The 139,997-nt window shown below is 48.6% G+C and overlaps 7 protein-coding genes across 33 annotated transcripts; 3 read left to right on the plus strand and 4 right to left on the minus strand.

The window, feature by feature from the left end:
- Positions 1-43,104: 43,104 nt before the first annotated feature.
- Positions 43,105-46,798, minus strand: ZBTB9 (zinc finger and BTB domain containing 9). Of its 3 annotated transcripts, none has more exons than XM_063632350.1 (2): positions 46,396-46,798; positions 43,105-45,601 (listed from the first exon to the last, which is right to left on the minus strand). In XM_063632350.1, exons 1-2 carry the CDS (start codon positions 46,419-46,421, stop codon positions 44,110-44,112), a joined length of 1,518 nt encoding a protein of 505 aa, XP_063488420.1. In that variant the 5' UTR covers positions 46,422-46,798; the 3' UTR covers positions 43,105-44,109. The 3 variants fall into 3 exon arrangements, with proteins under 3 accessions (XP_063488420.1, XP_063488422.1, XP_063488421.1); XM_063632352.1 differs by having other exon boundaries at positions 45,852-46,798; XM_063632351.1 differs by having other exon boundaries at positions 45,784-46,798.
- A 139-nt stretch (positions 46,799-46,937) lies between these two features.
- Positions 46,938-82,369, minus strand: SYNGAP1 (synaptic Ras GTPase activating protein 1). 15 transcript variants are annotated; one of them, XM_063632343.1, is made up of 19 exons: positions 82,265-82,369; positions 77,025-77,146; positions 74,731-74,836; positions 68,380-68,471; positions 67,818-67,939; positions 65,307-65,460; positions 64,996-65,094; positions 62,318-62,941; positions 62,046-62,190; positions 61,690-61,834; positions 59,635-59,871; positions 59,269-59,470; positions 58,884-59,062; positions 58,149-58,190; positions 56,683-57,754; positions 56,021-56,194; positions 53,842-54,053; positions 52,695-52,785; positions 46,938-48,866 (listed from the first exon to the last, which is right to left on the minus strand). In XM_063632343.1, exons 2-19 carry the CDS (start codon positions 77,127-77,129, stop codon positions 48,720-48,722), a joined length of 3,948 nt encoding a protein of 1,315 aa, XP_063488413.1. In that variant the 5' UTR covers positions 77,130-77,146; positions 82,265-82,369; the 3' UTR covers positions 46,938-48,719. The 15 variants fall into 15 exon arrangements, 14 of the variants coding, with proteins under 14 accessions (XP_063488413.1, XP_055118755.1, XP_063488412.1 ...); XM_055262780.2 differs by lacking the exon at positions 82,265-82,369 and adding an exon at positions 80,322-81,378; XM_063632342.1 differs by lacking the exon at positions 82,265-82,369 and adding an exon at positions 78,396-78,460.
- On the plus strand, positions 82,348-84,094 carry CUTA (cutA divalent cation tolerance homolog). 4 transcript variants are annotated; one of them, XM_055262796.2, is made up of 6 exons: positions 82,348-82,560; positions 82,953-83,167; positions 83,338-83,397; positions 83,507-83,552; positions 83,680-83,729; positions 83,875-84,094. In XM_055262796.2, the coding sequence occupies exons 1-6, from the start codon at positions 82,462-82,464 to the stop codon at positions 83,999-84,001; spliced, it is 597 nt and encodes a 198-aa protein (XP_055118771.1). In that variant the 5' UTR covers positions 82,348-82,461; the 3' UTR covers positions 84,002-84,094. The 4 variants fall into 4 exon arrangements, with proteins under 4 accessions (XP_055118771.1, XP_055118772.1, XP_055118773.1 ...); XM_055262797.2 differs by having other exon boundaries at positions 82,533-82,688; XM_055262798.1 differs by lacking the exon at positions 82,348-82,560 and adding an exon at positions 82,570-82,688 and having other exon boundaries at positions 82,831-83,167.
- A 114-nt stretch (positions 84,095-84,208) lies between these two features.
- Positions 84,209-89,993, minus strand: PHF1 (PHD finger protein 1). Of its 5 annotated transcripts, none has more exons than XM_055262790.2 (15): positions 89,423-89,993; positions 88,232-88,406; positions 88,065-88,146; positions 87,861-87,956; positions 87,356-87,456; positions 87,091-87,239; positions 86,817-86,912; positions 86,539-86,607; positions 86,281-86,404; positions 86,103-86,170; positions 85,820-85,924; positions 85,504-85,693; positions 85,319-85,413; positions 84,978-85,058; positions 84,209-84,838 (listed from the first exon to the last, which is right to left on the minus strand). In XM_055262790.2, exons 2-15 carry the CDS (start codon positions 88,388-88,390, stop codon positions 84,550-84,552), a joined length of 1,704 nt encoding a protein of 567 aa, XP_055118765.2. In that variant the 5' UTR covers positions 88,391-88,406; positions 89,423-89,993; the 3' UTR covers positions 84,209-84,549. The 5 variants fall into 5 exon arrangements, with proteins under 5 accessions (XP_055118765.2, XP_055118766.2, XP_063488418.1 ...); XM_055262791.2 differs by having other exon boundaries at positions 84,978-85,055; positions 89,423-89,957; XM_063632348.1 differs by having other exon boundaries at positions 85,319-85,433; positions 89,423-89,957.
- Positions 89,994-90,789: 796 nt separating this feature from the next.
- KIFC1 (kinesin family member C1) lies at positions 90,790-109,363 on the minus strand. 4 transcript variants are annotated; one of them, XM_055262788.2, is made up of 11 exons: positions 109,236-109,363; positions 102,516-102,653; positions 102,283-102,382; positions 97,296-97,349; positions 97,128-97,178; positions 96,534-96,934; positions 95,031-95,810; positions 94,176-94,466; positions 93,997-94,070; positions 93,785-93,860; positions 90,790-91,018 (listed from the first exon to the last, which is right to left on the minus strand). In XM_055262788.2, the coding sequence occupies exons 2-11, from the start codon at positions 102,540-102,542 to the stop codon at positions 90,974-90,976; spliced, it is 1,899 nt and encodes a 632-aa protein (XP_055118763.1). In that variant the 5' UTR covers positions 102,543-102,653; positions 109,236-109,363; the 3' UTR covers positions 90,790-90,973. The 4 variants fall into 4 exon arrangements, with proteins under 4 accessions (XP_055118763.1, XP_055118762.1, XP_063488417.1 ...); XM_055262787.2 differs by lacking the exon at positions 109,236-109,363 and adding an exon at positions 109,039-109,233; XM_063632347.1 differs by lacking the exon at positions 109,236-109,363 and adding an exon at positions 109,039-109,176 and having other exon boundaries at positions 96,534-96,910.
- Positions 100,000-101,323, plus strand: LOC129472865 (large ribosomal subunit protein uL11-like). The gene has a single exon (XM_055262802.2). The coding sequence runs from the start codon at positions 100,081-100,083 to the stop codon at positions 100,576-100,578; it is 498 nt and encodes a 165-aa protein (XP_055118777.1). The 5' UTR covers positions 100,000-100,080; the 3' UTR covers positions 100,579-101,323.
- A 1,548-nt stretch (positions 109,364-110,911) lies between the features above and the next one.
- LY6S (lymphocyte antigen 6 family member S) lies at positions 110,912-111,727 on the plus strand. Its single transcript, XM_055262801.2, is given in 3 exon segments — positions 110,912-111,041; positions 111,043-111,098; positions 111,101-111,727. Coding segments are annotated over 3 exon segments (396 nt in total). The 5' UTR covers positions 110,912-110,973; the 3' UTR covers positions 111,373-111,727.
- The last annotated feature ends 28,270 nt before the right edge of the window (positions 111,728-139,997 follow it).

Raw genomic sequence — 139,997 nt, forward strand, 5'->3', positions numbered from 1 at the left:
GGTGGCTTATGCCTTTAATCTCAGCACTTTGGGAAGCTGAGGTGGGAGGATCACTTGAGGCCAGGAGTTTGAGACTAGCCTGCACAACATGATGAGACCCTGTCTCTACAAAAAATAAAAATAAAAAAATTAGCTGAGCATGGTGGTGCATGGGAGGCTGAGGCAGGAGGATCCCTTGAGTCCAAGAAGTTGAGGCTACAGTGAAATGTGTTTATGCCACTGTACTTCAGCCTGGGCGACAGAGTGAGACAAAGTCTCAAAAAAATGTTTTTAAGTTCATATAATAAAATGTAGCGTAAAGCCAAATCCGAGATGTGAAGACCATATGTTAAATTTATATCAAATAATGAGCAAGCACTCACTATTTTGTGGAAAGCTGATTAAGAGACCCAAAGCAGTACTTAAACACATTCATAACATATGTTTAAAACAGTAAATTGAATCTATCTTATTAAAATCAGATCCCGTAACTCCATATACCAGATGCAATCTGTGCTGATAATACTTAAAACAGTTTGCAATTCCTGAACATCCCTGGCTGATCCCTGGAAGATGATCCTTGGGAAAGCTCTATGGGTGGAGGTGGGGGCTGCCTAGAACCTGACATTCAGGCTGGGCACATCTGGCAGCCTGTCTAGGCCTGGATAACAGAGGATTGAATACTGAAATGTATTGCCACCAGTCGGCTTTCATATTTCTTGGTTTGTTGGTGTAAAATTGTTTGTGTTGAGGCTACATTTGCAAACTCCTTATTAAAGGATTAAAATTACACTGATTTGCTTTGTTGTATTTGGAATGCAAAGCTCAGATACATTTTTATTGGATTCTGGAAGCCCTAGGGGTTTCTCATGAGTAAGCTGCTTGTTAATTGCCTTTTTTGTACATAAACAAAATCCCAAATTGGAAAAATAAAAGAAAATGGAGAACTAAACTTTCTCTACTTTAAAGGCAATTTATATAGTTTTATGTGTTCTTTTCCCCTTTCCATTAATTATTTAACACATTTTATGATACACGGGGGTAACTGGCCTGCTTTAAAATTAAAACTGAGAAAAAATACTTATGAGATCCAAATGATGGTGTTTTTTCCCAATAATAGTTCTGAGATACGATGGGATGCATTTGAAAGAGTATGAACTTTACAATCACTCAGACCTGGGTTTTAACTGGGGTTTCTTCATTAGCTATAAATTAATGACCCTTTTGCAGTTTCTGCTCTGTGAAATGGGACTATCACTCTCCTTGCGGTTGTTATGAAGGTAAAAGATAATATGAGTAAAGTGCCTGGCATATGAGAGACAATTTTTTTTGTTGTTTTTTTGTAGAGACAGGATCTCACTCTGTTGCTCAGGCTGGAGTGCAGTGGTGCCATCACAGCTCACTGCAGCTTTGACCTCCTGGACTCAAACGTTCCTCCCACTTCAGCCTCCTGAGTAGCTGGAACTACAGGCATGTGCCACTACACCAGGCTAATTTTTTTATTTCTCATTTTTGTAGAGATGGGGTCTTGCTTGTTGCCTGGGTTTGTCTCGAACTCCTGGCCTCGAGTAATCCTCCTGCTGTTCAGCCTCCTGAGTGGCTGGGATTACAGGCTTGAGCCACCGTGCCTGTAAATTCTTTCCAGTGTGACTTCATTTCCCCTGAACCTAACATTTTCATATGAATTAATTAATCTAATCCATATAATAGTCTATGAAGGTCTGTCTCAAGACCATCAATATGAACTTATAAATAAAAACTAGAAAATTAGCAAAGAAATAATCCACCACAAATTAGACTTTGTTTACACCACAAACAGTGCAGGATTAGACCCATAAGCACTTCAGATAATGAAATTACAAGATTCAGCCTGTAAGTATGTTAAAAATTATTGAGGTTATAAAACAAGGAATCAAAAGAGAAATAGAATGCTATTGGAAAATTAGGTATCATTTTCAAAATTATTATTATAAACAGTGAATGGGTTAAGCAGATGATTAGAAGTAGCAGAGAGGCTAGGTGCAGTGGCTTACGCCTGTAATCCCAGCACTTTGGGAGGCCGAGGCAGGAGGATCACTTGAGCCCAGGAGTTTGAGACCAGTCTGGGTAATGCAGCGATAACTTGTTTCTATAATTTTAAAATTAGGTGGGTGTGGTGGCATATGCCTATAGTGGCAGCTACTTGGGAGGCTGAGGTGGGAGGATCACTTGAGCATGGGAGGTCAAGACTGTGGTGGGCCGTGATTGCACCACTGCACTCCTTCCTGGGTTACAGAGCGAGACCCTTCCTGTCTCTTAAAAAAGAAAAGAAATCACTGAGGACAGAGATGGATACTAGAAGATAAATCTGACAAAAGTATCTAAAATGTAGCATAGAAAGATACAGAGATGAAAAATGTGTGAAAGAGATGAAGAGGCATGGTGGATAGCATAAGATATTCCAATAAATATCTGAAAAAAGTTTGAGCAGGAGAGAATAGAGAGAAGAAGATGAGTGGAGAAAATGCTCATTTACAAAATCATTCAGCGGTTTAAAAGCATCTAATGTGTGCCAGACACTATTCTAGGCTCTTAGAATATATAAGGAGATAAGAAGAAGAGATCAGAGCTGATCATCCTCCAGAACTGACTTTGGACAATAATTCGATTTCAGGAAATGAGTCCCAAGATACACTAGATTATCAGCTGGGCACATAGAGAAACTGAAGGACTCAAAGATGGAGATGGGGTTAAAAAATAAGAAAGCAGGCTGGGTGCTGTGGCTCAGCACTTTGGGAGGCCAAGGCAGTCAGGAGTTCAAGACAAGCCTGGCCAACGTGGTGAAACCCCGTCTCTACTAAAAATACAAAAATTAGCTGGGAGCAGTGGCGCACGCCTGTAGTCCCAGCTACTTGGGAGGCTGAGGCAGAAGAATCACTTGAACCTGGCAGGCGGAGGTTGCAGTGAGCCGAGATTGTGCCACTGAACTCCAGCCTGGGCGACAGAGCGAAACTCCATCTCAAAAAAAAAAAAAAAGAAGAAAGCAAACACATTTCCTACAAAGCAATAATGCCTGGACAGATGACAAACTTCTCAATGGCTACTATAGAAATTAGAAGACAAGGGAATACAGTCTTCATAGTTCTTAGAGAAAGTATCTGGCAACATAGACCATAAAACCCAACTAATCCATCCTTTGACATGGAAGGTGACTTGAACTAGTAACCAGTATATAGTCAACTCTGGTTTAGATTTACCTGAATCCTTACAAACTTTTTGGACAGCTGGAGGAATGTGAATATAGACTATATTAGATAGTTTAAGGAATTACTGTTATTTTTAGTGATATAATATTGTGGTTAAGTGGATGTCTTTAATTTCATAAGATGAATACTCAAGAATATTAGGTAAATGTCATGATGTTAAAGCATCTTTGGGGTGTCGACTTTCTTTCTGGAAACCTTTGTGGCTGGTGGTGCCTTTGGAGCCTTTGCCCATGTTCTTGTCCTGTGTCCAGGTACACAGACAAGCGAAGGGTGAAGAAGATGAAGAGGACCTTTATTTAGTGTTAGAACAGCTCAGAGGAGACCCACAGTGGGTAGCTCCTCTCTACCCACAGGTCGTTCTGTCGAGTGTTCAGCTCTCAGCAGAGAAGGCCCTGAAGTCAGTAGCTCCTCTCTGCCCATGATCATCTGCTGCCCTCAGCAGAGAGGAGGCCCTAGAGAGAGTAGCTCTTGTCCATAGGCAGGTCATTCAGACATCTCCACAGGCCTCTGAAGGTCTCAGCAGAGAGGGTAGCTCCTCTCTGCAGCTGGTCATCCTGTCTTCTCTCTGTCCTCTGCCCTCTGCCTTGCTCTGGCTGAGTCTAGGGCTTTTATGGAATGAGAGGGAAGAAAGTGCCTACCAATGAGTCATGGGCAGCCATGGGTGGGCCTGGAGGAGGCACCACAAGCACTCACTCTGGTAGGCAGAACTGAACGCCTGGCTCCCAGCCTTCAGGCCCTCCCTGGCTGAAGTGGGGGACTTACTGAAGACCTCTTTCCACCCAGGGCTATGCCTCTCACTGCCATTCAAAGCCCTAGGACCGGCCCCAACCCGGTTCCCATTGGAGCTGCCGGGGAGAGGAGAGAGGCCAGGCAGTGGGAAGGCTGAGTGGGGTGGTGTGGGCTGCAGAGATGCCCAGGTCCTGTGCCTGGGAGGGCAGCTGCAGCTGCAGCCAGGGAGCTCCCACCCTGCCAATTCGGAAGGGGCAGATTTCGTGCTTGTCCCCAGCTCCTGCCTGTTCCATGGAGCAGGAGGCCCAGGTCTGCAGCTGTGGGTCAGGAGGCTGCAGCTGAGCACAGAGAGGCTGGGATCCACAGCCACAGTTTGGGCTCCGTAGAGCAGGAGGCCTAGGTCCACAGCCAGGGTTTCGGTGGCTGCAGTGGCACCAGGGAAGCTCCCGCTCCAGGTCAGAAGGGGCAGGGCTCCCACTGGCTTCATGGAGTGTGCAGCCCCAGCCAGACCGCCTCGCTGGAGCTGGCATGATGGCAGCAGCCACTGCCATCAATCATGTGGGAAATAATTTTTTTAAAACCGTAATGAGATATTGTTTCACATAATTATATTGGCTAAAGTAAAAAAATCTGAAAATACCAAGTGTTGAGGAAAAGAAATGCCCTACATGCTACTGGAGGAGGTGTAAATGGGCTAATTAGAGAGCAATTTGAGACTAAGCGGTAAAGTTGAAGATGTAATCTCCTTCTACTCAGTAATTCTGCTTTTTAAGTTTATAGCTTAGAAAAATTCTCCTGCATATACAGAGGCATCTTCCAAGTGGTCCCAATGAGTGCTGCTTAGAGGTTGTATGTTTATGGCCCTTTATCCCCAGCATGCATTTTCCAACATTCTTCCTTGTCTCTTCCTTTTTTTTTTTTTAGACAGAGTTTCACTGTTGTTGCCCAGGCTGGAGTGCAATGGCGCGATCTTGGCTCACCACAACCTCCACCTCCCAGGTTCAAGCGATTCTTCTGCCTCAGCCTCCCACGTAGCTGGGATTACAGGCGAGGAGTGAGCGAGGGCTGTGAGGGCTGCCAGCACGCTGTCACCTCTCAATGGCAGGCACCTGTAGTCCCAGCTACTAGGGAGGCTGAGGTGGGAGGATCTCTTGAGCCCGGGAGTCAGAGGTTGCAGTGAGCCAAGATGGCGCCGCTGCACTCTAGCCTGGGTGACACAGCCAGACTCTGTCTCAAGAATAACTATTCTGATGTGAATATTGCATCACCTATGATGTGATCAGCCAATAATGTTTGATATGAATCCAATGAAAACTTTGGATCTAATTTACAGTTTATAGGAAATATAGAGGAAAGAGGAATGTGCTAACCACTGTCACAGGAAGCAGTCGGACCCAGGAGGTGGGAAACTCTGCAGGACAGCCTACCCTGTCTCTTCAGCCAGTGAGCACCATGAAAAAAGGACTGTCCAAGACTAAAAGAGACTAACAGGCATACTAAATAAACTGACAGTGTGTGGTTCTGGATTGGATCTGAACTGAAAAAGCAAACACTGTTGGGATAATTGGGAAACTTTGAATATGGAATGGATATTAGATGATACTAAGAAATTGTTTATTTTGTTAGATCTGTTTATGTTTATTTGACTAAGGAAAAGTTCTTTTTTAATATAGACACAAATTACATTTAAGGTTGGAATATCAAGACATCTAAAATTCTGGGTTTTTAAAATATAAAGCAAGTTAAAAAATGTTTTAAATGAAGGTGAAGTCGAGTCATTTTCATTCAAAGAAAAACAAAGAGTTTATCACCTACACAGCCTCAGTGAAGGATTTCTAAGAGATATATTTCAAGATGAAGAAAGCTGAACACTAAGATGCAGGAGAGGAGTCTACGAATAAACAGTAAGAACTTGAGTACATTTAAAGAGGAGTTGACTGTACAAGGCAAGAATAATAATAACATCAATCTGGGGCATAGAAAATAAGATACAGCAATACGCTGGACACTAGATGGAAGGGAGGTGGTCAGTGTGGTAGCATTCAGAGGCCCGTTACTCTTCTGAAAGAAGGCACTGAAGTTGATCAACTTTACACTTGGTCAAGTGTGCATATTAAAATATTAAAGATAGGCTGGGCGCGGTGGCTCATGCCTGTAATCCCAGCACTTTGGGAGGCCGAGGCAGGCAGATCACAAGGTCAGGAGATCGAGACCATCCTGGCCAACATGGTGAAACTCTGTCTCTACTAAAATACAAAAAAAAAAAAAAAATCAGCCGGGCATGGTGGCACGCACCTGTAGTCTCAGCTACTCGGGAGGCTGAGGCAGGGGAATCGCATGAACCTGGGAGGCAGAGGTTGCAGTGAGCTGAGATCGTGCCAGTGCCCTCCAGCCTGGTGACAGAGGGAGACTCTGTCTCAAAATAATAATAATAATAATAAAATAAAATATAAAAGATATTTACCAAAAGAATAGAAACAGAAAGTGTAACTTCAAACCAGTAGAGAGAAAATAAGGGAAAAAAATAAAACATAATAATTCCAAATTATTATCATGAGGTCAGGAGTTTGAGACCAGCCTGACCAACATGGTGAAACCTTGTCTCTACTAAAAATACAAAAATTAGCCAGGCGTAATGGCGGGAGCCTGTAATCCCAGCTACTCGGGAGGCTGAGGCAGGAGAATTGCTTGAACCCAGGAGGCAGAGGTTGCAGTGAGCCAAGATCATGCCACAGCACTCCAGCCTGGGTGACAGAGCAAGACTCTGTTTCAAAAATAAATAAATAAATAAATAAATAAATCCAAATAGTCACCAATAACAGTAAGTATAATTTTCCCATCATTCCAAGGATTAGTAGGTTGAATGATTTTTAAATAACAAGCTATGTGCTATTTACTAGATCACATTTAAAACAAAGAAGCTATTTTCAGAAAAGTTGAAAATAAATGGATGGAAAAAGATATAGTAGACAAAAAGCTAACCAAACGAAAAGATTATTAGGGTGGGAGCAGTGGTTCACGCCTGTAATCCCAGCACTTTGGGAGGCCAAGGTGGGCAGATCACAAGGTCAGGAGTTTGAGACCAGCCTGGACAACATGGTGAAACCCCATCTCTACTAAAAATACAAAAAATTAGCCAGGAGTGGTGGCAGGCACCTGTAATCCCAGCTACTTGGGAGGCTGAGGCAGGAGAATTGCTTGAACCTGGGAGGCAGAGGTTGCAGTGAGCCGAGATTGCGCCATTGCACTCCAGCCTGGGCGATAGAGCAAGACTCTGTCTCAGATACACACACACACACACACACACACACGCGATCCCATAGATCAGAGCCATTAGCAAATATGTCTATTATAATTTCACATTCAGGAACCTGGGAAATAACCACATGGTGAGTTCACAGCCCAACCGGGCCTGCCTGTTGTGAGTCAGACTGGAATTGAGAGTCCATCCATCACTTGACCACCATAACCCCTGTTTATTTTTTTGTTTATTTTTTAAGAATCAGGATCTCACTCTGTCTCCCAGGATGAAGTGCAGTGGTGCGAGCTCACTGCAGCCTCGATCTCCTGGACTCAAGCAATCCTCTCACCTCAGCCTCCTGAGTAGCTGGGACAACAGGCTTGTGCCATCACTGGAGCTGTTTTTAAATTTTTTTAGAGCTGGGGGTTTTGCTATGTTGCTCAGGCTAGTCCCAAACTCCTGACCTCAAGGAATCTCCTGCCTCAGCCTTCTGAGTCACTGGGATTACAGGTGTGAGCCACTGTGCCAGCTCCCATATATCCCTGCTTAGAATGGCATTTTGAATCCCCAGAATTGGCATTAATGCAGAGCCAGTGTCCAATAATCCCCAAAAGGTCTGGGTATTTCCTTTTTTGCAAGGCATAGTCACTCTAGGAAATGCCTGCAGATTCCTTTAAGGAATGCTTAGAAAATGTTTTTTGTGGTTGTTGGTGTTTTTGTTTTGTTTTGTTTTGTTTTTGAGACAAGGTCTTGTTCTGTTCCCCAGGCTGGAGTGCAGTGGTGCAATCTCGGCTCACTGCAGCCTCGACCTCCTACAGTCAAGCTATCCTCCTACCTCAGCTCTCAAGTAGCTGGGACTACAGGCACACACCACCACACCTGCTAATTTTTTGTTTATTTTTTGTAGAGATGAGGTCTCACTATTTTGCCCAGGCTGGTCCCGAACTCCTGAGTTCAAGTGATCCTCCCGCCTCAGCCTCCCCAAATGCTGGGATTACAGGTGTGAGCCACTATGCCCAGCCAGAATGCTTAGAAGATGAAGGTGTTCCCTCCCTCCTTCCTTTCTCTCTCTCTCTTTCTCTTTCTTTCTTTCTTTCTTTCTTTCTTTCTTTCTTTCTTTCTTTCTTTCTTTCTTTCTTTCTTTCTTTTTCTTTTTCTTTCTTTCTTTCTTCTTTCATCTTTCTTTCTTTCTCTTTCTTTTTTCTTTCCCTTTCTTTCTCCTTCCTTCCTTCCTTCCTTCCTTCCTTCCTTCCTTCCTTCCTTCTTTCTTTCTTTTTGAGGCAGAATCTTGCTCTGTCACCCAGGCGGGAGTGCAGTGGTGCGATTTCAGCTCATTGCAACCTCTGTCTCCCGGGTTCAAGCGATTCTTTTGCCTCAGCCTCCTGAGTAGCTGGGACTACAGATGCATGCCACCACACCCAGCTAATTTTTGTATTTTAGTAGAAACGGGGTTTCACTATGTTGGCCAGGATGGTCTCGATCTCCTGACCTCGTGATTCACCTGCCTTGGCCTCACAAAGTGCTGGGATTGTAGGCATAAGCCACTGTGCCTGGCCGCAGGTGTTTTCTTACAGCAGTGTTACAAGGTCCTGCAAGATCTTCAAGGGAACCTAGCCTCCTATTCAACCAAAGGGCTCTGAATCAGTGAACCAACTTAAGCCTGGAAACTGAGTGAGAGGCCACCATTCACCATTGCTATGACTCAAATCAATGCCTGACTCAAATCAAGTATTTGGCTGCTGGACATAGAGTTTTCCTATTATATAGATCAGTTATGATCTCTGTAGGCCAAAGTGTTTTGATTACTGAAACATTTCTGATGCCCTTTATGGTTGATGTGCCCATCTTGTCTTTGTTGGTTAAGTGCTTCAACTTGGCCTCTGCTACAATGCAATACCATCATCCCCACTGAAATTAGCGGGCCCATCTTAAAGTTGGAACCACCTACAGCCTGGCCTAACAAAGGGAATAACCACAGAACTTGTCAAAGACGCAGGTGCTCCCCTGACAAACGTATTTTTTAATGCCTTGGTAAAGGGAGTATCTTCTTGGGTCTTCACATAGAATATAGTTAGAGAATAAGTCACACACGATCAATCCACTCCAACATTGCCATCTCCCTGTGCTCTTGGATTTCTTCCACAACACACCAGCAAAGCTCTGGCATCTTAACCTCATTAAATTAGACCTCATGAAACTTGAATTTTGAGTTCAAGTTTCAGTCAATCAACAAAATAAGGAGTTAGATTCACCTTTATCTACACAAGCTAACACTTTACATCCAGAATTCTAGTAAGCACACTCATGTAAAAAGATTTGGCCTGGGCCGGGCGCGGTGGCTCACGCTTGTAATCCCAGCACTTTGGGAGGCCGAGGCGGGTGGATCACGAGATCAGGAGATTGAGACCAAGGTGAAACCCCATCTCTACTAAGAATACAAAAAATTAGCCGGGCGTGGTGGCGGGTGCCTGTAGTCCCAGCTACTTGGAGAGGCTGAGGCAGGAGAATGGCGTGAACCCGGGAGGCGGAGCTTGCAGTGAGCCGAGATTGCGCCACTGCACTCCAGCCTGGGCGACAGAGCGAGACTCCGTCTCAAAAAAAAAAAAAAAAAAAAAAGGATTTGGCCTGATATTGTGCTATATTTTGCCCTCTGATCTACCAACCTCAGAATCCATTCCTATGTATAGTCCCCAGATTACTACTAATATATGTTAGCAAGGCCCTGCAATCCTTTTGGTGCCTAAGCTGTCTCCTCCTGGGTCTTAAGTCCTCCTGTCCCTCTGGAGCCTGCTAAGACTTTGTGGGTCTGATGGCCACAGGGTATGGCTATGGTGGGTTTAGTGGAGAATGAGCATCCCTATTCAAGGCATCTGCCTCAAGCAAGGTTGTCACAAGGATTTCAAGCAGAAGAAAGGTAACGTCCTCAGACACCAGAGGGCTGGTCAGGGGACTCAGAACGACCCCCTGATAATCTTGGATCTCAAGACTATGGGCTTCATTTGGACGTCTCAATTCATTTGAATTGTCTCAGTTCATTTGAGATGTCTTGATTACACGGTTCAGGATCCCATTCTTTCCTTATCAGTGCCCTAACTTTCACATTAAAAACTTGGCAAGACTTGAACTGAAATGTCATTATTATTCAGCAACCTGCACAATTAAATTTTATTTTTGGTCTTCAGCAATATCAGCACTGGATCTACAAGAAAGATTACTAGAAAAAAAATTTTTTTAGAGACAAGATCTCACTATATTGCCCAAGCTGGTCTTAAACTCCTGGCCTCAAGCAATGCTCCTGCCTCAGCCTCCCTAGTTGCTGGGATTACAGGCATGAGCCACCATTCCTGGCAATGTTCTTTTTAGGGTCATCATGGAAGCTTTCTGGTTCTCACTGCAAGACTTGAACTGAAAGGTAACAGACATGAGCTTACCATTTTTTCTCTTATGAGCTCTCAAGTACACTGGGAAGAACGGTCCCCCACCTTAGAGCTTATAGTCATTATTACTGTCATAATGGTGCAGGGTGGCAGCCATATGGGCTCCTGAGGCATGTGCTTCCTTCCGTTGGCTCTATAAAAATCAACCACAGATGATGGCTTGACTAATTGTGATGCCATTGCATGCCCATTTCTCATGGACAAGGAGGTTAGTACTGTGCTCAAGCCCAAGGACACAAACAAACCAATGCCCAGATCTCACCTTTATCAGTCTATCCCTGGGACCACTCCTGGGACCGATTTTTTTTTTTTTTGATGAAGTTTTTGCTTTTTGTCACCCAGGCTAGAGTGCAATGGCACGATCTGGGCTCACTGCAACCTCCGCCTCCCAGGTTCCAGTGATTCTCCTGCCTCAGCCTCCCAAGGATTACAGGCATGTGCCACCACGCCCTGCTAATTTTTGTATTTTTAGTAGAGACGGGGTTTCACTGTGTCGGTCAGGCTAGTGTCGAACTCTTGACCTCCAGTGATCCACCCGCCTCGGCCTCCCAAAAGGTGTGAGCCACCGTGCCCGGCCAGGACCGATTTTTTATCAGTCTGTGTCCAATTAGTAGAGAGAAACCATCCAGTAACTTAAACAGAGTGGCTTAATATAAAGAATTATTAAATGATGACAGGAAAGTAACTATAAAGATGTGAAAAAAGCTCTAAAGGGTATTGTGGAGTGGAGGGAGAATACTACCAAGTCCCTGGTTGAGACCTTATTGGAGAAACTGCGGCTGCAGTCCACTGGATGGCGGAAAGGTCTGCCACATGCCCAGGCCAGAGCTTAGTCAACAATCAGCAGGCAAGCAGGAAACAACCCCCAGGGTGCCAGGGGAATGAGGCTGAGGGACAGGCCTGCATGGAGAGCTTGGCTGCTTGGAGCACATGGTGTCCACATCAGGAGGGTTGCGAGGTGAGCTGAGGCCGGTGGACAGGCATGCAGAGACGGTGAGGACACCACTACGGCTGTGCAGTCTGGAGTGTGCTGAATCTGCATTGGCAGGAGCAAGGTGGTCTCTGGGCCCACAGTGGGGCCTCATGGTAGCTTATTTATAGTGTGCAGCTGAGGGGCTGCATTCTCATTCTTGGTGCACACAGCTTGAACAGAGCCCTCGTAGATAATCCCCACCGTCGGCATACACTCATTGCTGATAGACCGTGGAAGAGGAGCAATAAAAGCAAAATGCAGCACACTGGAACTAGGAAGAGAAGCTCCCTTCCTTCTATAATGTCCCTCCTGTGCCCTCTACTGAAAACGCTCAACATCACGCTCCTCGCAAAGGAGAAATGCTTACACAGTCCAGTCTTTAACAGTGCTTTGATAGGGCCAGGTGCAGTGACTCTTACCTGTAGTCCCAGCTGCTTGAAAGGCTGAGGCAGGAGGATCACTTGAGCCCAGGAATTAAAGACCAGCTTGGACAACATAGTGATAGCCCGTCTAAAACAAAAAAAAAATCCTGTCATAGTGGCATTCTGGCTGTCACACCTTTCCTGAGTTTGTGGCTGGTTAGCTTCAATCTGTCATTTTCTTCATTCAGCATATCAATGGCACTTAACAGCAACCTAATAAGTTATAAAATATACAGATTAGAAAGAAAAAAATAAAACTGACATCATTCATAGATGACATAGAAAATCCAAAAGAGTTCACAGAAACTGTTAAAATTAAGAAGTAAATTTAGCATAATCTTTAAATCAATTTTTTAATTTTTAATTTTTATTTTTTTGAGACAGAGTTTTGCTCTTGTTGACCAGGCTGGGGTTCAGTGGTGCGATCTTGGCTCACTGCAGCCTCCACCTCCTGGGTTCAAGTGATTCTCCTGTCTCAGCCTCCCAGGTGGCTGGGATTACAGGCACTTGCCACGATGCCCGGCTAATTTTTGTATTTTTAGTAGAGATGGGGTTTTGCCATGTTGGCAAGGCTGGTCTCGAACTCCTGACCTCAGGTGATCCACCCGCCTCAGCCTCCCAAAGTGCTGGGGTTATAGGCGTGAGCCACTGCGCCCGGCCTCATCAATATTTTTTACAAGTACTTTTTTATATGCCAGTAACTGTCAATTAGAAAATGAGATTTTTTAAAAAATATAATCCAGGCACAGTGGCTCATGCTTATAATGCCAGTGCTTTGGAGGCTGAAGCAGGAGGTTTGCTTGAAGCCAGGAGTTCAAGACCAGCCTGAGCAACATAGTGAGCTCTCATCTCCACAAAAAATTAATAAAGTTAGTCAGGCGTGATGGCACATACCTGTGGTCCCAGCTACTCAGGAGGCTGAAGCAGGAGGATCACTTGAGCCCAGGAGTTTGGGCTGTAGCAAGCTATGATTGCACTTTCTCATTCCAGCCTGGGTGACAGAACAAGACCCTGTCTCTTAAAAAGAAAAGAATAATAATTACAATTGCATCAAATACCAAGAAAAATCTAACACAGTATGTAACCCGGAATGATATCTAACAAAAGACATGCAAGATCTTTACAAAACATCATTAACAATGACACTAGTAAAAATGGTGGATGGGGAAACTCTGGAGGCCACCCCTCCCCACAGACACCCCAAAAAACTATCAAGAATTGTCAGAATCAACCTTATCAAACTCTAAAATATAGTCAAAGGTTTACCGCAACCAAGCAAATGCTTAACCAGAAAAGCTACTGTAAGGGAAGGAGAGTGTCAAGGTGTTATTTTGTGTTTTGTTTTGTTTGTGAGACGGAGTCTTGCTCTGTCGCCCAGGCTGGAGTGCAGTGGCGCGATCTCGGCTCACTGCAACCTCCGCCTCCCAGGTTCAAGTGATTCTCCTGCCTCAGCCTCCTGAGTAGCTTGGCCTACAGGTGCGTGCCACCATGCCCGGCTAACTTTTTGTATTTTTAGTAGAGACGGGGTTTCACCATGTTAGCCAGGATGGTCTCGATTTCCTAACCTCGTGATCCTCCCACCTCGGCTTCCCAGAGTGCTGGGATTACAGGCATGAGCCACTGTGCCCGGCCCCTCGAGGTGTTTTAACAGAGCCTTTCCCCACACCCCTCCTTGGCATGGAAGATGGCAGCTGGCGTTCCTGATAACTGGCTCCAGAGGGAACAGAGTGGACTTTGTTCCCAAGAAATTGTGTTTATCTGTTTTCACCTGACGGGTTTCTCTGAAGGATTGATGTAAGAGGCTGGGCACGGTGACTCAACGCTTGTAATCCCAGCACTTTGGGAGGCCGAGGCAGGCAGATCACGAGGTCAGGAGATCGAGACCACGGTGAAACCCCATCTCTACTAAAAATATAAAAAATTAGCCGGGCGTGGTGGCAGGCGCCTGTAATCCCAGCTACTCGGAGAGGCTGAGGCAGGAGAATGGCGTGAACCCGGGAGGCGAAGCTTGCAGTGAGCTGAGATCGCACCACTGCACTCCAGCACTCCAGCCTGGGTGACAGAGCGAGACTCTGTCTCAAAAAAAAGGACTCATGTAAGAGGCTTCTCTTTGTTTTGCCTAACTCAGAAATCTATCAGGGTGGAGCAGCTGTGCAGAGGGCATTCTTTGAAAACTGAGAGATAAATGAACTAGCTGCTGCCACCTGGGGCAAAACGTAACATTGGGGCAAAGAAGACGTGAAGAAAGCCTGGGAGGAAAAGCTGGAGTGAGATTTTGGGGAAATAGGAGGTCTGGAAATCTCCTCTGTATACTGGGGAACCTAGAAATCCACACACATGCCCAAGGCAGGATGCATGCCCAGAAAAGACCTGAGAAGAGCACAAGCATTCACCTCCAGATGGTCTCTAGGCTCAGAAGAAACAGAAAGTGAAGGCTAAGAAAGAGTTGTAAATGGCCAGGTTTGGCATTGAAAAAGTTCTCCCAACACAGAGCCAATCTGCAAACACCTAGAGAGTAATTTCGCTTTGCCTGCCTTTCTTTCCTTCCTTCTTTCTTTCTCTCTCCTTTCTTTCTTTCTTTCTTTCTTTCTTTCTTTCTTTCTTTCTTTCTTCTTTCTTTCTTTCTTTCTTTCTTTTCTTTCTTTCTTTCTTTCTTTCCTTTCTTTCTCTTTCTTTCTCTGCCTCCTGGGTTCAAGCGATTCTCCTGTCTCAGCCTCCCAAGTAGCTAGGGTTACAGGCACCCACCACCATGCCCAGGTAGTTTTTTAATTTTTAGTAGAGGCAGGGTTTCACTATGTTGTCCAGGCTGGTCTCGAACTCCTGACATCAGGTGATCTGCCCGCCTCGGCCTCCTAAAGTGCTGGGATTACAGGTGTGAGCCATCACACCTGGCCCTCTTTCCTTCCTTTTTAGTCATATCATAATATTAAAGGTGTCGGCCAGGCACAGTGGTTCACGCCTGTAATCCCAGCACTTTGGGAGGCCAAGGCAGGTGGATCACCTGAGGTCAGGAGTTAGAGACTAGCCTGGGCAACATGGTGAAACCCTGTCTCCACTAAAAATACAAAATTAGCCAGGTGTCATGGCAAGCGCCTGTAATCTCAGCTACTTGGGAGGCTGGAGCAGGAGAATCACCTCAACCTGGGAAGCGGAGGTTGCAGTGAGTCAAGATTGCACCACTGCACTCCAGCCTGGGTGATAGAGTGAGACTGTGTCTCAAATAATAATAATAATAATAATAATAATAATAATAATAATAATTTTAAAAATACAAAATACAAAAAATAAAAATACAAAAGTTAGCCAGGCATGGTGGCAGGCACCTGTAATTCCAGCTACTCAGGAGGCTGAGGCAGGAGAATCACTTGAACCTGGGAGGTGGAGGTTGCAGTGAGCCAAGAGTGTGCCATTGCACTCCAGCCTGGGCAACAACAGTGAGACTCCATCTCAAAATATAAATATATACACACACACACACACACACACACATATGTGTGTGTGTATATACATATAAATACATATATACATATATGTGTGTGTGTGTATATATATATATATAAATATATGGTGTCTAGTTTTCTTTTTATTTAATTTCTTTTCTAGATAGGGTCTCACTCTGTTGCCCAGGCTGGAGTGCAGTGATGTGATCTCAGCTCACTGCAACCTCTGCCTCTCCAGCTCAAGTAATCCTCCACCTCAGTCTCCACAGTAGCTGGGACTACAGGTGCGTGACACCACACCCAGCTAATTTTTGTATTTTTTATAGAGATGAGAGGCTGATGCAGGAGGATTACTTGAGCCTGGGAGGTCAAGGCTGCAGTGAGCCATGATCATGCCACTGTACTGTAGCCTGGGTGATAGAGTGAGACCCTGTCTCAAAAATAGAAAGAGAAGAAGAGAGAAGGAAGGAAGGAAAAGAAAGAGAAAGAAGAAAGAAAGAAAGAAAAAGAAAGAAAGAAAGAAAGAAAGAAAGAAAGAAAGAAAGAAAGAAAGAAAGAAAGAAGAAAGAAAGAAATGAACAGAGCCTAGGAGACTTGTGAGGCACCATTAAACATGTCAATTTAGGCATAATGAGAATGCAAGAAAGAGAAGAGATAGAAAGAGGCATAAAGAATATTTGAAGAATTAATGCCTCGAAATTTGATAAAAGACATGAATCTACACATCCAAGAGCTCAACAAACTCCTAAACTCAAAGAGATCCACACTGGGACAGATCATCAAACTGCTGAAAGCCAAATATAAAAAGACAAACTTGAAAGCAGAGAGAAGTGAATCACAATGTGCAAGGGACAATCAATAAGTATAACAGCCAGTTTCTCATTAGAGACCATTAAGGCCAGAAGGCAGTGGAATGACATATTTAAAGAGCTAAAAGAAAAAAAGCTGTCAACCGAGAATTCTATTCCAGTCAAACTTCAAGAATTTAGAAGAAATTAAGACATTCCCAGATAAACAAAAGCTGAGAGTTTATTGCCATTAGTCTGGCCCTATAAAAAAGTTATAGGGAGTTCCTTGGGGCAAAAGGAAAGGACATTAGATAATCCACCTCCACGATAATGAATTTGGACACTTATTTCACACCATAAATAAAAATTAACTAAAAATCGGTCAAAAACCTGAAAGTAAGAACTAACACTATACAATTATTAGAAGAAAACTTAAGGAGAAATCTTCATGACCTTGGATTTGGCAATGGTTTCTAAAATATGACACCAAAAGCACAAGCAACAAAAGAAAAAATAGGTAAGTTGGACTTCATCAAAATTAAAAACTGTTTGCATCAAAAGACACTATAAAGAAAATGAAAAGATAGTATTTTCTCCCAGACAGAGCCTGCGAGACTTGTGGGACCACTAAGCGTACCAACTTAGGCCTAATGAGAATGCAAGACTGAGAAGAAGCGGAAAGCAGCAATAGAATGGGAGAAAATATTTGCATGTTAAACGTCTGATAAGGGTCTAGTATCCAGCCTATATAAAGAACTGTCAGCCAGGCAGTGGCTCATGCCTGTAATCCCAGCACTTTGGGAGGCCAAAGCAGGAGGATCACCTGAGGTCAAGAGTTTGAGACCAGCCTGACTAACATGGAGAAACCCTGTCTGTACTAAAAAATACAAAATTAGCTGGGTGTGATGGCTCATGCCTGTAATCCCAACTACTTGGGAGGCTGAGGCAGGAGAATCACTTGAATCCAGGAGGCGGAGGTTGCAGTGAGCCAAGTTTGCACCATTGCACTCCAGCCTGGGCAACAAGAGTGAAACTCTGTCTCTCAAAATAAATAAATAAATAAATAAATAAATAAATAAATAGATAAAATAGAACTCTCACAATTCAACAGCCAAAAGACAAACAACCCAATTAAAACATGGGCCAAAGTGCATTGCTGGTGGGAACGGGACATAAAATGATGCAGCTGCTGTGGATAGCAGCATGGCAGTTTCTCAAAAAATTATATGTAGAGCTACCATATGGTTCAGTAATTCCACTTCTGGGTATATATCCAAAAGAATTGAAAGAAGAGCCTGGAATAGATATTTGTACACCAATGTTCACAGTGGCATTATTCACAGAAGCCAACAGGTGAAAACAACCCAAATGTCATCTACAGATGAATAGATAAACGAAATGTGTTATATACATACAATGGAATATTATTCATCCATAAAAATACAATCTACAACATGGATGAACCTTGAAAACGAGCAAAATGAAAGAAACCAATCACAACAGGCCACATATTATGTGATTCTATTTATATGAAATGTCCAGAATAGGCAAAGCCATAGAGACGGAAGCAGATTGCAGAAGCTGGATGCATGGGGGAAATGAGGGGCGACTGCTTAATGAGTACAGGGTTTCTGTTGGGTAATGAAAAATTTCTGGAACTAGATAGTGGTGATGGTTGCATAGCATTCTGAATGTATTTAACACCACTATATCACTTTAAAATTGTTAAAATGGTAAATTTTGTTGTATGTATTTTACCACAATTTAAAACTATTTTTTCCTTCTTTTTTTAAGACACAGGGTCCTGCTCCATTGCCTAGGCTGGAGTGCAGTGGCATGATGATCGCTCACTGCTGCCTCGACCTCCTGGACTCAAGCAATTCTCCTGCCTCAGCCTCCTGAGTAGCTTGGACCACAGGTGCCAGCTACTGCGCCTGGTTTATTTTTAAATTTTTTTGTGGAAGGCCAGGTGCCCACACCTATAATCCCAGCACTTTGGGAGGCCAAGGCGGGTGGATCTGTTGAGGCCAGGAGTTCAAGACCAGCCTAGCCAACATGGTGAAACCCCATCTCTACTAAAAATACAAAAATGAGCCAGGCATGGTGGTGCACACCTGTAATCCCAACTACTTGGGAGGCTGAGGCAGGAGAATTGCTTAAACCTGGGAGGCAGAGGTTGCAGTAAGCAGAGATTGTGCCACTGCACTCCAGCCTGGGTGACAGAGCAAGACCCTGTCTAAAAAACAAACAAACAAAAAACACCTTTTTTTTTTTTATGTAGAGACAGAGTCTATCTATGTTGTCTGGAGTGGTCTTGAACTCCTGGCCTCAAGTGATCCTCCTGCCTCAGCCTCCCAAAGTGTTGAGATTACAGGTGTGAGCCACTGTGCCTGGCCATAAACTAATTACTAATGTGAATAATGCTGGAGTGAACATGGGAGTGCAGATATTTTACAAGGTGGTGATTTCATCTCTGGGCATATACCCAGCAGAGGGGGTTGCTGGGTCATATGGTAGTTCTATTTTTAACTTCTTCAGGAGCCTCTGCACTGTTTCCCATAATGGTTGTACCAATCTACATTCCCAGCAACAGTGTGCCAGGTTCCCTTTTCTCCACACCCTCACCAACATTTATTATCTCCTGTCTTTCTGATAATAGCCATCCTTATGGGTATAAGGTGGTATCACATAGTGGTTTTAACTTGCATTTCCCTTATGGATGAATGGATAAAGAAAATGTGTGTGTTGGGGGGTGTGTATGTGTATGTCACAAATATATATAATGGAATATTATTCGGCCTTTAAAAAGGATATCCTGCCATTTGCCACAACACGGATGGACCTGAAGGACATTATGCTAAGCGAAATAAGCCAGACAGAGAAAGAAAATATTGCATGAGCTCACTTATATGTGGAATATTTTTAAAAAGAGCCCAACTTTAGATAGAGAATGAGAGAGTGGTTCAGGGATGGGGAGGAAATGGGAAGATACAAGTCAAAGGATACAAAGTAGCAGATTTGTAAGATAAACAAGTGTAGACATCTAATGTACAGCATGAAGACTGAAGTTCATAAAATTAATTATTACTAAGAATTTGTTATTATTTTGTTTTGAGACAGAGTCTCGTTGTCAGCCCGGGCTGGAGTGCAATGGAACGATCTCGGCTCACTGCAACCTCCGCCTCCTGGGTTCCAGCAATTCTCCTGCCTCAACCTCCAGAGTAGCTGAGAATACAGGCGCCTGCCACCACGCCCAGCTAATTTTTGTGTATTTTTAGTAGATATGGGGTTTCACCATGTTGGCCAGGCTAGTCTCGAACTCCTGACCTCAGGTGATCCACCTGCCTTGGCCTCCCAAAGTGCTGGGATTACAAGTGTGAGCCACCACATCCAGCTAAGAATTTATTATGTGTTAAATAAATAGATCTCGGCTGCTGTTGTCAGGAGAAAAAGTAACCATATGAGAGGACAGATATGTTAACTTGCTTCATTATTGTAATCATTTTACTATCCATGTGTATCCCACAACATCATGTTGTAAACCTGAAATACACACAATAAAATTTATTTTTAAAAATAATTGCTATTAGCCGGGCATGGTGGCACGCGCCTGTCATCCCAGCTACTCAGGAGGCTGAGGCAGGAGAATCACTTGAACCCAGGAGGCGGAAGCTGCAGTGGGCCAAGATCGCATCACTGCATTCCAGCCTGGGTGACAGAGCGAGACTCTGTCTCAAAATAATAATAATAATAATTGCTAAAAAATAGTAAGGACTTAAATAAATGAAAGCCTATACCACACGAATGGGAAAATGCAATATTATAAAGATATCACTTCTGAAATCTCTAAAAATAAATATAAACAAACAAATGGAATTGATTCCAAAATGTATATGGAATTGCAAAGAGCAAGGAATAGCAAACACAATCTTGAAGTAAAAGAACAAAGTTGGAGGTCCTACACTAATAGATATCATAAAGCTATAATACTTAAGACAGTGTGGTATGGGTGAAAAGATAGACTAATGTTATGCATTTTCTGTGTCAGTTCGCCACATTACAGAATGAAACAACTGAAGCGGAACACTGTGAAGAAAGCGGGTGAACTGAAAACACTAAAGAATCATGTATATTGGAAAAGATAAATTATATTAGGAGAATGCATAAAAAGATATATGCTTGGCCATGCCCATGTTCCATCTCCTGTGAATACCTTATTTTCTGCGTGTGAGAAAATAAAGACAAATTATTAAAATAATTGTGGTTCTGGAAAGCTGTGCAATCATCACCACCGTCTAGCTTACTGTGTTCCTTTCAAAAAATGCATTGATTTAGAAGGAATAAGGCTGGAAGGAGCTAAGCTGGAGGAAGAGGAGAGTTATGGATGGAATTGTGTCCCTCAACCCCCTCAAATTTTTATATTGAAGCCCTCACCCTCAGTGTGACTGATTTTGGAGGTAGAACCTTTAAAAAGGTGACTCAGGTTAAATGAGGACATAAGGATGAGACCCTAATGCAATAGAACCGGCTTCCTTATAAGAAAGAATAAGCTGGGTATGGTGGCTTTCGCCTGTAATCCCAGCACTTTGGGAGGCCAAGGCGGATGGATCACCTGAGATTGGGAGTTTGAGACCAGCCTGACCAATATGGAGAAACTCTATCTCTACTAAATACAAAAAATTAGCTGGGCATGGTGGTGGGCACCTGTAATCCCAGCTACTCAGGAGGCTGAGGTGGGAGAATCGCTTGAACCCAGAAGTTGCAGTGAGCCACCACTGCACTCCAGCCTGGGTAACAGAGTAAGACGCCGTCTCAAAAAAAGAAAAAAAATCTAGAATAAAAGACACCAGTGATGCGCACGCACTGGGGAAAGGCCATGAGAAGACACGGTGAAAAGGCAGTCAAACAAGCCAAGGAGAGAGAGCTCAGAAGAAGCCAAGCCTGCTGGGACCTCGATACTGAACGTCTGGCCTCCAGGACTGTGGGAAAATAAATCTCTGCTGTCTAAGACCCCCAGTCTGGGGCGTTTTGTTATGACAGCCCTAGCAAACTAATACAAGGAGACACTAATAACTGACAACAAATTTTTAAAGGAAATTTTAATCATGAAGACAGAATGATTGCTGTTTGCTTATAAGAGATTATGATCGGCCAGGTGTGGTGGCTCACGCTTGTAATCCCAGTACTTTGGGAGGCTGAGGCAGGCAGATCACGAGGTCAGGAGTTCAAGACCAGCCAGGCCAACACAGTGAAACCCCGTCTCTACTAAGAATACAAAAATCAGCTGGTTGCGGTGGCGGGCGCCTGTAATCCCAACTACTCCCAACTACTGGGGAGGCTGAGGCAGGAGAATCGCTTGAACCCGGGAGGCGGAGGTTGCAGTGAGCCGAGATGATGCCACTGCACTCCAGCCTGGCGACAGAGCTAGACTCTGCCTCAAAAAAAAAAAAAAAAAAAGAGAGAGAGATTATGATCACAGAGGACAAAAATCACATTCAAAAATGCATTCTGGCACAGTCTAGGGTTATCAGAAGCTGCATGACACAAGCAAAAGGAATGGGACACTTGTCCATTTTGAGTTTCTTGTAATGCTTTGTCAATACTTTCAGAAGATGATTAACAATCATCCACTTCTGAAGACTCCATTGCCAAGAAAGAAAAGCAGACTGTCCATCAGCTTCTTGGATCCGAATATGGATGAACCCCAGGCATTCACTGTTTCACTCACTCCTTCCACAGCTCATTTTGTTCATTTTTATCTTCCACTAACAGCAACAGGGACCACAGCCTGCATATCCACATATCCCTTCTCATCTCCAAACCTCACTCACTTCACTCTTCACTAACCAACTTGCTTTTAAAAGCGAGTCTAAAAACTTGCTTCATTTTATTATTGCTAAGTGTTATTTACCTTCATTATGTGTCTTTCATACATTATTTCACTGTTCACATTTGTTGCAGTTAAAGGAAAACATAATTTGTATCTCGTAATGTTACTACACAAATAAATTAATGAGTTAATTTAGTGTTAAACAATTATGCTATTGGTGTTTTAAAGGCTTTATATTAAGCAGAAAAATGTTATATATATACGTATATATAGAAAATGGTTGGGGTTTTTAGATGTGCTGGGAATACATTATCATTTTTTTCACATTTAAAATAATGACATACAGACTCCCACTATCGAAAATTCACTATCCCAACGTGTTTTTAGGAATGGATTAGAATCTCTGAGGGATGTCTGAACTAGAATACGAGATATTAGAAAGGATGAAGTCATACAGTCACCATATTGATGTGTATTTTAGGTTATATTCCATTAGAAGGCAAATATGATCAACCATTAGTTATGCTAAAGTTGACCCCTACCTAGATTAGGGTGGTGACATTCTGATCACTCCATTTATAGTTAATGTTTTCCTTTTGGGACTAGAAGTAATCTGTGTGGTGTTACTTTGGTCCTATATGAATGTCTACAACAATCAATCGTCTATTGCTTTCAATGCCAAATGATAATCCTTACCTGAATCACTAATTTATTGGAGTTTGTGAAATTATATTTCTTTTGTTTCATTCCCATGTATTAAGTAGATGTGTACACATCCACTTAAATTTAAAAAAATAAAAAAGGCCAGGTATGGTGGCTCACGCCTGTAATCCCAGCAGTTTGGGAGGCCAAGGCAGGCAGATCACTTGAGGCCAGGAGTTCAAGACCAGCCTGGCCAACGTGGCAAAACCCTGTCTCTACTAAAAATACAAAACAGATTAGCCAGGTGTGGTGGCACATGTCTGTAATCCCAGCTACTTGGGAAGCTGAGGCACAAGAATCACTTGAGCCTGGGAGGTGGAGGTTGCAGTGAGCTGAGATCATGCCACTGCACTCCAACTTGGGTGACAGAGCTCTGTCTCAAAAAAAAAGTTAATAACATTTAAAACAAAAGATATTAACTAGAATTCTGTGAAGGCTTTACTCATCAACTAGGGCTATTTGGTTATCCTAAAATAAATTTTTACTGAAAGAGCAAAATAAATGTTTTTTTTTTCTTTTTGAGACAGGGTCTGACTCTGTCACCCAGGCTGGAATGCAATGGGGCAATCTCGGCTCACTGCAGCCTCAACCTCCTCAGCTCAAGCAATCCTCCTACCTCAGCCTCCTGAGTAACAGGGACCACAGGTATGAACCAACATGCCTGGTTAATTTTTGTATTTTGTGTGTGTGTGTGTGTAGACATGCGGTTTAGCCATGTTGCCCAGTCTGGTCTTGAACTCCTGAGCTCAAGCAATCTGCTTGTCTCGGGCTCCCAAAGTGCTGAGATTACAGGCATGAGTCACTGCATCCGGCCTAAAATTTTAATTTTTTATTAATTACCAATTTTCAAAGTAAGGATTTGTTTTAATAGTTGTCTCAAATGGTAATGAATGCGACTTCTTGACTTCTTCTTATTGTATCTTTATGAACTAATGAATTTTCACTGATTCAGTATATTCAATCCAAAATTATCATTATACTTTTAGTTGTCCAATTGTCACAACGCTGTTAAGTGGGGACACCTTCACATGTGCTCCTGAGTCCTTTTGACGTGACATTATCTTCTAAAGCTTTCATTCTTCTTTTTTTTTTCTTTTTTTCTATTTTTTTTTTTTTTTTTGAGATGGAGTCTCTCTCTGTCGCCCAGGCTGGAGTGAAGCATGCAATCTCAACTAACCTCCGCCTCCTGGGTTCAAGCGATTCTCCTGCCTCAGCCTTCTGAGTAGCTGGGGACTACAGGCGTGTACCACCACACCTGGCTAGCTTTTTGAATTTTTAGTAGAGATGGGGTTTCACCATGTTGGCCAGGCTGGTCTCAAACTCCTGACCTCATGTGACCCACCCGCCTCGGCCTCCCAAAGTGCTAGGATTACAGGCGTGAGCCACCGTGCCCAGCCCTGCTTTCATGCTTCTTAACATGAAAAGGAGTCCCAGGCTCACCTTGAAAAGCGCCTGCACTAGACCTGAAATCAGCAGTTTCCCAGTGAGCCATATCTTGTTTTAATGTGGAATGGTATTAGACAGCACAGCATGGACATTAGGAATGCTTATTTCTTCTGGTCCATTTCAGTGGACAGGACCAGAAAAAAAATTATACATATATACGTGTGTGTGTGTGTGTATATATATATATATATATATATATATATATATAATGTATATTTTAAAAATGTAGAAGGATATATAATTTTTATATATTTTTCGAGACAAGGTCTCACTCTGTCTCCTAGGCTGGAATGTGGTAGTGTAATCTTGGTTCACTGCAGCCTCAACTTCCTGGGTTCATGCCTCAGACTCACCAGTAGCTGGGACTACAGGCACCTGCCACCACACCCGGCTAATCTTGTTTTTGTATTTTTAGTAGAGATGGGGTTTCACCATGTTAGCCAGGATGGTCTTGATCTCCTGACCTCATGATCTGCCCACCTCAGCCTCCCAAAACGCTGGGATTACAGGCGTAAGCCACCATGCCCGGCCCAGAAAATATATTTTTAAAAACAATGAGTTAATATTGATTTTTCAATTCAATTTTAACATTATTGTGTTTTCACTTAGTTTCTTTGATTATATAATTGTATCTTTTCTCTTGTACTAAAAATACTGGTTCCTGCTGGCTGTGGTGGCTCATGCCTAAAATCCCAGCACTTTGGGAGGCTGAGGCAGGTGGATCACCTGAGGTCAGGAGTTCAAGACCAACCTGGCCAACATGGCGAAACCCCGTCTCTACTAAAAATATAAAAATTAGTCAGGCATGGTGGCAGGTGCCTGTAATTCTAGCTACTCAGGAAGCGGAGGCAGGAGAATTGCTTGAACCCAGGAGGCGGAGGTTGCAGTGAGCCAAGATCGCATCACTGCACTCCAGCCTGGGTGACAAGGAGACTCTGTCTCAAAAAACAAAACAAAACAAAAACAACAAACAAACAAACAAACAAAAAACCTGGTTCCTTCCATTATTATAACTATTTATGTCTCTTATGAGAAAATTATATATTTTCAAAATTCCAGTACTGATAATACTGCAAACAATATTACTTCTGAGAGAGTTTAAAATTTAGGAGAGTTTAATATGTAAGGGTCTAAAGTTTAAAATTTTAGTTTCAGCTTTTTTATCCTTAAAATGCATCTTATTGGCTGGGAGCGGTGGCTCACGCCTGTAATCCCAGCACTTTGAGAGGCCGAGGCGGGCGGATCATGAGGTCAAGAGATTGAGACCATCCTGGCTAACATGGTGAAACACTGTCTGTACTAAAAATACAAATATTAGCTAGGTATGGTGGCACACGCCTGTAGTCCCAGCTATTCAGGAGGCTGAGGCAGGAGAATTGCTTGAACATGGGAGGCAGAGGTTGTAGTGAGCCGAGACTGCACCACTGCACTCCAGCCTGGTGACAGAGTAAGACTCCGTCTCAAAAAAAAAAAAAAAAAAGCATCCTATTAATGACGTGAAGTCTCTCTCTCTCTCTCTCTCTCTTCTTTTTTGAGACAGGGTCTTGCTCTGTTGCCCAGGCTGGAGTGCAGTGGCACAATCATGGCTCACTGCAGCTTTCACCTCCCGGACTCAAGTGATCCTCTCACCTCCTGAGTAGCTGGGGCCACAGGGGCACACCACCAGGACCAGCTAGTTGTGTGTGGGTGGTGGTGGGTGGGGGTTGTTTGTTTGTTTTTGGTAGAGACTGCAGTCTCACCATCTTGTCCGGGCTAGTCTCAAACTCCTGGCCTCTTTTATTTTGGGGTTAGGTAATGGCATTACATGACTCAAAGTATACAAGGAGCAGTCTCAAAGAACATGGAGTCTTGTTTCTGTTTTTACCTCCTCAACTCCTCTCCCATTTTTATTGTTTCTTGTTTATTCTAGCAGTGCTTGTTTTTACAAATACAATATTAGACCTTTCTTATTTCTTTGCCACCTCCACCCTTTCTCATATAAAACATAGCATGCTATATATCCTGTTCTGCACTTTACTTTTTTCACTCAACAATATATACTGGAGATCCTTGTACATCAATATGTGGAGCCTCTGATTATTTTAATAGTTAAGCAAATAAGAATAGTTTTATTTATTAATTTGGACCAGAACTATGTGCTTATAATATACAATTTTTGATCAGACATTCTTAAAGTATATAAATAGCTATTTCCAAATTTTTTTCCCAATCTTTCTTTACATTGACTATATACACAAATTTTAATTTATACACTTATCTAGAGCATGTATATGTATGCATTTAACATTTTATTCAACCCATAACCACGAATTTTTTATTATCTATAAATAGCCAATGCCATCAAAAGACAAGCCCACCCCCCGCCTTTTTTTTTAGTGATGGAGTCTCACTATGTTGCCCAGTCTGGCTTTGAAATCCTAGGCTGCAGGGGTCATCCCACTTCAGCCTCCCAAGTAGCTGGGATTTACAGCTATGCCTCACCATGCCCAGGTATAGGCCTCTTTTTTTTTTTTTTTTTTTTTTTTTTTGAGATGGAGTCTTGTTCTGTCGCCCAGGCTGGAGTGCAGTGGTGCGATCTCAGCTCACTGCAAGCTCCGCCTCCCAGGTTCACGTCATTCTCCTGCCTCAGCCTCCCGAGTAGCTGGGACTACAGGTGCCCGCCACCACACCCGGCTAATTTTTTTTTGTATTTTTAGTACAGACAGGGTTTCACTGTGTTAGCCAGGATGGTCTCGATCTCTTGACCTCGTGATCTGCCCGCCTCGGACTCCCAAAGTGCTGGGATTACAGGCATGAGCTGCCGCGCCCAGCCCACAACTGAATTTTTTTTTTTTTTTTTTTTTATGAGACGGAGTCTCACTCTGTGGCCCAGACTGGAGTGCAGTGGCGGGATCTCGGCTCACTGCAAGCTCTGCCTCCCGGGTCCATGCCATTCTCCTGCCTCAGCCTCCCCAGCAGCTGGGACTAGAGGTGCCCGCCACCATGCCTGGCTAATTTTTGTATTTTTAGTACAGACGGGGTTTCACTGTGTTAGCCACAATGGTCTCGATCTCCTGACCTGGTGATCCGCCCACCTCGGCCTCCCAAAGTGCTGGGATTACAGGCGTGAGCCACCACGCCCAGCCAACAACTGAAGTTTTTAAGAATAACTCCCTGGCTGGGCGCGGTGGCTTACCCTGTAATCCCAACACTTTGGGAGGCCCAGGTGAGGCGGGTGGATCACCTGAGGTCGGGAGTTCGAAACCAGCCTGACCAACATGGAGAAACCCCATCTCTACTAAAAATATAAAAATTGGCCAGGCATGGTGGTGCATGCCCAGAATCCCAGCTACTCAGGAAGCTGAGGCAGGAGAATCACTTGAACCCAGGAGGCGGAGGTTGCAGTGAGCCGAGATCGTGCCATTGCACTCCAGCCTGGGCAGCAAGAGTAAAACTCCATCTCAAAAAAAATAAAAATAAAAATAAGAACTCCCTAATATCATCAAATGTTCAGTCAGTGGTTGAGTCTACAGTTGTCTCATAAATGTCATGTTAAAAAGAGATCGAGACCATTTTTTTTAACACTATGATCCAAGTAAGGTCCACACATTATGATTGGTTAATGTGTCTTCTATTTTTCTTTTTTTTTTTTTTTTTTTTTTATTATACTTTAGGGTTTTAGGGTACAAGTGCACAATGTGCAGGTTTGTTACATATGTATCCATGTGCCATGTTGATTTCCTGCACCCATTAACTCGTCATTTAGCATTAGGTGTATCTCCTAATGCTGTCCCTCCCCCCTCCCCCCACCCCACAACAGTCCCCAGAGCGTGATGTTCCCCTTCCTGTGTCCATGAGTTCTCATTGTTCAATTCCCACCTATGAGTGAGAACATGCGGTGTTTGGTTTTTTGTCCTTGCGATAGTTTACTGAGAATGATGTTTTCCAGTTTCATCCATGTCCCTACAAAGGACACGAACTCATCATTTTTTATGGCTGCATAGTATTCCAAATCCTACAAGAAAACCTAGGCAATACCATTCAGGACATAGGCGTGGGCAAGGACTTCATGTCTAAAACACCAAAAGCAATGGCAACAAAAGCCAAAATCGACAAATGGGATCTCATTAAACTAAAGAGCTTCTGCACAGCAAAAGAAACTATCATCAGAGTGAACAGGCAACCTACACAATGGGAGAAAATTTTTGCAACCTACTCATCTGACAAAGGGCTAATATCCAGAATCTACAATGAACTCAAACAAATTTACAAGAAAAAAACAAACAACCCCATCAAAAAGTGGGCAGAGGACATGAACAGACACTTCTCAAAAGAAGACATTTATGCAGCCAAAAAACACATGAAGAAATGCTCCTCATCACTGGCCATCAGAGAAATGCAAATCAAAACCACAGTGAGATACCATCTCACACCAGTTAGAATGGCCATCATTAAAAAATCAGGAAACAACAGGTGCTGGAGAGGATGTGGAGAAATAGGAACACTTTTACACTGTTGGTGGGACTGTAAACTAGTTCAACCATTGTGGAAGTCAGTGTGGCAATTCCTCAGGGATCTAGAACTAGAAATACCATTTGACCCAGCCATCCCATTACTGGGTATATACCCAAAGGACTATAAATCATGCTGCTATAAAGACACATGCACACGTATGTTTATTGCGGCACTATTCACAATAGCAAAGAGTTGGAACCAACCCAAATGTCCAACAACGATAAACTGGATTAAGAAAATGTGGCACATATACACCATGGAATACTATTTTTCTTAGAGACAAGGTCTTGCTCTGTCACCCAGGCAGAGTGCAGTGGTGCTATCATAACTCACCATAGCCTCGAACTCCTGGGCTCAAGCCATCCTCTTGCTTATCCTCTTAAAGTGTTGGGATTACAGGAGTGAGCCACTGTGCCAGGCCTCTTTTAAACTCTTTTAAACTATAGGTTCCAATCCATCTCTTTTTTCCCTTGCAATTTTTTTTGTGTGTGTGAAGAAATGGGTTGTTTGTCCTTTAGAGTTTCTTACAGTCTCGATTTTGTTGATTGTACCACTTTGGTGTGATTTAATGTGTTTCCCTGCCCTCTGCATCATTTTCTGTAAATTGATAATTAGATATTTTTTTTTCAATTTCTACAGAAATAAATTTATTTATTTTTTTCCATAGGTTTTTGGGGAACAAGTGGTATTTGGTTACATGAGTAAGTTCTTTAGTGGTTTTTTTGGTTTGTTTTTATTTTTTGAGACAGATTCTCTCTCTGCCCAGGCTGCAGTGCAGTGGCCTGATCACAGCTCACTGCAGCCTCCACCTCCTGGGCTCAGGTAATCCTTTCACCTGAGCCTCCCAAGTAGCTGGGACTATAGTTGCACATCACCATGCATGGCTAATTTTTGTATTTTTTATAGAGATGCGTTTCTGCCATGTTGCCCAGCCTGGTCTCGAACTACTGGGCTCAAGCTATCCTCCTACCTCGGTCTCCCAAATTGTCGGGATTAGAGGCATGAGCCACTGCATCCAACCTATATTTTGTTTATAAGAAATGAGACTTGGATGGGCTTGGTTGCTCATGCCTGTAATCCCAGCACTTTGGGAGGCCGAGGTGGGCAAATCACCTGAGGTCAGGAGTTTGAGACCAGCCTGGCCAACATGGTGAAACCTTGTCTCTACTAAAAATACAAAAATTAGCCGGGTGCGGTGGCTGGTGCCTATAATCCCAGCTACTCGGGAGGCTGAGGCAGGAGAATCACTTGAACCCGGGAGGCAGATGTTGTAGTGAGGCAAGATCATATCACTGTACTCCAGCATGGAGGCCTGGAGGATAGAGCGAGACTGTCTCCAAAAAAAAAGAAATGATACTATAGTTGTGCTAAAAGATTAAGAATATATACATTGACATGGCCGGGCACGGTGGCTCATGCCTGTAATCCCAGCACTTTGGGAGGCCGACTCAGGCAGATCATGAGGTCATGAGATCGAGACCATCCTGGCTAACACGGTGAAACTGCGTCTCTACTAAAAATACAAAAAAATTAGCCGGGCGTGGTGGCGGGTGCCTGTAGTCCCAGCTACACGGGAGGCTGAGGCAGGAGAATGGCATGAACCCAGGAGGCAGAGCTTGCAGTGAGCAGAGATCGTATCACTGTACTCCAGCCTAGGCCACAGAGTGAGACTCCGTCTCAAAAAAAAAATAGAATATATACATTGACATTACAGACTGAGTAGTCATCGCAATATTCCCAATTCACAAGAAAGCAACAGTCAGAAAAATTAGAAAGTTTTTTTAAAAAAGTGTAATCACAGCAGAAATTCTTCACACACACAAAATTAAAATAAAGCTACAATCAGAGAGTAAGTTTCCACATAGTTCATTTGTAGCCAAGCAAGGAAAGCCATTTATCAATAATGAGTTAATTAAATCATGTGATGCAGAAGCCAAAGAAATGTGTCCAGAGAAAATAAATTTGTTTAAGACTCTTATTCATCAAGAACAGCTGCTTGAAGAGTTGAGGACACTGGGATAAACATCAATAATCAACTAAAAAACAAGGCCAATGATTAAATGTGATTTTCCCTTGGCTCTTGATGAGCAGACAAATGCTACTGACAGCGCTTAGCTGTTATTTATTCAAGGAGTCGATGTGAAGTTTGGAGTGAGTGAAGAATAAGCTGCTATCAATAGTATGTTTGGAACAGTTACATAGGATAATATTTTCAAAAAAGTTGAGAAAACACTACTTTCGTACAGCCTAAAGTAGAACCTACTAAGATATACTACAACTGATGGTGGTAAAGGAAACGGTGTAGTGAGGCATATTCACAAAGCATATGAAAATGTAAGGTGTTTAAAGCCTGTGGTTATTCACTGTATTAACCATCGGTAGGTACACTGTGAAGAATATTTGAATTTATCATGTGTTATTGAACCAGTGTGTCAACAGTGAACTTCATTTGCATCTCATGGTCTTAACATTGTCAATGCTTTGAATGGAATGTTTGTGTACCCCCAAAATTCATATGCTAACCCCTAATCCCAATATGATAGTATTTGGTGGTGTGGCCTTTGGGAAGTAATTAGGTCATGAGGGTGGAGCTTTGTGAATGAGATTAGTATCATTATAAGAAGAGACACGAGAGAGCTTGCTTCTCTCTGCTCTCTGCCATGTGAAAATATGAGAAGATAGCCATCTACATCTTGGGCTTTCCAGTCTCCAGAACTGTGAAAAATACGTGTTTGTTGTTTAACCTACCAGTCTGTGTTAATCTGTTGTAGCAGACTGAACTAAAACAGTTTTTGTTAGAAATAGAAGTTGAATATCCTGACTTGTCCTACCATACAGCAGTTCATTGACATAGTGGTGGCAAAGAGGTGTTGAGATTTTCTTGAGCTCAGAGCTGAGATAGAAAATTTTCTGAGCATGCCTTCAAACACATGTAATGGTTAAACTTTCTGTGTCATCTTGGGTAGGCTATGGTGTCCGGTTCTTTGTTCAAACACTAGTCTAGATATTGCTCTAAGGGTATCTTGTAGATATAATTAACACTTATAATCAACTGACTTTAAGTAAAGTAGATTACCCTTGATGATATGGGTAGGACTCATCCAATTAGTCAAAAGCCTTAAGAGCAAAGCATGAGGTTTCCTGGAAAAGAAAGTATTCTGCCTCAAGACTGTAACATTGAAATTCTGCCTCAAGACTGTAACATTGAAATTCTGCCTGAGTTTCCATCCTGCTGACCTGCCCTACAAATTTCAGACTTGTCAGCCCCCACAGTTGTGTGAGCCAATTCCTTTAAATAAATCTTTTTTAAAAACTTTTATTTTAGGATTAGGGGTACATGGGCAGGTTTGTTATATAGGTAAACTGTGTGTCACCGGGGGTTTGGTGTACAGATTATTTACTCACCCAGGTAATAAGCGTAGTACCTGATAGGTATTTTTTCTGATCCTCTCCTTCCTCCCGCCCTCCACATTCAAGTAGGCCTCAGTGTCTGTTGTTCCCCTCTTGGTGTATGTGTTCTCATTGTTTAGCTCCCACTTATAAGTGAGAACATGTGGTATTTGGTTTTCTGTTCCTGCATTAGCTTGCTTAGGATAATAGCCTCCAAATCCATCCATGTTGCTGCATGGATCTTTTTTTTTTTTTTTTTTTTTTTTTTTTTTTTTTTTTGGCAGACGGTGTCTCTCTCTGTTGCCCAGGCTGGAGTACAGTGGTGCAATCTCAGCTCACTACAACCTCCACCTCCCAGGTTCATGAAATTCTCATGCCTCAGCCTCCCAAGTATCTGGGACAACAGGCATGCACAACCACTCTTGGCTAAATTTTTGCACTTTAGTAGAGAAGGGGTTTCACTGTGTTGCCCAGGCTGGTCTCAAACTCCTGAGCTCAGACAATCTGCCTGCCTTGGCCTCCCAAAGTCCTAGGATTACAGGTGTGAGCTGCTGCCCCTGGCCTTGATGAATTTAATCTAAAATTACAAGGTAAAAAGGTGCTTATTGTGAAACTTATACTGCAGTAAATTTATTAAAGTTGTTTGAATCACAGGTAAGGTTAAGCTACTTTATATATTTCCTGTCATCAAAAGCTAAAACAAGAACCAAAATCTCCATTCCCATACAAAATTTGCAGCAGATATATTTTCTGAGCTCAAACTACAGTTCTAGCAGGTTTTTTGGTCCTCAGTGCAAGTGCAAAGGAAATTTCTATATTTCAGGCAGGGCTTGGGGGCTCACGCCTATAATCCTAGCACTTTGGGAGGCCCAGGCGGGCAGATCACTTGAGCCCAGGAGTTTGAGACCAACCTGGCCAGGGTTTTTGTAGAAACCTTGTCTCTACAAAAAATACAAAACTTAGCTGTGGGTGGTGGCACATACCTACAGTCCCAGCTACTTGGGAGGCTGAGGTAAGAGGATTGCTTGAACCCAGGCGGTCGAGGCTGCAGTGAGCCGAGATCAAACCACTGCACTCCAGCCTGGATGACAAAGTGAGACCCTGTTTGAAAAAAAAAAAAAAATTCTATATTTCATTTAACTGTGCAATTAAGGAACTTCTACCTAACCCCCAGTTGGAGGTGATTAACCTACAATGTAATGACATGCTAAAAGGCAAGGATCAAGAAAAGTATATGTATTAGTCTGTTTTCATGCTGCTGATAAAGACATACCTGAGACTAAGGAAAAAAGGTTTAATTAGACTTACAGTTCCACATGGCTGAAGAGGCCTCAGAATCATGGTGGGAGGTGAAACGCACTTCTTACATGGCAGTGGCAAGAGAAAATGAGGAAGATGCAAAAGTGGAAACCCCTGATAAACCCATCAGATCTTGTGAGACCTATTCACCATCACAAGAATAGGACAGGAATGCCGGGCGCGGTGGCTCACGCTTGTAATCCCAGCACTTTGGGAGGCCGAGGCGGGCGGATCACGAGGTCAGGAGATCGAGACCACGGTGAAACCCTGTCTCTACTGAAAACACAAAAAAATTAGCCGGGCGTGGTGGCAGGCGCCTGTAGTCCCAGCTACTCGGAGAGGCTGAGGCAGGAGAATGGCGTGAACCCGGGAGGCGGAGCTTGCAGTGAGCCGAGATTGCGCCACTGCACTCCAGCCTGGGCGACAGAGCGAGACTCCGTCTCAAAAAAAAAAAAAAAAAAAAGAATAGGACAGGAAAGACCAGCCCCCATGATTCAATTACCTCTTCCTAAGTCCCTCCCACAACATGTGGGAATTCTGGGAAATACAATTCAAACTGAGATTTGAATGGGGACACAGCCAACCCATACCATTCCACCCTTGGCCCCTCCAAATCTCATGTCCTCGTATTTCAAAACCAATTATGCCTTCTCAACAGTCCCCCAAAGTCTTAACTCATTTTAGCATTAACCCATAAGTCCACAGTCCAAAGTCTCATCTGAGACAAGGCAAGTCCCTTCCGCCTATGAGCATGTAAAATCAAAAGCAAGCTAGTTACTTCCTAGATACAATTGGGGTATAACTATTAGGTAAATACAGCCATTCCAAATGGAAGAAATTGGCCAAAACAAAGGGGTTACAGGGCCCATGCAAGTCAGAAATCCAGCAGGACAGTCAAATTTTAAAGCTCCAAAATGATTTCCTTTGACTCCAGGTCTCATATCCAGGTAACACTGATGCATGAGGTGGGTTCCCATGGTCTTGGGCAGCTCTGGCCCTGTGGCTTTGCATGGTACAGCTTCCGTCTCGCTGCTTTCACAGGCTGGAGTTGAGTGTCTGTGGCTTCTCCAGGCACACAGTGCAAGCTGTCAGTGAATCTATCATTCTGGGGTCTGGAGGACAGCGCCCTCTTCTCACAGCTCCACTAGGCAGTGCCCCAGTAGGGACATTTCCCTTCCACACTACCCTAGCAGAGGTTCTCCATGAGGGCCCTAACCCTGCAGAAAACTTATGCCTGGACATCCAGGCATTTCCACACATCTTCTGAAATTTAGGTCGAGGTTCGCAGACCTCAATTCTTGACTTCTGTGCACCTGCAGGCTCAACACCACATGGAAGCTGCCAAGGCTTGGGGCATCCACCCTCTGAAGCCACAGCCCAAGCTGTACATTGGCCCCTTTCAGCCATGGCTGGAGTTGCTGGGACACAGGACACCAGGCCCCGAGGCTGCACACAGCATGGGGATCCTGAGCCTAGCCCACGAACCACTTTTTCCTTCTGGGCCTCCAGGATTGTGATGGGAGGGGCTGCTGTGAAGGTGTCTAACATGGCCTGGAGATAGTTTCCCTACAGTCTTGGGATTAACATTAGGCTCCTTGCTACTTATGCAAATTTCTGCAGCAGGCTTGAATTTCTCTTGAGAAAATGGGTTTTTCTTTTCTATCACATTGTCAGGCTGCAAGTTTTCCAAACTTTTATGCTCTGCTTCCCTTATAGAACTGAATGCCTTTATCAGTACCCAAGTCACCTCTTGCATGCTTTGCTGCTTAGAAATTTCTTCCACCAGACACCCTAAATCATCTCTCTCAAGTTTAAAGTTCCACAAATCTCTAGGGCAGGGGCAAAATGCCACCAGTCTCTTTGCTAAAACATAGCAAGAATAACCTTTGCTCCAGTTCCCAACAAGTTCCTCATCTCCATCTGAGACCACCTTAGCCTGGATCTTATTGCCCATATTGCTATCAGCATTTTGGGTAAAGCCATTCAGCAAGTCTCTAGGAAGTTTCAAACTTTCCCACATTTTCCTGTCTTCTTCTGAGCCCTCCAAACTGTTCCAACCTCTGCCTGTTATCCAGTTCCAAAGTCACTTCCACATTTTCGGGTATCTTTTCAGCAGCATCTCACTCTACTGTTACCAATTTACTATATTAGTCTGTTTTCATACTGCTGATAAAAACATATCCGAGACTGAGAAGAAAAAAATGTTTAATTGGACTTACAGTTCCACATGGCTGGGGAGGCCTCAGAATCACGGCAGGAGATGAAAGGCACTTCTTACGTGGTGGTGGCAAGAGAAAATGAGGAATAAGCAAAAGCAGAAACCCCTGATAAACCCATCAGATCTCGTGAGACTTATTCACTATCATGAGAATAGTACGGGAAAGACTGGCCACCATGATTCAATTACCTCCCCCTAGATCCCCACGACAACACAGGGGAATTCTGGGAGATACAATTCAAGTTGAGATTTGAATGGGGACACAGCCAAACCATATAAGCATGTAATAAAATTATATAAAGCCTTCCAAGTAATGAATATACCCAATCAAAACCAGATGGTCTTGGATTGATATCAGTATTTGGCAATACCTACCTTTGTAAAGACATTTTCAAAGATGAAATATGTAAAACCTCATTGTATATCAGCATTAAAGGATGAATATCTAGGGCCAGATGCAGTGGCTCATGCCTTAAATCCCAGCACTTTGGGAGGCCCAGGTGGGTGGATCACTTGAGATCAGGAGTTCAACACCAGCCTGGAGAAGATGGCAAAACCCCATCTCTAATACAAATACAAAAATTAGCCAGGTGAGGTGGCATGCACCTATAGTCCCAGCTACTCAGGAGGCTGAGGCAGGAGAACCGCTTGAACATGGGAGGCAGAGGTTGCAGTGAGCCGAGATCACACCACTGCACTCCAGCCTGGGTGACAGAGTGAAACTTTGTCTCCAAAAAAAAAAAACAGATGAACATTTGCAATTGACTTTGATTATGGGGGGGAACACTAAATTTGAACCCCAATTAATCAGCAAATCTGTATTACAAAAAATTGCATTCAATTATTATTATTTTTTATTTTGTCAAAGCATACTCACCCTTCTCACCATGTGATGCCCTGTATCACCTTGGGACTCTGCAGGGTCCCCATCAGCAAGAATGCTGTCACCAGATGCACCCTCTTGACCTTGGACTTCTAGCCTCCAGAAATGTAAGAAATAAATTTTGTTTCTTTATAAAACAAATTTGTCAATGACAATTTATGCAAATTTGTTTTATTTTATTTTATTTTATTTTATTTTATTTTATTTTATTTATTTATTTTTTTTGAGACGGAGTCTCGCTCTGTCGCCCAGGCTGGAGTGCAGTGGCGCAATCTCGGCTCACTGCAAGCTCCGCCTCCCGGGTTCACGCCATTCTCCTGCCTCAGCCTCTCCGAGTAGCTGGGACTACAGGCGCCCGCCACCACGCCCGGCTAATTTTTTGTCCTTTTTTTTAGTAGAGACGGGGTTTCACCGTGGTCTCGATCTCCTGACCTCGTGATCCGCCCGCCTCGGCCTCCCAAAGTGCTGGGATTACAAGCGTGAGCCACCGCGCCCGGCCTAATTTGTTTTATTTTTAAAGTACTTATATAATATCCTTGATTTTGTTTCTTGGCATGCAAAGCCTAAAATGTTTACTATTTGATCCTTCATAGAATGAGTTTGCCAACCCCCAATCTAGAAGAACACCTGATAAATACATCTTGGATAGCTTATAGTGATTTCTACAAAACTCTTTTTTTTTTTTTTTTTTTTTTGAGACACTCTGTCACCCAAGCTGGAGTGCAGTGGTGCACGGCTCACTGCAACCCCCGCCTCCTGGGTTCAAGTGATTCTCCTGCCTCAGCCTCCCGAGTAGCTGGGATTACAGGCACCCACCACCACACCCAGCTAATTTTTGTATTTTTAGTAGAGACAGGGTTTCACCATGTTGGACAGGCTGGTCTTGAACTCCTGACCTCAAGCTGTCTACCCACTTTGGCCTCCCAAAGTGCTGGGATTACAGGCATGAGCCACTGTGCCTGGCCTATACAAAACTCTTGATCCACTCCCAAGTTCTTTTATTTCTGTCTTCCACTCATTAAATGACCTCTAATTCAATTCCTCAAGCCAAAATTTTACAGATCTATTTTGATTTTTTTTTACTTTCCCACAATCTCTATATTAATCCATCAGAATATCCTGTCAGTTCTGCTCCCAAATACAGTAGCTTTAATTCATCTAGTCCTCTCCCTATCTGCTGCCTTTACCCATCTCTTGTCTGCACTACTAAAATGGTCTGATTGGTCTCCCCACTTCCACTCTTGCCCCCTAATTAGCCAATATTCACTCTAATTAGAAGGAATCTCTCTAAAATGTTAAAGAAATATTAATCCCCTACTTAAAACTTTTTATTGCCTTCCCATTGCACTTCCAAATCTAAATTCTTTATCATGACGTCAAAGGATCTGTATGACCCAGCTGCATCCTACCTCTTCAACCACATCTTTTCCCTCTTTCCCTGTAGCTCTAGGTCCACTGGTCTCCTTGTTAAGCAAACCATTCTTTTTCTCTTTCTTGGCTTGTGCATCTGTTAAACACTTTAGTAAACCATCTTCTCCCTTTTCTTTGCATGTCTGGGCCTTTATTTCCCCTTTGAATATTAGATTAATGTACACAGCATGCCCTCCTTTTCTGTTACTCTCCTCCTTACCTAGTTTATTTCATTTACAGCACTGGAGTGTAAGCTTATGAGAACAGGCACTGCCCAGGCATAGTGGCTCACGTTTATAATCCCAGCACTTTGGGAGGCCAAAGCAGGCAGATTGCCTGAGGAGCCCAGGAGTTTGAGAACAGCCTGGGGAGCACGGCAGGACCCCGTTTCAATTAAAAAATAATAAATACGGCCAAGTGTGGTAGCTCATGCCTGTAATCCCAGCACTTTGGAAGGCTGAGGCAGGTGGATCACTTGAGGTCAGGAGTTCGAGTCCAGCCCGGCCAAAATGGTGAAACCCTGTCTCTACTAAAAATACAAAAATTAGCTGGGCATGGTGGCACACGCCTGTAATCCCAGCTACTCAGGAGGCTGAGGCAGGAGAATCACTTGAACCTGGGAGGCAGAGGTTGCAGTGAGCCGAGATGGCACCATTGCACTCCAGCCTGGACAACAAAGCAAGACTCTGTCTCAAATAATAATAATAAATTAATAAATAAAAAGAACAGGGACTGATCACTGTGCCTAGAGCAGTGCCCACACATGAGTAACAGTAGGTAGTTGGCAAGTATGTTTTTTTCTCAACTTTTATTTTTTATTTTAATGGCTGCTCCATAGACAGAGCAGGGCTATCCCATAGGCAGAACAGCCTCAACTTTTATTTTAGATGAGGGGGTACATGTGCAGGTTTGTTACATGGGTATATGGCACTCAGATAGTCAGTGGAGTACCCAATAGATAGGCTTTCGACTCACGCCCCTTCCAAATGCAAATACTTATTGAATAAAGGAAATTGAAAAATATGGGGAATTAAGAGCTATCAGAGCACAGAGCAGAGGTCCTACCCTGGCCCCATGGTCAAGATTTCTAGATGAAGTGATGTTTAAACTAATATCTGAAGAGCAGGAATTATTCCACTGACGGGAAACTATACTAGGTAGAGAGATGAGCATGAGAAGCAGGAAAAGCAAAGGCCTGGGACCAGTAACTGGGACCAGATCACTTGGACCTCATGAAAGAGCAAGAGGAAGCCAATGAAAGGTTTAAGCTGGAGAGTGATGAAACATTAATTATTGCTTTAGAAAGATTACTCTGGTCATAGTGCATAGGGTGAAATATGGAGGGAAGCAAGACAGGAGACAAAGAACCAGTTAGGAGGTTGCCGTGGCAGAAGTGGGTAAGGAGTGCATCAATGTGAAATATTTAGGAGATAGCTTTGGTAGGACAGGTATGGGAGGTGAGAGAACTGCTGGCAAGGAACCCACCCAGGTCTCAACCTTGGGCATTCGGGTTGATGATGGAACCATTACCAAACCTGGAAACAACAGAGGAGATCTGGCTAGAGGTGGGGTGGAGTAGTTTAGACACGTTGAGCTTGAGATGTCTACGGCATATGGCTGGTTTAAACGTCTTGTCTCTTAAAGAGATCATCCAGAGTTCAAGCCCCTATGATGCCTTCTGCTTTTTTCTTCAGTGTCTGGTATACAGCAGGCACTTGTTGAAAAAAGAAAGGAAAGAAGGAAAAAATACAAGTGGCTTTGGGGTCCAGTAAATCTAGAGGTATAAAATTAAAGGTTGGCTGGGTGTAATGGCTCATGCCTGTAATCCCAGCACTTTGGGAGGACGAGGCAGGCGGATCACCTGAGGTCAGGAGTTCGAGACCAGCCTGGCCAACATGGTGAAACTCCGTCTCTACTAAAAATACAAAAATTAGCTGGGCGTGGTGGCAAGTGCCTATAATCCCAGCTATTTGGGAGGCTGAGGCAGGAGAATCACTTGAATCTAGGAGGTGGAAGTTACAGTGAGGTGAGATCGCGCCATTGCACTCCAGCCTGGGCGACAGAGCAAGACTCCGTCTCAAAAAATAATAATAACAATAAAACTTAAAGAAATACATTAAATTAAAGGTCATCACTATTTTTTTTTTTGAGACGGAGTCTCGCTCTGTCGCCCAGGCTGGAGTGCAGTGGTGCAATCTCGGCTCACTGCAAGCTCCACCTCCCAGGTTCACGCCATTCTCCTGCCTCAGCCTCCCGAGTAGCTGGGACTACAGGTGCCCGCTACCACGCCCAGCTAATTTTTTGTATTTTTAGTAGAGACGGGGTTTCACCGTGTTAGCCAGGATGGTCTCGATCTCCTGACCTTGTGATCCGCCCGCCTCGGCCTCCCAAAGTGTTGGGATTACAGGCGTGAGCCACCGCGCCCGGCCCACCCAGGAATTTCAACATGAGTTCTGCATGGGGAAAAAAAATCACCCCGGAGTGTGTAAATTTAGAAGAGGGCATAAAGGGCCCTGAAGAACTGTAGCATTTATGAGATAGGTAATGATAATGATAACATGTAATCCTTACTAAGTACTATGTGCCTCATTTCCAATTTTGTTGAAAATATTTTGCCCCTTCACTAGAAATTTTTCCATTTCATCTAGAAATCTCCCGATTATTAGGCCAGGCTAGGACCTCTGCTACGTGCTCTGATGGCTCTTATTTCCCCCTATCTTGCAATTTCCTTTATTATGAGTGTGATCTCTCCCTGGGAGAACTGATCACAGTAAAGGTGTGAGGAACCGATGACTACTGGTCTCACTCATAATAACAGCTAACACTTGTTGAGTGACTACTGCGTGCAAGGCACGGTTCTAAGTATTTTACATGTATTAATTAATTCTCACTACCCTATGAGCATGGTTAAATGTAATGAACTACAGAGACATAGAGGGGAAAGATAAAGGAGAGAGGTGATAATTAAAAGAGCAAAGGCTCTGGGAATGGGGCTATCCTTTGACACTAGATTGGACATCTCCTCCACTGCATCTTCTGAAGGACAGAGGCAGAGAGGTAACAAGTTTATGTGTTTAAACCAAAATCTTTAATTTCGGCACTTGTTTTCTGTATAATACCTAAAAACAAAAGAAGAAAAACTCTAACAAGCTATTTTGATTGCTTTGATACAAGTAAGGACAAAGTGTCATGGGGATTAAGGAGAGGGAGGAAACAATTCTGCCTTAAGTCCAGTGGGCAGAGGTGGAAGTTGGGCAGCTTCAGCATATCTTGAACACCCACTAAGTAGCAAGTATACCTGAGGCTTTGGGATCCCAAAATGTGTAACATATGGAGATTGTCGGGTGTGTGTCTCTGTTGCTGTGGGCTGGCCAGAACCCATTCTCTTCTGTCCTAGGACTTAAATTGCCTTTGGGGATTCCATGCCCACTTTGTTGCCATCTTGATGGACTATATGATTAAGGTGCCCTGACCAGAGGGTGGTCATGAAGCTTAGAGTTCTTTCCCTGGGAAATTTTATCTTGAGATGAGTGACACAAGAAACAAGAATGGGTCATCATCGCAAACTGTATGCCTTGGAGTTCCTGCTCCATGGACCCCTGACGCTGACCCAGGTCTTATCTTTCTGATAGCTGGTCCTTTGGCCCTTCTTTCAATTCCAAGAGCCACCCCACATCCTGCCATAAATTCCTTGTCTGGTGAGGTTAGCCAGAGCCAGCTTCCAGTGCTTGAAGCCAAAGGATCCTGGCCAATGGATATAGCCACCCATAGAATATGTGTCAAGAATAGTTGATGGATGGGATTATAGCAGATCCAAGATAGGTTGACCCCTCCTCATCCCCTTTCCCAATATGTTCACAGTCCTTATCATGGGGATGGGATCACGGCATGGCTCTTTTGAGATGCTGACAAATCCCAGCTAGAATTTGCCTTCTTTTTTTTTTTTTTTTTTTTTTGAGACGGAGTCTCGCTCTGTCGCCCAGGCTGGAGTGCAGTGGCGCAATCTCGGCTCACTGCAAGCTCCGCTTCCCGGGTTCACGCCATTCTCCTGCCTCAGCCTCTCCAAGTAGCTGGGACTACAGGCACCCGCCACCACGCCCGGCTAATTTTTTTGTATTTTTAGTAGAGACGGGGTTTCACCGTGGTCTCGATCTCCTGACCTCGTGATCCGCCCGCCTCGGCCTCCCAAAGTGCTGGGATTACAAGCGTGAGCCACCGTGCCCGGCCTAGAATTTACCTTCTTAGCCACAGTCACATTTTTCAGACCCTTCTGAGTGCCATACTTCGTAACTTTCAGAAACAAACTTTGGGGAAGGCTATTACCCCTGGCCCTATACTTCTCACTTCAACTCCTCTGTTTACCATTTCCATGTCAGTTCAGCCACCCACACCCATGACCACACTGTGGCACATGGAAGCTGTGTTTGTGAAACCTCTGCTGACCTAGAAAAGGTTTTACTTAGCTTTTTTTGTGCCATTCAAGCGGTTTGTACTGCCCACTATCATCAACTTATCCATCACGTTGTAATGGCTTGTCTATCTATGGTAATACCTGTGAACCCTTTCAGGGCAGTATATTAATCAGGGTCTATCATAGTGCTTTGCACTGAATGTTTGTAGACCAACCAACCAAGCACACAGAATACAGGAAGTTGGGGAATATTGTAAAGATCATGTGAACCAGCCAGGTGCGGTGGCTCATGCCTGGAATCCCAGCACTTTGGGAGGCCGAGGCAGGCGGATCATGAGGTCAGGAGATCGAGACCATCCTAGCTAACATGGTGAAACCCAGTCTCTACTAAAAATACAAAAAACTTAGCCGGGCATGGTGGCGGGTGCCTGATAACCCCAGCTACTCAGGAGGCTGAGGCAGGAGAATCGCTTGGACCCAGGAGGCAGAGGTTGCAGTGTGGTCGCGATTGTGCCACTGCACTCCAGCCTGGGCAACAGAGTGACACTCTGTCTCAAAAAAAAAAAAAAAAGTAAGGCAACCTACTCAAGGTTATTAAGTAGCAAGTCAGGGCCTAAGTCCAGAAGAGTGTTCTTGGCACCAGTGTGATACCATCCCATTCCTTCCCCATCAACATAACCTAGCCACCTAAGGAACACACCCAAGGCTCTGCAGCCCCATTCTCACATTCTCTCCCACACAAATTACTCAATCCAGTCCATTGTCAGTTTAGGTTTCAGGGCACAGTTTATTCAAATATTTTAAGTAACTGCAAGTCCCACCCCCGATTCCAATATCTATCCCCTCCATATCTCAACAGAGGGGCTGTCTATCATATGTGGGTGGTATGGTCCTACTATGCAAGTTACTCTCCAGCCTTCAGCTTGTGCTGTCCCAAACCTGAGTCCCTCTGACCAAGGCAACTTGTTCAGAGAGCAGTGGTGCCACCCTGAGAGCACTTTAGGACAGTGCCATCTCCTGAGATCACTAGTCACATTCCAGTCATTGTGACCAATATATTAGTTATCAGTGGTGGTCAAAGGTAGACCAGAGGCACAGGCTGTTGAGGGAATGCCCTCTATTAAAGAAGGTTCTAAGAATGAAACATGGAATGCTCAACTTGTTAAAGTGCTCAACTACAACATTAAAAAAGTGTTGGGAAGGTGTCTACTGGTGAGAAAGCAAGGTACAATCTGAGGGGCTCCTGGAAAGATACAATTTTAAAAGTACACAAAAGGACTTCTGCTTAAATCATTCCAGCAATGAGAGAAAAAAAGCTTAGAGCTTAGCCTCTGAATTACTTAAGCTCTAAATCAAATGTATCTCTAGGTGGAAACCAACTCCTTCAATTCCTCATGGAGACGGAATAAAACATTTACCACTGTCTTTTGCTCTAACTCCTCTTTCACTAAATAATTGAAAATCTGGTTTCCTTAATGGACATCACCACTACAAAAATGTCCACCATGGACAAGTGATCAACTTAGTATGAATGGCCTATGAACCACTTTCCTGCAGGGTTGGCTAGCCAAAACCTGGAGTGGGACGAGAAATTTGAGTTTCCACATCTGCCAGGCTGAGAGGGCCTTATCTAAGAACAAGTGGTCCATAATGTATCTATTCTGTTGGCATGATTACAAGATCCATGACTGGTGTGCCATGGTAGTGAGGGAAAAGTATGCATCAGCAGCAGTGGTTATCTTGTTCTAGAAGCTAGTGTATAGCCTCAGCAGTCACTTGTAAGTCCAGTGGGCAGTGGCCCAGCCCTGGCCCTTGCATAGGTCCCGGTGGCGGAGAAAACAGGCATGGACTCGGAACCGACGGCCACAGTGGGGACAGGCATGCAGGGCTCCAGCATGGGTCTTCATGTGCTCTGTCAGATGGTGCTTCAGCTTGAAGCGCTTGTTGCAGATGCCACAGCCAAAAGGCCGAAGGCTGAAGGTCAGCATGATGTGCCGGTCACGCTTTGGCTTCACTGCAAACCGCTTCCCACACAGGCAACCAAAGCGTTTTCCATCTGCAGGGGGTGTCCCCCCTAGCTTCACAGGCCCATGCACGGCCTGGCCTGCTCCCCCAGGTCCTCCACCCCCTGATAGGATTTCATTCCCATGAAGATCCACTGGTTTCCAGGATGGACCCCCTCCCCCAGATGTTGGCCCTGCCCCTGAAGGCAACAAGAACCCTAGCTCCCCATTCCCTTCAGTGTCCCCTCCAGAAAACACTTTGGTTTCCTCCTTTGCTCCTCCAGGCTGAGTTCCACTTCCTGATATCTCCTCCTTAGGCTCGAAGGGTTCCTGCTTAATGTAGAAGATTTTGGGGGGCAGTGCAGGAGGGGCAGGAAGCTCAAGGGGTGCACTCTCACCCTCTGGAAGCTTTCGGGGGGTAGCAGTCATGGGCAGTGGGTGGGGTCCATGAGGACGGGGAAAAACCCCTGATACTCTCTGGGGCTGAGGAGTCTGAGAGAGTGTGGCTGACCCCTGGTCCTCATCATCATCTTCTTCCTCCTCCTCCTCTTCTTCTTCCACCTGAATTTGCAGCACTTCTCCCAGTTCACTTCCCTCCCCTCCCACAGGGCTCTCCGTGGAAGCAGGGCTTTCAGTGGAAGCAGAGGACTGTACTGGGGTCTGGAAAGGCGAAGAGCGAATGCACCAGCCTCCTGTAGAGGATGTAGTGGAAAGAAGGGCATGGTAGGAGTTTGCTCCACGGGCTGAAATTCCACCACCTGAAGTTTCTAATTCTCTAAGAATCTCTGAGCACTGATCTACTACTTGCCACATTTGGAGGCCACTGGCCACAAGGAGATGAGCAGGAAGAGCATCCAGTGGCAGGCGGAGACGCCCTGAATAAATGAGCTGGAGCAGCCCCTCGAAGGCATCGGCTTCAATGACACTTGGTAGAGTGAGACGAGGCGCATCCCCCAGAAGCAGCTTGTCATGGAAGTAAGGAGAGGCAGCAGCCAACACTGCTTTATGAGCCCTAAGTTCCCGGCCCTGCACCAGGAGGGACACATCACAGAACTTTCCCTCTAGCCTGTGGCGATTCAGAGATTCCAGCAGCGATGAGCTATGCTGCGGGAACTCGATCTGGATTGTCCGTGGGGCTGGGTTGCAGGTCGGGGAGGCGGGTACAGGCGGCAAAGGTGTTGGGGTTTCCATGGCCTCCTCGAAGGTGACAAGAATTGCGGAGAAGAGAGGGGCTTGGGGTAGACTCCACGCGGGATGAAGGCTGCAGAGGAAAAAGATGGAGGTCACAGAAGCCCTGGATAAAGGGAGCCACATCTCAAACAACTCCCCCGCCCAACGAACAATAATTGGAAACTTTTAAGTCAGTGGCGGTTTCTGCAAATCAGTCCCGCACACCAAGAAAGCAAAAACAAACAACAACGACAACCACCACTAAACACCAACCGGGGTTTTAACTTTCAGCCCCTGTGGAAGATGAGAAGGAGTTCCTTCAGCCACGAGCCTGCCTTCACCTGCCCAGAACAGCTCCTGCCCCGCCGCTCCGTTCCGCCTCACAGTGCCCACAGAGGTCTGCTCCCGGGAAGCCGCGGTCACCCGGACACCGCGAGTCCCGGCCCGGCTGTCCTTCCCGCCGACACGCCCCCGCAGTTACACACGCGACGCTGCCCTCGCAGCTACAGTGCCGCTACAGCTCCGTCCCAGGCCGGAAGCCACCGCCTCCCCGCCGGACACCGTCGCCAAGTGCGGCGGGCGGAGCTAGAGCCGTAGCCAATCGAGGAACAGCAGCCTACAAGCCTCGTGTTGATTGGCTACCGCAGACGAGGAGGGCGGTGCTAGTAGGAGGGCGCTGGCCCAGGGTGCCAGCGCAACGGGCGTTCCGGGGAGCTGCCGAAGTCCTCGCCGCTGCAGAGGACCGAGAGCCACGGCCCGGGAGAGAACAGCCCGGTCGGAGGGGGCGGGCCGTCAGCCGCCCCGGAAAGCTGCGTTTCCCGGTGATTAAGTGTAGCACCCGCCCCCGGTAGGTCCTGAGAGGGGCAAGATTAGTTGGGCACTTACCGTATGGGCCTGGCACTTGACCACATCACCTTGTGTCCTCCCACCGGCCCTGCGAGGGTGGGGGTTGCCGTCCTCAGTTTCCAGGCGGGTGAAACGGGCTGGAAGCTTCACTCAGCTAATAGTAGTGGACCTGGGACTGGAACTCAGATTTGCTAAGGAACCAGGCAGGTTCTTTCCTCTTTTCTGCACGGGAGCATTTTAACCAGCAATTAAAGAAACCTTATTTCTAGGTAATTTTTAGAAGAGATGAATGTGGATATATACATGAACTCTTTTATCAGATAACGCCGCTGTTCCTGGCCTCGGACTAAGTGACACAGTGGTGAGGGGAGAGTTAGACTGGAGAAGTTTGGCCAGTGCAAAACTCCTGCTCTAAAATATAAAAAATCTCATTGCGAGGGGAGAGTGACATTCTATGAGGAGAGTGTGGCATCAGGTGGAGATATACGGTTTTCCTCTCAGGCTATCAGCTTCCTTTCAAAAAGCAGATCTTACCACCGTACAGGTCTGGAGAGCCCTGCCTAAGAAAGTCGGCACAGCGATAAAAGAACAATCTCCGTTTATTAAACATGTTTTTTTCTGTTTCACCACACACTCCAGAAAAAAAGGAAATGGGGCTGGGAGTGGAGAAAAGGGGACAGTGAGGGGGGATAGATAAGGCTGGGAGTGGGGTGGGGAGGGAGAACGAGAAAACAAAATAAAACAGGTAGGAAGAGCATCTCCCTACCCTTAAGGTGGTGGGTGGGGAGGGAAGCAGAGGGGCGGGGGGGGAGGGGGCCAGGAAGCTCTGTACAGAAGGGTTGCCCCCAGCCCACACACACACACCCCGGATATGTACAGTACAAACCCCAGATAATTACAACAGCCAAAGAAGAGAGAGGGAAGGTTGGGGAGGGTCCAGGGTTAGGGCCTGAGGTGGGGAAAGGGCACAGGGATAAAATTTCACATATTTACAACTTTTATATAAGTATAAATTTGGCCCCGGCTGGGTGTATGTGTAGGGGGATGGGACTGAAGGGGAACTGTCCATACAAAAGAAAGAGGAGTAGAGTCTAGGAGAGTCTCAATACCAAACGCAAAAGGATGAAGGGGGCAAGGCTGGGTAGGGGACAGCAGTCAGGGAAGAGGGGGTGCCAAGGAGGGGCTTCTCCCCTCCCATGGCCTACCCACCCCAAACCCCATCCATCCTACCTCCCCTATCCCGCCAGAGAACTATGTACAGAGAAACACCGAAAAATTGTGGAGCTGGCGGGAGGGAGGGAGATGGAAGGAGATTGGGAGGGGGAGGATGAGAGGGAAGCCCAGCCCTGTCCTACCTCCCCCAGGGGACAGAGTCATGGAAGGGGGCCCCCCAACACCCCTCCTCCAACACAGGTCCCCCCACCCTGGGGGAGAGAGACATGGCTTTTCCTAGAGTAAGTTCCCCCCTCCCCCTGGGAGTAGAGACCAAGAAGAGAGAAGGAAGGGACAGGGGGGACTGTGTGTCAGAGTAGGACAGATCAACTAGCCTGTCCTCCCAACATACACACCCTCCTAAACCCTGACCCCTCACCCTAACCTCAATTCCACCCCACCCAACACACTGGGGGAGGGGGGGGCATAAGCCCCCTCACCCCGCTCTGGGACCAGCCGAGAGCAGATCAGGTGTGGGGAGAAGGGGAGACAACTCCCATTCCCCCCTTGCCGCCCCCTCCCTGCCCCGGTGGCCCCCTCCACCCCATCTGGGTTCTGGGTGGGGAGGGAGTAAATTTAAGAGTGGTAGAAGGAGAAGGAGTTTGTGCGTGCTGAGCCCCCCCAGACGCTCCTGAGAAATCAAGGGGTAATAGGGCCCCCTCACCCGGGGTCCCCTCCCCATAACAAGGGGGGCAGGGGAGGCCAAAATGGGGCGGTGGAGGGGAGTTAGATTGTCAGCTCTGGTTACTGCTAAAAAAATCACCCTGAAGTTGAAAGTTTGGAGGTGCCACACCCCCAGGGTGGGGGTGAGGGTCTGTCCCCCAGTGTTCAGGGGAACGATGAGGCAGAGGATGGGGATAGCACCCCGGAGTGAAGGGGTCTGTGTGGGGTAGGCGGTGTCCTGGGGCAAGGGTCCCTGGGGGTCAAAGAGAGGGCAGCACCCCAATGGGAAGGAAAAGGGGACGGCTGAGGGTCCCCACTCTCCCTCCTGGAAATGGTGCAGTGGGGGGGTGGGCAATCAGTGTGCCTCCCAGGGAGGCATTCGGGGAGGCAATCCCGCTGTTCCTCGGTGATGTCCAATCCTGGTGGTTGGTGCTGTTACAGGGTGGGGTGCACAGGAAAGGAAGAGAAGGTCTGTGATGCTGGGTGGGCTAGTGGTCTGCGGTGTTTCGGAACTCGCCGTTCTCCGTAATCTGCAGCCGGGGTGGGGGTGGTGGGGCTGGGGGGGCCAGGCCGTTCCACGGTGGGGCCAGCGTCACACGCGGGTTTGTTGGACCCAAGGGGGGAAGCTGCCTCTCCTGCAAGACACCAAAAAGGAGAGCACGGACTTATTGAGACGCTTCAAGGGGGCCTGGATGCCAGTCCCCTAGCAGTGGCCTCCCCTATAGCCAGCCCACACCACAAGCCATGGACCACCCCCTCCTCCCAGGACAGTCCCCACCATCCTCCTATTTTGTTTCTCACCTGCAGTAGAAGTTAACGTCCTCTGGGATCAGAGAGAAGAGAATCTCACCCCTAGACTCCTAACAGGGGCCTTCAAGCCTTTAACCCAGAGTGTCACACCAGGAAACCAGATCAAAACAGCAAGTTCCCACCACACCCCCAACCTAACCCTTCTCTGGTTTCACCTATGTATATTCCTTGCCCATCCCACCCTCCTCCTCTTGAAACCCCCTCCCACCCATCCCCAATCCGAGGTGGGAACTTCATGTTGAGGAATAAGGGGAGGCAGTACAGCAAAACCTCATTAATCCAAACCCCTGTGGATTTGGAATTTCTTCATAATTTGAACAAAAAGTGAGCTTGAGTTTTCCTTTATCTGTGAAGAAAAGGTGTACTAAGCTTTTCTTAGTGGTGGAAATATGTCTGTAGGAGGGGATATTTAACCCATACCAGAAAACAGACTTTTGAATCCTATCCATTCATTAATGCATGCTCCCTGAGGAGTGGAAAAGGCCTTCTTCATCAAGTTCTGTATATATTTTTAAGACATGCATTTCATTAAATAGACACTGTCATTCAGTTTTGTCACTTATTCACAGTGGCCATCTTCTCAAAGATAACATTCCAAATTAGAGGTTTAACTGTACTGGGGGGAAAGGAAGGGGATTCAGGGAAGTGATATGGGAGGGAAAAATCTTGTGGGAGGGCTGCCCCTCTCTCTCACAATTATGGCGGAAATGACTAGGAGCTTCTGCAGACACAGCATGCCCCAATCTCTACATCCCTGGGAAGCAGAAACTAGCTTTATTCTTTTCCACCCCCATCTTCTTTTCAGTCCTTCTCCCTGGGCTCCCAGTTAGAAGGTGAGGGGTACCAGAGCAGCTCCTACCCCTGGTCCTACTCTCATCACCTCCTATAGCTCCTGGACCAACTCCTGGTTCCTGCCCTTAGCTCCACCTTCTGTTCCTCTGCTGGGAGAAAAGAAAGCCATCTGAATTTCCCTACACTTCTGGTTGGGAAATTCACTTCCTTCTCTCTTTGGCTGTTGTAATTATCTGGGGTTTGTACTATACATGTCCGTGTGTGTGGGGCGGGGGGGCTGGGGGCAACACTTGGCTTTTTAAAATTCAGGCTCAAAATTAATTTTTAATTAATGGCTGAGTTGCAGAGGTACCAATACCTACCACAAGTGGTTTAGAACAAATGGCCAAATTATTTCCTGGGCCACATGGCATTTAGGCTTGGCAATATAGCTATGTCTGACCTTAGGATACAAAACCTTCCAAGTAAAAGCTTCTATATAAGCTCTCCCTTCCATCCTAGGATCAAGGAGCTAACCTCTCAGGTCACCCAAACCCTAGTCTTGGATATGAGACACCCAGCAATACTGCCTTCTTAGCTTGCTGGGTATCTCACACATTTTCTGCAAGTCAGTGAGAGGAAATCACTTATGGTAGGGTATCCTGAGTATGGCGGGGGAGCAGGGAAGGAACCCCCAGATTCCATTCCCTCTGTTTGTCTGCTAGTGACAGCACATAAGCATGCGCTGGACACCCCCATGGACCCAAATTTAGAAAGTGGATAAATTAGGGTGCCATTATTCATTTTACAAAAGAATTCACTGCAGGAGTCCTTTAAATGGCAAAGTCCCCTGGTGCCTTTTAGCATCTGTTTACAGATCACCAGCTACTTTGACAGAGAGGCTGGGCAGGCAAAGAATTAAAATTACAGTGTAAGGAGCCACTGCCCACTGCAGCTCAATCCCAAAGAAAATCGCATCTCAGAAATGATGGTTATAGCTGACAGGTTCTCATTTACTGGCTTTTTAGGTAGGGTTATGTGTCCGGCAAGGCCACTCAATGGCAGGAGAGGGGGAGTGAGTGGCATCAGCAACCTGGGGATGTGAGCTCTGAGAGTACATTCTTTACCATGCTGTTCCTGGCACCTCTCCCTGGGAATCAACATGCCTACTGAGCCCACGATCTGATCTAGGAGGATGTCTCTCCCCATTTCTAAACTCCCAGGCCACATGATCAAGTCCATGTCCTAACATCTACCTGAGGTTCCTTTCTTGCTCCTTCTTGTTCCACCCACCCTGCCTAATGTCAGGACATCTCAATAGCATTTTTTTCCAGGGTATCTCAAGTCTCCCTGAGTTAACTACCCACTCCTAATTCCCACCCAATGGGGGCTAATATGAGCTCCAGATGCCTTCTGCCTCACAGATATAAGGAGGAGGAAGAGAGAGAATCAGGTGAGGAGTGGAAAGGGGGGTAGAGAACCAAGGTTAGGGAAGGAAGAGGGAAACCCAACCTACCTGCTGCAGTCAGCACAGCCCCTATAGCCAAGATCCTCCAACCCATCATCGCCTCCACCCCATTAACAAACCCACCCCCAGCCCCTAAGGACGCTCTGGTGAAATGGGGGGTGACAGACATACACTGGAGAGGTAGAGGAAGAGGAGGGCTTAGAGTCAGGAGGAGGCTGGGAGGGGGTGGGTTTTGCAGGGAAGTGGGTGTGCCCTGTGAATGTGCTGGGCCCATCTAGCCCAACTCTTGGTGTTGCTAAGGTATTGTTGGACAGTTCTGGGAAGCAGCAGCAAATGCTTTCTTTGGGTGGTGTCTTGGGAGATGGATCTGTGCAGGTGTCGGAGGGCTGGAGTCTGTGGAGGTTCTCTGGGTGTGGAGGGCAGCAGTGAGAGGGGAGAGGCTCCGGAGGTGTTGGAGGGAGTGGGCTTCACGACCAACCTGCAGTGGTCCGGAGTCACCTCCCCCTGTGTCCTCCGCCCGTGGCCAAAGCGGAACCAGGAGAATTACCTGATGAGGAGCTGCAGTGGGAGAGAGTGGGGTCATGGGGTCAGGAGCCTTGGTGAGGGGATGGCAGGTGGGGGGAGCCTAGCAGTCAGAGCAAAGAGGAGTATGGGTAGGAAAATGAGCAGAATTTTGGGAAAGCAAGGGGTAAGGGTGCAGAAGGGAGGTCCTAGAAGCTGGCTTGTGAGAAGAGAGGCTGGGCAGCAGGCAGCTGGGAAGGTGTGAGGGCCAGAGTGGGAGGGAGGCCAAAGGGAGGCTGGACTTAAATACTGAGGGCAAAGGGAGGTTACAGGATGGAAGGCCTTCAAGATCTGAAGAGTCAAGAAGAGGAAACTATGCAGGAGCTGCCAAGGAGACAGGAAAATTGGGGAGCCAAGAGAACAGAGGCGATGGGTCCCCACGTTTTCAGGGTACCGGCCAGGGCCTGGAGAAACTACAGATCATACTGCCCTGTGCTCTATTCCAGAAAATGGCAGCTTCTAGCCCTCTGGCCCAAGAGTGCAGAGGAAGCTGAACAACGTGGCTTGAATAGGAGTGAGCAAAGAAGGGGCAGGAGTTCTTGGAACTAGGTGGGGTCTAGGGGCAGAAAGACCAAGGTTCTGGTAGAGAAGGTCCTGAGATGCAGACAGGAGTGAGAAGACTGGACGGGAAGGCACAGGAGTTGGGCTGACGCTGCCAGGAGTGACAGAGGCACAGACAATGGGATGAAGATGGGGTCACTAGGGGGCTGCCAGGAGCAGCCAGTGGACAAAACAGCAGACTATGAGAGACAGATGGTGATGGGGCTGGGTGGCTGGTGTAGTGAGTGCACGAAAGACAGTGGGATGGATGGGGATGGGACACGGAGAAGATAAATGACATTGTAATTTCCACCTGAGCGTCGAGCAGCCTCTTCTTGGGTTCTGGCAGCGGCTCAGCCATGGCGGGGTGGTCCCGGCGCAGCTCCTCCTCCACCAGCATCAGCCTGAAGGGACGGGCTTCAGTGGGGTTAGTGGCGGGCACAGGCTCAGAGCCTGCCCATGGAACCCCACAGCTCTCTGGAAAAGCCTCAGGCATCCTTATCCCTTTGAATCAGAGTCCCTCCATTGCCGTGATGCAAGACTCCCTGTTACTCAGGATCATGCTCTCCACCTTCCTCCCAGGAACCCTTACACCTCCCTGCTAAGGCAGCTTTCTGTGCCTCAAAGACTTCTACCATCCAGACACCTCCAGGCCTCCATCATCCCAATCAGGACAGTAGTGCCCCTTCCCCAAACCTTCCATGGCTGAGGACCTGGCTTCTGCATCCCCCATGTCACCTCACTGTGAAGATCTTCAAGGTGATTTATCACAAAGGATATCAATTAGAGCAGTGGTTTTCAAAAAATATTTCAAGAAGCCCTTTTCTTCTAATTAAATCTTACACAAAATACATTTAGAATGGATCAAAATGGAGGTGGCTCTGGTTGGAGTGGGGCCCAGGGTCCCCCCTGCCCCGACCCCACCACTCTGAAGATAATTGACCTCTTTGCTGAGGATACCCTCTTTGGAGCCCAGGGCTTGCTGGAGCAGCTGAAAACATACACAGGCTAAAAGACCCTTTCTAACAGAACACCTTTCCAAGGCTAGAGAGGGAGGGTCTGCCCAGGAAGGGCAGGGGCTACTCTGGCTAGGGAGCCCTGCTTAGGTTTGGGTGAACATCACAGGTTAAGTTGAGAATAACTAGTGGGGAGTCCTGGCCTAGGGTAAATGCAAATGCAAATGCAGTGATGGTTGGACAGGTACATTTTCCAAGGGCTTCCGAAGCTACTCTATCAGAAGAGAGGTCAGGGTTTGGTAAAGGTATATTTAATACACTAAGCAGGTTGGGGTTTCTCTCCATCTGGTGACGAGTGAGTGGGTGGCTTCCTGGGGAGAAGAGTGGTGGGCTCTCCTGGTGGGCTCCTGAGTTTGGGGATGGGAGTCAGAGGAGTAGCTCGCTCACTTGCTCTCTTCAGCCTCAGGCTCTCCCTCACAACCCCCTCCCCAGGCCGCCCCTCACCTGCCAATGATGCTCTTGATCTGTGAATCCTTCTCTGCCTGCTGCTGCCTTAGCCTCTTCTCACTCTGCTCCAGTCGGGCCTGATACTGCATCAGGATTTTGCTGGTCTGTTCTTCCTGGGACAGCAGCCTCCGCTCATACTCTTCCAGCTTCCGGTTGGACATGTGCAGCCGCTCTTTCAGTGAGTGAATCTCCTCCTCGTACTCCTTCACCTGCCCGCCGGGCACACGACCCCGCACTGTGAGGGGCGCCCCACCCCAAGCCCACCACCCAGCCTCCATCCCTGTCTGCCAAGCACAGCCACTGCATGTTGAGGGACATCCAGCTGCCTTCCCCAACCCCTTCCCTGCCTGTGGATCACATCCACACACCTGCTTTTGAGAAGACCCTGCCATGGTGCTGAGGTTCCCTCAAAATGGAGCAAGGTCACAGACACCCACACCCTGAGGTCTATGTATGGCCCCTCATGAAGACCCACATAGAAACCTAGACTCACAAGCACACCTTGAGTAACTGTGCTCAGAAATTAAAAATAGGGTGACTCTTCAGCCCTAAGCCAGGCCCCAGAACACATGCTGGAGACATAGGAAGAAAAGGCAATTGATGGGGGAAAGGCAGATGCTGTCCTCCATGTGACCCTCTCCTTGGCTCTGTCAAGGAGCCAAGGATAGGAGGTCTACAAGTGAATTCTAGGCTGAGAATCTGGGAATTCTAGAGCTGGAAGAGCTCAGAAGTGTCATTTTATCTGCCGTATTGGCTCTAGAGTCTACAGCTGTGCTGTCTAATATGGTAGCCACCAGCCCACATGTAGCTATTTAAAATTTAGGCCAGGCACAGTGGCTCAACCCCTGTAATCCCAGCACTTTGGGAGGCTGAGGCAGGTAGATCACTTGAGCTCACAGGTACAAGTTCTAGACCAGCCTGGGCAACATGGCAAAACCTCGTCTCGACAAAAAAAAAAAAAAAAAAAAAAAAAAGAAAAAAAAAACTAGCTAGGCATGGTAGCACGACCCTGTAGTCCTAGCTACTCATGGGGCTGAGGTAGGAGGATGCCTTGAGCCCAGGAGGCGGAGGTTGCCTCGAGCCACGTTTGCACCACTGCACTCCAGCCTGGGTGACAGAGCAAGACCCTGTCTCAAAAAAATTACAAAATTAAAATTAAATAGAGCTAAAAATTCAGTTCCTGAATCACAACTAGCCACATGTGAACGGTACAGATTACAGAACATTTCGTCACTGCAGAAAGTTATATTGGATAGTGCTAGTCTACAGCCTTTCTCAACAAGGTTTCCTCATCTGAAGCACAGAATAGAAAAAAAAAATGACACAAAAGACTTTCCTCATTCTCTGAAGAGGATACATACATATATCACCAACCCTTCTACATGCAGAGGAGAGATGTGAATTAACTTCCTACGGTGGCTGCCTTGGGGCTAATATTAGGGTTTAATTCTCATTAAATTTGCTGGTCAAGCCCATCTGAGTCAGTCCCAACATTTCCTATGCTCAAAGACCACTTCCCTGTGTTAGGGTCATATGTTCTTTATATATGACCTAATCCTGCAGCCACCCTCTTCCTCTGGCCCTAGGAGCAACAGCTTCCTCAAGTAACTTTCTGCTAAGTTATCTGTGTGTGCCCCAGAGCTCTTGGTGCCCTTGCCCTCAGCCTCCACCAAGTGAGGGTCTGGATGGCCTTTTCACACATGACCAATACATACTACTTTACCACATGCATACCCTGCCTACCGACTGTCACTTATGCCCATGGGACAGTGACTGGGTAGGCCAGACATCACTTGTAATATAGCTGCAACCCCCTCCATCCCCACCCAATTTATTAGCTCCTACTGCCAGTAAAGTAACATTTCCTTTCCTAAGCAGTCACAGGAGCCAGGGCTTATGTTCCTCCTCGGGAAGAACATGGAGGTAAGCCTAAAATAGATGATCCCCAGATAGTCTACGATATATATAACCTACAAAATAGAGTTGAAAGTGACTTTTAACAACTGTGTGTATCTGGTCTCCCCAGATGGACTGAAGGCTTCTCAAGAGGTGATCAGGTTTTTGCCTTTTCTTTCCACCATAACTGACCCTGGAGGTTTCCTTTGGAAGTGACTAGAGATCTCCCCTGTGGGTAAAAGGAAACACTGGGGCTTGGAGCTGGTAGAGTCCATCGTACCCTATCCAGCCGGCTCTCATCCATCGATTTTGAGTACTCCTTGAGCTTGTACTCTTCCCGCTCGATGTGGGCACTCTCGATGTCAGCCGACAGGTGAGGCATGTTGGAGACCCAGGCCACTGTCCGCTCAGAGGCTGGCATTGTGGGGTTCAATGTGGATGGTGTCTGAGAATGCTGGGACAAGGCACGGTGAGGGTGAACAGAGAAAGGAAAGGTGGGAAAAAGCAGGGTACATTTAGAGGGCAACAGCACAGCCAAAGGAGATGACAGTCCCAGTCCTATTGCCCTGCTGTAGCCTTTATCACCTCTGAATGCCAGAGATGTGAGTTGAATGCCAGAGAATTTCTCCTGTCACTGTTCTGATTCAGGATCTGATTTTCATGCCTCCAAGCCCCCAACTGGCCCTATTCCAGTCACCCTCATTCTACTTATGGAGTAATCCCCTCTGGAATGAGAATGCTAAGAGGGTTCAGTGCCATATCCTTAGGGCCTGGCATAGCACATGGCACATAGCAGGCCCTCTATACACATTTGTTTAATGGCCAAAAGGAGGCAAGAAGATTGTAACTTCAGGCCACAGACTCTGTTTCAACCCCACCCCCCTCATCTCCTTCTTCCCTCCCTGTTGTGACCCAGCCCGCCTTCCTCCTGCCTTCACCTACCTGCTTGGTGATGGAGGGCTTCAGCCCCCCACCCCCTCCGCCACCGCTGCCCCCGCTGCCCCCAATGCTGCCCTCCTTGCTGAGGCTCTGTTGCCGTGGACGGGCGGGGCCATAACTTGGCTCTGGGGACTGCAATAGATTCCCGCTGGATGGCCGGGGTTTCTGGGCTGCGCTGACTGTCAACTGCTGAGACTTGCCCCTCTGCAATGGAGGCGGTTGGCCCCCGCCACCCCCACCGCTGCCCCCACCGCTCCCACCTCCAGGCCCTGAGGGGGCTGGCCTCTGGGGACCAATGGTGATCTGGGGAGGGGACAGCATGTGCTGCAGGTTGTCCTGGAGTGAAAGCTGCCGACGGGTGAAGTCAGTGCCAGAGGGTCCAAACTCATCACTGTAGCTGTGGCTATGAAGGATGGAGGCAGCAGGGGGCTTGGGGACCCCGGAAGAGAGGTCCTCACTCTTGCTATAGCCATGGAATGGGGCAAAGGTGTCCCCAGGGGGCTCTCCACCTCGGTGGTGGTGATGGTGGTGGTGGTGGTGATGGGAGGAAGGTGGGCCATGGCCACCGCCCCCTCCATGACCGCCTGGGGGACCTGGCCCATCAGCAGCCATGTGGAAGAGAGGGTTTTGGAAGGAGAGGGGGATTCGCAGTTGCTGGGCAGGGACACCGTCTGTGGTGACACCCATCTGGCTGAGGCGCATGCCAGCCGCCGTGATGGATGAGCCACTCCCCTGGGAGAGGCGTCCGGCAGGCGCAGGCCGTAGCCCCAAGGCTGCTGTCAGCGAGGCCTGGCTTGAGTGCAGCAGGTCCCCTACGGCCGCCAGGTTCGAAACACTGCTGCTGTTGAGGCGGCCACCAGGCCCATCGCCCTGTAAGTCCAGCATGGACACACTCTTGTTGACACTCAGCATCTTCTGCTCTGGCTCTGTGATGTCCGAGCTGCTCGTGCAGTATGCTGGTGAGGAACGGGCCAGGGGTGGACGGCTTACATAGAACAGGTCTTTACCCCCACCAGGCGGTGGTGGGGGTGGCTTTTCCTTGGTTGGGGAGGGGAGGCGAGCCATGTCCATAGAGCTGTCAGAAGGGAAGGGGGCACACAAGCAGAAGGTAAGGTCGGGGCTCCTAGCAATTGAGCCTTGCTGTGGTCTGGCACAGGCCTTGGGGTGAAAAGTGGGACCCAGAGGGAAGGGCTGAGAGCTAGCAGTGGCAGCCCTGAAGAGGGCAGGCAGGGAGGATGGGAGGGGACAGGTGAGTAAAGGGAAAGGACAGGGCCCCTCCGGGAAGGGGGTGAGGCCTAGAGGAGGGGAGATGGGGGCAGCAAGAGAAGGGATGGGGGCAGGGCTGGGCAGATATGGAGGAGATGAGGTCCATGGAGGAGGAGAGGAGAGGAGTAGGGCGAAGGCCAGTGGAGCGGGAGAGGGAACAGACAGGAGAGGAGAGGAGGGTGGGGGAGGGGAGAGCCCCTCACCTGTTGAGGCCTCGAGCCATGAAGGACTGAAGGTCGATGGAGCTGGAGAGAGATGGAAAGAGGGGCAAGCACAGAGAGAGAAGGAGAGAGATGTGGACAAATGAAAGGAGAGGCGGGAATGGTGGGATGGGTATGGTGTCATGGAGGAAGACATGGGCAGAGGAACAAGCAGGGCCATCATCAAAATAATGAGCAGCAAATGAAGCACGGGCATCACCCATCGGAATGGAGGCTGGGACTCTGGAGCAGGCTGCAGGCCCTGCTAGGCTTCTGCTGTCACTGCTCTAAGTGCTGGATCATGGGGAGGTCCGTGGGGTTCTGGTCGGGGGCTGGGGGAAGTGCTTATTCACTAGCTATTACTGAGATGTTTGAACATTTTGACACATGGCTGACATGATGTGCTGGCTGAACCTCAGCCTGGGGACAAGCATGGGCAGGCAGAGGGACAGCAAATCAGAGCTTGCAGGAGGGATGCTCTAGGCTTACAACTAAGCCATGAGTTGGTGGAGCCTCAGCCCTATTCCTAGAGCTCCACATCTCTCACTCCCTCAGGCTGTAAAGGGCTCTCAGCCTACCACTGACTGTACCTGTCTCCTTATCGTCTTCCCTGAGAACTTGGTGCTTTTTCCTCACTTCTTTCAAGCCCTAGAGAGATGCGTGTGGGGCCCAGTGAGGAGTATCTAGAATAGGAGAAAGGCTCCTAGGGCACAGGCCTGGCTGTCCCAAGGTGCTCACCTGTTGAGGTCCCGCATCATGTAGCCCTGCATCTCAGCCGATGGCCCCCGCAGTACCACAGGCTGAGGCCGGGGCCGCTCACTCTGGCGGCTTGGCTGCCTTTGGATGTTGGGGTTCCTCAGAGCTGTGCTGATGTCGTTGAGGAGCCGGGGCAGTGGACCCAGCTTCAGGAGGGCTTCCTGGAAGGGTAAGGCTGTTACCTGGGGGCTCAGTGCCCAGTTCTAAGAGGGCCTCTGAGGGTGCAGGTGGAGGGGGTCTGAGTTGGGATAGTAGTAGTGACACCTCGAGGAACAAGGGGAGAAAAAAAATCTTCAAAGGGTAGTTTCTCAGGCTCCAGGAACCTCTGGAGCCATCTGGGGATAGGGCAAAGAGGGGATCTGCTGACCTTGCTGAGCTGGGGCAGCACCTCCCAGAGCAGGGCATGCAGTGTGGAGAGCTCTCGGCCCAAGTCGATGTAACCCTCAAAGCTACTGCTGTTGGTTAGCGTGTCCAGGTTGGAGATCTCATACAAGAACTGCTGCATAGAACCCCATTCCAGCTCCAGAAACTCATTCATGAAGCCCAGAAAGTCCTCCTTTGAGGTAAACCTAGCCAAGAATCCAGAAGATAAAGGTCACAGACACACACGCACACACACACACAAGGTATCATAGCCTCCCCATCTCAGGATCTCTGGGGACTCAGGAGACCCTTCGTGCCCACCCTCAGCCCTGCCACTCCCTGCCCTGCCCACTCCTGAAGCTTCCCTCACTTGGAAAAGTTGGCCAGGTTCTGGATGACCTTGGCAATGAGGGTGAGGGTTCGTGAGGTCTGCTCATCTGGGTACTCCTGCATAAGCCCAAAGAGACTGGGCGACATAATCGCTGGGCAGAGGAAGCGCAGGAAGAGTGAGGCGCTGATAAGCCTGTCTGCGATGTCCTCCCGGCCTCGCTCTGCGCAGCGCAGCCGCCACGAAGCAAACACCTCCTTCAGCTCCCTCGGGAACACACTGGGGGGAAGGGGCAGGGAGACAGAGAGAGAGAGAGAGAAAGAGAGAGACCGGGACTGAGCCCCAGAGACCCTCAGCTTCCAGGGAACATGCTGAGGGGGGTGGTAGGAGGTGAGGGTGTGGAAACAGGGGTGAGAGAGACAGGGAAGAAGGGACTGCAGGAGCAAGATGGGAGGCTGCTTGAAGAAGGGGGCCATGGCAGAGGGAACAGACAGATTAGGGAGAGAGAAATGGAGGGGAGGAGAAGGTGAGGGGAGAGACACGTGGGAGAGAGATGGAGGGGTGTGGGAGAGAGACAAGGAGAGGAGGAGAAGAAAAACAGACACCAGGGAGAGACAGAGATGGGAGAGAGATGGAGGGTCACTTGAGGTACAGGGAGCTCGGACCCCCCAACTCTTCTGGATTCCAGGGAAATGGGGATGGAGGTGCCCCAGGCATGATCCCCAGTCCCTGGAATGGCTCAGAGCTCATTCCCCGCACCTCCCAGTTCCACTTCAATGTCCCACTGACACCTTAAACTCGGCTGGTGTAAAGCAGAGCTCACCATCGCCCCCACACCTCCAACTGGCTCCTCCTCCTGACTTTCCTGGTTGTCAATGAGGCCACCGGTCTCCCAACCACCAGCCTCATGGCCTCTTGAGTCATCCGTGACTCCCCACAGACATGCTCCCTCCTTTCCAATAAGCTGACAATTCCTACTGATCCTTTCCTGAGAGGGTCCTTCCAGTAGCTCCTTCCTAACTTCTGTCACTGTTCTGATTCAAGATCTGACTTTCATGCCTCCAAGCCCCCAGCTGGCTCTACTCCAGTCATCCCCCAACATACACCCCTCTACTCTACTACATACACTCTACCTATGGATTAATTTTTTTTTTTTTTTTTTTTTGAGATGGAGTTTCACCCTTGTTGCCCAGGCTGGAGTGCAATGGCGTGATCTCGGCTCACTGCAACCTCTGCGTCCCAGGTTCAAGTGATTCTCCTGCCTTAGCCTCCCGAGTAGCTGGGATTACAGGCATGTGCCACCACATCCAGCTAATTTTGCATTTTTAGTAGAGACAGGGTTTCTCCATGTTGGTCAACCTGGTCTCAAACTCCTGACCTCAGGTGGTCTGCCCGCCTTGGCCTCCCAAAGTGCTGGGATTACAGGCGTGAGCCACCATGCCCAGCCTATGGATTAATCTGCTAAATCACAATGTTTCTGACACCTTTAATGGCATCCCAAGGCCTACTAATGACCTCAGACTCCTTGAGGCCTTCCAGTTTCTAAAGCTAATCTTCCTGCCCAGACATCTCTCCCACCACTCCCCATTATGAGGCACATGCTCCACTAAACCGGATGTAACTGCCACTAACCTACTTTAATGTCCCCTGAAAACTCCTGGGCCTTTTCACCATCACACATGTGCCTTTCTCACAGCCTTCTTTTGAAATGGCTTTCTTGCCAACTATGTCCATATATCAGAACCTAAACCAGTCTTCAAAGCCTACCCAAGGGGGCACCTCTTCCCTGCTTATCTCAAAGCTCTGCCTTCTCTCTGACCTTATATCACACACAGGTTGGGGGGACCCTTACTCAGCACTTACACACCATTATGGCTCTGTGGCTTTTTTTTTCTTCTAATTTGTCCCCACTCATTCTGGTGGAGGCCCTCTGAGGGCAGGGACCAGGCCTCTTTCACCTGTTTGCTCTATAGCGCCTAGAACAATGCTTTGCCCATAAATGGTGCTCAGTCCTCTTTGAGGATGGACAGATAGATGAACAGATGAACACATAATTCCCCCGACCCTGGCCCCCCAGCCCAGCGTTCCCAGTCTCACCAGTGGGAGTTGACCACCTTGCACAGGGCCAACTCACAGCACATTCGCAGGTTGGCCTGGTGCTCTGCCAAACTGGACGCTGTGCACTTGATAGGGTCTACCTCGCAGTTTTCCTCAGACTCATACAGAGCACGGATGAACTCTCCTGGGGGGTGGGGGCACAAGAGGGTGTGGTCACACTTTCCAAGGGCAGGGAAGGGGGTGGCCAGGGTTGGGGAAATTTCAGAATCAGGTGTTGGAGGCTGGAGTCCTAGGACTCTGGGTTAGGAAGTATCAAGCTGTGGAAGGGTGGACTTGGGGTCTGGGGTGGACATCTGGCAAGTTTGGGAAGAAGAGGGCCTGAGTGTGGGCCATACCAATAGCATCCTTGAGGTATTTCTGACCAATCAGTCTCATATACTCTTCTATGGCTTTAGTGGCGAGCGTGTTCTCGCGGAATATGAGGTGCTCCCGTTCCATGAACCGGTCTACCTCAGACATGGCCATGTCTGAAAGGAAGTCCTGAGGCCCAGGAAAATCCAAGTGTCAGCCTCTGCACAACCCAATCTTGTGAATTTGCCCTGTCCTCACTAACCCCCAAGCGAGTGCCCATTCCCAAGTCACCTTTCCCTGAGGGCACAACACTCACCTTAGCCTTGCCTGTACTCTGCAGGATGTGAACTAGTGCACTGGCAACCTCCTCCTTGCCTTTGACATTCAGGGCGGGCTCCAAGACTGCACACAGCATCCGATAATGGTTGGTGACATACTCTGCAAACTCTTTATATAGCTCCATGGGCAAGATGCTCATTGTCTGGTAACGTGCTTTCAGCCGCACAGCCGGGCAACCTCCTTTGCCCTTGCCCCCTGAGCCACCCCCCGAGCCCCCTCCCCCTCCCGAGCCCATGCCCCCAGATCCCCCACTGCCTGTTGGCAGGGTTACAGGGTACCACTGCTCTGTGAAGTGGCGCCCAGCCAGGGTGGCCACTGGCACAGTCACCAGGCCGACATAGCCTGCCTTGTCCTTCTTGCGCTTTTTGTCTGAGTCACGGTACAGATGCAGCCGCAGGGCACGGACAGCCGGCAGGTTGTTAAACTCGAAGTGCTCGCCCCAGAAGACAGTGTCCCCTGAGGCAGAGCGGGGCTTGGAGGTGGTGCGTGCATACAGCATGTCATCCAGGCAGAGCTCACAGTAGTACCGCTTCTTGGGGGGCAGCTCCCGGGCCTCTATGATCCACAGCTTTAGCACATTGTCTACCCGGCGGCTGTTGTCCTGGCATGGTGGGGTGGGCACGATGTTAAAGGGGGAAGGGACAGAGAGACACCAAAAGAGGAGAGACAGTAAGAAAGTGGGATACAGACAGCAATCATAAGGTGAGATGGTGTACTGGGTTGAATAGTATCCTACCAAAACTCATGTCTACCCTGAACCTGTGAATGTGATCTTATTCGGAAACAGGATCCCTGCAAATGTAATCAAACTAAGAAGAGGCCAGACATGGTATCTCATTCCTGTAATCCCAGCACTTTGGGAGGCCAAGGTGGGTGGATCGCCTGAGGTCAGGAGTTACAGCCAGCCTGGCCAACATAGTGAAACCCCATCTCTAATAAAAATACAAAAAAATTAGCTGGGCATAGTGGCACGCGCCTGTAATCCCAGCTGCTCGGGAGGCTGAGGCAGGAGAATTACTTGAACCTGGAAGGCGGAGGTTGCAGTGAGCTGAGCTCATGCCATTGCACTCCAGCCTGGGAAACGAGCGAAATTCCGTCTCAAAAAAAAAAAAAAAAAAAAAAGGCCATACTGAATCAGAGTGGACCCTTAATCTACCTTATAAAAACTGGTGTCTTTATATGGAGAGGGAGATTTGGAGACAGAGATACAGGATACAGAGACACACAGAAGGAAGCCAGCTACATGAAGATGGAGGCAGAAATTAGACGGATGCAGTTACAAGCCCAGGAATGCCAAGGACTGCTGGCAACCTCCAGAAGCTAGGAAGAGGCAAGGAAGGATTCCCTGCTACAGCATCAAAGGGAGCATGGCCCTGCTGATACCTTGCTTTTGGACTTCCAGCCTCCTGAACTGTGAGAGAATAAATTTCTGTTGTTTTATGTGACCCAGTTTGTAGCAGTTTGTTATAGCAGCCCCAGGAAACTACTCTAGAAGCGTAGACATACACTAGACAACACAAACAGTATTGGAAAAATTTTAAAAGCTGGAATAACAAGCCAAAAATATTAATGTAGAATTTGAAGGGAACTGGAAAGTCCTGCAGAGACTATCAGAAATTGTGAAAGAAGAATTGCATATAGAATGGGTAAAGCTTGGCCAGGTGTGGTGATTCACGCCTGTAATCCTAGCACTTTGGGAGGCTGAGGCAGGCAGACAACCTGAGGTCAGGAGTTTGAGACTAGCCTGGCCAACATGGTGAAACCTAGTCTCTACTAAAAATACAAAAATTAGTCGGGTGTGGTGGTGCATGCCTGTAATCCCAGCTACTGGGAAGGCTGAGGCACAGGAATTGCTTAAACCCAGGAGGCGGAGGTTGCAGTGAGCCAAGATCTTGCCACTGCACTCCAGCCTGGGTGACAGAGTAAGACTCTGTCTCAAAAAAAAAAAAGAATGAGTAAGGGCCTGGGGGGATACAATTGAGCACAAGCTAATGGTAAGGCTCAGGTGATATTGCAGTGTGTTGAAAAGGAACATGGTGTTTGTACCCTGCATAGGTCAGATCATGTCAGCATCTTGGGTTGAGTTCTTTAAGGACATCAAGACACACGAGTTTCCCCCAGAGGAGGGTGACTAGGACTGTAAGCTTGCTAGAAACTGGGATACAGAGAATAGCTGACAGAACTGGAAGCATGAAGTTTTGGGAAGAACACAGACTCATAGAATTTATGTGCCAAAGGGACCTTAGAGATCATTTAATCCAACCCACTGCCACCAGTACCCTCTGTCTTAGAGAGGAAACCAAGGTACAGAAACTTGGCTGAGTGTATTTTATGTGTCCTGCGGGGTGTTAGTGAAGCATTCCTGCCTGCAGGGAAGCTAGACTAAAGAATTTCCAGAGCCCCATCAACTCTGTACATCTACGACTTCTATGGCAGGGAAAGAGATCATAAGGCAGGGTAGCAGTACAGAAAGAGAAAAGAAATGGGGGACTCAGAATAATGGGGGTCTCCCCCTGCTTGTCCAGGTACCCTGTACCTCAATCCTCTCCTTCCCCAAGCCTCTCCTCCTTTAACTCACTTTCCTCCCTAGGCCCCCAGCTTCCCGTGTTGGCACGTTTGCCCTGCACAGGTTGTGTCCCCTTTATTCCCCAATACCTTGTTGGGCTTTACTGCCCGCTGCAGATTCTCAATCCATTTGTCTCTTTCGGCCGCAGACCGACAGGCAAAGCATTTTGTTCCTGATGAAGTTGTTACCTAGAAAGGAGTGTGGAGTTGAGGGAAAGGGCTACAGAGGGGAGGAGACTCTGCTACCTTCTCTTCCTCCCTGGCCTATCCTCCTTTCCTCCAGTCCCAGAAGTTTCTGTTACCTTGACATCCCCACCTGTGCCACTTTCTCTAGACCTCTCTGCCCCCCGCCTGCCATCACCCCTGTCCTTTGGCCCTCCCCAGCCCACTAGACCCAGTACCTCAAAACAGAACTCCTGGCCCAGGATGGAGCTGTGCACTGGCTTGATAATGGAATCTTCATCCAAGTTGAGCTCCAATGCCTCAGCTGCACTGCTAGGACTCAGCAAGGACTCATGAGAGTGCGACTCCTTAAAGCTTTGCATCAGCCGGGCCCTGGCAGGCAGGAGGTTCAGGAGAGGAAGGGATCAGGGCTCCCCACCCTTTTTTTTTTTTTTTGAGACAGAGTCTCGCTCTGGCGCCCAGGCTGGAGTACAGTGGTGTGATCTCAGCTCACTGAAACTTCTGCCTCCTGGGCTCAAGCGTCTCCCCTGCCTCAGCACACCCAGCTAATTTTATTTTCTTTTTTTTTTTTTTTTTTTTTTTTGTATTTTTAGTTGAGACGGGGTTTCACCCTGTTGGTCAGGCTGGTCTCAAAGTCCTGACCTCAAGTGATTCAGCCTCCCAAAGTGCTGGGATTACAGGCATGAGCCACCGCGCCCGGCCCCCCCTACTCTTCTTAAACACATAGGTACCCTGCATCATCAGTCTGTTCCAGGATGGAGACTTGGAGAGAAGGCCCCCTGAACACCCTTCCCAAACAGACACAGAAAGAAACCCTGCCTATCAGGAAGGACGTGAGGGATGTGATAAAAATCAGAATCCTTTAAGGAACTCCCCTGCTCCAGCTGAGCCTGGTGGCTCACGCCTGTAATCCCAACGCTTTCAAAGGCCGAGGTGGGAGGGTCACTTGAGCCCAGGAGTTCAAGACCAGTCTGGGCAACACAGTGAGACCCTATTTCTATTTTTTTTAAAAAAAGGAAAAAAAACTCCCAGCATCTCACACCTAAGGGATTGCGAGGACTGGGGACACCTAGTAATATCTCAACAGAGAAATGGACCATGGCAGAAAAGAAAAAAAAAAAAAGGAGAGAACAAAGTGGGCCTGGGGCACTTCTAGGTAGTACCTCCAGGTAACCCCAGAAACCAGAGCCTCAGTATAAAGGAAAAAGTGGAAGTAAAGAAGTGAAGGCACAGAGAAGAGATATGTCTAGCCTGGGCCTGGCACAAGGCTAGTGCCTGATAAACATTTAATGATTCAATGAATGAATGAACACAGCATAAGAGGACAAGTTTTAGCAGAAGCAGGGGAAAGAGTGAGGGAAAAGCATAAGAAATAGGAGAAAGCTGTGGGCAGAAAAGAGCTGAAAGAGGATAAAAGACAGAATACAGGGACTAGGGAAGAAGAGGAGGTAGGGCAAGAAGGAGAAAGGGGGAGACAAAGGTATGTGCAGCAAGACAGAGGACAGGAGAAGAGGAGGAGGGCCAACTCGAGAGATGGCCGGGGAGAAACGAGGTGAGGGCTAAGAGGGGATGGAATGCCAAAAAATCACTGTAGGGGGGCAGAAGATAAAGGGGGCTGGGGGCATGGAGTAATGAGGGGTAGGATAGCAATACAAAAGTGGTATGGAGATGGGCAGGGGATGAAGAGTAGAGAGCAGTGGGAAAGCGGGAGGGGAGCTCGGGTGTGGGAGCCTCCAAGAAGTTATTTATAGCAGCCCCGTCATCGCAGGCTCTGGCTGCCGTCAGCGCGACGCTCCCGCGCGACGCTCCCCCGGCCCCCGGCCCCCCACCCCGCCCCCGCGGCCAGGAATACCATGCCCTCACCCCCTGCCGGCCCCAAATCCAGCTCTGGCAACATAGGAGGGGGGCAGGGAAAGGTGTGACTCACTTTATCCCAACCTCCCTACCTGCCCAATCCTGGGGGTGGCCAGACATGGGGGAAAGGGAGGGCATGGTTCTCCCTGGGGAGTGACTGGGTGAGGGGGAAACCCAGAGAGGAACCCCAAATGGCAGGCAACAAAGGCAAACAGTGGAGGTCTCCTTCAGCCTGGCCTCAGGGACAGTGCCTTCTGGACTTCTCTGCGGGCTGCTTCTTCATGCCTCAGTCCATGGATTGCTCCCCATTCTGTCACCCTGCACACCTGTCCCAGCCTCCCCTTCTCTGCCATGCCGTATACTGTCTCTTCCCTCACTGATGAGGTCCTTGAGCCCTAGCCATCATCCATTTATTCAGCCACCCCCAGCCCCACTCCAACCTGCTGCCCCTGTATTTCCTGACCTTCCCTGACACCCTTCCACCTAGAGCCTATTGCTCACTCACCTACCAACCCCTTCCCTGCATTCCTTAAACATTCCTCCAGGGTCACTCTCCTCCTGTACAGCTCCTTTGATCCTGGGCTAGAGCCCATCCTTCTTGGCCTGAGGAGTTCCTGAGGAGTCCCTCCTTGGCTTCACCTTCATTCCCTTTCCAGCCTGTCTGTCTGTCTTCTCTCTGCCACCCTACCCCTCTCCTGCTGCTCACAGATCCCTATTCTAGTTCTTTTCTGTTCTGTCCCCTGCCCCGTGACATCCCCCAACCAACTTGAGTTGAATCCTCCAACCTTTGCACACAGATAACCCCCTCCCTCTGCATCTCACACAAGAGACCCTACATTACATCGATCTCATCCCACATGCTCCAGCCCCTGTACCGGTCATGGTCAGCACTTCGGAAGCGAGGCAGGATCTGGCGAAAGCTGCTGGTCCGGTCAAGTTTGGGTTGTGACTTCGTTCGTTTGATGGAGCTTTTTAGCCGTCGGCTCAGGAAGCCTTGCTGGGGGGGAAATGGGGATGGGGTGGGTTGGGGCAGGGTCAGTTCTACCTGCTCATCCCTCAGCTGGTAGAGAGCCCCTGGATGAAAGTGGGATGGGGAAAAGGGAAGTCTCCAGAAGCGAGAAAAGGGGGATAGGAACCCTAATACCAGTTTGTCTTCCTTGCTCCCATGGGTACAGTGCAAGCACACACACACACACACACACACACACACACACACACACAGCTTGGAGAAGGTGGGAGGGCTGGTCTCAGTAGCAGGGGGGCAGAGCCAAGAAGGGGGAAACCAAAGAGGTGGGGAGACACACACAGACACACACTCTTTTTCTCACTCTCACTCCCTCTCTCCCCCTCCTGCCCTCTTTCTCAGACTCCTAGGGCCCCAGTTGGGGCTGGAGGGGAGGGGGCCCAGCTGAGCCACATCTGGTAGGCACCACTCACCGAGGGCCGGAAGGGCGCAGCAGGGGCGCCCTCCATGCTGTACTGCTTCCCCCCTGGGACACTCTTCCTCCTCGAGCGACCCAAGTGGTATTCTGGAGGGGAGGAAATGGCCAGAAGGGAAGTTGGGGAGGGGGCCAGGAGGGAAGCTGTTAACCCAGGTTCCCACCCCTGACCCCAGTGCATACCCCCACCTCCCTCTGCCCCTCAGCTCCGGCCTCACCTACCCCCCGGAAAGCAGCAGGAAGAGCAGCGACGGCGGAGAGGCTGGCAGCGGGAAGGAGGGGGCAAGGAACCTGAGCAGGAGCCCCCTGAGGGGGATGGGGTGGGAGGCCTTAGGCCCATGACTGGGGCTGGCAGTCAGCAGGGGAGCATGGCTGAGAGGGTCAGTAAAACCCCAATAATGAAGGACACCAAAGATCCAGGGAGGCTAGGTCCCTGGTGCCCACCCACCCCAGAAGGGGCTAGCTGGGGGGAAAGATGGGTTAAAGGTCATTGCCCGTAAGCAGGCTTTCCTCTTCCCCCTGCTGGGCACATCTTCCACCTGCCCCCCACCTCCTGGAACCCCTGTCTGTCTGGAGGGCCAGGGCTGCCTCCCATGACCCCCTCCCTGGACTGGAGGGGGAGGTCTTGGAAGAGACCTGTGAGGAGTAGCTGGGGACAGAAAATCCAAGGAAGGGGCAGGTAGGGGGAGGGGAGAAGGAGCCGGTTCCACGTGCACTGCAGTGGCAGGGGCTCAGAAGGGCGGGGGGGAGGGGAAAAGCAAAGAATGCAGGGGAGTGGGCAGGGAGCAGGAAGGATGGGCAGTGGGGGTTCTGGGGACTCCCAAGTAAGGATAGGGAGAGGAGGAGGAGGGGAGGTGAATGCGGATGCAGCTCAGTCTGCCAAGAGCCTAGAGGGATGGCAAGCTCTGAAAAAGGAAGCTGAGGCTCGGCTGCAAGGGAATTTAGAGGGGCCGAGGGGCTGGAAGAGAATGTAAGTGGGGGGATGCCAAGCTCCGGCTCCAGCTCCAGAATGGCTGCCCAGGCCTGGGCTCCCCCCTCAGCCCCACAGTCACCACTGCAGCCAATGGGGGGGCAGGTGCTGCATCAGGGGCGGGGCCACCATCTCCACGGCAACAAGAAGCTACAGGCTGGAAGGAGGGGGGTGGACCGGAAGAGCTGCCTGTTAACCCTCTAGGTTCCAGAACAGAACAAGGGAGGACCACAATTATATTTTCACTGTCTACTTCCAGAATTGCAAATTGCCTGCAAACTGCCCTAGAATCAGTCCCCAGCTTCCCTTTACCTGTAAAACCCAGGTGTTAGGAGGTTTGCATACAAAAATGTGGACCCCATGACACGAGAACTCTATCACTCCCTCAGGAACAGGTGTATAGTACAGAAACATACACTGAGCTGTGGAGGTACGTGTATATGAGAACCACAATACAAAAAAATAACTGGGGATCTATGTGCTTTTGAGACATACAGACAACTGTGAGCACGGGCATAGCACGGATCCACATTCTGAGACCCTGAGGCCCACACACCCCACAGGATACATGCTTTGACATATGTGAGCACTGCAGCAAGGGAGTACATACTTGAACCCAGTTACCCACATGAGAGCTGCTGGTGTGGACTTCGTGGCCCAAGTCTCTTGGGCAATCATGTGGGCAGCACACTACAGAAATGGACCTATAACCCTAAGACACACATGTCCCCATACAGGGGAATTCCAGTTTAACCCCTGAAATACATGCTTGAGTACACCATGATCCTGACCACAGAAAGGTATCTCCATATCTCAGAAGCACAAACATACTTTCATTCACGTGAAAAGTACAACCACATCCACTCTGTCTCAGGACAACCCCCTTTCCTCCCCCAGCCCTTCTCTCACTCTAACACAGGCATCCGAGATTGCCACCAGAGTAAAGAAAAACCAGGAGCAAATGTGTTAATTATCCTTCTGGTACACACTAAGCAATGCATCCAATGGTTCAGGATATCTCTTCCCTAGTAACATTTTTCTGCATTTCTTAGGTATGGCTGCCTCACTCTCATTTCAGGGAACCGAGCTCAGCCATTATTTTCATGTGCAAGCTCATCTAATAAAGGCATAAAGTCTAACTTTAAATGCATTAAAACTCTGCTTTGGAACTAAAGCATTAACAGAAGAACAAATTTGCTAATTGGCTTGCTTGGTTCTTGGAAGTAATATAACCTTACACATATTACCAAGAACTAAGATCCATGAACTTACTCATAAGTCACAGGTACACAGAGGCCACATACACATATGCTTATTAAAGACTTTTGTTGTCGCAGGAAAAGAATAGCAGAAACACAGAGGAAAGGGGGGCAGAGTGACAGAAACACAGAACATCCTGTTATTAGTGCTGCATGCAGTGACATGTACAGAGAAAACAACACACACCCGTGTACACACACACACAGCAAACCTGAAAAGCATAAACTGTGATCCTGGGTCTCCATGTCCCATGCCTACACGATGTATACACGCATGCACACACGTAACAGCCACCTACACAAACCCGTAACACAGGCATTGTGCACACACCCACACATGTACACACCCTGTGTACACACACAATGGCACTCACACACACACACAGCAAGGGCTTGGACTCCTGCTCCTCCAACATCTCTAATCTTGCCATCACCCACAGACTCTCCCCCTGCCCTCCAAATCCCTAACCTTCCCTTTGGCCTTTCTTCGTCTCCACACTCAGCTGGCAGCTCTCAAGGGGAGCCAGGGGAGGGAGGTTGCCAGAGAAGGGCGAAGAACAGGGTTGGACACAGAGCAGAGAAATGAGAGACAGAGCTCTGTGCTGGGGATATGAACCTCTAATGACAGTCCCTGCCATGACAGGCCTCACTGTGAGCCAGCCCGTATGCCTGAGTGGCCTTCCCTGATCCAAAACCAAGCCTGATCCTACAAGGCCTACAAGAATCCAGTGCCTTCTCCCATCTTCTTCCCTTTCTTCTTCCAGAGATCACTTTACCAGAAGGCCTGACTCTCTCCTCCCCACTGCCTCCCCAGCTCCCAGACCCCTTCTTCTCCCACCATCTCTATCCAGTTCCCCATCTTAAGCTCTTATCCCCTGTTCTCTCTTCTAAGTCTGGCTCGGCTTTCTCCCACATTCCCATTCTCCAGCTATTCTTTCTCCCTGGCCTGCTTTCTGCTCTCTTCTTCAGGCCTCTCTCATTCCTTCTCTCCTATCCACTCCCCACTTTTCCTCTTTACCCCATTTCTTCCCTTTTTGAGCTTTTCTGTCCCCACTTACTGACCAAGCAGGGCTTACACCTGCCCAGCCCAAAGGTGTTTCATACACAGTAGAATTCCAAGGAACACATTCACACACTTACTCCACCCAGCCACACCACCCACATCCAGACACGCCCTGGACACCCATGCTGGGATTGACACAGATACTCAGGCCAGTGCTGGAACACACATGCAAAGACACACACCTGCCACCAGGGACACAGAACATCCTGCTCATAGGGCCACACATTCCCACACACAGAAGGCTGACAGGAGGTGAGCCCCAGCCAGGGATATGCATGCTCAGGGTCAGAGGTGACATGGACCAGCAAGGCCGTGGACTGCCCCACAAGCCCGTGGCTGGCCAAACAGCCCCCTAGGCAGGAAACAGGCAGAGGCAAGATAAGACAGGACACACTTGCACAAGGCTGGCTGCACATGTGTGCACGAGGAACTGGGCCCCCATGTGCACATGGCACCGACACACAGGAGACACGAGCATGGGCACGAACACACACGGGGACACACGGGCTGCCCCTTCCACCAAGGGCTCCAAGATCCCACACACACCGACCGCCCCCGCGTGCTCAAGACCCTGTCCGCACGAGGCCAGTCCCCGACCCTCCCGTCCTCCGCTGTCCCCCTCCGGTTACCATAACTCCCCCCACTCGGAAGATGCAGCGAGAACATGCGGAGGGAGCAGCTGCCGCCGCCGCCGCCGCCGCCACCGCGGCTTCCCCACCCCCCTCCCCGCGCCCACGCACACGCGCGCCCCCGCCCCACGCGCGCGGCGCCCCCCCCTCCACGCGCGCTCCTAGTCCGCCCGGCCCCGCCCTTACCTCGCACCGCCCCCCCGGGGGGGTCAGGGGTGTCCCCGGTGGGAGAGGGGCCCCGCCCCTGCGCGGGGGAAGGGCGGGGTGCGGAGGGAGAGGGGGCGGTACGGCCCGGCTCGCGCCGCCCGGCGCGGTGGGGGCGGCGGCGGGGCCCGGGACGGCCGGGACGGCCGCGCGGTGACGGCCGCGGGAACGGCTCCCTCCGCCGCCGCTCCCGCCGCTGCCGCCGTTGCCCGGGCCCCGCCGCCGTTGCTAGGCGACCGCTGCTGCCGTGGCCGCCTCTGTCACGAGCCCCGTCGCCCGGAGACAGCGCGAGAGAGACGGGGGAGGGGGGCAAGGGGACCCCCAAAACAAACCAGGCCACCCACCATCCCCTCCTGAGCAGGACCCCCCCTACACACACACACAAAACCACGGAGAGAACGAGGGTTCGCGGCTCCACCCAGCAGAGGAGGAGCCCAGGATTCCAATGCCCCTCAAAGGTCCGGCGACCTCTCCCGGGCTGGAGAGTCCATAGCCTCAGCAAACACCTTTGCATAGCCAAGTCCCCAAGGTCCCAACGACCCCTATGTCCACTGCACATCCTCCATGCCCTTTACACATTCCATGTCTGCCTGAAGACCCTAAACGTTCACCCCCTATCAACTTTCACGAAGCCCTCCCCCCAAATACATATGCCCCTGGAACCCCTCCCAGCCCCTACTGAACCACAATACAGCAACCTCCACATGCCACCTCAACTCCAAACACACATGGTGTCCCCACCCAAAACACACGGGAGACCCCCGCCAGAGACCCCTAGACCCTGAGGACTCAGGATAAGGAGAAAGATGGGGAATAAGTGGGCAGATCTGCCAACCACGGGACACATGATAAACATGCTCTGTGAGCATGTGACCATTCTGGCCTGGAAACGCAGGTATACACACATGCACACAAACACACACATCTTCCCCAGACATGAACATGACATACACACATATACATATACACACAGATGCGACAGACATCACACACATTCTCTGTATACACTCCACCACCACCTGACTTTGCCTCACAGAGATGTGCTACCCACACACCCCGATGGTATGGGATTTCCATGACAATGACACATCGCTGACCACCCACCCACCCATCCACCCAAGGTCCCCAAACCGGCCCACAAGGCTAGTAGGGCCTGGACCTATCAGAAGGCTGGAAGGAGCCAAAGGATGGGGACAGGTCACTGGCTCTCTAAGGGAGAGAAACTGGTAGCTTGAATTCCTGAGGGGAGGGGGAGCTGGTGGGAAAAAGGGGTCACCTGGGGGTTGGAGGAATGGGGAACCTGGATCGCTGGGTCCGGGAAGGGAAATGCAGTGGAAGGGGGCAGTGACGAGGGGGTTTCCGGGGGCTGAGGGCGTCTCTCTGCACCTTGGCTGCAGATCTCTGTTCTCTGCCTTCATCTCCCCTCACTGTTCCCATGGAAACCTTTTAAGCGAACTTCTCAGGAAGACAAAAATCTTTTTTTAAATGACTAAAGAGGGGGTTGGGGGGGCAGAAAGGGGGAGGGAGGGGAAGAGACAGATGGAGAGAGGGAGAGAGTTGGAGAGACAGACCGCGCAGATAGCTCTACAGACAGAAAGGAGATGAGATGGGAGTCTGATGGACTTTCGCCGGGAGCAGAGGGGAGGGACGGGGTAATCAAGAGGGGTACAGAAAATAAGAGAAATCAGGGAGGAAAGAGAAAGGGGGTGATACAATTGCAGAAAATAGAAGCAGCTGATGAGAGGAGAAAAAAAGGGGGCAAGAAAAGAAGGATACCTCAAGGACTGAAGGTCCGGAAGAAGAATCAGGAGCATAGGGGTGGGGCAGAGGTCTGGGGGGAGGGCAGGAACTAGGTCATTCTTTCCAAGATCCCAGACCAGGGGCTGGGAGGGGCAGGGGCAGGAACACACGGACTGGAAGCTAAAGATCTAAGGAGACTATTTTTACAAGCACCAGGAAAATAGTTAAACTTCACTGCTGGAGAGGAGAAAGGGAGCGAAGCCGAGCGAGGACCCACAGGGGCCTCTCACCCACAGCCCCTGTCCCGCTCCACCTTCCAGAGGAGGGCGCCTTCTCCCCTCGGGAAGCGAGACTTTGTCTCCGCCTTCTCCCGCCCCCGGCCAGCTCCCGCCGCTCCCCAGCGCCCCCGCCCCGCCAGTCCGGTCCACCTTCAGCCCTCTCCCCGCGCCTGTCAGGGGCATAAGAGCCTGCTCGGCCGCCGTACCATGCTCGCCGTGGGGCCGCCCCTCCACCGGCACGGAGACTGTGCGTCTCAGCAGTTTGTTGCGACTGGACTCGCTCCTCCGGTCCCGGATCAGTAGGGGGTGTATCTAGGGGAGGTGGGGGTGTGTCAGACCTCCGTGGCCCACGCCGCCCCTCCCCTCCCTCTTCCCCGCTCCGCCCCCTCCCAGGAAGGGCGGGCCTCCCTTTCCCCCTAAGCCTGCCCACTTTTTCTGCCCTGGCCCCTCCACACTTGGTGACTGGATCTCTCCCTTCTCTCCCCCAGTCTCTCTCTCTCTCATTCTTTGCCATCCCACCCTCTTTTCTCCCTCCATTTGTCTTGAAACACCTTCCCGAGAACTCTCCCAAACCCTACTCAGCTCTTGGGCAACTCCTCAGAAGTTAGCTACTTTCTGAATCCAGTTTTCCCTTGACCTTCAGTTCCTCCATTCTCCCTGCTTTCCTCCCAACCTCCCACCTCCCTTACCCCCTTCTCTCCCTCCGAGCCTGTCACGGGGGTAGCAGAAGCTGCATTTATAATCAGGATCCACAGCTTGTCTCCCTCCCACGGCCCGGCTTGCGGCCAGACTGGGACCCAACCTCCCCTCCCCCCAGAGGGCCTGGTCACCTTCCCCCACCTTTCATCTCCTTCCATCACCCGACCCAGCATCTCTCACTTCCCTTCTTCCCCTCAGCCATCACCTTTCCCTAAGCTTCACACCCTACTCCCCCTGTCTACCTCCATACACCTTCACCCTTGCAGTCTCCTCCACCTCTACCAAGAGCCACAGGAACAGACCCCTCACTATCCCCCAGCCCCAGTTCCACCACCCATCCAATTACAACTCCCTGCGTCTGTTCAGGCTGCTCATTTTCCCAATTCCATCTACTCCCCCTCCCACACACATGCCCTTCCTACTCCAGACTGGCCATTCCTATTGCCCCTCAGCTTGCTGGCCACTGCTCCCTTCAATCTGTCCCTATCTCTGTCATTCCTTCATTACCCCAATCCATTGTCTTCCCTCTTCATCCCTATAACAGTCCCCACTCTTGGTTCCAGTTTCCCCCATTTGTCCTGCAGACTCCAAACCTTGATATAGGGGTTTGACCACAGTCACTCAAATGTCTCCCAATGGTGTCCAAAACTTAGACTCCCCAAGCCACCTCTCCTTTCGAAGTCACCATATCCTCTCCTTAACACCTCTACTTTACTCTGTGGCCTGGAAGCTGTCTACCCAGCCATCTCTCCACACTCTCACCTGCCCCCACAGGTCCCTTGACACTCTAGTTAGCCCTCACTCGAATTCTAACCAATCCTCATCACACCATTCTCAATAACTTTGAGGGCCCATCTCTCACCACGTTTGGTTTTCCAGGCTACCCTACCATTTTTTAAAGCTTGTCCCCCAAATCACCCCCATTCCCTGACTCACACTTGTGGGGCACCCTTCCAGTTTTCATCCTCCATTTCCTCCAATGGACACTCCTGCTGACCCAGCTCCCAAATCAACCCACACTCCCCTGGCTCTCAGATCTCCATACCTGGCCACCACCTCCCATAAGAGACCTCTGTCCATTTCATCTCCTTTACTCGGGCTAGTCCCTGCCCCTACTCCACTCGTACTCCTTTAGATAACTCCACATACTCCCAGTTCCCCTCCCTTATATTCCTTCCTGATGTCCAACCAGTCCCTTGCAGAAGCCCTCTCAGTGTCTCTCTAAACCTTGATCTCAATCACCCTCCCAGTCTTCACCCCCATCATGCCAAGATCCACTGACCTCAGTCTTCTCTCCCAGTATCCTCCAGCTACCTAAAACCTCCTCTATCCCCTGCCTCTTCTCTGGGTCCTGCAATTTCTCTCCTTGCACTCTGCCCCCTGATGGAGAAAGGACTGGGAGTCTTGCTCAGTGGGCAAAGCAGAGAGGGGTCCTGAGGATTGCTTTGGTGGGGAGGGCCTTCCATGTCTTCACCCCTTCTCCAAACCCTTCAGTTCCCCTTCTCCATTCTAACCTATCCTACAATATGGACAGTGTGAAAACAGGAGCCTCCCCACCCCCGAAATCTTCAGAACCACATCTCCTCCCCAACACAGCTCATAACCCTCAAAGACTCCCTGCCCAAGATGAGAGAATGACTACCCCTCTTGTCACACTCCAACCCAAGTCTCAATGGCCACCCTCCTGCCATTTGCGAATGTTTCTTCTTTGTCTGCCTTCTTTGTGTCTCTCTCCCCTTCACTAATGAGGACTCTCCCCATTCTCCCACATGCGTTTTCCCAGCCTTCTCACCCCACTCACCTCATCCTCATCCAGCATGAGCAGCTGGTTCCCCGAGATGATGCAGAACCGAGGGTTCCAACCAGGACGATCATATGGGGAATGAACGTATTGGGTTCGGTGCATAGAGGGTCCCCGTACATCTGGAGGACAGAGACACACAGAAACGGTAAGGGAGGTTCTATGCATTTGGAAGCAGAGGCCTAAAATGGAAAGAAGAGAGTCCATAAAGTGAGAAGGGAACCCCACCGGCCTTCAGGAGATCACAGTTGAAAGTGAGGCACCTGGCAACTCTAAAGGAACACAAGACAAGCATTTATACATAGGGGAAAAGAGGAGAGGATCACATCACAGAAGGCTCTGGAGACTTGGGGGAAGAAATGCAGAGGTTCAGGGATGGGAATTATATGACAGAGAAGGTACACGTTTGGGGGCAGAGAAAGATGAAGGAGCTCTCCATCTACTTCAGGAAAATAAGGTTGAGGTGCCGCAAAATTGGCAGGAGAAAAACAGAGAAGTTGGTGTCAGATATCTGGGTAGAGGAAGATATCCAAATAGCTGCAGAAGACAAGGACTTGGAAGGTGGCACCACCCCCTATAAAAGAGTACGAGGAAAGCTACACGACTGTGAGAAAGAAGGATGGGGTGTGTGTGTAGGAACATTGGGATCATGAGATTCTGAGGGCTAAATATCTAGAAAAGAAGAGGTCAGGGAGCTTACCTGTTCACAGTGAGAAACATAAGAGGGCCTCCCCTCCCAACTCTTCCCTCCTCTGTGCCCTCCTCCCCTAGTTCAACCCTGTTCATCCTTTAGGGAAAGTTCTGGTTCTTGTGGTAAGGAGAAGATGGCTTTTGTTGGCATCTGGCTGTGAAGGGGCCAGGGCAGACAGTGGGAAATATGCCCCTGTTTGGACGAGTAGAGACCAAATTTATCTCTTCCCCCATTCAGTGTCCAGAGATTCAACACTGCCCCCACCACCTCACCCCACCTAGTCTCAATGGACAGGATGGAAGCCACTCCATAGGTCAGGAGCCTCCCCAAGGCACAGTGAGGAGCTTGAGGAAGAAAGATGTCAGGGGGAAAGAATGGAATATCCAGGCTTGGTGACATAGAGGGGCCCCCAAAGACAAGAGCTGGAGATGGGAACAAAACTTTCAGAAGAGAGAACAGTAGACCAAATGTCACCCATGGCTGAGATGAGCCCAGGGTCCTCCTTCCCCGACTCTGTTGTTCTTGCCATGCCGCTCTCCCTGCAAACTGCCTCTCCTTTAAACCCAATGCCACACAGGCCCTATTGAAGTAAGACAGATGTCACATTGGCGACAGCAAAGAGCTAGAAATTAGGCTTAAGGTATCAGATTTTAGATGGAAAAAAGATCAAACTCTGTCACCTTTATGGGATAACCATGAGTATATTGCAGGAGAACTGGTCTTTGAGCTTCATTCCAACAGAATGCACTGAGTAGCAGAGTTTTGCAAATTCAGCCCTTTTCTGTCTATAAATATGTCTCTCAAATTTACCCAACCTCCAGATCACAGTGAGCGATGAACCCTCAGAATGTCCACCATCTAGAAACCACATACTTTGAAACTCTATCTCAACCCATCTCAGAGACTAACTAATGTTCTCTAGATACAGAGATCACCAATACCTAGCCTCTGAAACTACAGACATTGCAGGCAACATGCACACCGCACTTAGACACTTGGTATACCCAGAGGAGAAATCTGTTGATACACATAAGCATTTGGGGAAAGGGCTGGTTCAGGCTGCAGCCAAGGGAGGCAGGTTAGACTTCAGAGGGCATCTTTCTCCTGGCAGCAGGGAACTTAGGAACAACTCTAGAAACACACACACACACACACACACACACACACACACACACACACACACACACACAAATACTGTCTGGACTTCGTGAAGAATGATTCTGGGAGGCAGATGCAAGAGGCAGAGGAACATGGCTGAGAAAGGGGAAATTTTTACTAGGATGAGAAATCCCTCAAGGGCTGAGATGGGGATCCCTTGTTCTAACCATCAAAACCTGTGTCTTTGTACCCCAAATCTCCAACACCCCAATAAGTAGAGGAGACAAGAAAAGAGAAATGATAATAAGAGTTGAGGTATTAAGGGAAAGTGGGTAGGCACAGACTTGTAGTGACAAGGAATGGTCTGGGAGACAAATAATAGGAGTAGATGGAAAAGGAGGCAGAAATGATGGTAAATGCCTAGGGGCAAGGGAATACACCTGAAGGACCCAACTGGACATGTGTCAGAGCAAAGGAGGCAGACCTAATGCGGGGGCTATGACAAGGGGTCAAGACGGACTAGTAGAGAAGCGATAGATATATAAGGGAGCGACCACATAGAAAAGAGAGAGAGGCAATGAACACCAGAGAGGGGACTGATATAGGGGAAGGACAGAAGGGGGACTCATATAAGGAACGGACACCATATGGGGGGAAAGATATAGGTGATGGACAGCAGAGAAGGGAGGGGGAATGGAAATAAGGATTGGAGGGGTGGGGGAAGGGGGTAAAAGTGATGAAGTGAAGACAGTATTAAGACCCCAGAGGTTAAATTTTACTGGTCAAGAGCCTTTAAGAGGGTCAGAGTCTGGGGCAGGATCCTAACCTGTCCCCTACTCCCATCATTTAATCTTACTTGTACTGCCACCCCCCCAAGCACACATAATTTGGCCCTCCCCCTGCCCTGGTCTCCCCTCCCCCACCATTCCCTCTCTCTTCTCTCCTCCCTCCATCTGGACCCTCCATCTCCCCGCCCCCCACTGCCTCCCTCTCTCTCCATCTGGCCCCTTCTCTCCCTCCATCCTCGTCTTTTTCCGCCCCTTACCATACTCTGAGTCCCCCACCAAATTCTCCCCCCACATCTTCTTGGCTTCTCTTTTCACCCCTATGTTTTCATTTCTCCCTCCTAGCCCCTCTCCCAAGACTCTGTGCCTCTATTTCCTTGATGTTTTCCTCATCACTCAGCTCCCACCCCCAAATTATTTCTGCAGCTTTTTCCCCAACCCAATCCTTCCACCTTCCCACCCCTTTCTGGCGCTTTCTTTCCCCTTCATCATTTTCCCTTCAGCCCCCTTTCAAGGCCCATTTCCTGGCCCCTCCGTCCCTTATCTACCCCTATCCCTCTGGCCTCCAATCCTTCCTTCCCGGTTGCTCCCACCCCTGCCTTCCCGGTCCTCCCCTCTCCCTCCATTTCAGCCGCTCCCTTCCCTTGGCCCCGACTCTCCCCCGCCCCCTGCCCCTCCCCCTGTTGCCCCCCATATGGCCCTCCCCCTCCCCCCACCACGTACCTCTGAAGGGGGCATAGGACATCGCGGGGATGCTCCCCCGATGGATGGAGGCTCGAGACCTGCTCATCAGGCCTGGGGGGAGGGGGCGGGGGGACGGGGGAGAAAGAAGAGAGAAAGAGGGGGAGAAAGAGGGGGAGAAGGAGGAGGAGGTGGAGGAGGAGGAGGAGGAGAGAGGAGGAGAGAGGAGCAGAGAGAAGCAGAGAGGAGGAGAGAGGAGGAGGAGGAGGAGAATAAGAGCCAACGGCAGCAGCGGCAGCCGAGAGAGAGGGGGGGCGGGGGAGAGAGCGAGAGCGAAGAGAGCAGGAGGAGGAGGAGGAGGGAGAGACTCTGCAGCCCCCACCCCTACTCGGGGAGGCCCAGATTGTGAGAGAGAGAGACCCCTGACTCAAAAACACACCAGAGAGAGACAGAGGTCTTAAAGATGCAGACCCCAGACCCTGAGACAGAGAGACCCTAGACCCACAGAGAAAGATACTTCACCACCCCCCACTGTGGGTTAATTTGAGACACAGGCCCAAAATCTAGAGGAAAAGAGACTCCTGATTTGAGGAAAAAACGACCCCAGATCCCCCAGAGAGAGGAGCCCAAGATCAAAATCTGAAAATCCAGTCTCAAAAGGGTTCTCCATACCTACAGACATCTTAGACTCCAGACCCTGAGATGATGATTTCAGGGACCAGGACCTGAGAACCTAGACTCAGAAAAAGATGAAGCCCAGATTCAGAAAGAGCCAGATGTAGAATTAGAGCTTAGAGAACTCAGACCTAGAGAAAGACCCCAGACTCAGATCTCAGAGATTGATAACTTAGAGACACTCCTGACTTAAGGGGAGATAGAGACATCAGCTGGTCCGGAGATGGACTACTCAGAGACCGAAAATTCATGAAGAAGACTTCGAAAGACCTCAGAGTGCGACCACCCTGAAACATAGAAACCCCCAAACCAAAAGCATAAAAGGAAACTGGGTCCTAAGAAAGATCTCCACACAAATACTGAAAGACCCCTCCGAAATCTGTCTCAGAGACAAACTCCAAACTCAAAGACAGAGATCTTAGGGAACCTCCCCTCCCCAATTCCCTGCCCTAGAACCTCTGAGAGGTATAACCCTGACGTCAGCCTGGGAAACTCCGAGGCATCCCCACCACCAGACCAATGACCTCAGACCTTGAAGGGAGGGGAAATATTGGGTGAGGGCAGTAGCAAGAGCTTTTTTCTCTGCACCTCCTCCCGCCTCTCTGCCTCTCATTGGCCCCTCTCTCCATTTTTGGGTCACAGGATGTGCTTGGGCCCCAGGGAAGTTATGTAGGGCAGGTCCTGGCTCCTCGGGGGATGGGTTAGGGAAGGGAGACCCAAGGCTGAGAGGTGGACCAATCCTGGGGAGTGGAATAGGCAGGGAAGAGGGGACAGAAGGACCATCACCACTGTCCCCACCCTGCAGCCCTCGTTCTCCTTCCCTCTGATTCAGCAGTCTGTCTCAAGCTTTGAGTTTTCAATTAAGATGGCTAGGCCCCATTTTCACCATCCTCTACCCCATTTACAGGGTCTCGCTCTATCTTAAAATGCTTCTTTCCTCACCTAGCTATTGTCTTGCCATGCCCGTGCCTGCCTAATCACTCCCTGCTACCCAGGGACAGCGGGCTTCTAGATCACCGTTGTTCATTCCCAAACCCAGGCATATCTCTGTCCCAACTATAAGGGCAGGGGGCGCTCTCTTAACCCTGAGGTTGGGGTGAAGGGTCCTTCTCAGACCCTCCCACTCCTTAAGGCCTCGGAAACAGTGCAGGGGAGGTCACTAGGCACACTGTGGGGTTTAAGGATGATTCCCCACTCCACAGCCTGACGCATCGACTATGCGGGGTCTCTGGCCCCCCTTTCTTGGAGCCAGCTCTCGCCTCACGTGGCCTGCGGGGCTGGCCTGTGATTGGCCACTTGGCGTCACTCACCAAGTGCCGCCGCCGGAGAGGACCGGCCCCCTCACGTGACAGTGGAACGCCGCAGCGGCTCTCCTCAGCCAGCAAGTGGTAGTTTCAGGTTCACACGGAAACGGGCGTGCCATTTCCGCGCACGTCTGCAGATCCGGTGGTCGATTGGTCAAGTCTCCCACGGCTCCTCCCTCATCAGGAGGCGGGCAAACCGCGCCATGAGAGGGCCAGGATTGGCTGGCTCTGGAGGCGCGGGTGGTCCCTCTTCTACTGTCACATGGTGTGCGCTGTTTTCTTATCACGTGGCTGCCACCCAGGTAAGAAGAGGCCGCTCTTCCTGGGGTTGTTTCTGCGTGTGACGTGTGGCTTTTGAGATAAACTCTCCTCTACCAGCGTAGGCCGTATGAGTGGAGGGCGGGCTCCCGCGGTCCTGCTAGGCGGAGTGGTGAGTGACCGGCCCCGCCCCGCCCCTTCCGGTCCTCGAAGCCTCGACCGCTACCTGCACCCCAAATCCCAGAGGTTGGCCCCCTGAGGTGTGAGTGAAATGAGCCTTTGCTTTATTTTCCAAGTTTCTCTCTCACCTTCAGGAGCATTCTTCGGGAGTGCATCAGAGGGAGGGCAGAGCCTGAGGATCTAAGCGAAGGCTTCCCCGGGTGTAATTTTCCTGGGCTGTTTGTGAGGAGAGATCGAATTGGCCTCCTGCTTTCAGGCCTCTCTGCTCCTGTCTTTTGTTTGGATGCCGGCGCTGCTGCCTGTGGCCTCCCGCCTTTTGTTGCTACCCCGAGTCTTGCTGACCATGGCCTCTGGAAGCCCTCCGACCCAGCCCTCGCTGGCCTCGGATTCCGGCTCCGGCTACGTTCCGGGTTCGGTCTCTGCAGCCTTTGTCACTTGCCCCAACGAGAAGGTCGCCAAGGAGATCGCCAGGTAGGGACCTCGATATGCAGCGAGAAAGGATGATCGTGAAGGGAGAGTTGGGGGTGGGGCAGAAGAGTGCTGCTTTTTCCTTTCTTCAGCTCTGGAAGCCTGTCTCTGAGCTGCCAGTACAAAAACTGGGGTCATGGGGTACTCTGAATGGGACTGTCTCTTCACTCCAGGGCCGTGGTGGAGAAGCGCCTAGCAGCCTGCGTCAACCTCATCCCTCAGATTACCTCCATGTGAGTCATAGGAGTTGGGGGGTTAACCTAACTGTGGGAGCTGACTGGGAACCTCTTTCCTGGGGGAAATTCTTTGCTCCCCCCCAACTCTCCCCCTCTGACCTTTCAGCTATGAGTGGAAAGGGAAGATCGAGGAAGACAGTGAGGTGCTGATGGTGAGAAACACTTCCCCCACCCAACAAAATATCCCCAATCCCTGACCCCTTTAGCCCTTACCCCTCTTCTGAGAAACTGAACTCAATCCCACTCCTTGATTCAACCATGTTTATCTTTGTCCCTTAGATGATTAAAACCCAAAGTTCCTTGGTCCCAGCTTTGACAGATTTTGTTCGGTGAGAACTTTGAGATGGATGGGGTGAGGGTGTGTACTGCGTGGGTGTGACTTGCTGGGCAGTCTAGGGCTTGCGTGTGAGGGAGTGGGTTCCTTTGGGTAAATCTCTGAGTAATCCCCTTCCCCCCACCCACCTATCCTTGTAGTTCTGTGCACCCTTACGAAGTGGCCGAGGTAATTGCATTGCCCGTGGAACAGGGGAACTTCCCGTACCTGCAGTGGGTGCGCCAGGTCACAGAGTCAGTTTCTGACTCTAGCACAGTCCTGCCATGATGAGCCCTGTTCCTGCCATGATCCCCTCGATACTTCAACGCCTTCTGACTTCCAGGTGATGACTGGGCCCCCAATAAATCCTGTCTTTGGGTCTCTCTGCCTTTTGCCTGTTTTTTCCTTGTCATGTATACAAATTTGTTGGGAGAATATAAGTGCTTCTAGTCCCTGTATTCTCTACATCTTTCAGAATGACTCAGAGCTGCTAGATTTGTTTATTTCTCTTTATTTCAATCATACAGAGTCCGGGATCCCTTATCATCCTCCCTCCTCAGTCTCTGCCCCCAGGGGTTAAATAATTTTAAAAAATATTTAAAAAGCTGTAACAAAATAACATCAAAAGAAATGGGAAGGATGGGAGGGGTCAGGAATCATGAAGGAGGGTAGATAAGAGAGCCTCTTCCCTACTCCCCCCTCTTGGATTCCAGCCTGGGCAGTAGGGAGAACTACCCCCTATCTCTCCAGGTACATCCCAGCTGTAGGTGAGGTCAGAGGTCAGGGTATGAAAGTGCCGGTGTGTGTGAATGGGGAGCTGGGCAGAGGCAGGCTGTTCAGAAGATGCCCCCTCCTCCCCACTCAACCAGGTACTGCACAGAGCCATCAGGCCGTACTCTCCGAGCAAGGACCCGGACAGGGTCCCCTCGGGACAGGTAACCAACCCCACCTCGGACTCCTCCCCCAGTCCCAGGAGACAAACTACGGCACAGGGGAGAAGTGGGTGCTGAGCGTCTAGGAAGACCTGGGGATGGGGATGAGACTGAGGAAGATGAGGCAGTCATCGAGTGGGGGGCACTTTTAGGGATGTCTGTGGGGAAACCAATGTGAAGTTCCAGGGGTGACCTAGGGAGAGAAGGCAATTGTAAGAAATGGGCAGAAATGGAGAGCACAACTGAATCAGAGAAACAGCGTTAGAGACTAAGAGCCTTGAGCACATAGATGGGAAGAGGAGCATCACTGGTAATAGAAGATAGAATCTCACCTGTCTGGGGGTTCACCGTCCCCAGAGGTCCCTGCGGTGCTGGCAGAAGGGTGGAAGGAAGCAAACATCCGGATGGGGCTGCTGGGGTTGGAGTGGGGAAAGTCAGGACCTGAAGCAGGGGAACAGGACCTTCTCCCCCTGGGAAGTGCAGAGCTCAAACACTACCCCCAAGGGACTCCCTTCCCCAGAATACTGGCTACCAGACACTAGTTCTAGAAGTCGGTCTAGGCCAAGAAGTGGGTAGCCAAAGGGGAGAGGGAAAAGAATTATGGGTGATAAAGTCCAGAAGATGTGAATAACTGGGAGCATATTTTGTGGGGGAGGGGCAGAGGAGCACTGACCTGGGCAGGCAGCGGGCATCTGTGGGCCGGAAGTTGTAGCCGCTGCTGCCCTGGTAACTCTGGTTAGGGCTGGGGGATGGTGGAGACACTGAGGCCTAGAAGAGGGGGCAAAGGACTGAGAGATAATCCTTGACTCCTTCCCACACCCCACCATTTGTTCCATAGGGTTCCCCCTGCTCCGGTACCTGCAGTGCCCTCTGCAGATGAGCCCGCTCCCTCTGCTCCCGGGGCTCGGGCTGATTGCGCACTGCTGAAGGTGGCCCCAGCTCCTCCACTTTCCCCTTCTGCCTCCTCCTCAGGGGCTCTGGCTCCGGCCTCCGGCGCTTCCCCAGGGGACGTGAGACCCCTCCCCCAGGGCCCTGCCCTGAAGGGAAGCTGTAAGAGGCCTCCTTATCCCCCCAGCCCCCTCCCGGACACCCCCAAGACCTCCCCATCTCTATACATATACCCCCCCAGGACTAACACCCTGAGAATTTCCCCCATCCCCCCTGGACCAGTGACCTGGTGAGTGCTCCATCTCCAGTAGGGAGCTCCACAGGGGGAGGCATCCGAGCATGGAGACCAAACAAACATTTCCTCTTCTTAATCTCTCTCCCTGAAATGAAACTGGGGCAAAAAGAGAAATTATATAGGGTCAGTGCTGTAAAAAAAGATTCCTCCTTACGCCATTCCTCAATCCTTTTCAGTCAGTCTTCTAGGTGGGTTGCAAGCCCCTCCCCTTCCAGGCTTCCAATTTCCATCTCTTTCCCAGCCTCATCCTTGCCTCCTCTTCCCTCCAACTCACCGGTCCTTGTGGCTGTTGAGAGCAGAGAGGAGCTTGGAAGAACGTTCTCCTTTGGGGGTGTCTGAAAGCTGGGAGAAATGAAGAAAAATGGGGCCAGGGGAGCAGTGATTTCTTCTCTTCCCCTTTCCACTACGTCTCCCTGTCCCATCCCAACCCCCAAAACTGCACTACCCCTTACCTCCCCCAGGAGCAATCTGTCCCAATTCTCAGAAGTGAAGGGGAGGATCTCACGATCAAAATCAAAGTATTTCTTCTTACAGCAAACGCTGAGGTGATACAGGACAAGATGGGCCACATCCACCCTGGAAAAACAAAGTTTTCAAGACCACAGAGGCATTTTAAGAGCCAGGGGAGTCCTGAGGTGGGAGGTTGGGGCATATAGAGTGAAATACTGGGGGTGTGGAGTTACACTGAGGTCATGCCCAATCCAGCTTACCAGCGAAGCTGTAGTCTCCGGACTTTCTCAGGGCCCCCGCGACACACACAGCATTCAAATTCGTAGAACCTGGACATGGGCAAGAGGGAACAAACACACTTACACAGGAAAACTATGCCATCCCCTGGAAGACTCACAAGCAAGGATGGGGCGAACAGGTGAAGTAACGCTGCAGAGGTTGGGAAGAGACTGGAGTGGAGAAGGGTGTGGGAGAACTGAGGGTGGAGCACGAAGAAAGAGGGCATCCTTGGCTCCTAGAGAGTCTGCCTTGGTCTCACCTGTCCCCATAGAGGAGGGGCTTGCTCAGACACTGGGTGCAGGCCTCATGGAACCACTGCAGGCAGCTCCGGCACTGCAGCATTTTCAGGTTCCACCTGAGGGGGAACACAGGACTTCTGGCCTCCAGAAACCCCCTTCCCCATAACTGCCCCGAACCCTAAACTTACCTCCCGTTCCCCTGAGTGCTACCCTCATCCTGTTCTCTTTCCTTCATTTCCTGGGCTCCACCACCACATCATTCATTCCACAGTCTGCTCCCCTCTCATTACTCACTCCCCAGGGCCACCACAGTAACAGTAACTCTGCTGTCGGTTGCTCAGATGTCCAGCATCCCAGTCCAGCCCCTTCAGTCCATATGGCAGAGACAGCTTCATACCCAGCATGGCCCGGGCATAGGGGCCCTTCTTCAGGGCACCTCCCCTCTGCAGAGACAGGACAGGTGGGTGGCTTCAGAGGGGTGGGGAGAGGAAAAGGCTTGGGAGAGGCTGTGGATGGGAGGCTCCCATAAGAAGGGTAACAGGGAAGTAAGTGCCTTTACCTTGGTGGCGATCGCAAAGACACACTGGCGACATACCCAGGATGTGCCCTCTCCCTCTCCAGGGGCTGGAGCCCTGGGAACGTGGCAGTCCTGGTGATAAGCTGAAGAGTGATAATAGTAGACCACTTATTGCATACTTGTGTGTGCTTCGTATTGGGACAGGAATAGTCTTTACCCATCTCACTTAATCCTTGACCATGGTCTTGATGAAGGGGTGCATTACCCTTATTTTACAAGTCAGGGAACTGAGGCTCCTAGAGGTTAAGGGACTTGTCCAAGGTCATATGGTTAGAAAAGGATGCATTTAAACTATCCTCTGCCTGCAAAGGTTATACCACCCCTTTCCATTGCTGCTTCTCCCTGGGCTGAAAGGGGATGAGGACTAAGATAGGGCTAAGCAGCCTGGCCAGAGCAGTGGCTTGGGGACTAAGGCCAGGACAGGTGACATAGGGACCATCCTGGAGGGAAGAGCAAGCTGGACCATTCAGGTGACCTGCAATCTCACCATGGCGACACTTCTCACAGCTGACCAGACGGTTCCCAGGGACCACAGTCTCAGAGCGACAGACACAACAGAGGAGTTCCTCCCCAGGGAGGGCAGCTGTGAGAGAACACAGTGTCACGGGGCCTGCCCTTAAGTCTCTTTCTGCCCCTCTAAGCCAGGTTTGTTTTCCATGAGATGTGCAATCTCAGGTCTCTAGAGTCTTACCAGGGCTAATGTCTTTCCATAGAACCAGAAACTGCGAATCATCTTCAAACTGGACCAGACACACCTCCCTAGCACTGTCCACCTGGAATGGGTGAGCAAAGAGGATGAAATGGGGACCAGAATTAGATAAGGGGACTAGGAAGAAGGTCAGAGGTAGAAGCTCTTACCTTTTTGATGGTACCCAAGTATAGCAGCCCATCAGTCCATCTGGCCAGCACATCTTGACCCTCCCAAAGCCGAGGCCTGGGGCCAGAGGTGGGAGCAGGAGAAGCTGGGTCCCAAAGTGAGGACGCACCAGAGCGGCTCAGCCGGGGGGGCTGCGCCATTGCATCCTGGGGGGGCCTAGCAAGAAAAGAAATGGGGAGGAGAAGGTTATGAATGCTGAGAAAGCTTCCCCATGTATTTTTTTGTTTTTTTTCTGAGATGGAGTTTTACTCTGTTGCCTAGGCTGGAGTGCAGTGGCACAATCTTGGCTCACTGCAACCTCCACCTCCTGGGTTCAGGCAATTCTCCTGCCTCAGTCCCCCAAGTAGATGGGATTACAGGCGCATGCCACCACGCCTGGCTAATTTTTGTATTTTTAGTAGAGATGAGGTGTTGGCCATGTTGGCCAAGCTGGTCTCGAACTCCTGACCTCATGATCCACCTACCTCAGCTTCCCAAAGTGCTGGGATTACAGGCGTGAGCCACCCAGCCCGGCCAGCTTCCCCATTTTCTTTCCCTATTTTGCCGTCAAGAATGAAGTATCTGTGCCCCCATCTCCAAATCCCTGAGACACCTGGATAGGAAACCACTGGGCACCCATCACCAGCTTCTTGAGTCCTCTTCCAACTCTAGTGACTGGCTCTCCTCTCGGTAACTGCCCTCCCCCCGACCCCAAACCTAGTTGCTAGTTTCCCAGCTTCCAGAGCTCTCCTGGGATATTATATACTGGCCTTGAAATTTTAGGAGAAATTATGGTTGTAGGAGCAAAGGCTACTCTGTTTAGAGGTATCATAATTAGGGTGTCCTGTTGCCCAGAAGATGTGTTTTGGGACCTTTTCTGGAGATGTTTTCCAGAGCAGGAACGGCTGTCTCCCCAGGCCTGCGTGTCTCATTAAGAACAATCATCCTGGTGCCAGGTTATGTCAGGTCACCCTCAAATTCGGGGCTCCCTGCCCCCGGGTTAGACAACTTCTCTGAGTGCCCCGGGAGGGGGGCGTGTCCCAGTCCCGGTCTCTACTCCCCAGGACGGCAAGTCCGAGAAGGGACTTGTGTCGGCCCGGACCCGAGGCCAAGGCGGCGAGGCTCTCCCGCCCGCGCCCCGCGCCGACCCCCGGCTCCCTGCCCCCCACCGGCGCCTCCTGCCGCCTCCTTACCGGTGACAGCTGGGGCCGCCGGGAGCCGGGCAGGGGCAGACGTAGGAGACCTAGGCGAGTCCCCCGCGCGGAGAGGGCACGTCCGGGCGTGGGGGGGCGTGCAGGCGGAGGCCGGGGGGTCCCCAGGCCCAGCCCCTCCGTCCCGGCGGCTCTGGGGCGTATGACGCAGCAGCCAAAGCAGCGGCAGCGGCAGGAGGAGGAGGCGGCGGGGGGAGGGGGGGAAGGAGGGGGGAGGGAGAGAGGGAGGGGAGGGACGGACCGGTTGGGGGGGAGGGTGGTGGGAGGGGAGGACTGAGAGAAAGGAGGAGCCGGAGGGGGGGGCGGGCACCACCTCACCCCACCTCCCTCACCTCCAACAGGCCTGGAGGGCGCCGAGGAAGAGGCTGGCCCTCCGCGGCTTGGGGAGCGAAGAGTCCGACCCAGTGGGAGAGGGAATCCCCTCAGCCCCTTCCTCCGACCTGAGACTCGCCCTTGGGCCACGAGGGAATCCCCCCTCCCGGCAGTCCGCCTCCGGCCTGGTCCCCCGCCCCATGCCACATCCGTTAGCTGCCCCACCCCCTATGGTCACTCCAAGTCCCGCCCCCCCGGCCCCAGTTCACGGCCCCGCCCTCCATTCACCCTTCTCGATGCCCCCACCACGCCCTCCTCCCTCGCGCGCCCCGCCTTCCACTCGCCGTTAGCCCCAGCCCCGCCCTCCCCGTGGCGAGTCGCGCCCCACCCACCGCCCTTTTGCGCACGCGTGTCCCCTCCTGCGCGCGGCACCTGGGAGGACTGAGCCCCTCCTTCACCGGGCGGCGGCCGTCGGCGGTTGGCGCGAGGGAGTCGGCGGGCGTGCGCGCCGCTTCCCGGGGACGTCCCGCCCCGTGCTTCCAGGGCTGGCGCAAAGACTAAGGGGGGAGGACCCGAGGCGGTGACGCCACCGAAAGCCAGCCAATGGGCAGCGAGCGGGCAGAGCCCCAGACGTTCAAACGGAAAGGCAGGGAAAGGGCGGGAGGAAAGAGCCAGCAGTTTGCGAGCGCGCGCTAGCCCCGCCTCTGGACTCCGGGGTCCGGTCCCCGTTTGCCTACACCTACCAAAGGAACGTTCTTCCCTGGGGCTGGGGTGGCCGGCGGAAGGGTGAAAGTTATCTATAACTAGTGACCAAGGAGGGGGCGTGGATAGCTAGAGGGCACATCTCCCTGATGTGACGGAAGGGGTAGTGGGTATTAGCAGAGGGGAAGATGATCCAGGCCAAGGTCCAGAACCCGTGATAGCAGAGCGGAGAAAAAACCAAGCCCTCAGCCCCCGCTCCCGCCTCCCACATAAACGTTTGGCAGAGGGAACAGATCACAGCTCCCACCTTTACAGATACGAAAATATCTCCCTCCTTGGGCAAATGCTAATAAAACCTTTATTTAAAAAAAAAAAACTATTCTTTATTTGATAGCCCTGGGACATGGTGCCCTCCACCCAATAAAGCACCCTCCAGCAACCCTCCCACCCCACACCCGATACATACACATACGGGGACACACACACATACACACACACACACAAGATCTGGATCCGTCTTCACTTCCTGTTGGCCTGAGCAGTACCAATAACACACTGGTTCACCTGGGGGCAGAGGGTTAGACAGGATAAAAGTTTGCAGCGTAACCAATACAACATTTTTCCCAAGATCTCCTCCCATCCTCCAATGCTAGGGCTGCCCTCAGAAATACTGAAATAAGGCCTCCAAAGGCTGGTTCAGGCTGGTCCCAGTTATGGTTGGTTCTCCTCTGCACACTAGGTTTGGAGGAGGTGAAAAGGCTTGAGGAGAGATGGAAGCCCCAGAAGAAAATACAGGAGCAGAGAGAGGAGGCTTTCCTTCCAGCAATACCGTGTACTAGAGACCTCCAACCTCTCCCACTGTAAAACACTTAAACCGAGATAAAATAGTAATGACACCCATTTAGGAACTAGGACTCCTTAGAAAATGGATCAGTTGAAGTCTGGGGGAGGAAATGTACAAGTTGAATCTGAAAAGACTACTAGAGTTCTGTCTAAAGGACACTGGCGCCAACCTGAAGGAGGCTCTTTTTTTTTTTTTTTTGAGATGGAGTCTCGCTCTGTCCCCCAGGCTGTAGTGCAGTGGCATGATCTCGGCTCACTGCAAGCTCCGCCTCCCGGGTTCACGCCATTCTCCTCGAGTAGCTGAGACTACAGGTGCCCGCCACCACGCCCGGCGAATTTTTTGTATTTTTAGTAGAGACGGGGTTTCACCGTGTTAGCCAGGATGGTCTCAATCTCCTGACCTCGTGATCCACCCACCTCGGCCTCCCAAAGTGCTGAGATTACAGGCATGAGCCACCGCGCCCAGGCAGGAGGTTCCTATTGGCCAAAGATGGGGTAATTTGAGCATCAGAAAGAACGACTGTGGCTGGGCTGGGTGGCTCACGCCTATAATCCCAACACTTTTGGTGGCTACAATGAGCTATGATTGAGCCACTGAATTCCAGTCTGGGCAACAGAGCAAGTCCCCGTCTCAAAAAAATAAAAATAAAGATAACCCTCAGATAAACATTCATTGGTCACCTTTGGAAGCTGCTAGGATATCAACTCAATACTGAAAATCAATAAATAATTCAGCATTTATCTTGTTTTTCCTGTATGAATTGAATTTCAAAGAAACCAAGTAGATGGCAAGGCAAACGTCTTCCGAAAAGAATCGTGACTAACCAATGCAGAACAACTAAGATTAGAAAAATTGCTATTTAGAAACCCCTTAATGAAATAATGGATCCAGGTATGGTCACTGCTGGATAAAATTACTTGGTGAAAAAGTCAATAAGGAGCTTGTAAATGGATGGATCAGGTTGACAACACCCAAATATGATAAATAAGTGAAAGTATGGGGGAAAGAGGAAGCAACCAGCCAAAATCCAGAATAGTATATTCTATAGGACAAATGACCCTCAACAGACAAATGACATAATAGTGGCAGTGTGGGATAGGGTTGTGGAACTTGAGACATTTCAACCAAGTGGGTGGCCCTTGCCTGGATCCTGATTTGAACAAACCTATTATGTATAAAAAACACTTCTGAGACAGTTGGGTGAAATTTAACATAAACTGGGTATTACAGGATATTAAAGTTCATGTTGTTGGATGTTACATTGGTGTAACATCAATAAAAAGTTAGAAAAAACATCACTCTCTAAAATTGAACTTGCAAGATAGTGAGGGAAACCCTCATCAAAGTAGAATACCAGATCAGGGTGCAGGTGCTGGCTACTCCACAGCAACAATCAGTGCTGATTGGGAGGAGGCCCAAGCGCACAGCAGGACAGACCTGATCAGACCTCAAATAAAGCCAGAGCCCATCAAAGGGCTATATGCGCAGGAGGAGGGTGAACCAGAGAAAAAAATTACCCTGGAGGCAGACAGTAAGGAAACTTTCTGACTTGCTTAACACTAGTGGAAGGAGATTCTAGTGGAAGGAATTCTCATTAGTGAGAATTCATATGGCCACTGGCTGACCCTCATGAGGTTTGGAGCCTAAATTCACACTATTTGGAATAGTCTGAAAAACCTCTAAGTCTGATCCAGTAATCCCATTTCAATGACTATTTCCCTGGTTAGATGTAACTGAAAAAATAAAAAATGATGTATGTACAAAGTTAGTCAACATGGCCTTGTGACTTAAAAAGTGTGGAAACAATCCAAGTGTCCAGTAGAGGGAACTGGTGGATAAATTTTGTTGCAACTACATAGTGGAGTCCTAGGCAGACCTAAAAATAATGATCTCTGTATGCTGATAGGGAGGAATCTTAAGGATTTTTTGTGTGTTGTTTTGTTTTTTGAGACAAGGTCTTACTCTGTCACCCAGGCTGAAGTGCAGTGGTAGGATCACGGCTCACTGCAGCCTCCACCTCCCAGGCTCAGGTGATCCTCCCACCTCAGCCTCCTGAGTAGCTGGAACTACAGGTGTTAATCCACTACACCCAGCTAATTTTCCTATTTTTTGTAGAGACAGGGTCTCACTATGTTGCCCAGGCTGATTTTAAACTCCTGGGCTCAAGCAATCCTCCTGCCTTGGCCTCCCAAAGTGTTCGGATTACAGGCATGAGCTACTGCACCCTACCAGTTTAGACCTTTTAGTCACCTTTTCTTTTTTTTTAATCAGCTTTCTCAGGTTAAATTAATCACCTGTTTTTTAAAAAACTTAACTCAAAAGCTAATAATTAAAAGTGGAACCAGGTGAGCAGTGCCTCAGATACCTGTGAATGTAAAACCTTTCTGCACAAATGTGCTCCCTGCCCTAGAAGACAGAAGGGATTGGAATGGAGAAGCCTACAACCACCCATGGGTCCTGACAAGGCTGACTGGTGGTAATCGCACCTTGGAGGCAAAGCGTAGAGAGTTGAGGGACTCAGAGACGTTCTCTTCCAGTGGAGAAATGTTCACAAACATGAGCCTATGAAAAGAGAATGTGCCCAACCCCAGCATTAGGGGCCAGCAGAACCTGGACAGGTCTCCACTGTTCCCCGCTTTCTACCCCCAACCCCAACACAGTTCCTACCTGACCCCTTCCATCTGTCCCTTTCACTCACATCTTAGCACTACCACCCAGAGAGTTCTGCAGCAGGTAGGTCAGTTTGCTGTTCCGGTAAGGCACGTGGGACTCCTAGATGATTGAGGTGGGGACAGATGTTTAGGAATAGGCAGAGTTCTGCACAGCCAACCCCAACTGCCCCCCAGGTCCCATATCTCACCCCACTCCCATTCCCACCTTGTTGCTCAGGGCCATGATAACCAGCCCCAGCGTGGACAAGCTGCTGTTAATGGCCTGTGTTTCCCGAAGGCGTTCCCGCTCCCCGGGGCCGAGGGCTAAGCCGGGGTCAAGTCGCTCACTCCCAGCCAGGTCCACAAGACTGAGGGGGGCCCCACACTGCAGGCCTCGGCTGGAGTGCTCCCCAGAAATCTGTAGCTGGAATACACTGTGGCTGCGTGATGACCGTTCATTCTGGGCTGTGCGGGCCACAGCCCGATTCTGGTGGGCCAGATGAAGCAGGGCCTCCACCTGGGGATGGGAGCAGAAGGGGCAAAAAGGCAGGCAGAAGTCAGTACATAGTAATATGTATGGAAATGACTAAGAGCCCACCCCCACCCTCTTGAAGCTTTCTAGCCTGTCAAGAAACAAAGTAAGATGCACAGTATGTCTGAAAATGGTAAGGAATACATAGAATAGGGAGTGTATAAAGGCGGGGTGGGAAACACAAGTTTTGACAAGATGGTCAAGATCTCCAGGAAAGAGCATCCAGACAAAGGCCCTGAGATGGGGAGCACGACTAGCTGGTTGAGGAACAGCCAGGAGGCCAGCATGGCTAGGATGAGCTGAGCAAGGAGATGAGACCTGAGATGTAGTGACCCTCCTCCTTTTGGCAGATGCATCACTCCCTCACCACTCCCAGGTTAAGGCAGATCTACCGACAGCCCACAGGACAAAACGGGATGTGGTAACCCAGCGTCATAACTTGCACTTCATCCTTCAATTCTCTCCTGCTCCTTTCTCCCTCTACCTCCATCTTGAGACACCCTGCCCACTCCTCCCCATTCCCCAGTTCCAGTGCCCATGGGTCCTCACTTCTTTCTCACAGGAGACAGGGACATATCGAGCATTGGTGACAGTGAGCTCCTCACTCCCTGGCCCGGCACGGCGAATCTCACACTCGCCCCCTTGACCCTTCCGGGTTCCAGTGGCCAGCAGGTCCCGGACAGTCTCATTGTAGATCTCTACGTAGCTTGCTACAAAGCTGTAGGTCCAGCCCTGACCACTCAGCTCCTGGGCCACAGAGAAGAGGTGCCGCAGGGCCCGAGGGATCAGCCCCTCCAACTGGGGGTCTCCCCCAGGTCCACCCTCCATTGTGAAAGTCTTGCCACTGCCTGTCTGGCCATAGGCAAAGATGCATACTGGATAGCCATCCAGGGCTGACTGGACAAGCATGGCAATCTCTTCAAACACTTCATCCTGTCCACTTCCTGGTGGGAATACCCGGTCAAAGGAAAAATCATGGCGAGTTGCGGGGGCTGGTGCCCCACTCAGGGTTCCACGCCGCTCGTCAGACCGGAAGAGGCTAAGGCGGGTTGGAGGATCAGAGGGCCCACCAGGGCCAGAGGGAAACAGGAGGAGGCCAGGGGGTGGAGTGGGCTCCCCCGGCAGGACAGGGCGGACCCGGCAGAATACACGGATGTTGCCCTTGAGTTCCTGCAGCTGGTTGTGCAGTCGCCGGCGCTCCATTTCTAGCCCATGAAGACGTTCTTCCCGCTCAGTCAGTAAGGCTGCCTGGGCCACAGTCTCCTGCTGCAGAGATGCCACCTCTGCTTGGCTGCTTGACAGGGCTGCTTCTGATGTCTGCAGCCTCCTCTGCCCAGAAGAAAACACAACATACACAGAGGGTAAGATGCAACCAAGAATAAGAACAAACTGTGTGGCGTATGGAGTGGGTGAAGGTGAGGTCCCTGCTCAAAAGGACCTCAAAGTCTGGTAAACAAAGAAAGATGAGAAAATAAGGAATCATGGTACTAAGACAGGGAGTGCTATGGGTATGCCCAAGCACAAAGAGGAGCACAAGGAAGATGATATCTAGGCTGACACCCAGAAGTACAGAAGTGCACCAAGGAAGGATGCAGTACACAAAGAACATTCCAGAAAGAGGGAAGCACATATGCAGAATGCCCAGAAGTGAAAGTTGAGTCATTTAAGAGACTGCAAATAATTTAATCTAGTTGGTGCTCACCAGGAAGGAGTCAAGTGGACATGGGAGGAGGGAAAGAGAGTACCACAGGAATTTGTGATCAGGATGGGAACCCAAAGAAAGAGGGATGGAGGACTAAGGAAGACACAGATCTAAATGGGAGCTTTGCAAACAGTCAAGGGTAGGAAGAAGCGTGGCAGAAAGCAAGACAGTCAGGAGTGGACTGAGGTGCAGACAGGTGGAAGAGAGAGGTATCTTCAGCAGCACCTATACTGCTAAAGATAGGTGCTCAGGAGTTCTCAGCCCAGACTTGAGGGGTACCTGGAAAGGAGGGGAGGCATGACCTCTGCCAGGAAAGCGGGGCTGACATCCGGTGAAAATCTGGCCCTTACCTCCTTCTCCTCTAGTTGGGACGTCAGTCCCCTCCGTTCTTCCTGCAATTCCACCTGTTTTTTCTGAAGCTCTTGCACCAAGCCCTCCTGTGTGCTCAGCCGCTCTTCCAGCTCCAGGACACAAGCACGCAAGTTCTTCAGCTCCTGTTGGCCCTGCTCAGCCTGGGCCTGTACCTTGGCTAAATGCCCCTCCAGTGTTCTGCGCTCTGTCCCCAGGGCCTTGGCCTGCTGTTGGGCATCTCTAAGCTGGTCCTGAAGCTGCTGGTTCTCTTGGTCCAATGTTTGAGTCCTCTCACGGCATTGTTTTAGTTCTGCATTTAGGTCACATAACTGACCCTTTAAGTCCCAGGCTGGACGTTTGCTGGGTTTCTTCCCTCCTGCCATGGGAGGAACAGCTGATGCTAAGACGAGCACAGAAAGGACAAAGGTCAGTGAAGTCTAGGCTCTCTATCCTTCCTCTCTTCTAGCCTTTATGGGATCCACACCTGATGCTACATCTCCTTCCCCTTAGAGACCAAATGGATTTTTCTGGGCACTCACCATCTTCTCTTCCCTATCCCAGCCTCTCACCCAGTGGTTATGTTTGTCACCTACTGCCAGACTTCTGGACAGGAACAGCAGAAACTGGCTTCTGGTTCTTCAACCCTAGAGAATTGAGGAGGTGACTTAGGAATTACAGGACCAGTGTCCCTCCACCTCCATCATTCTCCCTTTACACATACCCCAAATCCCTTCTCAGACCCAGCTCTTGAGCACAATTACCTGTGGCAATAGCTGTGGAACACCGGGGTCCTGTCTTCTTGGAAACTTTTTGAGCTGCCCAGGAGATGGGAGAGAGCAAAGGTAGAATGATCATTCTTAAGATGGCATGTACACTTGCTAGGACAGGGGAAGAAGAAGTGCTTTTCTCAGAATTAGAAATAAGATAACTTCCTTCCCTTATCCCTAAGTCTGGCCAGCTCCTGATGATACCCCCCCAGAACCAGAAATTACAGTCATCCCTCAGTATCCAAAAGGGGTTGATTCCAGCACCCCCCAAGAATACCAAAATCCAAGGATGCCCAAGTCCCTTACATAAATAGGTATCTAGTATTAAATATAGTCTATGCACACCCTCCCATATACTTTATTTATTGATTGAGACAGTTTCACTTGTTGCCCAGGCTGAAGTGCAATGGCATGATCTCTGCTCACAGCAAACTCCACCTCCAGGGTTCAAGCAATTCTCCTGCCTCAGCCTCCCAAGTAGCTGGGATTATAGGTATGCACCACCACACCCGGCTAATTTTGTATTTTTAGTAAAGGTGGGGTTTCACCATGTTGATTAGGCTGGCCTCAAACTCCTGACCTCTGGTGATCTGCCTGCCTTGGCCTCCATTTTGCTTTTTTTTTTTTTTTTTTTTTTGAGACGGATTTGCAGTCTTGTCACCCAGGCTGGAATGCAACGGCACAATCTCGGCTCACTGCAACCTCCGCCTCCAGGGTTCAAGCAATTTTTCTGCCTCAGCCTCCTGAGTAGCTGGGATTACAGGCAAGTGCCACCACACCCAGCTAATTTTTTTTTATATTTTTAGTAGAGACAGGTTTTCAGCATGTTGGCCAGGCTGGTCTCAAACTTCTGGCCTCAGGTGATCTGCCTGCCTCAGCCTCCCAAAGTGCTGGGATTACAGGCGTGAGCCACCACATCCAGCCGCATACACTTTAAATCATCTTTAGATTACTTATAATATCTAACACAATGTAAATGCTATGTTAATACAGTCATGTGCCCATAATGACATTTCGGTCAATGACGGACTGCATATACAACAGTAGCCCCGTAATATTATAATGGAGCTAAAAATTCCTATTGCCCAGTGACATTATAGCCATGGTAATGTCATAGCATTCCTCACCTGTTTGTGGTGATTCTGATATAAACAAACCTAATGCACTGCCAGTTGTATGAAAGTGTAACACATACAATTACATATAGTACATAATACCTGATAATGATAATGACTATGTTACTAGTTTATATATTTACTGTACTTTTTATTGTTATTTTAGAGTATACTCCTTCTATTTGCAAAAACAGTTAACTATAAAACAGCTTCAGGCATGTCATTCAAAAGGCATTCCAGGCCAGGCACGGTGGCTCATGCCTGTAATCCCAGCACTTTGGGAGGCCAAGGCGGGCAGATCACGGGGTCAGGAGATTGAGACCATCCTGGCTAACACGGTGAAACCCCGTCTCTACTAAAAATACAAAAACAAAATTAACCAGGCATGGTGGTGGGCGCCTGTAGTCCCAGCTACTCGGGAGGCTGAGGCAGGAGAATGGTGTGAACCCAGAAGGTGGAGCTTGCAGTGAGCTGAGATCACGCCACTGCACTCTAGCCTGGGCGACAGTGCGAGACTCCGTCTCAAAAAAAAAAAAAAAAAAGGCAATCCAGAAGAAGGCATTGTTATCACAGAAGTCACATCTCCATGTGTGTTACTGCCCCTGAAGATCTTCCAGTGAGATAAGATGTGGAGGTGTTGATGATCCTGACCCTATGTAGGCCCAGGCTAATGTGTGTATTTCTTCGTTTTTAACAAAAAGTTTGAAAAGCAAAATAATATTTAAAAATTTTCAAATGTAAGATTATTTCTTGGAAAAAATACACATAAATAACATTTTAAATTAAAAAAAGAATTTTAGGCGGGGCGCAGTAACTCATGTCTGTAATCCCAGCATTTTGGGAGGCTGAGGTGGGCGGATCACGAGGTCAGGAGATCGAGACCATCCTGACTAACATGGTGAAACCCCATCTCTACTAAAAATACAAAAAATTAGCCGGGCGTGATAGCACACACCTGTAGTCCCAGCTACTCGGGAGGCTGAGGCAGGAGAATCACTTGAACCTGGGAGGCGGAGGTTACAGTGAGTCAAGATCGCGCCATCGCACTCCAGCCTGGGCAATAGAGCGAGACTCTGTCTCAAAAACAAAAAACAAAAATTTTATTTTCAACCCAGGAGACAGAGATTCATATTGCCCTGAATATATGCTGCCTGCCCAAAAAAAATTTGATAGAAAAAAAGCATGAGGAATAAGGATATAAAGAAATAAAATATTTCTGTAAAGCTATACAATGTTTGTGTTTTCAGTTGTTATTACAAGAGTCAAAAAGTTAGCCGGGTGCGGTGGCTCACACCTGTAATCCCAGCACTTTGGGAGGCCGAGGCAGATCACGAGGTCAGGAAATCGAGACCATCCTGGCTAACACGGAGAAACCCCGTCTCTATTAAAAATACAAAAAAACAAAATTAGCCAGGTATGGTGGAGGGCGCCTGTAGTCCCAGCTACTCAGGAGGCTGAGGCAGGAGAATGGCGTGAACCCAGGAGGCGGAGCTTGCAGTGAGCTGAGACTGTGCCACTGCACTCCAGCCTGGGCGACAGAGCAAGACTCCATCTCAAAAAAAAAAAAAGAGAGAAGCTCTCAGCTTTCAGCTCGGAGGAGGCCAAAGTGCAACTTTCTCTGGTCGTTGCGAATCCGGGTTCATCCAACACCAGCCGCCTCCACCATGCCGCGGAAGTTCAACCCCAGCGACATCAAAGTCGTATACCTGAGGTGCACCAAAGGTGAAGTCGGTGCCACTTCTGCCCTGGCCCCCAAGATCGGCCCCCTGGGTCTGTCTCCAAAAAAGGTTGGTGATGGCATTGCCAAGGCAACGGGTGACTGGAAGGGCCTGAGGATTATAGTGAAACTGACCATTCAGGACAGACAGGCCCAGATTGAGGTGGTGCCTTCTGCCTCTACCCTGATCATCAAAGCCCTCAAGCAACCACCAAGAGACAGAAAGAAACAGAAAAACATTCAACACAGTGGGATGATCACTTTTGATGAGATCATCAACATTGCTCTACAGATGCGGCACCGATCCTTAGCCAGAGAACTCTCTGACACCATTAAAGAGATCCTGGGGACTGCCCAGTCTGTGGGCTGTAATGTTGATGGCCGCCACCCTCATGACATCATAGATGATATCAACAGTGGCGCTATGGAATGCCCAGCTAATTAACCACAAAGGAAAATATTTCAATAAAGGATCATTTGACAACTGGTCGAAAAAAAAAAAGTTAAAAAAGATTAAAATGTTACATCAGCCTTGGCAAGTGGGAAAAAAAATATTAAGTTTATAAAGTAAAATAGTTATAGTAAACTAAGGTTAATTTATTATAAAAGAACTATTTTTTATAAATTTGGTGTAGCCTAACTGTACCATGTTTCTAAAGTCTACAGCAGTGTACAGTAAGGCCCTAAGCCTTCACATTCACTCACCACTCACTCACTGACTCACCCAGAGCAACTTCCATTCAAACATGCTCCATTTAATGGTTAGTACCCTGTATAGCTGTACCATTTTTTATCATTTATATTGTATTTTAACTGTACCTTTTCTATGTTTAGGTATGTTTATATACACAAATGGTTACCACTGTGTTATGTTACCTACAGTGCTTCAGTATAGTAACACGCCACACAGGCTTGTTGCCCAGGAGCAATAGGCTATCGCAGATAGCCTAGGTGTGTAGCAGGCTAGATCATCTAGGTTTCAGTAAGTACATTCTATGACGTTTCCACAATAATGCATTTCTGATCATGTATCTGCATTGCCAAGTGACACATGACCATAACTTTTATACTGTATTTTTTGGTTTTATTTTTTATTTTCCATGAATATTTTCTTGTTTTTTTTTTTTTTTTTTTGAGACCAAGTCTCGCTCTGTCGCCAGGCTGGCGCAATCTCAGCTCACTGCAACCTCCACCTCCCAGGTTCTAAGCAATTCTCCTGCCTCAGCCTCCAGAGTAGCTGGGATTACAGGCACGGGCCATCACATCTGGCTAATTTTGTCTTTTTAGTAGAGACAGGGTTTCAACCATATTGGCCAGGCTGGTCTGGAACTCCGGACCTCAGGTAATCTACCCACCTTGGCCTCCCAAAGTGCTGGGATTACAGGCGTGAGCCACTGTGCCCACTCTCCTTGAATATTTTCAACCGATGGTTGGTTGAATCTGCAGAAGCAGAACCCACAGATACAGAGGGCCAACTGTACTCCATATGCCAAAAAGCAACTTGGATTAAGATAAGTAAAAGCAGGACCATGTCTAAAGTATGCCACCATTTGTGTAAAAAAGGTGGGGGAGTATAGTCTTACTTGCTTGAATACCAATAGAATTTCTCTGGAAGAACACACAGTTGCCCTGGGTAGCAGAATTGGGTGGCTGGAGGACAGAAATAGGAAGCAAACTTCACTATACAACAACCTTTGTGCCTTTGGAATTTTGAACCAAATGAAATGTTATTACCTATTCAAAATAGGCTGGGCGTGGTACCTCACGCCTGTAATCCCAGCACTTCGGGAGGCAGAGGCAGGTGGATCACCTGAGGTCTGGAGTTCAAGACCAGCCTGGCCAACATGGCGAAACTCCATCTCTACTAAAAAAAAAAAAATACAAAAATTAGCTGGGCGTGGTGGTGGGCACCTGTAATCCCAGCTACTTGGGAGGCTGAGGTAGGAGAATCGCTTGAACCTGGGAGGAGGAGGTTGCAGTGAGTGAGACTGAGCCACTGCACTCCAGCCCGGGCGACAGAGCGAGACTCTGTCTCAAAAAAAAAAAAAAAAAAAAAAAAAAACAGAATAAAATTGAAAGAAAAGAAACAAGTGAGTTGAAGAGCACTGGACTTCCATGTCCTTGGAGTCTATCCATCCCGAGAGCCCACCTGTGGTCTGGCCTTGTGTCTGTGGCACTGTAGTGAGGGATGGAACTCTTGGGTGGGATGTGGTAATTTTGGTCGTTGCACCCAGGCCTCTTGTCCGTTTCTGGGGAAAGATAAAGACAAAGTCCATAGTCACCCTCCCTAATGGTTTATACTCTCTCTCTCCTTTCTTTCACACACACATACACACACACACGCCCCCCACACACATGCACATCTCTCCATGCCCAGCTCACCTTCTCAGGCTCCAGGCCATCTTCCATCTGGTCAGGCCTCCTCTTGAGTCTGCTTCCTGAGAGAGGCAGCCGGGAAGGGGCCTTAATCAGAGGTCTCTTCGGTTCTATGTTCCCCTTTACTTCCAACAGGGGGGACCTCTGTTGGGAAAAGAGACCCTTAAGACAATACCCAGGAGCCCAAATGTCCCAAGAACTTCCCATCTTGGCCCCCAGCCTCAATTATCAACATCACCACCACCAAGCACTGAGCACCACTTGTGCCAAAAGCTGAATTATGTGCCAGACAGACAGCATGAACAGAAGTGGGGACGTAACCTAAAAGGGGGAATAACCTCTAGGGGAAAAGCTGGACTTGACTAACTTTAAGGGTGGGACTAAAACAAGCAGAAAGGAATGGATGCTCTTTCTGGAAGGCAAAAATTCAAATATGTACATAGCATGGCTAAGAAACCAACTGGCCCTTTTGGCTGAAGCTGAGAATCATAAATAAGGGAGAGAGTGGAAGATATGTGAGGGCTGAAGACTGCTTGGGAGAATCAGGCAACATTTATTGAGCAATGTTTGAAATGTTTTACCTGGGCCGGGTGCAGTGGCTCATGCCTGTAATCCCAGCACTTTGGGAGGCTGAGGTGGGCAGATCACAAGGTCAGGAGTTTGAGACTAGCCTGGCCAACATGGTGAAATCCTGTCTCTACTAAAAATACAAACATTAACTGGGTGTGGTGGTGCATGCCTGCAATCCCAGCTACTCAGGAGGCTGAGTCAGGAGAATCGCTTGAACCTGGGAGGCAGAAGTTGCGGTGAGCCGAGATCACGCCACTGCACTCCAACCTGGGCAACAGAGTGAGACTCCGTCTCAAAAAAAAAAAAAAAAAAAAAAGGCATTAGAACTTAATTCTGGCCGAGCACGGTGGCTTATGCCTGTAATCCCAGCACTTTGGGAGGCTGAGGCAGGCAGATTACTTGAGGTCAGGAGTTCAAGACCAGCCTGACCAACATGGTGAAACCCTGCTTCTACAAAAATTACCCAGGCATGGTGGCATGTGCCTGTAATCCAGCTACTTGGGAGGCCGAGGAGGAGAATCGCTTGAACGATTGGTGGAGGTTGTGGTGAGCCGAGATCACACGACTGCACTCCAGCCTGGGTGACAGAGCGAGACTGAGTCTCAAAAAACAAAAAAAGGACTTGGCTGGGCGCGGTGGCTCATGCCTATAATCCCAGCACTTTGGGAGGCCGAGGCGGGCAGATCACGAGGTCAGGAGATCAAGACCATCCTAGCTAACACGGTGAAATCCCGTCTCTACTAAAAAATACAAAAAAATAGCCGAGCGTGGTGGCAGGCGCCTATAGTCCCAGCTACTGGGGAGGCTGAGGCAGGAGAATGGCGTGAACCCGGGAGGCAGAGCTTGCAGTGAGCCAAGATTGCGCCACTGCACTCCAGCCTGGGCGACAGAGCGAGACTCCGTCTCAAAATAAATAAATAAATAAATAAATAAAAATAAAAAACTTAATTCTCATGGAACCTAGTTGAAAGGGGCTACTCCAGAAGCTTGAGGGCTAAGCTAGGCAGACATCCACCTTAGCGAACCAGATGACATTTGCCTGTGGTCCCAGCTACAAGGGAGGCTGAGGTGGGAGGATGGCTTGGGCCCAGATCAAGGCTGCAGTGAGCCGTGATCATGCCACTGCACTCCAGCACTCCAGCCTGGGCGACATACTGAGATCCTGTCCCACAAAAAAAAAAAAAAGAAAAAGAAAAAGAAAAGAAGTAACACAGAGATCTGAGTACCTGAAGAGCTGGTTTTTGTTTATTTGTTTTGAGACAGGGTTGCCCAAGCTGGCTTTGAACTTTGAGTTCAAGTGATCCTCCTGCCTTAGCCTCTTGAGTGCCTAAGACAACAAGCACATGCCACTGGACCCAGCAGGATTGGTTTCAAGGATGCTAAGTTCAATTTTGGGAAAGTGAGTTTGAGCTACCCGTGATACAATGAGATTTACTCAAGGAAGTTCATAGAGCATCATTATTTTTTTTTAATTATGAAACAACCTGATACACTGTTTTCTTTTGTTTTTAATTTATTATCATAACCCCTATATAAGACTGTGAGCAACGTAAGAATTCATCTGTTTTGTTCATAACTATATAACCAGAGGGCCTAGTACAATGTCTGCTACATGGTAGGACTCTACAGTTTTTGAAGGAATGAAATTGAATATTCATCAGTGGGGCAGTACTTAAACTGTGATACATCCATACCATTGGCTTCTATAAAAATAAAAAGGGAAAAAAAGAGGTAGCATTTTTCCTGCCACCTACAGAAATGTGCACAAAGAATGCTTATTTTAATTTAGTGTAATCAAATATAGTATGGAAACCAAATTTTTCTTTAAGTATTCTGAAGTCAAACACTAATTTTTAAAAATAACCTGTGCCCTTCCTCCTCTCTACACTACCATAGTGGATCTGCTACAGACCTACTTCCTTGGAATTTATGTCGGTTCAGAAAATGTGTTTAAAGGTTTGTTTATTCAGGACAACTCCAAAGACCACAGTATATATATTTTTCCCATCTATTAATATAAAGCTAGACATGATGCCCTCCAACTTTCCACAATGAGAAGCATAAGCACTTAACCTTCTATAAGAACGGACATTCATGCAACCCTGCCTACATCCACCTCACCACAAGATCAGAGGTGGATGGCCCTGCTCCTAAGGCAACCCTTTCACATATGCATCACATCCCACCCCTCCTCACCAAATCCTGGACTCACCAAATCCTCCCAATTTCAGGAACATTCCTCCAGCAATCCTCCCTTCTCACCTCTGCACCATCAGCTTTGCACTCTATGGCATCACTCCAATTGGCATACCACAAACTCTATTATTTCTTCGAAACTAAAAGAATCTGAACTCGGGCCGGGCGCGGTGGCTCACGCCTGTAATCCCAGCACTTTGGGAGGCTGAGGCGGGCGGATCACGAGGTCAGGAGATCGAGACCATCCTGCATAACACGGTGAAACCCCGTCTCTACTAAAAATACAAAAAAATAGCCGGGCGTGGTGGCAGGCGCCTGTAGTCCCAGCTACTCGGGAGGCTGAGGCAGGAGAATGGGGTGAACCCGGGAGGCGGAGTTTGCAGTGAGCCAAGATCGCGCCACTGCACTCCAGCCTGGGTGACAGAGCCAGACGCCGTCTCAAAAAAATAAAAAATAAATAAATACATAAATAAATAAAAAGAATCTGAACTCTGCTTTCCGTAACAGGTACTATCCTTTTTCCTTGCCGCCCTTTGCAGCAAAACTCTAAAGTATTACCTCTAGTGTATTCATTGTGGCCAATTTCTCTCCTAAGCCCATTGCAACCAGGCTTTCATTCCCACCATTCCATCGAAACTGCTATCCTCAAGATCACAAGTAACTTCATGTTGCTAACTCAATTCTTTATCTTCATTTTCTTGACCCATCAAACAGCATTTGATACAACTGATTACTCCCTTTTCCTTAATAGGCTTTCTTCATTTAGCTTCCAGGAGACCACCCTTTCTTACCTCACTGGCAGGTCCTCCTCATCTCTCCAGACTTTAACAGCATTCTCTATCTATACTCACTATCCACTCCCATGGCTTTAAGTATCATTGATATGCTGAGAGTTTCCAAATTTATATGTCCAGCTCAGACCTCAATCCTGCACCTATACTGAACTGCATCCTCAACATCGCTATTTAAGGCTGGGAGTAGTGCCTCATGCCTATAATCCCAGCACTTTGGGAGGCCGAGGCGGGCAGATCACTTGAGTTCAGGAGTTCGAGACCAGCCTGGCCAACATGGCAAAACCCCGTCTCTACTAAAAATACAAAAATTAGCCAGGTGTGGTGGCACGTGCCTGTAACCCCAGCTACTCGGGAGACTGAGGCGGGAGGATTGCTTGAAGCTGGGAGGTAGAAGTTGCAGGAAGCTGAGATCGCACCACTGCACTCCAGCCTGGGCAACAGAGTGAGAGACTCCGTCTCAAAAAAAATCTCCATTTGGAAGTCTAATAACTGACCTCTTGATGTCCAACCCTGCTTTGAACTTGCTCCTTTTGCAGCTTTCTCCATCTCAATTGATATAACTCCATCTTTCAGTTGCTCAAGCCAAAAACCCAGTCTTCTCTTTCTCTTACATACCACATCTAATCTGTCAACAAAGCATGGCTGATTGTACCTTCAAAATATATCCGGAACCCAATCACTTTTTACTGTTTCTTCCACTGCTATCACCCTGACCTAAGACACCATCATTTGGCACCTAGATTATCATAAACCAGTGGTTCTCAACTGGGGGTGATTTTATCCCCCAGGTGACATTTGACAATGTCCAATGCAGTCCTGTACACTGCCAGATGCCTAGCAGCATCCCTGCCCTCTACCCACTAGATGCCAGTAGCAACCCCCCACCTAGTCATGACAATAAAAAATGTTGGCCAGGTGCGGTGGCTGATGCCTGTAATCCGAACACTTTGGGAGGCCAAGGTGGGAGGATCACGGGGTAGGAGACTGAGACCATCCTGGCTAACACAGTGAAACCCTGTCTATACTAAAAATACAAAAAATTAGCCGGGCACGGTGGCACGCACCTGTAGTCCCAGCTCCTCCAGAGGCTGAGGCAGGAGAATCGCCTGAACCCGGGAGGCAGAGGTTGCAGTGAGCCAAGATCGCACCACCGCACTCCAGGCTGGTGACAGAGCGTGACTACATCTCAAAAAAAAAAAAAAAAAAAACAAAAAACAAAAACAAAAGTTGCAGGGCACGGTGGTTCATGCCTGTAATCCCAGTACTTTGGGAGGCCAAGGCAGGCGAATTGTTTGAGCCCAGGAGTTCCAGACCAGCCTGGGCAACATGGCAAAACCCTGTCTCTACAAAAAATACAAAAAATTAGCCAGGCATGGTGGCAGGTGCCTGTAGTCCCAGCTACTCAGGAGGCTGAGGTAGGAGGATCACCTGAGCCCAGGAAGTTAAGGCTCCAGTGAGCCACGATCATGCCACTGCACTCCAGCCTGGGAACACGGAAAGAGAATCTGTCTCAAAAAAAAAAAAAAAAAAAAAAAAAAGGCAATGGTGCTATGGTTGTGAAAATATGTTGGACCCAACAAATCTTATCTCTTTGCTTAAAATCATCCAATGATTCCCCATCTCACTCAAAGTCCTCACAACGACCACCACAAGGACAAACTGTGATCAGCAGCCCCACTACCCATTACCTGACTTCCTTTCCCACAACTTTTCCCCTTGCTCACTTCAATCCAGCCACACTTCCCTCCTTACAACTCTTTAGGGACTCTGCTCTAGCAGATTCCCTCTGCCTGAAATGTTCTTCCCTCACTATCTGCTTGTCTATCTCCCTTACTTCCTTCAAGTCTTTATTCAATTCATCTTTTCAATGGGGGTTACTGAGACCACCCTATTTAATACTCTATCCTCCCAGTTGGCCTCCCCTACTCCCTTAATCTTGAATTTCTCCTTTTCTCCACAGCACTTATGGCCTTCTGACAGTTACATAATTCATTTATTACATTTACTGTCTGTATCCCCATAGAATGGCAGCTCCATGGTGGCAACGATTTGTCCCTTGTTCACTGCTGCATCCTAAGTACCTACAACCGCGCCTGGCATGTAGTAGGCGCTCAGTAAATACTTGATTAATAGATCTGAGAAGGCTTTTACTACTTCTCACTGTCACATCATACCGCTCTGCTCTCTGGTTGTCACGACGGAAAGAATCTCTCTTAAGGCTGAATCCTAACTTTAGGGAAACCTGAACGTGAAATACTAGTAAAGAAAGGATTCAGGCAGGAGACTTTTCCTGGCACCAGAAATCAGTACACTCCAGCTGTCACACACATTCATGTGTCTTCACTGGAGAGAGGAAGCTGCATATGGTTGTGGGGTGCAGCAGGGCACCATTTAAGAGAAAGAACTAAATCAGTTAGTTTCATTGGGCAGGAATCTGCAAAATTTGGGAAAGGAGAGAGAGAATGAGGAGTCTTTTGGCCCAGATTACCCTACTCTCCTTCTCCCTTTCCTACACTCCGAAGCAGCAGTGATGAGGAGAGGCGATAACACAAAAGGACCTCAGCAAGGATGTGGCCTCAGACACCATGTCCCCAAAGGAAGAAGTCATATCAGAACTCTCACTTCTTACACGCTGTAATCACACCCTGAGTATGAATAAAGAAGTGGCAATGTGTCAGACGAGCCTGAGAATTCGAAATGGGAAATCTCGGAGACATGAAAGTAAAGGAGGGGCTCCAGAGACTTGAAGCTGGGGGAGGGCAGAGAGACGTCCCTTCCGACCTCCCCGGGTGCTCTTTGCCGTCTCCACTCCTGCCTCCGCCCCTTTCCACTTGTACGGGGGCGCACGGACCTTCGCTCTCCCGGTAGACATGACAAAGGCCGGCCGGGAGCCGGAGGCGCGACAGCATCGGAGCGGCCAACCGTCGTCCCCATCCTCAGGGCAGGACACTTGCGCCGCCCCTACTCACCTGCAGATCCATGTCCACCTCGGTCCCACACGTGCCGGGGGAATGCAGTGGAAGAGAACTGGGTGCTGGGGATCCTGGGACTCGCGTTCTCTCGCCCGCTCGCGAAGCAAGTTAGAGAACTCGCTCGGCTCCGGCCGCTACCAGCCCCGCGCCACACCCGCCACTTTTGAATTCCAACGGCCGCCACCCACTCTCACCGCGCTCTGCACGCAGGGACCAATCGTCGCTGTCGCCACAGCCGAGGGCCAATCGCAGCGTCCTCCGCCACCCGAAGCCACACCCCGCCCGACAGGAGCCTTGTCTTTTCTGTTTCGCAGGCGCCGGAGAGGTAGGCGGATTAATTCCACTTCCGGTCCCAGTTATGCTTCTCACCCCTCCCCTCCTCTAGTGGCAACAGTGCTGGACTTCCGCTCGGCTCCCCGCCGTGGCTCGCTACGTCACAAAATGCGTGGACGTCGCGGCACGAGCGCAACTGGCCAAACGTAACTGGTGGAGGCCGAAGGAGGAGGAGGGGCGGGGACGCTGGAGGAAAGAAATGACGCATGCGCAAACAAGGACCCGTGCCGGGAGACAGGCGGGACTAGCGCCTCCTGGTGACTGCAGTAGGGAGCGCACTTGTTTTCCGTCGACGTGATTGCGGCTCCAGCGCTGCCTCTCCTGGTCGTGGTTGACTGGGCCCGGAAGTGGCTCCTGGAGCCCTCACGTGGACGTGAGTGGCCTGGTCTGTTCATTCCCTGGTAATGTTGCCATTTCTCACCAAATTTAGGAACTTTTGCGCTCCATTGAAGCCTGACAGTGGGGATTCAAAGCTCAGGAAAGAATTTTTCTTTATAGCCCTCTTCTCTCAGCCAGCCTACTTACCTGGGTGCTGTTACTGGTGCTGGGCTCAGGGCCTCTGGAGTCTCGAGCTCAGGGAGGATTTACTGCTTCCATTTATGGAGTATTTTATGTTTTTCAGATTATGCACCTGTATTATCTCATCTTATAATCACAAAAATTCACTGAGTTCCTACATTGTGCCACGTTCTTTGTATAGATGGATGGAGACAGGTTCAGAAAAGTTACATAATAAGTGTAAGGTCACACTACTGGTTAGGAATGGATCTAGATTCCATTAGCTTCAAAATCCAAGCTATTTCTGTTAACTCACATTGCCTGTAACAGTTTCGGTGACAAGAGCAACCCCTTACGTGTGAATAAGGTGCTGGTTTGCAAAGTCGTTCTACCATATTTACTCATCTGAGTTTCCATCCAATCCTGGAGGTAGTCAGGACAGGGTTTTATTTATGAAACCGAAAGGCAGGGGCTTAAAGCATATGTTCGGGGGTTTGGTGTGCAGTTGGAAATTGGCAGGTCTAGCACCCACGCTGCCGTCTTCAATCCGTTGCTTTAACTTGGCTTCAAACAAGCTTGTAGAGAGAAGCAGATTGTGGGGAGACATACTGTCTGAAAACCATGCTGCCATCCCCCCAACCTTTGATATCCTGGGAAAACTCCAAAAAGCAAGAGCTGGAAGAGAACACAGTAAAAAGAAAAGTAAAGGAAGAAACTAGAGAAAACCAACAATGGAAGGTAAAGGGGGATAACTGAGAAGGGAGACCTGAGTAGAAACATATAGCAAAAGATATTTATCAAATTAAAAAAAAAATTTTTTTTAATGAAATGGAGAACTATAGACCCATTAGCAGATTAAAGGGGGAAAATTTATGCATCTCAATTGATGCAGCAAAGCCACTCAAAATATTCAACACCCGCAGCCAGAGGGAGGAAGATGAGGAGGGGTGGACCAGGCCTGGGAGGGTCCTGGGTGGGGCGCTAAGGAGAGGAGGTGCAGTATAGCCACGGGGCTCTGGGACGCATTCGAGCCCTAGGAGGGTGAGGTGGCCGAGGGCTGCTCCGATTCGCAGCAGCTTGTCTGTGCACCAGCACCCTAGAATGAGCAGTCTCCGGGCCATGAAGACCTTGTCCCTGGTCTTGCTGGTGGCCCTGCTGAGCATGGAGAGAGGGTCTGCGCTGCTACGGATGCTTGGCGGTCTCGGGAGGGGCCTCCTGCAGCGTGGTTTGTGCCCCTTCCCGGATGGGGTCTGTGTCTCCCAGAAAGTGAGCGTCTTTGGCAGTAAAGTGAGAAGGGAGAACAAGCTCTGCCTGCCCTCCTGCCAGAAGGACGTCGGATTCCCCTTGCTGAAACTTACAAGTGCCGTCGTGGACTCCTAGATCTCCTGCTGCAAGGGAGACCTCTGCAATGCGGCGGTCCCGGCAGCCGGCAGCCCCTGGGCCCTGTGCGTGCAGCTCCTGCTCAGCCTGGGGTCAGTCTTCCTCTGGGCTCTGCTGTGAGGGCCTTTCCCGCCCCCTCACCCTACCCCTCCCCTGCAGCCCTACCCTCTGTCCCTGTGCGTCACCAGCTGCTTGGTTTTGAACAGCTGCTTCACTGAATTGCAGGAATTCTGGTGTGGCTTTTCAGCCATGAGATCAGGGGAAGGATGTGGCCAGGGCAGAGGTGGGGGCTTCCCTGTCAGGGGACATATCCCTGCTGAAACTCATTGTCCTCCGGGCCCAGGCCCTCCAGCCCATGCTCCCTGCAACACCACTTTTTTCAGAGCTGGGCCTTAGAGACCGGGCCCCACCGCTGGCTGCTTGGGACCCAGGGTCATAGAGAAACCGTGGCCCAGGGTGGGAGTCACCGGCTCCATCCAGCTTGCCACTAACTTGCCGAGGAGCCAAGGCCAACCCCTCAGCTCTCTGGGCCACCTGAACCCAAGCAAGGAGAGAATGTGGGTCCCAGGGGGCCCTGCTGGCCTCCTGCACAGGGGGAGGGCACCCCTCTCAAGGTCAATAAACAGCCCTTTGCTGGCAAAAAAAAAAAAAAAAAAAATATATATATATATATATATATATATATATATATTCAACACCCATTGATTTTTTTTTAAAACTCCAGAAGCTGATAAAGGACATCTTCAAAAGTTTTGCAAAACACATCACCATAATGGTGAAATGTTGAAAGCATTCCTTTCAAGATGGGGAACAAGGCAAGGATGCCTGCTCTCAATAATCCTCATCAATACAACAATGGAAGTTGTAGCCAGTCCAATAAGCAACAAATATATAAGGATTACAAGAAACAATAATGTTAATATTCGCAGATGAAATTATTGCATGTGCAGCGTCCCTAAAATAAAATTCAGATAGAATTGATAAGTTTAGCAAGGTTGATGGATAAAAAAATCAGTAAGAGGAAAAAAATTAATTTTCAAAATCAATTGCATTTCCATCTTCAGCAACACCAGTTAGAAAGTGTAACTGTAAAAATTATACCATTTGGTGGCCGGGCGCGGTGGCTCACACTTGTAATCCTAGCACTTTGGGAGGCCGAGGCGGGTGGATCACGAGGTCAGGAGATCGAGACCATCCTGGCTAACATGGTAAAACCCTGTCTCTACTAAAAATACAAAAAAAATTAGCCGGGCGTGGTGGTGGGCGCCTGTAGTCCCAGCTACTCAGGAGGCTGAGGCAGGAGAATGGCATGAACTCGGGAGGCGGAGCTTGCAGTGAGCCGTGATAGTGCCATTGCACTCCAGCCTGGGCGACAGAGCAAGACTCTGCCTCAAAAAAAAAAAGAAAAAAAAGAAATAGAAGGGAGGCAAGTTGGATTGAGAATGCTTGTGTAACATCAGGCCTGAAGGCACTTTCAGAAGCCAGGCATCGCCTATATTTCATCTCAAACTGCTACACAAGTGTTATTTCCAACCATGTGGCAATATCACACAATGTCACGACTACACGTGGAACTGAATGAAGGTCCTGGAGAGTCTCTCATAATAGAAACTTTCAGATCCAGACTTGGAAATAACTGGTCATTTAAGTGAGCTAGAGGTGGGGTTAAAATAAAGAATTGTGCTTTTCTATATTTTATTATCATTTCTCTGATGAGAAATGGAAGATGTTAAATAAAAATGGGAGTCTAGGCCCGGTGTGGTGGCTCAAGCCTGTAATCCCAGCACTTTGAGAGGCTGAGGCAGGTGGATCACCTGAGGTCGGAAGTTCAAGACCAGCCTGGCCAACATGGTGAAACCCCATCTCTACTAAAAATACAAAAATTGGCTGGGCGTGGTGGTGGGTGCCTGTAATCCCAGCTACTTGGGAGGCTGAGGCAGGAGAATTGCTTGAACCCAGGAGGCGGAGGTTGCAGTGAGCCAAGATCGCACCATTCCACTCCAGCCTGGGCAACAAGAGCAAAACTCCACCTAAAAAAAAAAAGCTGGGCATGGTGGCTCATGCCTGTAATCTGTAATCCCAGCACTTTGGGAGGCTGAGGCTGGCAGATCACCTGAGGTGGGGAGTTGAGACCAGCCTGACCAGCATGGAGAAACCCCGTCTCTACTAAAAATACAAAATTACCCAGATGTGGTAGTGCATGCCTGTAATCCCAGCTACTCAGGAGGCTGAGGCAGGAGAATTGCTAGAACCCGGGAGGCAGAGGTTGCGATGAGCCGAGATTGCGCCATTGGACTCCAGCCTGGGCAACAAGAGTGAAACTCCATCTCATTTAAAAAAAAAAAAAAAAAAGAGGGGAGGAGTCTAGACCAGGCACAGTAGCTCATGCCCGTAGTCCCAGGACTTTGGGAGGCCAAAGCAGATGGATTGCTTGAGCCCAGAAGTTCAAGACCAGCCTGGGAAACATGGGGAAACCCTGTCTCTACAAAAAATACAAAAAATTAGCCAGGCATGGTGGCACATAGGTGTAGTCCCAGCTACTCAGGAGGCTGAAGTGGGAGGATCACCTGAGCCTGGGAGGTTGAGGCTGCAGTGAGTAATGATCACACCACTGTACTTCAGCCTGGGTGACAGAGTGAGATCCTGTCTTCAAAGAAAAAAAAAAAAGGGCAGGGGGCAGTCTGTGCACACACATTCCCCTTCTTCCAGATCCCTGCCTTTGGACATGAAGACCTCCCTCTAGTGTCTCCAGTCCAAGCTGCCAGGGAGACATCACTCAGCACCACCACACCTTCCATCTGCGTGGACAGGCCTCCTAGGGGATGGCCACTTCTTGTGTAAGATCCATTACCACTCTGAAAATCAATGTCAAAGATCCAGGGAGGATACGCCCTCTAGAGGAGTTCTAGGGAAACATCTTTCTTTCCCTGATCACTGCTCCTTAAGAAAAATTAGTCACAAAAGGAAAAAAAAAAGTGACTGTATTTCATAATGTCTTGGTTCATTTTTATACAAGCTGCAAATTCAATATAAGAAACACTTATAGCTGGGCACAGTGGCTCACGCCTGTAATCCCAGCACTTTGGGAGGGTGAGGCAGGCAGATCATGAGGTCAGGAGTTCAAGACCAGCCTGACCAACATGGTGAAACCCCGTTTCTACTAAAAATATAAAAATTAACTGGGCATGGTGGCGTGCCTCTAATCCCAGCTACTCAGGAGGCTGAGGCAGAAGAATTGCTTGAACCCGGGAGGTGGAGGTTGCAGTGAGCAGAGATCGCACCACTGAACTCCAGCCTGGGCTAACACAGCGACACTCCTTCTCGATAATAATAATAATAATTTAAAAAAAAGAAACAGTTATTGTGTGCCAACGATCTGGAGCCAGAGGCCCTGTGAAGATGCCACACCATGCTGCTTGCTGGGAATACAGCAGTGAACGCAACAGATGTGGGCCTCCATTCCTCAAAGTTCCTGCCCAGTGAGGAGTACAGATGAGCAGAGACGCAGCGAAAAAAACTAAAAGAGATCATGCATGTGAAGTTCTTAGCACGATGTGTACAATTGTATGTATCCCTGAGCTGCAGCAGCAGGGCACGACAGGCCAGAGCCAGGCTCATCTAGTGTGCAGAACTGAGAAGGGCTGCAGCACGGAACAGTCTGGGGAGCTGAGGCTGGTGGGATGGGTAGGAGGGGGCAGACCATGAAGGCTTTACCCTGGGGATAGGAGCAGGAGTCTCCTACAAATCTGTCAGTTGGTCGGGATTCCCTACTTCCAGGATGGGGAAGGGTGAAGCTTTACAGGGACAAAGTCTGTGCTGGAGTGAGCCCAGGATTTCAAGACCAGCCTGGGCAACATGGGGAAAAGGAGTAAACACTCTTTTTCTTGTGCATCATGCAGTTTGCCACCATCTGCTATAGAGAGCCCCACAGGGCAAGGTTTCCTGCCGGGCCACCTCAAGTGCTACAGGCTTGCCCAGGGGATGTCCTGCCCACACAGGGTGCTGTGGCTCAGGCACTCAACCTTGGTCCAGCCTCTCACAGCTAAGCATAATACTGATACTGACACTGAGTCTTTGATAGAGGCTGTTAGCTTCCCCCCAGTATTGTTTCTCCAATCTTTTCCTCTTAATAAACGCTCGATTTTTTTTTTGCAAGACACATGGCCACCAAAAAAGATCTCAATTCCCAGCCTCTCTTGAGACCAGGTATGGCAATGGACAGTGCTCTGGCCAATAGAGCACAAATGGAAGTAATATATCCACATTTCAGGGAGAGCCCTAAAGGAAGGAGTATGCCCTTCCCCATCAAACCATGCCATTTGTTGAGAATAGAAGAACCACAAGCTTGGCCAGGCGTGGTGGCTCACACCTGTAATCCCAGCACTTTGGGAGGCCAAAGAGGGCAGATCGTCTGAGGTCAGGAGTTTGAGACCAGCCTGGCCAACCCGGTGAAACCCCGTCTCTACTAAAAATACAAAAATTAGCTGGGTGTGGTGGCACGTGCCTGTAATCCCAGCTACTTGGGAGGCTGAGGCAGGAGAATCGCTTGAACCCGGGAGGCGAAGGTTGCAGTGAGCCAAGATTGTGCGACTACGCTCCAGCCTGGGCAACAGAGGGAGACTCCATCTCAAAAAAAAAAAAAAAAGAAGAACCGCAAATTAGAAACGTCTTGCCTTCCTAGTGATCTTGGAAGTTCCACACCAGTCCTGGACTGATTATCTCAGAATTTGCTTACATGAAAAATTCACTTGTCTCTTGTTTAAGCCACTGTTATTTTGTGTCTTCTGTCACATGCAGCTGAACCAAATCCCATCTGAATTAGCCATTAATTACCACATATTGAGGACAATTGCCGATGCCCTCCTGTATCCCCTCAGAACCCTCCTTCCTTCCAGGACATGCTGACAAACCCCTGAAACTCACTGCCTCAACTACCTGGGGAGCAGCTTTCAGCCAGGGAGAAGGTAGGTAAAAATAACCCCTGCATCCACCTCTCGTCCTATCCAGTTACTATCTCTATATCGGGGGAAATTCAGCCAGATACCGGGTGAAATTCACCCCTGATATTTCACGTAGGTTCTTTTCTATTTTCCCTAAGTGTCGGCCGGTCTGAGAAATAAAGGGACAGAGTACAGAAGAGAGAAATGTTAAAGCTGGGTGTCCGGGGAGGCATCACATGTCAGCAGGTTCCGTGATGCCCCCTGAGCTGTAAAACCAGCAAGTTTTTATTAGTGATTTCAAAAGGGGAGAGAGTGTATGAATAGGGTGTGGGTCACAGAGATCACGTGCTTCACAAGGTAATAGAATATCACAAGGCAAATGGAGGCAGGGTGAGACCACAGGACCGTGGCAAAATTAAAATTTCTAATGAAGTTTCAGGCACACATTGTCATTGATAACATCTTATCAGTAGACAGGGTTTGAGAGCAGACAACCCGTCTGACCAAAAATTTATTAGGTGGGAATTTCCTTGTCCTAATAAGCCTGGGAGTGCTATGGGAGACTGGAGCTTATTTCATCCCTACACCTCGACCATAAAAGACGGCCGCCCCTCAAAGTGGCCATTTCAGAGGCCTACCCTCAGGGACGCATTCTCTTTCTCAGGGATGTTCCTTGCTGAGAAAAATAAATCAGCGATATTTCTCCCATTTGCTTTTGAAAGAAGAGAAATATGGCTCTGTTCTGCCCGGCTCACGGGCAGTCAGAGTTTAAGGTTATCTCTCTTGTTCCCTGAACATTGCTGTTATCCTGTTCTTTTTTCAAGGTGCCCAGATTTCATATTGTTCAAACACACATGCTCTACAAACAATTTGTGCAGTTAACACAATCAACACAGGGTCCTGAGGCAACATACATCCTCCTCAGCTTACGAAGATGATGGGGTTAAGAGATTAAAGACAGGCATAGGAAATCACAAGGGTATTGACTGGGGAAGTGATAAGTGCCCATGAAATCTTCACAGTTTATGTTCAGAGATTGCAGTAAAGACAGGCATAAGAAATTATAAAAGTATTAATTTGGGGAACTCATAAATGTCCATGAAATCTTCACAATTTTTGTTCTTCTGCCATGGATTCAGCTGGTCCCTCCGTTCGGGGTTCCTGACTTCCCACAAAAGATCGTTGACCACATTCTTGTTCCTGAATACTTTCTTCCTTTTATGTCTGTGGTGCTGCCTGAGTCTATGTTTCAGGCTCCTTTCCTCCCTCCATCCTTTGAGCAAGTCTCTGGTTTCTGTCTTAGGTCTTCTGGCCTTTCTCTCCACATGGTCTCAACCAATCCTGTGTTTTGACGGCCCCTGTATATTTATGACTCCAAATCTCCATCCAACCAGACTTCTCTTCTGAGTTCTAACACCAATGCCCAACCTCCTTCCAGACACACATTCTTTTTAGTGTTTGATTGTTTGTTTGTTTGTTTTTGAGATAGCATCTTGCTTTATCACCCAGGCTGGAGTGCAGTGGTGCGACCACAGCACGACTTACATAAATTTTTCGTGTAAGCAAATTCTGAGATAATCAGCCCAGGACTGGTGTGGCACTTCCAAGATCATTAGGGAGGCAAGACGATTCAAGCTTGCAGTTCTTCTATTCTCAACAAATGGCATAGTTTGATGGGGAAGGGCACACTCCACCCTTTAGGGCATTGATACCTGAAGCTCAAGTGATCCTCCCACCTCAGCCTCCCAAGTAGCTGGTGCTACTTGCACCACCATGCCCGGCTGATTTTTTTGTTTTTTGAGTGTGTTTTTGAGATGGAGTCTAGCTCTGTTGCCCAGGCTGGATGGAGTGCAGTGGTACGATCTTGGCTCACTGCAACCTCCGCCTCCTAGGTTCAAACGATTCTCCTGCCTCAGCCTCCCGACTAGCTGGGACTACAGGCTCCCGCCACCTCACCTGGCTAATTTTTGTATTTTTAGTAGAGATGGGGTTTCACCATATTGGCCAGGCGGGTCTCGAACTCCTGACCTTGTGATCCGCTCACCTCGGCCTCCCAAAGTGCTGGGATTATAGACGTGAGCCACAGTGCCCGGCCTTTTTTGCATTTTTTGTAGAGATGAGGTCTCCTTATGCTGCCTGGGCTGGTCTCAAACTCCTGGACTCAAGCCATCTGCCTTCCATGGCCTCCCAGAGTGCTGGGATTACAGGCATGAGCCACTGCACCCAGCCTAGACATTGTTGCTGTGCCTCCACACCGTCCCTATGCCTGAGTGACCTGGGCCATGCCTCGGACCCTGTGCTTGAAGGGACTCTGCACTTTGGAGTATCTTCCTTGAAATTTCCTAAGTCACTCTACAGAGCCGAGGCCAGCCTGTGCCAGCAGAGAACTCGTTCCCATTGGGTGCTCATGGGGTTCTGTAGCCTTGTAGGATCAATTCTGCTAGCAGAGAGGTATTTCTTTTATGGATCACACATTATTGGGCTACCAGCTGGTCCACTTTGACCCTTAAGCTTGAGCTATATGTGTGGGTCCTAGTGATGGCTCCCCCGCCCCCATTCTTTGTGTTCCAACTGTGGTGGTATCTCTGTTACCTTAGAGTGGCAGGTAGTCAGAGGAGTCCTTCGTCCTGTGTGTCCCTCACTGATGGTGTTGCGCCACATGCCTCACTGGCACCCAGGAAAGTCATCCCATCCACTCCATAGTCTCTGTGCTACATGCCAGATTGTCCTCTGGGGATAGCTCTGCCTATCTCCTCTCAAAGCTTTCAAGAAAGTTGTTCCACAGCCCAACAGGCTCTTCCCATTAATGTCCTCTCTTCTCTTCAATTGATGCGCTGACCTTCTGCTCTCCCAGGTTAACTATGCTGGTGAAGGGATAGACTTTCTTTATATGAAAGTGACTGGCCGGGCGCGGTGGCTCACGCTTGTAATCCTAGCACTTTGGGAGGCTGAGGCGGGCGGATCACGAGGTCAGGAGATCGAGACCACGGTGAAACCCCGTCTCTACTAAAAATACAAAAAAAATTAGCCGGGCGTGGTGGCGGGCGCCTGTAGTCCCAGCTACTCGGAGAGGCTGAGGCAGGAGAATGGCGTGAACCCAGGAGGCAGAGCTTGCAGTGAGCCGAGATTGCGCCACTGCACTCCAGCCTGGGTGACAGAGCCAGACTCCGTCTCAAAAAAAAAAAAAGAAAGTGACTGCTTGGCCGGGCACGGTGGCTCACGCTTGTAATCCCAGCACTTTGGGAGGCCGAGGCAGGCGGATCACGAGGTCAGGAGATCGAGACCACGGTGAAACCCTGTCTCTACTAAAAATACAAAAAAAAATTAGCCGGGCGTGGTGGCGGGCGCCTGTAGTCCCAGCTACTCGGAGAGGCTGAGGCAGGAGAATGGCGTGAACCCGGGAGGCGGAGCTTGCAGTGAGCCGAGATTGCTCCACTGCACTCCAGCTTGGGCGAGAGAGCGAGACTCTGTTTCAAAAAAAGAAAATGACTGCTTGGCCTGATGCAGTGGCTTACCCTTACAATCCCAGCACTTTGGAAGGCGAAGGTGGGAGGATTGCTTGAGACCAGGAATTCAGCACCAGCCTGGGCAACAAAGTGAGACCTCTTCTCTACTGAAAAAAGAAGGAAAAGAAAGGGACTGCCCTTCTCATTCCACCTACAGGCCGCTCACCTATCCACCCTACTGGTGGTCCTGTGTAAAATGTAAGGGTGCTGCCATCATTGAAAGCGATCACATTCAGCCAGGCATGGTGGCTAACGCCTGTAATCCCAGCACTTTGGGAGGCTGAGGCGGGTGAATCACCTGAGGTCAGGAGTTCAAGAACAGCCTGACCAACATGGTGAAACCCCGTCTCTACTAAAAATACAAAAAAATTGGCCGAGCATGGTGGTGTGCGCCTGTAGTCCCAGCTATTCAGGAGGCTGAGGCAGGAGAATCACTTGAACCCGGGAGGCAGAGGTTGCAGTGAGCCAAGATCGCGCCACTGCACTCCAGCCTGGTGACAGAGTGAGACTCCGTCTCAATAAAATAAAATAAGATAAAGAAAAACAGAATGTTTGGAAGTCCCATCCTTTGTCCACTCAGAGTTGTGGCGATCTGGGTTGTAAATCAGAGTTAAGAAGGGTCTGATAGCTCCTAACTGCCTATTGTTAGAGAGTTTATAGCAATAGGAATTTAGAAATTTGCCATGCCAGCCAGACCCTGAACTCTCTACCTGTAGGTAACTTTGGTTTTCTTTTTTTTTCTTTTTTCTTTTTTTTTTTGAGATGGAGTCTCGCTCTGTCGCCCAGGCTGGAGTGCGGTGGTGCGATCTCAGCTCACTGCAACCTCCGCCTCCCAGGTTTAAGCAATTCTCTGCCTCAGCCTCCTGAGTAGCTGGGACTACAGACGCCCGCCACCATGCCTGGCTAATTTTTTGTACTTTTAGTAGAGACAGGGTTTCACCATGTTGATCAGGCTGGTCTTGAACTCCTGACCTCGTGATCCACCCGCCTCGGCCTCCTAAAGTGCTGGGATTACAGGCGTGAGCCACCACGCCCAGCCGGAAGTAACTTTGGTTTTCTTAACTGTAGGGCCCTTGTTAGTTGATAAGGGAACATATTAGATCATGGGACTTTACACTTCAGCAATGAGAGGGAGTGCTCTTTTATTTAGGTGGTGATATGAAGGTATTTGCATTTTTGAAAGAACATGCTAGCTACAAAATGGGGAATAGATTGGCAGTAATTGGGTGAGGATGAGGAAAGATAGTTAGGACGTAGTCATCCAGGCAAGAGGCAAGAGGCAAAAGGCCCTGGACAAAAGTGTAGTTGTGGAGATGCAGAGAGGTCAGAGATGTGGGAGGTTCTTAACAGGCAGAACCAGCAGGACCTGGAGATGGATTAGACATGAAATGGGTGGGGGGAGCAGAGAAGGTAGTTGGAGGGAGAATGTCAGATTTTTGGCTTGAGCAACTGGGTGGCTGGCAAAGTCAGTCACAGGGAGATAGGCACCAAATTAGGAGGAGTTTTGTGGAGAAGGTCAAGGGCTCTGTTTGGACATGTTGGGGCAACACTGCACTTAGGGTATGCAGGGTATAAGCAAATAGATAAACAAATTTAAAGTCTATAACAGGCTGGGCACAATGGCTCATGCCTGTAATCCCAACACTTTGGGAGACTAAGATGGGTGGATTACTTAAGCCCAGGAGTTTGAGACTAACCCAGGCAACATATTTAGACCATGCCTGTACACACACACACACACACACACACACACACACCAAAAAAAAAAAAAAAAGAAAGAAGAAAAGAAAATATATTACAAAATACATGAGCCCCACACCTGTAATCCCAGCACTTTGGGAGGCCGAGGCGGGCAGATGATGAGGTCAAGAGATCGAGACCATCCTAGCCAATATGGTGAAACCCCGTCTCTACTAAAAATACAAAAAATTAGCTGGGCGTGGTGGCAGGTGCCTGTAGTCTCAGCTACTCGGGAGGCTGAGGCAGGAAAATCACTTGAACCTGGGAGGTGGAGGTTGCAGTGAGCCGAGATCACACCACTGCACTCCGGCCTGGACGACAGAGTGAGACTCTGTCGCAAAAAATATTAATAATAATAACAATAAATGAGCCCATGTGAAGTATAATGATGTCATTTTTTTCAAGACGGAGTCTTGCTCTGTCACCCAGGCTGGAGTGCCGTGGCGCCATCTCGGCTCATTGCAGCCTCCACCTCCCGGGTTCAAGCGATTGTCCCGCCTCAGCCTCCCAAGTAGCTGGGATTACAGGCACCCACCACCATGCATGGCTAATTTTTGTATTTTTGTAGAGATGGGGTTTCACCATGTTGGCCAGGCTGGTCTTAAACTCCTGTCCTCAGGTGATCCACCCGCCTCGCCCTCCCAAAGTGCTGGGATTATAGGTGTTAGCCACCACACTCAGCCTCAACTGTATATTCTCCTGAGCTTTTTAGGGTATATATAGTCAATGCATTCCTAAAATGTGATCACTTTCTTTTTTGAGACAGTCTCGCTCTCTCACCCAGGCTGGAGTGCAATGGCGCGATGTCGGCTCAGTGCAACCTCCAGCTCCTGGGTTCAAATGATTCTCCTGCCTCAGCCTCTTGAGTAGCTGGTATTACAGGCAACCACCATCGCGCCTGGCTAATTTTTTTTTTTTTTTTGAGACGGAGCCTTGCTCTGTTTTGCCGAGAGTTTTTTTTTTTTTTTTTTTTGAGATGGGGTTTTGCCAAGTTGGTCAGGCTGCTCTCGAACTCTTGACCTCGTGATCCACCTGCCTTGGCCTCCCAAAGTGCTGGGATTACTGACTGGTGTGAGCTACCGTGTTTCTATTTTTTTTTTTTTTTTTTTTTTTTTGAGATGGAGTCTTGCTCTGTCGCCTAGGCCAGAGAGTAGTGGCGTGATCTTGGCGAATCTCCTGCCTCAGCCTCCCAAGTAGCTGGGACCACGGGTGCGAACCACCATGCCCGGGTAGTTTTTGTATTTTTAGTAGAGACGGGGTTTCACCATGTTGGCCAGGATGATCTCAATCTCTTGACCTCGTGATCTGCCCGCCTCGGCCTCCCAAAGTGCTGGGATTACACGTGTGAACCACCGCTCCCAGCCTATTTTTAAATTTTTGAGACAGAGTCTTGCTCTGTCACCCAGGCTGAAGCGCAGTGGCACGATCGCAGCTCACTGCAACCTCTGCCTCCCGGGTTCAAGTGATTCGCTCGCCTCAGTCTGAGGAGTAGTTGGGACTATTGGCGTGTGCCACCATACCTAGCCATAAATTTTTGTCTTTGAATATAACACAACGTGAGAAAAGCATAGTAAATCCACTGATGCCTCACTTATCTCAAATGATACAAATTTTGAACCATTATTAAGTTTCACAGAAACCATTATAATTTATATAAACAATATGCTGCAAGCATTTGAAACAAGTCATGTAATAGCAAGTCTTTACAAATTTATTAGCCCTAGGAGAAGTATTATTTTTTTTCTTCTTGGATGCCAGAATCTTGAGAACAGTATGTGCAAAGTAAAAATGCATTCGATTTGAAAGTTATACTTAGCTTTTTGAAGTTTTTCAAATCCTGCTAGTGAGCCGTTTGCTAATTAAAAGTGATCTTCTGAGCCTGATGTGGTGGTGCGTGCCTGTAGTCCCAACTATGCTGGAGGCTGAAGCAGGAGGATCCCTTAAGTCCAGGAGTTCAAGACTGTAGGATTTCCAGGCTATAGTGCACAGAGATCTCGTCAGTGAATAGTCACTGAACTCCAGCCTGGGCAATATAGCAGAAACTCTGACTTTGTTTTTTAAAACAAACAAATAGAAAGGGGACTTCCATTCTGTCAGAGACGTTTGAACCAGAGCAACTCCATCTTGAATAGGGGTTGGATAAAATGAGGCTGAAACGTACTGGGCTGCATTCCCAGACATTTTTGGCATTCTAGGTCATAGGATGAGATAGGAGATCGGCACAAGATATAGGTCATGAAGACCTTGCTGATAAAACAGTTTGCAGTAAAGAAGCCGGCTGAAACCCACCAAAACAAAGATGGCGATGAGAGTGACCTCTGGTTGTCCTCACTGCTACACTCCCACCAGCAACCTGACAGTTTACAAATGCCATGGAAACGTCAGGAAGTTACCCTATATGATCTAAAAAGGGGAGGCATGAATAATTTGCCTCTTGTTTAGCATATAATCAAGAAATAACCATAACAATGGGCAAACAGCAGCCCTCAGGGCTGCACTGCCTTTGGAGTAACCATTTTTTTGTTTCTTAACTTCCCTAATAAACTTGCTTTCACTTTATTGATTTGCCTTGAATTCTTTGTTGCATGAGATCCAAGAACTCTCTCTTGCGGTTTGGATCATGACCACTTTCTGGCAACAATTCTTCAAAGAAACCTTTTATTTTTTTGAGACAGTTGTGTGTTTCCCTCTTGTTGCCCAGGCTGAGTTGCGATGGCGAGATCTCAGCTCACTGCAGCCTCCACCGCCCAGGTTCGAGTGATTCTCCTGCCTCAGCCTCCTGAGTAGCTGGGGTTACAGGCACCCATCACCACGGCTGTCTAGTTTTTTTTCATTTTTAGTAAAGATGAGATTTCACCATGTTGGCCAGACTGGGCTCGAACTCCTAACCTCAGGTGATCCACGCGCTTCAGCCTCCCAAAGTGCTGGGACTACAGGCGTAAGCCACCACGCCCAGTCCAAAGAAAACTTCATATCTGATTTTATATTTTTTAAAAAAGGCCTTACAGGTTGGGCATGGTTGCTCATGCCTGTAATCCCAACACTTTGGGAGGCCTAGGTGGGTGAATTGCTTGAGCTCAGGAGTTCGAGACTGAAACTGACTTTGCAAAATTATGACTGAGACAGTGAAAGAAATCTAACTTAACCGACTCTATCTTGCTTCTAACCTCCAAGCTGTCATTCATTCCTGGGCCTAAGCTGAACTAACTTTGAGAGAAACTTGGTTTATAATTTAAAACAAAGACAATAATAGCCCTTTCCCAAAACAGACCTCCTTCTTGCCTGGGGACTAGATTGCCTTTGTAGGACTAACACAGATTAGAAATTATGGTTTAGGCTGGGTGCAGTGGCTCACGCCTGTAATCCCAGCACTTTGGGAGGCAGAGGTGGGCGGATCACCTGAGGTCAGGAGTTCGAGACCAGCCTGACCAATATCATGAAACCCCATCTCTATTAAAAATACAAAAAGTAGCTGGGCATGGTGGCATGTGCCTGTAATCCCAGCTACTCAGGAGGCTGAGACAGGAGAATCGCTTGAACCCCAGAGGCAGAAATTGCAGTGAGCCGAGATTGCACCATTGCACTCCAGCCTGGACAAGAGCGAAACTCTGTCTCAAGAAAAAAAAAGAAAGAAAGAAAGAAAGAAATTACGGTTTAGGAGTCATGCAGGTGAAGGCTACAAGATTCTGACCCTCCCTAAACATCTCCTAAGATCAGTGCTTAAGACAGTTTGCAGACCCTGCACTTGATGGATCAGCTGGTACCACCCAGATTGATTAACTGGCTCATCTGATCTTATGGCCCCCACCCAGGAACTGACTCAGCACAAGAAGACAGCTTAGATTCCCTATGATTTCATCTCTGACCAATCAGCACTCCTGGCTCACTGGCTTCCCCTGACCCACCAAGTTGTCCTTAAAAACTCTGCTCCCCAGGCTGGGCGAGGTGGCTCGTGCCTGTAATCCCAGCACTTTGGGAGGCTGAGGCAGGTGGATCACCTGAGGTCAGGAGTTTAAGACAGCCTGGCCAACATGGTGAAACCCCATCTCTAAAAATACAAAAGTCAGCCGGGTATGGTGGCACAGGCCTGTAATCCCAGCTACTGAGGCTGAGGCAGGAGAATCACTTGAACCTGGGAGGTGGAGGCTGCAGTGAGCCAAGATTTTGCCATTGCACTCCAGCCTGGGTGACAGAGAGAGACTCTGTCTCAAAAAACAGAACAAAACAACAACAACAAAAACAAACTCTGCTCCCCGAATTCTTGGGCAGACTGATTTGAGTAATAATAAAACTCCAGTCTCCCACACAGCAGGCTCTGCGTGAATTACTCTTTCTCTATTGCAATTCCTGTCTTGAGAAATCGGCTCTGTCTAGGCAGCGGGCAAGGTAAACACATTGGGCGGTTACAAGACCAGCCTAGTTAACATGGTGAAACCCCATCTCTACAAAAAATACAAAAATTAGCCGGGCGTGGTGGTGCATTCCTGTAGTCCCAGCTTCTTGGAAGGCTGAAGTGAGAGGATGGCATGAGTCCAAGAAAAGGAGGTTACAGTGAGCCAAGATTGAGCAACTGTACTCCAGCATGGGCAACAGAGCCAGATCCTGTATCCAAAAAAAAAAAAAAAAAAAAAAAAGCCTTACATTTTTTTTTGCACCATTTCAACCAGTGCATTGTGACAGCTCTACCCATCAGCTAAATCTAGCTAATCAGTATAAGCACCTGCCCAGTCTGCCCATCTGGCCGGACTTCTCCAGGGGAAGTCCACACTGACACTAAAAGTCTGGCCACAGAAGCTGTTATTCTTTAAAAGTGCCAGGCCTTCACATTGAAAGCTTAAAACAGTTTTCTCCCTTCTCTTTTTCTCTTTTGAAATTATGAAATACTTAAGTAGAAAACTACATAGAATAGCTGTAATGAACCTGTATGGGCCAAAGGAAAACTTCCCTTTTGCCCTCTGAAGGTTGACTGGAAAATCAACTCACAAAAGATAGATGCAGGCTGGGCACGGTGGCTCACGTCTGTAATCCCAGCACTTTGGGAGGCCGAGTCGGGTGGATCACCTGAGGTCAGGAGTTCAAAACCAGCCTGGAAACATGGTGAAAATATAAAAATTAGCTGGGCGCAGTGGCGAGTGCTTGTAATCCCAGCTACTCGGGAGGCTGAGACAGGAGAATCACTTGAGCCCAGGAGGTGGAGGTTGCACTGAGCTGAGATTGTGCCATTGCACTCCAGCCCTGTCAACAGAGCGAGAGTCTGTCCAAAAAAAAAAAAGAAAAAAAAAAGATGCATTGGAGAAGAGGCATATAAATGGATTAATGTGTACACGGAGAGAACCACAGAGTGATTAACCAATCCACAACAGGGTTCAGGAGCTTATTTACCATCCTGGCAAAACAGTAATATGGGATAGGGAATAGGAATTCTCCTGAGGGGCCATAGGCGATTACTAGGGAGAGTGAATGGGCCCAGAGATAGAGATTAATTTTTGAATAGTTCTCTGTGGAATGTGAATGAGCCTGAGAGACAGTCTCTTGGGAAAGGACCTGCTCAGGTGTGATTCCATTCCTGATCTTATAGGGAGGGGAAGAGAAAACAATTGTTCTTTGTGGTATGTCTGGACTTGAAGCAGATAGAGGAACTTCAGAGAATAACTCATCCTGGCTGTGGCAGAGCTGGTTGAGAAGAGAGGTCAGAGAAACCTTGAAGTTTCTTCTTCAGTTCAGCATGTCAGCATATTTTGGGGTATTAATTTCTGAGCCTCAACAAACCTCACAGACTCACCACTTCCTTATACAACTATAAACACAAACTTTTTTTTTTTTGAGACACAGTCCTGCCCTGTCACCCAGGCTGGAGTGCAATGGTGCGATCTCAACTCACAGCAACCTCTACCTCCTGGATTCAAGCAATTCTTGCCTCAGCCTCCGGAGTAGCTGGGATTACAGGCCAGTGCCACCCCACCCGGCTAATTTTTGTATTTTTAGTAGAGATGGGGTTTCACCATGTTGGCCAGGCTGGTCTCAAACTCCTGACCTCAGGTGATCCACCCGCTTCGGCCTCCCAAGGTGCTAGGATTACAGGTGTGAGCCACTGTGCCCGGCCTCTTTTTTTTTTTTTTGAGACTAAGTGTCGATCTGTCACCCAGGCTGGAGTGCAATGGCAGGATCTCGGCTCACTGCAACCTCCACCTCCCGGGTTCAAGCAATTCTCCTGCCTCAGCCTCCGGAGTAGCTGGGATTACAGGCGCCCACCACCATGCTTGGCTAATTTTTTTATATTTTGAATAGAAACGGGGTTTCACCATGTTGCCCAGGCTGGTCTCCCACTCTTGACCTCAGGTGATCCGCCCGCCTCAGCCTCCCAAAGTGCTGGGATTACATCTTTTTTTTTTTTTTTTTTTTTTTTAATGGGGGTGGAGTCGGAGGTGTCTCACTATGTTGCCCAGGCTGGTCTCCAACGCCTGGGCTCAAGTGTTCCTCCCACCTGCCTCAGCCTCCCAAAGTGCTGGGATTACAGGCATGCACCACTGTGCCTGACCTAAACTGTTTTCTTCCACCATACTCTTGTTACCTGAAAAAAACCGGGGTTTGTTTGCCTGGCAAATAACAAATGACTCTCCACAAGGCAGATTTTAATCAATAGGAGTTTAATTACTCGTCACAAGTAAGGAGAGCACTGGGAGGATTCTTCAAAGCAGTGTCTCCGGGAGATAAGTGACAGGAGGATTTTAGGGGGCGATGGGGAGGGGAGAGGGTGCCTCATTGCATGTAGAGGAGGGGTCCCAGTTGTGGAAACACAGTGAATCCTCACGCCCGCACACAGGTCACATGCTATGAGAATGAAGCCACGGCTCCTCCCAGGATGGAGACTTCAGCATGGTAATGAGGAACTTTCACTCGGGTTTATCTACAAGTTGCTGGGGTCTGCCAGGAGCCAGTTTTAACCAACTAGGTGACTGCACTCAACACAGGGTTTAGGAAAAAAGAGGCTGCAGGGCAGGAGGCTGTAAAACAAGCCAATTGCTCAGGCTGATTAAATTTCTATAATCCCTGAAGACCCTCCCTGTCTGCTCACACAACACAAAACACTTGTGACCAGATGTATGGGACTTTTTCTCCACACACCAAGCAGTTAACTATCCAGCAAACAATGAGTGTCCTATTTGATTCAATTCAGACACTAGCTACCTGGAGATGGTATCAGATTCCACAGGTGGAGGGCTGAGTCCCAAAAGACTGCCTCCCACTTTAGATGCCAATTCCAAGACCAAGGCTGTGATCTGTGCTTCTGACAAACCCGCTATAAATCAGGGTTCCCACACCCCCCTCCTTCGCTTCATAATTTGCTAGGATTGCTAACAGAACTCAGGGAAACACTTAGGTTTATCACTTAATTATAAAGGATACTATCAAAGATATAGATAAATAGCTAGATTTAAAAGATGCATAGGGTGAGCTTTGGGGAGGAAGAGGCTTGGCGCTTCCATGGCCCATCTGGGCACCACCCTCCCAGCACCTCCAAGTATCAGTACCCTGCCAGCCCATCAGTTCTTTTTTTTTCTTTTGAGAGGCAGTTGCACTCTGTTGCCCAGGCTAGAGTGCAATGGCGAGATCTCGGCTCACTGCAACCTCCGCCTCTTGGGTTCAAGGGATTATCCAGCCTCAGCCTTCTGAGTAGCTGAGATTACAGGCACCTTCCACCACGCCTGGCTACTTTTTGTGCTTTTAGTAGAGACAGTGTTTTGCTATGTTGGCCAGGCTGCTCTCCAACTCCGGACCTCAAGTGATTTGCCAACCTCAGCAAAGGGCTAGGATTACAGGCATGAGCCACCGCGCACAGCCCCCATCCATTCTTGTTCAAGAGTTTTTATGGCCGGGCCACTGCACTCCAGCCTGGGTGACAGAGCAAGGCCCCGTCTCGGGAAAAAAAAAAAAAGAGTTCTTATAGGCTAGGCGTCGTGGCTCACGCCTGTAATCTCAGCACTTTGGGAGGCCGAGATGGGCAGATCACCTGAGGTAAGGAGTTTGAGAGCAGCCTGGCCAACATGGCGAAACCCCATCTCTACTAAAAATACAAAAATTAGCCAGGCATGGTTGTGGGCACCTGCAATCCCAGCTACTAGGGAGGCTGAGGCAGGAGAATCCCTTGAACTCAGGAGGCAGAGGTTGCAGTGAGCCAAGATCACACCACTGCGCTCCAGCCTGGGTGACAGAGTACTCTGTCTCAAAATTTTTTTTTTTTTTTTTTTTTTGAGACGGATTCTCGCTCTGTTGCCCATGCTGCAGTGCAGTGACCTGATCTTGGCTCATCGCAACCTCCGCCTCCCGGGTTCAAGTGATTCTCCTGCTTCAGCTTCCCGAGTAGCTGGGACTGCAGGCGTGCACCACCATGCCCGGCTAATTTTTGTATTTTTAGTAGAGACAGGGGTTTCACTATGTTGGCAAGGCTGGTCTCAAACTCCTGACCTCGTGATCCAACCACCTCGTCCTGGGATTACAGGCGTGAGCCACCGTGCCCAGCCAAAAAAGGAATTTTTATAAAGCTTAATCTTCAAACACCACTCCTTTTCCTGGAAGTTGGTGGGTGAGGCTGAAAATTCCAAATCTATTCCTTTAATACCTTGCTCTTTCTGGTGACCAACCCCATCCTGAGGCTACTTAGGGGCCTCACCCTAACTCATTCATCAGCATAAACTCTGATGTCATCCAAAAGAGCTCATTATGAATAATAAAAGACACTCCTGGCCTGGCACTGTGGCCCAACACTTTGGGAAGCAGAGGCAGGAGGATCATTTGAGCCCAGAAGTTCAAAACCAGTCTGAGCAACATAGTAATTTGCCTGTCTCTATTCAAGGGAAAAAAAAGTTAAAAAATAAAACAACAGCCGGGCGAGGTGGCTCACGTCTGTAATCCCAGCACTTTGGGAGGCTGAGGCAGGCGGATCACGAGTTCAGGAGTTCGAGACCAGCCTGGCCAATATGATGAAACCCAATCTCTACTAAAACTACAAAAACTAGCCTGGCGTGGTGGCGCGCATCTGTAATCCCAGCTACTCAGGAGGCTGAAGCAGGAGAATTGCTTGAACTCGGGATCACGCCATTGCACTCGAATCTGGGTGACAAGAGCAAGACTCCGTCTCAAAAAAAATAAAACAATGAAAGACACTCATCACTCTGGAAATTCAAAGTGTTAGGAGTTCTGTGACGGGAACGGGAACAAAAATCAAATATATTTCACATTATACCACACTAACATTAGTAATTTGCCCTCTTTTTAAAATAAGTAACATAGGCCCAGTGCAGTGGCTCATGCCTGTAATCCCTTCGTGGGCGGATCACCTGAGGTCAGGAGTTCTAGATCAGCCTGGCCAACATGGCAAAACCCTGTATCTACTAAAAATACAAAAATTAGCTGGACATGGTGGCGGTCACCTGTAATCCCAGCTACTCGGGAGGCTGAGGCAGGAGAATTGCTTGAACCCGGGAGGCAGAGGTTGCAGTGAGCTGAGATCCTGCCACTGCACTCCAGCCTGGGCAACAGACCAAGACTCCGTCTCAAAAAAAAAAAGACAGGAAATTTCAGTACTGATAAATTTCACACTTCGGAAACATGGAATCATCACAGAGAAGAATCACAAGAGTATGTTTTAAAAATAACCTGGGGCTAGGCACAGCGAGGTGACTCACGCCTTTAATCTCAGCACTTTGGATGGCCGAGGGGGGCAGATCACCAGAGGCTAGAGGTTGGGAGTTTGAAAACGGCCTGGTCAAAATGGCGAAACCCCGTCTCTACTAAAAATACAAACATTAGCCAGGCGTGGTGGCACACACCTGTAATCCCAGCTACTAGGGAGGCTGAGGCAGGAGAATCGCTTGAACCCAGGAGGTAGAGGTTGCAGTGAGCCAAAATCACACCATTGCACTCCAGCCTGGGTGACAGAGCAAGGCTCTTTCTCAAAAAAATAAAAATAAAAATAAATAACCTGGTGGATGGCTTTCAATAAATAACTAATAAATATGGTATGTCAACATCCATACAGATTGTACACATATTCGGCCTTTTTCTTGGACTTGATTGGTACCGAAAAAATTTATTTTATTTTTGAATACATGATACAACTGCAGGGTTTGAAGTGTAAAAGAAGAAAAAGGGTATATGTGACAATCTCCCTCCCACTTCATCCCTCATCCACATACTTCCCTCCCCTGGAGACAATGAATGTCATCAATTTCTTCCAAACTTTATTTATTTATTTATTTATGGATTATTATTATTAGTAGTATTATTTTCTTTTTTTGAGACAAAATCTCCCTCTGTTGCTCAAGCTGGAGTGCAGTGGCTCCATCTTGGCTTACTGCAGGCTTTGCCTCCCGGGTGCAAGTGATTCTCTTGCCTCAGTCTCCTGAGTAGCTGGGTTTACAGGCCCGTGCCACCACACCCAGCTAATTTTTGTAGTTTTAGTAGAGACAGAGTTTCACCATGTTGGCCAGGCTGGTCTCAAACTCCTGACCTCAGGTGATCCACCAGCCTCAGCCTTCCAAAATGCTGGGATTACAGGCGTGAGCCACCACACCTAGCCTATTTTATTTTATTATATTTATTTATTTATTTAGAGACAGAGTCTCACTCTGTCACCCAGGCTGGAGCGCAGTGGCGCGATCTCTGGTAACTGCAACCTCCACCTCCTAGGTTCCAGCAATTTTCCTGCCTCACCCTCCAGAGTAGCTGGATTACAGGAGCCCGCCACGACACCCAGGTAATTTTTTTTTTTTTTTGATACAGAGTCTCCTTCTGTCGCCCAGGCTGGAGTGCAGTGGTGCAATCTCAGCTCACTGCAAGCTCTGCCTCCCGGGTTCACGCTATTCTCCTGCCTCAACCTCCCGAGTAGCTGGGACTAAAGGTGCCCACCACAATGCCTGGCTAATTTTTTGTATTTTTTTAGTAGAGACGGGGTTTCACCGTGTTAGCCAGGATGGTCTCGATCTCCTGACCTCGAGATCCGCCTGCCTTGGCCTCCTAAAGTGCTGGGATTACACGCCCAGGTAATTTTTGTATTTTTAGTAGAGACAGGGTTTTGCTGTGTTGGCCAGGCTGGTCTCGAACTCCTAACCTCAGGTGAACCACCTGCCTTGGCCTTCCAAAGTGCTGAGATTACAGGCATGAGCCACCGTGCCCAGCCTATTATTTTTAAATTGACAGATAAATTTTATGTATTTATCATATACAACATGATAGTTTGGTTTTGGTTTGTTTATTTATTAATTAAATGTTTATTTATTTATTCTTGAGACAAATTCTAGCTCTGTCAGTAGAGTGCACTAGAGTGATCTTCTTGGCTCACTGCAACTTCAACCTCCTGGATTCAAGAGATTCTCATGCCTCAGCCTCCAGAGTAGCAGGTACTACAAGGATGCACCACCACGTCCAGTTAATTTTTGTATTTTTTTTTTTGAGACGGAGTCTCGCTCTGTCGCCCAGGCTGGAGTGCAGTGGCGCAATCTCGGCTCACTGCAAGCTCCGCCTCCGGGGTTCACGCCATTCTCCTGCCTCAGCCTCTCCGAGTAGCTGGGACTACAGGTGCCCGCCACCACGCCCGGCTAATTTTTTGTATTTTTAGTAGAGACGGGGTTTCACTGTGGTCTCGATCTCCTGACCTCGTGATCTGCCCGCCTCGGCCTCCCAAAGTGCTGGGATTACAAGCGTGAGCCACCGCGCCTGGCCAATTTTTGTATTTTTTGATAGAGATGGGGTTTCTTCTTGTTGGCCAGGCTGGTCCTGAGCTCCTGGCCTCGAGTGATCCGTCCACATCAGCCTCCCGAAGTGCTGGGATTACAGGCATAAGCCACCACACCTGGACTGCTTTTTTATCTTTATCTTCATTATTTTTTTGAGACGCATCTCCCAGGCTGGGGTGCACTGCCACAGTCACGGCTCACTGCAGTCTCAAAACACTTGGGCTCCAGTGATCCTCCCAGCTCAGCCTATAGCTGGGACTACAGGCTCCAGCCACCACTCTCAGCTAATTTTTTGTATTTTTTGTAGAGACGTGGCCTGCCTATGTTGCCCAAGCTGGTTTCAAATTCTTGGGTTCATGCAATCCTCTTGCCTTGGCCTACCAAAGCACTGGGATTTCAGGTGTGAGCCTCTGTGCCCAGCCTAATTCTTAGTTTCCATAGGTATTACATGGTATTTTGAAGCATATATAAACTTGGAATGACTAAATCTAGCTAATTAACATATGCATTACCTCACATAATTATCATTTTTGTGGTAAGAACACAACATCCAATCTCTTAACATTTTTCAAGAATACAATATATTGGTTTGGTTTGTTTTTTATTTTTCCTTGAGACAGAGTTTCGCTCTGTCACCCAGGCTGAAGTGCAGTGGCGCAATCTCGGCTCACTGCAAGCTCCGCCTCCTGGGTTCATGCCATTCTGCCTCAGCCTCCCGAGTAGCTGGGACTACAGGCGTCTGCCGTCACACAGCTAATTTTTAATTTTTTTTCTTTTTTTTTTTTGTATTTTTTAGTAGAGACGGAGTTTCACCATGTTTGTCAGGATGGTCTCAATCTCCCGACCTCGTTATCCGCCCGCCTCGGCCTCCCAAAGTGCTGAGATTACAGGCGTGAGCCACCGTGCCCGGCCTGTTTTGTTTTGTTTGTTTTGAGAGGGAGTCTTGCTATGACACCCAGGCTGAGGTACAATGGTGTGATCTCGTCTCACTGCAACCTCCGCCTCTGGGGTTCATGAGATTCTCCCGCCCCAGCCTCCTGAGTAGCTGGGACTACAGGTGCGCACCACCATGCCCAGCTAATTTTTGTATTTTTACTAGTGATGGGGTTTCACCATATTGGCCAGGCTGGTCTCGAACTCCTGACCTCAGGTGATCTGCCCTCCTCAACCTCCCAAAGTGCTGGGATTACAGGCATGAGCTACCGTGCCCGGCCTACAATACATTGTTATTAACTATAGTCATCATGCTGTACCAAATTTTAAATAGGAGGATATTCTATGTGTTCTACAACTTGGTTTCTTTTTCTGATGAACTTGATATTTTTGAGTCTAATATTTTGATGTTTTTTGTTTTTTTCTTTTTGAAATATTTAGACCCAGTTAGCTCATTTTATGTAGTAGAACAGTGCTGTCCAATAGAACTTTCTGCAATGATGGAAATTTTCTATATCAGCATTGTTTAATATGGTACTCACTAATCACATGTGGCTACTGAGCACTTGAAATGTGGCTAATGTGACTAAGGAACTCATTTTTTTTTGTTTCTTGAGACGAAGTCTTGCTCTGTCACCAGGCTGGAGTGCAGTGGCGTGATCTCAGCTCACTGCAACCTCCACCTCCAGGGTTCAAGCGATTCTCTCGCCTCAGCCTCCTGAGTAGCTGGGACTACAGGTGTGTGACACCACACCCAGCTAATTTGTGTATTTTTAGTAGACATGGGGTTTCACCTTGTTGGCCAGGATGGTCTCAATCTCTTGACCTCCTGATCCACCCGCCTCGGCTTCCCAAAGTGCTGGGATTACAGGCGTGAGCCACCATGCCTGGCTGAGGAACTAAATTTAAATTTTTAAAATGTGAAACCTAGACATAATTTTAATTATTTAAATTTAAGTTTAAATAGCCACGTGTGGCTCATTGCTACCATGTTGGATAATGCAGCTTTTTAATATTCAATTATATAAATATATCACAAGTAATGTATCCATTCTTCTGTTTATGGATTTTAAAGTATTTCCAATTACTTTATATACTGCTATATAAAAAAATGCTGCAATGAACATACTGCATGCTTTCTTGAGCAAATGTGGGAGAGGCTGGGTATAAGCTCATAAGTAGAATTGTATTATCAACTCTACTAGATATTGCCAAATGGTCTCCAAAGTGGTTTTTCTGGTTTACACTCCCATCCACTAGAAGACAGTCCCTGTTGCCCTGGAGCTTCAACAACATCTGATATTCCCAAACCTGTCTTTGCCAGTTTGATGAATGTCACCTTGTTATTTTATTATTTTATTTTTAATTTTATTAATTTTATTTTTTTCACCTCATAGTTATTTTATTTATTTATTTTTTTGAGACAGAGTCTCACTCAGTCGCCCAGGCTGGGGTGCAGTGGTGCGATCTCAGCTCACTACAACCTCCATGCCCCCACTCCCTCCCCAGGTTCAAGCAACTCTCCTGCCTCGGCCTCCTGAGTAGCTGAGATTATAGGCACCTGCCACCACACCCAGCTAATTTTTGTATTTTTAGTAGACACACAGTTTCACCATCTTGGCCAGGCTGGTCTTGAACTCCTGACCTCGTGATCCACCTGCCTCAGCCTCTCAAAGTGCTGGGATTACAGGCGTGAGCCACTGCACCCAGCCTTTGTCATTATTTTGATTTGTTTTTTGAAGCCCAAAATGTCAGTATTAATTTGCATTTTCTGTTTTCTCTTTGAGGGATTGTTTTTCCTGTATTTAAATTTTTTTTTTCTCTTGGGTTGGTTGTCTTTTTCATATCAATTTGTGGAAGTTCTTTGTAAATTCTAAATAGTAATTCTTTCTTGGTTATATATCTATATATGATGTAGTCTGCTATGGCATGGCTTTTTTTTGTTTTGTTTTGTTTTGAGACGGAGTCTCGCTCTTTCACCCAGGCTGGAGTGCAGTGGCGCGATCTCGGCTCACTGCAGGCTCCGCCCCCCGGGGTTCACGCCATTCTCCTGCCTCAGCCTCCCGCGTAGCTGGGAATACAGGCACCCGCCACCTCGCCCGGCTAATTTTTTGTATTTTTAGTAGAGACGGGGTTTCACCGTGTTAGCCAGGATGGTCTCCATCTCCTGACCTTGTGATCCGCCCGCCTCGGCCTCCCAAAGTGCTGGGATTACAGGCGTGAGCCACCGCGCCCGGCCTTATGGCATGGCTTTTATTATTAATTTAATGTTTGCAAAACCAGTATATTTACATATATTTCAAAAGGTACAAAAAGATAACCAGGGGCCAGGCACGGTGGCTCACACCTGTAATCCCAGCACTTTGGGAGGCTGAGGCGGGCAGATCATGAGGTCAGGAGATGGAGACCATCCTGGCTAACACGGTGAAACCCCATCTCTACTAAAAATACAAAAAATTAGCTGGGCGTGGTGGCACGCACCTGTAGTCCCAGCTACTCGGGAGGCTAAGGCAGGAGAATGGCGTGAACCCAGGAGGCGAAGCTTGCAGTGAGCCGAGATCGGGCCACTGCACTCCAGCCTAGGCAACAGAGCAAGACTCCATCTCAAAAACAAAAACAAAAACAAAAAAAGATAAAAAAGATAACCAGGATTTTTTTTTTTTTTTTTTTTTGAGATGGAGTTTCACTCTTGTTGCCCCCAGGCTGGAGTGCAATGGCCCGTTCTTGGCTCACTGCAACCTCCACCTCCCAGGTTCAAGCAATTCTCCTGCCTCAGCCTCCTGAGTAGCTGGGATTACAGGCACCTGCCACCATGCCCAACTAGTTTTTTTTGTATTTTTAGTAGAGATAGGGTTTCACCATGTTGGCCAGGCTGGTTTCGAACTCCTGACCTCAAGTGATCCACCCACCTTGGCCTCCCAAAGTGCTAGGATTACAGGCATGAGCCACCACACCTGGCCAGATAACCAGGATTTTTTAGAGTTAAACACAGATTTGCCATATGAACAAAGATTCTCTCCTGCTCAAATGCACGCCAGTTTCCTCTGAACCCTTTCTCAGCTAGGCCTCAATCTTGGATGATAAGGATAAGGACTTCTTTTTTTTTTTTTTTTTGAGACGGAGTCTTGCTGTGTCACCCAATCTGGAGTGCAGTGGTGTGATCTCGGCTGACTGCAACCTCCACCTCCTGGGTTCAGGCGATTCGACTGCATCAGCCTCCTGAGTAGCTGGGATTACAGGCACTTGCCACCAGGCCTGGCTAATTTTTGTACTTTTAGTAGAGGCGGGGTTTCACTATGTTGGCCAGGCTGGTCTCGAACTCCTGACATCAGGTGATCCAGCCGTCTCAGCCTCCCAAAGTGCTGGGATTACAGGCGTGAGCTACTGCGTCTGACCTGATAAAGACTTTCATGAACACTAGCATAGTTTCTAACAGTTCAAGGCCACATCTCTAGGATGACCCTAATGCCCTTTAAAGTGTCTGACTGAGAGAACTCAAGGCTGCCAAAAGAATGTATTGTTTGTTCCAGCCCACAGCTGAAGGTAGGGCCCCTGTTTCCCAGCTGCTGTTAGAGTGTAGGAGCCTAATGATAAGCCCCAGCTAACAAGTCCAGGTGGGCTTAACACAGACCAGCCCCCTTCCCACTTTTTGTAATCTGTCACTTCTCTGACGTCATTGAGCCCCTACTCACCCTGTCTCTCTATTCTTTCATTCTTGCTTTAAAATGCCCAGTTATCTCTACAAATCAAAGTTGAGGGCCGGGCGCGGTGGCTCACGCTTGTAATCCCAGCACTTTGGGAGGCCGAGGCGGGCGGATCACGAGGTCAGGAGATCGAGACCACGGTGAAACCCTGTCTCTACTAAAAATACAAAAAAAAAAATTAGCCGGGCATGGTGGCGGGTGCCTGCAGTCCCAGCTACTCAGAGAGGCTGAGGCAGGAGAATGGCGTGAACCCGGGAGGCGGAGCTTGCAGTGGGCCCAAGATTGCACCACTGCACTTCAGCCAGGGCGAAAGAGCGAGACTCTGTCTCAAAAAAAAAAAAAGAAAAGTTGAGTTCAGTTCAAGCTAGACTCTTTTCCCTATTGCAATAGTATGTCACTGATTAAAATCTGTTCTTACCACTTTATTTATTTATTTTTTATTATTATTTTGAGATGGAGACTTGCTATGTGGCCCAGGCTGGAGTGCAATGACACAATCTTGGTTTACTGCAAACTCCACCTCCCAGGTTCAAGTGATTCTCCTGCCTCCTGAGTAGCTGGGATTACAGGTGTGCACCACCATGCCCAGCTAATTTTTGTATTTTAGTAGTGATGGGGTTTTACCATGTTGATCAGGCTGGTCTCGAATTCCTTACCTCAAGTGATCCGCCCGCCTCGGCCTCCCAAAGTGCTGGGATTACAGGCGTGAGCCACTGTGCCTGTCCTGTCCTGTCCTTACCACTTTAGCTAGTGTCTGGCTTTATTTATCTATGAGATGATCCAGCAATTCCACTCCCAGGTATATACCCAAGAAAAATGAAGATATATATCCACACAGAAACTTGTATACAAATGTTTATAGCAGCATTATTTATAATAGCCAAAAGATGAAAACAGCCCAAATGCCCACTAACTGATGAATGGATAAATTGTAATCTGCACATACAATGGAGTATTATTCAGCCATAAAAAGGAATGCCAGCTACTAGGGAGGTTGAGATGGGAGGATCACTTGAGCCTGGGAGGTCGAGGTTGCAGTGAGCCATGACCATACCACTGCACTCCAGCCTGGGTGACAGAGTAAGACTCTGTCTCAAAGAAAAAAATAAAAGGAACACAGGGAGTGATGGGCTGAGCATGGTAATCCTAGCACTTTGGGAGGGTGAGGCAAGAGGATCCCTGGAGCCTAGGAGTTTGAGATCAGGCTAGGGAAGTAACATAGGGAGACCCCCATGTCCACTAAAAATTAAAAAAAAAAAAAAAAATTAGCCCGACATGGTGACTTGTGCCTGTGGTCCCAGCTACTCGGAAGGCAAGAGGTTGGAGTATCACTTGAGCCCAGGAGGTGGAGGCTACAGTGAACCATGATCACACCACTACACTCCAGCCTGGTCAACCTGTCTCAAGGAAAGTAAGACCCTGTCTCAAGGAAAGAAAAAAAAAAAAGGGAATGCGGTAGTGATACATTACATGCTACAAATGTGAGGAACCTCAAAAACATTATGCTAAGTGAAATAAGTCATGATTTATGGATTTTTTATTTTTCATTGTCAAGTTAGCATTGTACACAAATACACACACATGCTCACACACACGGCTTGGTTTGATTTGCAAAACTTTTATTTAGGATTTTTCCAGGTATGTTTGTCAGTGAGATTAGCCTATAGCTTTCCTTTCTTTCACTGTCTTTGTCTAATATTGTTATAGAGATTATATTAATTTTTTTTTTTGAGATAGAGTCTTGCTCTGTCACCCAAGCTGGAGTGCAGTGGCACAATCTCGGCTCACTGCAACCTCCACCTCCCAGGTTCAAGCTATTCTTGTGTCTCAGCGTCCTGAATAGCTGGGATTACAGGCATGTGCCACCACGGGCACCTAATTTTTAAAAAAAATGTTTTTAAATTTTTAGTAGAGATGGGGTTTTGCCATGTTGGCCAGGCTGGTCTCGAACTCTTGGCCTCAAGAGATCCACCCGCCTTGGCTTCCCAAAGTGCTGGGATTACAGGCATGAGCCACTGCGACCAGACTGGTTTATATTAAGTCTTATAAAATAGTTTGAAAGTATACTCTCTTTTTGAAAGGCATATTTTTTTTGTTTGCTTGTTTTGTTTTTAGTTTTCTTTTCTTTCTTTTTTTTTATGTTTTTGAGATGGAGTCTTGGTCTGTTGCCCAGGCTGGAGTGCAGTG

The sequence above is a fragment of the Symphalangus syndactylus genome, chromosome 23 (assembly GCF_028878055.3).
Source record: "Symphalangus syndactylus isolate Jambi chromosome 23, NHGRI_mSymSyn1-v2.1_pri, whole genome shotgun sequence".
Taxonomy (NCBI): Eukaryota; Metazoa; Chordata; class Mammalia; order Primates; family Hylobatidae; genus Symphalangus; species Symphalangus syndactylus.

Excerpts from the sequence above, each read along its gene's own strand:
- ZBTB9 (XM_063632350.1), bottom strand. The coding sequence starts at position 46,421 with ATGTGGTCAAGTGCCAGGCCCATACG. Across the intron at positions 45,602-46,395 it reads TCAAGTGCCAGGCCCATACG|CCTTCATCCCGCGTGGAGTC; the intron begins GTAAGTGCCCAA and ends TTTCCTCTGCAG.
- SYNGAP1 (XM_063632335.1), bottom strand. The coding sequence starts at position 73,065 with ATGTGCAGTGGACATAGGGGTCGTTGGGACCTTGGGGACTTGGCTATG. Across the intron at positions 65,095-65,306 it reads GCCAGGAGTTCTGTTTTGAG|GTAACAACTTCATCAGGAAC; the intron begins GTACTGGGTCTA and ends ACTCCTTTCTAG. Across the intron at positions 62,191-62,317 it reads AGAGTACAGGCAAGGCTAAG|GACTTCCTTTCAGACATGGC; the intron begins GTGAGTGTTGTG and ends CCTGGGCCTCAG.
- CUTA (XM_055262796.2), top strand. The coding sequence starts at position 82,462 with ATGAGAGGGCCAGGATTGGCTGGCTCTGGAGGCGCGGGTGGTCCCTCT. Across the intron at positions 82,561-82,952 it reads ATCACGTGGCTGCCACCCAG|GCCTCTCTGCTCCTGTCTTT; the intron begins GTAAGAAGAGGC and ends TCCTGCTTTCAG. Across the intron at positions 83,730-83,874 it reads GCTTTGACAGATTTTGTTCG|TTCTGTGCACCCTTACGAAG; the intron begins GTGAGAACTTTG and ends CTATCCTTGTAG.
- PHF1 (XM_055262790.2), bottom strand. The coding sequence starts at position 88,390 with ATGGCGCAGCCCCCCCGGCTGAGCCGCTCTGGTGCGTCCTCACTTTGG. Across the intron at positions 87,957-88,064 it reads ATGGAAAGACATTAGCCCTG|CTGCCCTCCCTGGGGAGGAA; the intron begins GTAAGACTCTAG and ends GTTCTCTCACAG. Across the intron at positions 85,059-85,318 it reads GATGCCCGCTGCCTGCCCAG|CAGCCCCATCCGGATGTTTG; the intron begins GTCAGTGCTCCT and ends CTCCAACCCCAG.
- LOC129472865 (XM_055262802.2), top strand. The coding sequence starts at position 100,081 with ATGCCGCGGAAGTTCAACCCCAGCGACATCAAAGTCGTATACCTGAGG.
- KIFC1 (XM_055262787.2), bottom strand. Across the intron at positions 96,935-97,127 it reads TCCTGTCCAGAAGTCTGGCA|CATCAGCTGTTCCTCCCATG; the intron begins GTAGGTGACAAA and ends TGCTCGTCTTAG. Across the intron at positions 95,811-96,533 it reads CCCAACTAGAGGAGAAGGAG|AGGAGGCTGCAGACATCAGA; the intron begins GTAAGGGCCAGA and ends TCTTCTGGGCAG.